General features: G+C 42.9%; 6 protein-coding genes across 6 annotated transcripts; 1 reads left to right on the top strand and 5 right to left on the bottom strand.

Moving 5' to 3' along the window:
- Positions 1 to 42,928: 42,928 nt before the first annotated feature.
- Positions 42,929 to 44,461, bottom strand: LOC308314647 (aarF domain-containing protein kinase 1-like; the record flags this gene model as incomplete). Its single annotated transcript, XM_080762279.1, has 1 exon — positions 42,929 to 44,461. One exon carries the CDS (start codon positions 44,459 to 44,461, stop codon positions 42,929 to 42,931), a length of 1,533 nt encoding a protein of 510 aa, XP_080618405.1.
- Positions 44,462 to 45,797: 1,336 nt separating this feature from the next.
- LOC308314646 (importin subunit beta-like) lies at positions 45,798 to 48,122 on the top strand (the record flags this gene model as incomplete). The annotated part of the gene is made up of 1 exon (XM_080762278.1): positions 45,798 to 48,122. One exon carries the CDS (start codon positions 45,798 to 45,800, stop codon positions 48,120 to 48,122), a length of 2,325 nt encoding a protein of 774 aa, XP_080618404.1.
- Positions 48,123 to 50,958: 2,836 nt separating this feature from the next.
- On the bottom strand, positions 50,959 to 51,699 carry LOC308314645 (dnaJ homolog subfamily B member 8-like; the record flags this gene model as incomplete). Its single annotated transcript, XM_080762277.1, has 1 exon — positions 50,959 to 51,699. One exon carries the CDS (start codon positions 51,697 to 51,699, stop codon positions 50,959 to 50,961), a length of 741 nt encoding a protein of 246 aa, XP_080618403.1.
- A 2,898-nt stretch (positions 51,700 to 54,597) lies between these two features.
- On the bottom strand, positions 54,598 to 74,058 carry LOC308314643 (putative polypeptide N-acetylgalactosaminyltransferase 8; the record flags this gene model as incomplete). The annotated part of the gene is made up of 13 exons (XM_080762275.1): positions 54,598 to 54,732; positions 56,998 to 57,171; positions 61,370 to 61,465; positions 63,805 to 63,909; positions 64,009 to 64,113; positions 64,213 to 64,350; positions 65,241 to 65,426; positions 65,971 to 66,085; positions 66,306 to 66,503; positions 68,379 to 68,562; positions 69,141 to 69,307; positions 70,706 to 71,054; positions 73,878 to 74,058. 13 exons carry the CDS (start codon positions 74,056 to 74,058, stop codon positions 54,598 to 54,600), a joined length of 2,133 nt encoding a protein of 710 aa, XP_080618401.1.
- A 969-nt stretch (positions 74,059 to 75,027) lies between these two features.
- LOC308313739 (NADH dehydrogenase [ubiquinone] 1 alpha subcomplex subunit 9, mitochondrial-like) lies at positions 75,028 to 93,972 on the bottom strand. The gene is made up of 11 exons (XM_080761030.1): positions 93,883 to 93,972; positions 91,769 to 91,942; positions 90,002 to 90,099; positions 88,554 to 88,645; positions 87,973 to 88,114; positions 86,007 to 86,109; positions 84,722 to 84,792; positions 81,389 to 81,465; positions 80,560 to 80,655; positions 79,631 to 79,697; positions 75,028 to 75,299 (listed from the first exon to the last, which is right to left on the bottom strand). The coding sequence occupies exons 1-11, from the start codon at positions 93,932 to 93,934 to the stop codon at positions 75,129 to 75,131; spliced, it is 1,143 nt and encodes a 380-aa protein (XP_080617156.1). The 5' UTR covers positions 93,935 to 93,972; the 3' UTR covers positions 75,028 to 75,128.
- Positions 93,973 to 96,980: 3,008 nt separating this feature from the next.
- Positions 96,981 to 137,791, bottom strand: dyrk4 (dual-specificity tyrosine-(Y)-phosphorylation regulated kinase 4). The gene is made up of 14 exons (XM_080761929.1): positions 137,600 to 137,791; positions 128,200 to 128,286; positions 124,666 to 124,836; positions 123,824 to 123,977; positions 121,343 to 121,506; positions 120,195 to 120,331; positions 113,917 to 114,057; positions 111,274 to 111,412; positions 103,947 to 104,031; positions 102,521 to 102,693; positions 101,720 to 101,780; positions 101,449 to 101,578; positions 100,895 to 101,046; positions 96,981 to 100,418 (listed from the first exon to the last, which is right to left on the bottom strand). The coding sequence occupies exons 1-14, from the start codon at positions 137,621 to 137,623 to the stop codon at positions 100,132 to 100,134; spliced, it is 1,905 nt and encodes a 634-aa protein (XP_080618055.1). The 5' UTR covers positions 137,624 to 137,791; the 3' UTR covers positions 96,981 to 100,131.
- Between the last annotated feature and the right edge of the window lie 6,388 nt (positions 137,792 to 144,179).

Raw genomic sequence — 144,179 nt, 5'->3', positions numbered from 1 at the left:
GTTTTTGAAATTTTGAAAAAAAAAGTTAGCCTCGTTTCTCATCATTTTGGACCATGGGCTATAGCCCATATCGTACGGCATACTATAGCGCGCCGTTTTTCATCATTTTTGAGGATTTGAAAAAAATGACGAAATGACAAAAACGATGGGTTATAGCCCATGTTTTTGAAATTTTGAAAAAAAAAGTTAGCCTCGTTTCTCATCATTTTGGACCATGGGCTATAGCCCATATCGTACGGCATACTATAGCGCGCCGTTTTTCATCATTTTTGAGGATTTGAAAAAAATGACGAAATGACAAAAACGATGGGTTATAGCCCATGTTTTTGAAATTTTGAAAAAAAAAGTTAGCCTCGTTTCTCATCATTTTGAACCATGGGCTATAGCCCATATCGTACGGCATACTATAGCGCGCCGTTTTTCATCATTTTTGAGGATTTGAAAAAAATGACGAAATGACAAAAACGATGGGTTATAGCCCATGTTTTTTGAAATTTTGAAAAAAAAAGTTAGCCTCGTTTCTCATCATTTTGGACCATGGGCTATAGCCCATATCGTATGGCATACTATAGCGCGCCGTTTTTCATCATTTTTGAGGATTTGAAAAAAATGACGAAATGACAAAAACGATGGGTTATAGCCCATGTTTTTGAAATTTTGAAAAAAAAAGTTAGCCTCGTTTCTCATCATTTTGAACCATGGGCTATAGCCCATATCGTACGGCATACTATAGCGCGCCGTTTTTCATCATTTTTGAGGATTTGAAAAAAATGACGAAATGACAAAAACGATGGGTTATAGCCCATGTTTTTGAAATTTTGGAAAAAAAAGTTATCCTTGTTTCTCATCATTTTGGACCATGGGCTATAGCCCATATCGTACGGCATACTATAGCTCGCCGTTTTTCACCATTTTTGCGGATTTAAAAAAAATGACGAAATGACAAAAACGATGGGTTATAGCCCATGTTTGTTGAAATTTTGAAAAAAAAAGTTAGCCTCGTTTCTCATCATTTTGGACCATGGGCTATAGCCCATATCGTACGGCATACTATAGCGCGCCGTTTTTCATCATTTTTGAGGATTTGAAAAAAATGACGAAATGACAAAAACGATGGGTTATAGCCCATGTTTTTGAAATTTTGAAAAAAAAAGTTAGCCTCGTTTCTCATCATTTTGGACCATGGGCTATAGCCCATATCGTACGGCATACTATAGCGCGCCGTTTTTCATCATTTTTGAGGATTTGAAAAAAATGACGAAATGACAAAAACGATGGGTTATAGCCCATGTTTTTGAAATTTTGAAAAAAAAAGTTAGCCTCGTTTCTCATCATTTTGGACCATGGGCTATAGCCCATATCGTACGGCATACTATAGCGCGCCGTTTTTCATCATTTTTGAGGATTTGAAAAAAATGACGAAATGACAAAAACGATGGGTTATAGCCCATGTTTTTGAAATTTTGGAAAAAAAAGTTATCCTTGTTTCTCATCATTTTGGACCATGGGCTATAGCCCATATCGTACGGCATACTATAGCTCGCCGTTTTTCACCATTTTTGCGGATTTAAAAAAAATGACGAAATGACAAAAACGATGGGTTATAGCCCATGTTTGTTGAAATTTTGAAAAAAAAAGTTAGCCTCGTTTCTCATCATTTTGGACCATGGGCTATAGCCCATATCGTACGGCATACTATAGCGCGCCGTTTTTCATCATTTTTGAGGATTTGAAAAAAATGACGAAATGACAAAAACGATGGGTTATAGCCCATGTTTTTGAAATTTTGAAAAAAAAAGTTAGCCTCGTTTCTCATCATTTTGGACCATGGGCTATAGCCCATATCGTACGGCATACTATAGCGCGCCGTTTTTCATCATTTTTGAGGATTTGAAAAAAATGACGAAATGACAAAAACGATGGGTTATAGCCCATGTTTTTGAAATTTTGAAAAAAAAAGTTAGCCTCGTTTCTCATCATTTTGGACCATGGGCTATAGCCCATATCGTACGGCATACTATAGCGCGCCGTTTTTCATCATTTTTGAGGATTTGAAAAAAATGACGAAATGACAAAAACGATGGGTTATAGCCCATGTTTTTGAAATTTTGAAAAAAAAAGTTAGCCTCGTTTCTCATCATTTTGGACCATGGGCTATAGCCCATATCGTACGGCATACTATAGCTCGCCGTTTTTCATCATTTTTGAGGATTTGAAAAAAATGACGAAATGACAAAAACGATGGGTTATAGCCCATGTTTTTGAAATTTTGAAAAAAAAAGTTAGCCTCGTTTCTCATCATTTTGGACCATGGGCTATAGCCCATATCGTACGGCATACTATAGCGCGCCGTTTTTCATCATTTTTGAGGATTTGAAAAAAATGACGAAATGACAAAAACGATGGGTTATAGCCCATGTTTTTGAAATTTTGAAAAAAAAAGTTAGCCTCGTTTCTCATCATTTTGGACCATGGGCTATAGCCCATATCGTACGGCATACTATAGCGCGCCGTTTTTCATCATTTTTGAGGATTTGAAAAAAATGACGAAATGACAAAAACGATGGGTTATAGCCCATGTTTTTGAAATTTTGAAAAAAAAGGTTATCCTCGTTTCTCATCATTTTGGACCATGGGCTATAGCCCATATCGTACGGCATACTATAGCTCGCCGTTTTTCATCATTTTTGAGGATTTGAAAAAAATGACGAAATGACAAAAACGATGGGTTATAGCCCATGTTTTTGAAATTTTGAAAAAAAAAGTTAGCCTCGTTTCTCATCATTTTGGACCATGGGCTATAGCCCATATCGTACGGCATACTATAGCGCGCCGTTTTTCATCATTTTTGAGGATTTGAAAAAAATGACGAAATGACAAAAACGATGGGTTATAGCCCATGTTTTTGAAATTTTGGAAAAAAAAGTTATCCTTGTTTCTCATCATTTTGGACCATGGGCTATAGCCCATATCGTACGGCATACTATAGCTCGCCGTTTTTCACCATTTTTGAGGATTTAAAAAAAATGACGAAATGACAAAAACGATGGGTTATAGCCCATGTTTTTTGAAATTTTGAAAAAAAAAGTTAGCCTCGTTTCTCATCATTTTGGACCATGGGCTATAGCCCATATCGTACGGCATACTATAGCGCGCCGTTTTTCATCATTTTTGAGGATTTGAAAAAAATGACGAAATGACAAAAACGATGGGTTATAGCCCATGTTTTTGAAATTTTGAAAAAAAAAGTTAGCCTCGTTTCTCATCATTTTGGACCATGGGCTATAGCCCATATCGTACGGCATACTATAGCGCGCCGTTTTTCATCATTTTTGAGGATTTGAAAAAAATGACGAAATGACAAAAACGATGGGTTATAGCCCATGTTTTTGAAATTTTGGAAAAAAAAGTTAGCCTCGTTTCTCATCATTTTGGACCATGGGCTATAGCCCATATCGTACGGCATACTATAGCGCGCCGTTTTTCATCATTTTTGAGGATTTGAAAAAAATGACGAAATGACAAAAACGATGGGTTATAGCCCATGTTTTTGAAATTTTGAAAAAAAAAGTTATCCTCGTTTCTCATCATTTTGGACCATGGGCTATAGCCCATATCGTACGGCATACTATAGCTCGCCGTTTTTCATCATTTTTGAGGATTTGAAAAAAATGACGAAATGACAAAAACGATGGGTTATAGCCCATGTTTTTGAAATTTTGAAAAAAAAAGTTAGCCTCGTTTCTCATCATTTTGAACCATGGGCTATAGCCCATATCGTACGGCATACTATAGCGCGCCGTTTTTCATCATTTTTGAGGATTTAAAAAAAATGACGAAATGACAAAAACGATGGGTTATAGCCCATGTTTTTTGAAATTTTGAAAAAAAAAGTTAGCCTTGTTTCTCATCATTTTGGACCATGGGCTATAGCGCATATCGTACGGCATACTATAGCGCGCCGTTTTTCATCATTTTTGAGGATTTGAAAAAAATGACGAAATGACAAAAACGATGGGTTATAGCCCATGTTTTTGAAATTTTGAAAAAAAAAGTTAGCCTCGTTTCTCATCATTTTGGACCATGGGCTATAGCCCATATCGTACGGCATACTATAGCGCGCCGTTTTTCATCATTTTTGAGGATTTGAAAAAAATGACAAAATGACAAAAACGATGGGTTATAGCCCATGTTTTTTGAAATGTTGAAAAAAAAAGTTAGCCTCGTTTCTCATCATTTTGGACCATGTGCTATAGCCCATATCGTACGGCATACTATAGCGCGCCGTTTTTCATAATTTTTGAGGATTTGAAAAAAATGACGAAATGACCAAAACGATGGGTTATAGCCCATGTTTTCTAAATTTTGGAAAAAAAAGTTAGCCTCGTTTCTCATCATTTTGGACCATGGGCTATAGCCCATATCGTACGGCATACTATAGCGCGCCGTTTTTCATCATTTTTGAGGATTTGAAAAAAATGACGAAATGACAAAAACGATGGGTTATAGCCCATGTTTTTGAAATTTTGAAAAAAAAAGTTAGCCTCGTTTCTCATCATTTTGGACCATGGGCTATAGCCCATATCGTACGGCATACTATAGCGCGCCGTTTTTCATCATTTTTGAGGATTTGAAAAAAATGACGAAATGACAAAAACGATGGGTTATAGCTCATGTTTTTGAAATTTTGAAAAAAAAAGTTATCCTCGTTTCTCATCATTTTGGACCATGGGCTATAGCCCATATCGTACGGCATACTATAGCTCGCCGTTTTTCATCATTTTTGACGATTTGAAAAAAATGACAAAATGACAAAAACGATGGGTTATAGCCCATGTTTTTGAAATTTTGGAAAAAAAAGTTAGCCTCGTTTCTCATCATTTTGGACCATGGGCTATAGCCCATATCGTACGGCATACTATAGCGCGCCGTTTTTCATCATTTTTGAGGATTTGAAAAAAATGACGAAATGACAAAAACGATGGGTTATATCCCATGTTTTTTGAAATTTTGGAAAAAAAAGTTAGCCTCGTTTCTCATCATTTTGGACCATGGGCTATAGCCCATATCGTACGGCATACTATAGCGCGCCGTTTTTCATCATTTTTGAGGATTTGAAAAAAATGACGAAATGACAAAAACGATGAATTATAGCCCATGTTTTTGAAATTTTGAAAAAAAAAGTTAGCCTCGTTTCTCATCATTTTGGACCATGGGCTATAGCCCATATCGTACGGCATACTATAGCTCGCCGTTTTTCATCATTTTTGAGGATTTAAAAAAAATGACGAAATGACAAAAACGATGGGTTATAGCCCATGTTTTTTGAAATTTTGAAAAAAAAAGTTAGCCTTGTTTCTCATCATTTTGGACCATGGGCTATAGCGCATATCGTACGGCATACTATAGCGCGCCGTTTTTCATCATTTTTGAGGATTTGAAAAAATGACGAAATGACAAAAACGATGGGTTATAGCCCATGTTTTTGAAATTTTGAAAAAAAAAGTTAGCCTCGTTTCTCATCATTTTGGACCATGGGCTATAGCCCATATCGTACGGCATACTATAGCGCGCCGTTTTTCATCATTTTTGAGGATTTGAAAAAAATGACAAAATGACAAAAACGATGGGTTATAGCCCATGTTTTTTGAAATTTTGAAAAAAAAAGTTAGCCTCGTTTCTCATCATTTTGGACCATGGGCTAATAGCCCATATCGTACGGCATACTATAGCGCGCCGTTTTTCATCATTTTTGAGGATTTGAAAAAAATGACGAAATGACAAAAACGATGGGTTATAGCCCATGTTTTTGAAATTTTGAAAAAAAAAGTTAGCCTCGTTTCTCATCATTTTGGACCATGGGCTATAGCCCATATCGTACGGCATACTATAGCGCGCCGTTTTTCATCATTTTTGAGGATTTGAAAAAAATGACGAAATGACAAAAACGATGGGTTATAGCCCATGTTTTTTGAAATTTTGAAAAAAAAAGTTAGCCTCGTTTCTCATCATTTTGGACCATGGGCTATAGCCCATATCGTACGGCATACTATAGCGCGCCGTTTTTCATCTTTTTTGAGGATTTGAAAAAAATGACGAAATGACAAAAACGATGGGTTATAGCCCATGTTTTTGAAATTTTGAAAAAAAAAGTTAGCCTCGTTTCTCATCATTTTGGACCATGGGCTATAGCCCATATCGTACGGCATACTATAGCGCGCCGTTTTTCATCATTTTTGAGGATTTGAAAAAAATGACGAAATGACAAAAACGATGGGTTATAGCCCATGTTTTTTTAAATTTTGAAAAAAAAAGTTTGCCTCGTTTCTCATCATTTTGGACCATGGGCTATAGCCCATATCGTACGGCATACTATAGCGCGCCGTTTTTCATCATTTTTGAGGATTTGAAAAAAATGACGAAATGACAAAAACGATGGGTTATAGCCCATGTTTTTGAAATTTTGAAAAAAAAAGTTAGCCTCGTTTCTCATCATTTTGGACCATGGGCTATAGCCCATATCGTACGGCATACTATAGCGCGCCGTTTTTCATCATTTTTGAGGATTTGAAAAAAATGACAAAATGACAAAAACGATGGGTTATAGCCCATGTTTTTTGAAATGTTGAAAAAAAAAGTTAGCCTCGTTTCTCATCATTTTGGACCATGTGCTATAGCCCATATCGTACGGCATACTATAGCGCGCCGTTTTTCATAATTTTTGAGGATTTGAAAAAAATGACGAAATGACCAAAACGATGGGTTATAGCCCATGTTTTCTAAATTTTGGAAAAAAAAGTTAGCCTCGTTTCTCATCATTTTGGACCATGGGCTATAGCCCATATCGTACGGCATACTATAGCGCGCCGTTTTTCATCATTTTTGAGGATTTGAAAAAAATGACGAAATGACAAAAACGATGGGTTATAGCCCATGTTTTTGAAATTTTGAAAAAAAAAGTTAGCCTCGTTTCTCATCATTTTGGACCATGGGCTATAGCCCATATCGTACGGCATACTATAGCGCGCCGTTTTTCATCATTTTTGAGGATTTGAAAAAAATGACGAAATGACAAAAACGATGGGTTATAGCTCATGTTTTTGAAATTTTGAAAAAAAAAGTTATCCTCGTTTCTCATCATTTTGGACCATGGGCTATAGCCCATATCGTACGGCATACTATAGCTCGCCGTTTTTCATCATTTTTGAGGATTTGAAAAAATTGACAAAATGACAAAAACGATGGGTTATAGCCCATGTTTTTGAAATTTTGGGAAAAAAAGTTAGCCTCGTTTCTCATCATTTTGGACCATGGGCTATAGCCCATATCGTACGGCATACTATAGCGCGCCGTTTTTCATCATTTTGAGGATTTGAAAAAAATGACGAAATGACAAAAACGATGGGTTATATCCCATGTTTTTTGAAATTTTGAAAAAAAAAGTTAGCCTCGTTTCTCATCATTTTGGACCATGGGCTATAGCCCATATCGTACGGCATACTATAGCGCGCCGTTTTTCAATCATTTTTGAGGATTTGAAAAAAATGACGAAATGACAAAAACGATGAATTATAGCCCATGTTTTTGAAATTTTGAAAAAAAAAGTTAGCCTCGTTTCTCATCATTTTGGACCATGGGCTATAGCCCATATCGTACGGCATACTATAGCTCGCCGTTTTTCATCATTTTTGAGGATTTAAAAAAAATGACGAAATGACAAAAACGATGGGTTATAGCCCATGTTTTTTGAAATTTTGAAAAAAAAAGTTAGCCTTGTTTCTCATCATTTTGGACCATGGGCTATAGCGCATATCGTACGGCATACTATAGCGCGCCGTTTTTCATCATTTTTGAGGATTTGAAAAAATGACGAAATGACAAAAACGATGGGTTATAGCCCATGTTTTTGAAATTTTGAAAAAAAAAGTTAGCCTCGTTTCTCATCATTTTGGACCATGGGCTATAGCCCATATCGTACGGCATACTATAGCGCGCCGTTTTTCATCATTTTTGAGGATTTGAAAAAAATGACAAAATGACAAAACGATGGGTTATAGCCCATGTTTTTTGAAATTTTGAAAAAAAAAGTTAGCCTCGTTTCTCATCATTTTGGACCATGGGCTAATAGCCCATATCGTACGGCATACTATAGCGCGCCGTTTTTCATCATTTTTGAGGATTTGAAAAAAATGACGAAATGACAAAAACGATGGGTTATAGCCCATGTTTTTGAAATTTTGAAAAAAAAAGTTAGCCTCGTTTCTCATCATTTTGGACCATGGGCTATAGCCCATATCGTACGGCATACTATAGCGCGCCGTTTTTCATCATTTTTGAGGATTTGAAAAAAATGACGAAATGACAAAAACGATGGGTTATAGCCCATGTTTTTTTGAAATTTTGAAAAAAAAAGTTAGCCTCGTTTCTCATCATTTTGGACCATGGGCTATAGCCCATATCGTACGGCATACTATAGCGCGCCGTTTTTCATCATTTTTGAGGATTTGAAAAAAATGACGAAATGACAAAAACGATGGGTTATAGCCCATGTTTTTGAAATTTTGAAAAAAAAAGTTAGCCTCGTTTCTCATCATTTTGGACCATGGGCTATAGCCCATATCGTACGGCATACTATAGCGCGCCGTTTTTCATCATTTTTGAGGATTTGAAAAAAATGACGAAATGACAAAAACGATGGGTTATAGCCCATGTTTTTTTAAATTTTGAAAAAAAAAGTTTGCCTCGTTTCTCATCATTTTGGACCATGGGCTATAGCCCATATCGTACGGCATACTATAGCGCGCCGTTTTTCATCATTTTTGAGGATTTGAAAAAAATGACGAAATGACAAAAACGATGGGTTATAGCCCATGTTTTTGAAATTTTGAAAAAAAAGGTTAGCCTCGTTTCTCATCATTTTGGACCATGGGCTATAGCCCATATCTTACGGCATACTATAGCGCGCCGTTTTTCATCATTTTTGAGGATTTGAAAAAAATGACGAAATGACAAAAACGATGGGTTATAGCCCATGTTTTTTGAAATTTTGAAAAAAAAAGTTAGCCTCGTTTCTCATCATTTTGGACCATGGGCTATAGCCCATATCGTACGGCATACTATAGCGCGCCGTTTTTCATCATTTTTGAGGATTTGAAAAAAATGACGAAATGACAAAAACGATGGGTTATAGCCCATGTTTTTGAAATTTTGAAAAAAAAAGTTAGCCTCGTTTCTCATCATTTTGGACCATGGGCTATAGCCCATATCGTACGGCATACTATAGCGCGCCGTTTTTCATCATTTTTGAGGATTTGAAAAAAATGACGAAATGACAAAAACGATGGGTTATAGCCCATGTTTTTTTAAATTTTGAAAAAAAAAGTTAGCCTCGTTTCTCATCATTTTGGACCATGGGCTATAGCCCATATCTTACGGCATACTATAGCGCGCCGTTTTTCATCATTTTTGAGGATTTGAAAAAAATGACAAAATGACAAAAACGATGGGTTATAGCCCATGTTTTTTGAAATTTTGAAAAAAAAAAGTTAGCCTCGTTTCTCATCATTTTGGACCATGGGCTATAGCCCATATCGTACGGCATACTATAGCGCGCCGTTTTTCATCATTTTTGAGGATTTGAAAAAAAATGACGAAATGACAAAAACGATGGGTTATAGCCCATGTTTTTTGAAATTTTGAAAAAAAAAGTTAGCCTCGTTTCTCATCATTTTGGACCATGGGCTATAGCCCATATCGTACGGCATACTATAGCGCGCCGTTTTTCATCATTTTTGAGGATTTGAAAAAAATGACGAAATGACAAAAACGATGGGTTATAGCCCATGTTTTTTGAAATTTTGAAAAAAAAAGTTAGCCTCGTTTCTCATCATTTTGGACCATGGGCTATAGCCCATATCGTACGGCATACTATAGCGCGCCGTTTTTCATCATTTTTGAGGATTTGAAAAAAATGACGAAATGACAAAAACGATGGGTTATAGCCCATGTTTTTGAAATTTTGAAAAAAAAAGTTAGCCTCGTTTCTCATCATTTTGGACCATGGGCTATAGCCCATATCTTACGGCATACTATAGCGCGCCGTTTTTCATCATTTTTGAGGATTTGAAAAAAATGACGAAATGACAAAAACGATGGGTTATAGCCCATGTTTTTTGAAATTTTGAAAAAAAAAGTTAGCCTCGTTTCTCATCATTTTGGACCATGGGCTATAGCCCATATCGTACGGCATACTATAGCGCGCCGTTTTTCATCATTTTTGAGGATTTGAAAAAAATGACAAAATGACAAAAATGATGGGTTATAGCCCATGTTTTTTGAAATTTTGAAAAAAAAAGTTAGCCTCGTTTTTCATCATTTTGGACCATGGGCTATAGCCCATATCGTACGGCATACTATAGCGCGCCGTTTTTCATCATTTTTGAGGATTTGAAAAAAATGACGAAATGACAAAAACGATGGGTTATAGCCCATGTTTTTGAAATTTTGGAAAAAAAAGTTAGCCTCGTTTCTCATCATTTTGGACCATGGGCTATAGCCCATATCGTACGGCATACTATAGCGCGCCGTTTTTCATCATTTTTGAGGATTTTAAAAAAATGACGAAATGACAAAAACGATGGGTTATAGCCCATGTTTTTGAAATTTTGAAAAAAAAAGTTAGCCTCGTTTCTCATCATTTTGGACCATGGGCTATAGCCCATATCCTACGGCATACTATAGCGTGCCGTTTTTCATCATTTTTGTGGATTTGAAAAAAATGACAAAATGACAAAAACTATGGGTTATAGCCCATGTTTTTTGAAATTTTGAAAAAAAAAGTTAGCCTCGTTTCTCATCATTTTGGACCATGGGCTATAGCCCATATCGTACGGCATACTATAGCGCGCCGTTTTTCATCATTTTTGAGGATTTGAAAAAAATGACGAAATGACAAAAACGATGGGTTATAGCCCATGTTTTTGAAATTTTGAAAAAAAAAGTTTGCCTCGTTTCTCATCATTTTGGACCATGGGCTATAGCCCATATCGTACGGCATACTATAGCGCGCCGTTTTTCATCATTTTTGAGGATTTGAAAAAAATGACGAAATGACAAAAACGATGGGTTATAGCCCATGTTTTTGAAATTTTGAAAAAAAAAGTTAGCCTCGTTTCTCATCATTTTGGACCATGGGCTATAGCCCATATCGTACGGCATACTATAGCGCGCCGTTTTTCATCATTTTTGAGGATTTGAAAAAAATGACGAAATGACAAAAACGATGGGTTATAGCCCATGTTTTTGAAATTTTGAAAAAAAAAGTTATCCTCGTTTCTCATCATTTTGGACCATGGGCTATAGCCCATATCGTACGGCATACTATAGCTCGCCGTTTTTCATCATTTTTGAGGATTTGAAAAAAATGACGAAATGACAAAAACGATGGGTTATAGCCCATGTTTTTGAAATTTTGAAAAAAAAAGTTAGCCTCGTTTCTCATCATTTTGAACCATGGGCTATAGCCCATATCGTACGGCATACTATAGCGCGCCGTTTTTCATCATTTTTGAGGATTTAAAAAAAATGACGAAATGACAAAAACGATGGGTTATAGCCCATGTTTTTTGAAATTTTGAAAAAAAAAGTTAGCCTTGTTTCTCATCATTTTGGACCATGGGCTATAGCGCATATCGTACGGCATACTATAGCGCGCCGTTTTTCATCATTTTTGAGGATTTGAAAAAAATGACGAAATGACAAAAACGATGGGTTATAGCCCATGTTTTTGAAATTTTGAAAAAAAAAGTTAGCCTCGTTTCTCATCATTTTGGACCATGGGCTATAGCCCATATCGTACGGCATACTATAGCGCGCCGTTTTTCATCATTTTTGAGGATTTAAAAAAAATGACGAAATGACAAAAACGATGGGTTATAGCCCATGTTTTTTGAAATTTTGAAAAAAAAAGTTAGCCTTGTTTCTCATCATTTTGGACCATGGGCTATAGCGCATATCGTACGGCATACTATAGCGCGCCGTTTTTCATCATTTTTGAGGATTTGAAAAAAATGACGAAATGACAAAAACGATGGGTTATAGCCCATGTTTTTGAAATTTTGAAAAAAAAAGTTAGCCTCGTTTCTCATCATTTTGGACCATGGGCTATAGCCCATATCGTACGGCATACTATAGCGCGCCGTTTTTCATCATTTTTGAGGATTTGAAAAAAATGACAAAATGACAAAAACGATGGGTTATAGCCCATGTTTTTTGAAATGTTGAAAAAAAAAGTTAGCCTCGTTTCTCATCATTTTGGACCATGTGCTATAGCCCATATCGTACGGCATACTATAGCGCGCCGTTTTTCATCATTTTTGAGGATTTGAAAAAAATGACGAAATGACCAAAACGATGGGTTATAGCCCATGTTTTCTAAATTTTGGAAAAAAAAGTTAGCCTCGTTTCTCATCATTTTGGACCATGGGCTATAGCCCATATCGTACGGCATACTATAGCGCGCCGTTTTTCATCATTTTTGAGGATTTGAAAAAAATGACGAAATGACAAAAACGATGGGTTATAGCTCATGTTTTTGAAATTTTGAAAAAAAAAGTTATCCTCGTTTCTCATCATTTTGGACCATGGGCCATAGCCCATATCGTACGGCATACTATAGCGCGCCGTTTTTCATCATTTTTGAGGATTTGAAAAAAATGACGAAATGACAAAAACGATGGGTTATAGCCCATGTTTTTGAAATTTTGAAAAAAAAAGTTATCCTCGTTTCTCATCATTTTGGACCATGGGCTATAGCCCATATCGTACGGCATACTATAGCTCGCCGTTTTTCATCATTTTTGAGGATTTGAAAAAAATGACGAAATGACAAAAACGATGGGTTATAGCCCATGTTTTTGAAATTTTGAAAAAAAAAGTTAGCCTCGTTTCTCATCATTTTGAACCATGGGCTATAGCCCATATCGTACGGCATACTATAGCGCGCCGTTTTTCATCATTTTTGAGGATTTAAAAAAAATGACGAAATGACAAAAACGATGGGTTATAGCCCATGTTTTTTGAAATTTTGAAAAAAAAAGTTAGCCTTGTTTCTCATCATTTTGGACCATGGGCTATAGCGCATATCGTACGGCATACTATAGCGCGCCGTTTTTCATCATTTTTGAGGATTTGAAAAAAATGACGAAATGACAAAAACGATGGGTTATAGCCCATGTTTTTGAAATTTTGAAAAAAAAAGTTAGCCTCGTTTCTCATCATTTTGGACCATGGGCTATAGCCCATATCGTACGGCATACTATAGCGCGCCGTTTTTCATCATTTTTGAGGATTTGAAAAAAATGACAAAATGACAAAAACGATGGGTTATAGCCCATGTTTTTTGAAATGTTGAAAAAAAAAGTTAGCCTCGTTTCTCATCATTTTGGACCATGTGCTATAGCCCATATCGTACGGCATACTATAGCGCGCCGTTTTTCATCATTTTTGAGGATTTGAAAAAAATGACGAAATGACCAAAACGATGGGTTATAGCCCATGTTTTCTAAATTTTGGAAAAAAAAGTTAGCCTCGTTTCTCATCATTTTGGACCATGGGCTATAGCCCATATCGTACGGCATACTATAGCGCGCCGTTTTTCATCATTTTTGAGGATTTGAAAAAAATGACGAAATGACAAAAACGATGGGTTATAGCTCATGTTTTTGAAATTTTGAAAAAAAAAGTTATCCTCGTTTCTCATCATTTTGGACCATGGGCCATAGCCCATATCGTACGGCATACTATAGCTCGCCGTTTTTCATCATTTTTGAGGATTTGAAAAAAATGACAAAATGACAAAAACGATGGGTTATAGCCCATGTTTTTGAAATTTTGAAAAAAAAAGTTAGCCTCGTTTCTCATCATTTTGGACCATGGGCTATAGCCCATATCGTACGGCATACTATAGCGCGCCGTTTTTCATCATTTTTGAGGATTTGAAAAAAATGACGAAATGACAAAAACGATGGGTTATATCCCATGTTTTTTGAAATTTTGAAAAAAAAAGTTACCCTCGTTTCTCATCATTTTGGACCATGGGCTATAGCCCATATCGTACGGCATACTATAGCGCGCCGTTTTTCATCATTTTTGAGGATTTGAAAAAAATGACGAAATGACAAAAACGATGAATTATAGCCCATGTTTTTGAAATTTTGAAAAAAAAAGTTAGCCTCGTTTCTCATCATTTTGGACCATGGGCTATAGCCCATATCGTACGGCATACTATAGCTCGCCGTTTTTCATCATTTTTGAGGATTTAAAAAAAATGACGAAATGACAAAAACGATGGGTTATAGCCCATGTTTTTGAAATTTTGAAAAAAAAAGTTAGCCTCGTTTCTCATCATTTTGGACCATGGGCTATAGCCCATATCGTACGGCATACTATAGCGCGCCGTTTTTCATCATTTTTGAGGATTTGAAAAAAATGACAAAATGACAAAAACGATGGGTTATAGCCCATGTTTTTGAAATTTTGAAAAAAAAAGTTAGCCTCGTTTCTCATCATTTTGGACCATGGGCTATAGCCCATATCGTACGGCATACTATAGCGCGCCGTTTTTCATCATTTTTGAGGATTTGAAAAAAATGACGAAATGACAAAAACGATGGGTTATAGCCCATGTTTTTGAAATTTTGAAAAAAAAAGTTAGCCTCGTTTCTCATCATTTTGGACCATGGGCTATAGCCCATATCGTACGGCATACTATAGCGCGCCGTTTTTCATCATTTTTGAGGATTTGAAAAAAATGACGAAATGACAAAAACGATGGGTTATAGCCCATGTTTTTGAAATTTTGAAAAAAAAAGTTATCCTCGTTTCTCATCATTTTGGACCATGGGCTATAGCCCATATCGTACGGCATACTATAGCTCGCCGTTTTTCATCATTTTTGAGGATTTGAAAAAAATGACGAAATGACAAAAACGATGGGTTATAGCCCATGTTTTTGATATTTTGAAAAAAAAAGTTAGCCTCGTTTCTCATCATTTTGAACCATGGGCTATAGCCCATATCGTACGGCATACTATAGCGCGCCGTTTTTCATCATTTTTGAGGATTTAAAAAAAATTACGAAATGACAAAAACGATGGGTTATAGCCCATGTTTTTTGAAATTTTGAAAAAAAAAGTTAGCCTTGTTTCTCATCATTTTGGACCATGGGCTATAGCGCATATCGTACGGCATACTATAGCGCGCCGTTTTTCATCATTTTTGAGGATTTGAAAAAAATGACGAAATGACAAAAACGATGGGTTATAGCCCATGTTTTTGAAATTTTGAAAAAAAAAGTTAGCCTCGTTTCTCATCATTTTGGACCATGGGCTATAGCCCATATCGTACGGCATACTATAGCGCGCCGTTTTTCATCATTTTTGAGGATTTGAAAAAAATGACAAAATGACAAAAACGATGGGTTATAGCCCATGTTTTTTGAAATGTTGAAAAAAAAAGTTAGCCTCGTTTCTCATCATTTTGGACCATGTGCTATAGCCCATATCGTACGGCATACTATAGCGCGCCGTTTTTCATCATTTTTGAGGATTTGAAAAAAATGACGAAATGACCAAAACGATGGGTTATAGCCCATGTTTTCTAAATTTTGGAAAAAAAAGTTAGCCTCGTTTCTCATCATTTTGGACCATGGGCTATAGCCCATATCGTACGGCATACTATAGCGCGCCGTTTTTCATCATTTTTGAGGATTTGAAAAAAATGACGAAATGACCAAAACGATGGGTTATAGCCCATGTTTTCTAAATTTTGGAAAAAAAAGTTAGCCTCGTTTCTCATCATTTTGGACCATGGGCTATAGCCCATATCGTACGGCATACTATAGCGCGCCGTTTTTCATCATTTTTGAGGATTTGAAAAAAATGACGAAATGACAAAAACGATGGGTTATAGCCCATGTTTTTGAAATTTTTAAAAAAAAAGTTAGCCTCGTTTCTCATCATTTTGGACCATGGGCTATAGCCCATATCGTACGGCATACTATAGCGCGCCGTTTTTCATCATTTTTGAGGATTTGAAAAAAATGACGAAATGACAAAAACGATGGGTTATAGCTCATGTTTTTGAAATTTTGAAAAAAAAAGTTATCCTCGTTTCTCATCATTTTGGACCATGGGCTATAGCCCATATCGTACGGCATACTATAGCTCGCCGTTTTTCATCATTTTTGAGGATTTGAAAAAAATGACAAAATGACAAAAACGATGGGTTATAGCCCATGTTTTTGAAATTTTGAAAAAAAAAGTTAGCCTCGTTTCTCATCATTTTGGACCATGGGCTATAGCCCATATCGTACGGCATACTATAGCTCGCCGTTTTTCATCATTTTTGAGGATTTGAAAAAAATGACGAAATGACAAAAACGATGGGTTATAGCCCATGTTTTTGAAATTTTGAAAAAAAAAGTTAGCCTTGTTTCTCATCATTTTGGACCATGGGCTATAGCGCATATCGTACGGCATACTATAGCGCGCCGTTTTTCATCATTTTTGAGGATTTGAAAAAAATGACGAAATGACAAAAACGATGGGTTATAGCCCATGTTTTTGAAATTTTGAAAAAAAAAGTTAGCCTCGTTTCTCATCATTTTGGACCATGGGCTATAGCCCATATCGTACGGCATACTATAGCGCGCCGTTTTTCATCATTTTTGAGGATTTGAAAAAAATGACAAAATGACAAAAACGATGGGTTATAGCCCATGTTTTTTGAAATGTTGAAAAAAAAAGTTAGCCTCGTTTCTCATCATTTTGGACCATGTGCTATAGCCCATATCGTACGGCATACTATAGCGCGCCGTTTTTCATCATTTTTGAGGATTTGAAAAAAATGACGAAATGACAAAAACGATGGGTTATAGCCCATGTTTTTGAAATTTTGAAAAAAAAAGTTAGCCTCGTTTCTCATCATTTTGGACCATGGGCTATAGCCCATATCGTACGGCATACTATAGCGCGCCGTTTTTCATCATTTTTGAGGATTTGAAAAAAATGACAAAATGACAAAAACGATGGGTTATAGCCCATGTTTTTTGAAATGTTGAAAAAAAAAGTTAGCCTCGTTTCTCATCATTTTGGACCATGTGCTATAGCCCATATCGTACGGCATACTATAGCGCGCCGTTTTTCATCATTTTTGAGGATTTGAAAAAAATGACGAAATGACCAAAACGATGGGTTATAGCCCATGTTTTCTAAATTTTGGAAAAAAAAGTTAGCCTCGTTTCTCATCATTTTGGACCATGGGCTATAGCCCATATCGTACGGCATACTATAGCGCGCCGTTTTTCATCATTTTTGAGGATTTGAAAAAAATGACGAAATGACAAAAACGATGGGTTATATCCCATGTTTTTTGAAATTTTGAAAAAAAAAGTTACCCTCGTTTCTCATCATTTTGGACCATGGGCTATAGCCCATATCGTACGGCATACTATAGCGCGCCGTTTTTCATCATTTTTGAGGATTTGAAAAAAATGACGAAATGACAAAAACGATGAATTATAGCCCATGTTTTTGAAATTTTGAAAAAAAAAGTTAGCCTCGTTTCTCATCATTTTGGACCATGGGCTATAGCCCATATCGTACGGCATACTATAGCTCGCCGTTTTTCATCATTTTTGAGGATTTAAAAAAAATGACGAAATGACAAAAACGATGGGTTATAGCCCATGTTTTTGAAATTTTGAAAAAAAAAGTTAGCCTCGTTTCTCATCATTTTGGACCATGGGCTATAGCCCATATCGTACGGCATACTATAGCGCGCCGTTTTTCATCATTTTTGAGGATTTGAAAAAAATGACAAAATGACAAAAACGATGGGTTATAGCCCATGTTTTTTGAAATTTTGAAAAAAAAAGTTAGCCTCGTTTCTCATCATTTTGGACCATGGGCTAATAGCCCATATCGTACGGCATACTATAGCGCGCCGTTTTTCATCATTTTTGAGGATTTGAAAAAAATGACGAAATGACAAAAACGATGGGTTATAGCCCATGTTTTTGAAATTTTGAAAGAAAAAGTTAGCCTCGTTTCTCATCATTTTGGACCATGGGCTATAGCCCATATCGTACGGCATACTATAGCGCGCCGTTTTTCATCATTTTTGAGGATTTGAAAAAAATGACGAAATGACAAAAACGATGGGTTATAGCCCATGTTTTTGAAATTTTGAAAAAAAAAGTTAGCCTCGTTTCTCATCATTTTGGACCATGGGCTATAGCCCATATCGTACGGCATACTATAGCTCGCCGTTTTTCATCATTTTTGAGGATTTGAAAAAAATGACGAAATGACAAAAACGATGGGTTATAGCCCATGTTTTTGATATTTTGAAAAAAAAAGTTAGCCTCGTTTCTCATCATTTTGAACCATGGGCTATAGCCCATATCGTACGGCATACTATAGCGCGCCGTTTTTCATCATTTTTGAGGATTTAAAAAAAATTACGAAATGACAAAAACGATGGGTTATAGCCCATGTTTTTTGAAATTTTGAAAAAAAAAGTTAGCCTTGTTTCTCATCATTTTGGACCATGGGCTATAGCGCATATCGTACGGCATACTATAGCGCGCCGTTTTTCATCATTTTTGAGGATTTGAAAAAAATGACGAAATGACAAAAACGATGGGTTATAGCCCATGTTTTTGAAATTTTGAAAAAAAAAGTTAGCCTCGTTTCTCATCATTTTGGACCATGGGCTATAGCCCATATCGTACGGCATACTATAGCGCGCCGTTTTTCATCATTTTTGAGGATTTGAAAAAAATGACAAAATGACAAAAACGATGGGTTATAGCCCATGTTTTTTGAAATGTTGAAAAAAAAAGTTAGCCTCGTTTCTCATCATTTTGGACCATGTGCTATAGCCCATATCGTACGGCATACTATAGCGCGCCGTTTTTCATCATTTTTGAGGATTTGAAAAAAATGACGAAATGACCAAAACGATGGGTTATAGCCCATGTTTTCTAAATTTTGGAAAAAAAAGTTAGCCTCGTTTCTCATCATTTTGGACCATGGGCTATAGCCCATATCGTACGGCATACTATAGCGCGCCGTTTTTCATCATTTTTGAGGATTTGAAAAAAATGACGAAATGACAAAAACGATGGGTTATAGCCCATGTTTTTGAAATTTTGAAAAAAAAAGTTAGCCTCGTTTCTCATCATTTTGGACCATGGGCTATAGCCCATATCGTACGGCATACTATAGCGCGCCGTTTTTCATCATTTTTGAGGATTTGAAAAAAATGACGAAATGACAAAAACGATGGGTTATAGCTCATGTTTTTGAAATTTTGAAAAAAAAAGTTATCCTCGTTTCTCATCATTTTGGACCATGGGCTATAGCCCATATCGTACGGCATACTATAGCTCGCCGTTTTTCATCATTTTTGAGGATTTGAAAAAAATGACAAAATGACAAAAACGATGGGTTATAGCCCATGTTTTTGAAATTTTGAAAAAAAAAGTTAGCCTCGTTTCTCATCATTTTGGACCATGGGCTATAGCCCATATCGTACGGCATACTATAGCTCGCCGTTTTTCATCATTTTTGAGGATTTGAAAAAAATGACGAAATGACAAAAACGATGGGTTATAGCCCATGTTTTTGAAATTTTGAAAAAAAAAGTTAGCTTTGTTTCTCATCATTTTGGACCATGGGCTATAGCGCATATCGTACGGCATACTATAGCGCGCCGTTTTTCATCATTTTTGAGGATTTGAAAAAAATGACGAAATGACAAAAACGATGGGTTATAGCCCATGTTTTTGAAATTTTGAAAAAAAAAGTTAGCCTCGTTTCTCATCATTTTGGACCATGGGCTATAGCCCATATCGTACGGCATACTATAGCGCGCCGTTTTTCATCATTTTTGAGGATTTGAAAAAAATGACAAAATGACAAAAACGATGGGTTATAGCCCATGTTTTTTGAAATGTTGAAAAAAAAAGTTAGCCTCGTTTCTCATCATTTTGGACCATGTGCTATAGCCCATATCGTACGGCATACTATAGCGCGCCGTTTTTCATCATTTTTGAGGATTTGAAAAAAATGACGAAATGACCAAAACGATGGGTTATAGCCCATGTTTTCTAAATTTTGGAAAAAAAAGTTAGCCTCGTTTCTCATCATTTTGGACCATGGGCTATAGCCCATATCGTACGGCATACTATAGCGCGCCGTTTTTCATCATTTTTGAGGATTTGAAAAAAATGACGAAATGACAAAAACGATGGGTTATAGCCCATGTTTTTGAAATTTTGAAAAAAAAAGTTAGCCTCGTTTCTCATCATTTTGGACCATGGGCTATAGCCCATATCGTACGGCATACTATAGCGCGCCGTTTTTCATCATTTTTGAGGATTTGAAAAAAATGACGAAATGACAAAAACGATGGGTTATAGCTCATGTTTTTGAAATTTTGAAAAAAAAAGTTATCCTCGTTTCTCATCATTTTGGACCATGGGCTATAGCCCATATCGTACGGCATACTATAGCTCGCCGTTTTTCATCATTTTTGAGGATTTGAAAAAAATGACAAAATGACAAAAACGATGGGTTATAGCCCATGTTTTTGAAATTTTGAAAAAAAAAGTTAGCCTCGTTTCTCATCATTTTGGACCATGGGCTATAGCCCATATCGTACGGCATACTATAGCTCGCCGTTTTTCATCATTTTTGAGGATTTGAAAAAAATGACGAAATGACAAAAACGATGGGTTATAGCCCATGTTTTTGAAATTTTGAAAAAAAAAGTTATCCTCGTTTCTCATCATTTTGGACCATGGGCTATAGCCCATATCGTACGGCATACTATAGCTCGCCGTTTTTCATCATTTTTGAGGATTTGAAAAAAATGACGAAATGACAAAAACGATGGGTTATAGCCCATGTTTTTGAAATTTTGAAAAAAAAAGTTAGCCTCGTTTCTCATCATTTTGAACCATGGGCTATAGCCCATATCGTACGGCATACTATAGCGCGCCGTTTTTCATCATTTTTGAGGATTTAAAAAAAATGACGAAATGACAAAAACGATGGGTTATAGCCCATGTTTTTTGAAATTTTGAAAAAAAAAGTTAGCCTTGTTTCTCATCATTTTGGACCATGGGCTATAGCGCATATCGTACGGCATACTATAGCGCGCCGTTTTTCATCATTTTTGAGGATTTGAAAAAAATGACGAAATGACAAAAACGATGGGTTATAGCCCATGTTTTTGAAATTTTGAAAAAAAAAGTTAGCCTCGTTTCTCATCATTTTGGACCATGGGCTATAGCCCATATCGTACGGCATACTATAGCGCGCCGTTTTTCATCATTTTTGAGGATTTGAAAAAAATGACGAAATGACCAAAACGATGGGTTATAGCCCATGTTTTCTAAATTTTGGAAAAAAAAGTTATCCTCGTTTCTCATCATTTTGGACCATGGGCTATAGCCCATATCGTACGGCATACTATAGCTCGCCGTTTTTCATCATTTTTGAGGATTTGAAAAAAATGACAAAATGACAAAAACGATGGGTTATAGCCCATGTTTTTGAAATTTTGAAAAAAAAAGTTAGCCTCGTTTCTCATCATTTTGGACCATGGGCTATAGCCCATATCGTACGGCATACTATAGCTCGCCGTTTTTCATCATTTTTGAGGATTTGAAAAAAATGACGAAATGACAAAAACGATGGGTTATAGCCCATGTTTTTGAAATTTTGAAAAAAAAAGTTAGCCTTGTTTCTCATCATTTTGGACCATGGGCTATAGCGCATATCGTACGGCATACTATAGCGCGCCGTTTTTCATCATTTTTGAGGATTTGAAAAAAATGACGAAATGACAAAAACGATGGGTTATAGCCCATGTTTTTGAAATTTTGAAAAAAAAAGTTAGCCTCGTTTCTCATCATTTTGGACCATGGGCTATAGCCCATATCGTACGGCATACTATAGCGCGCCGTTTTTCATCATTTTTGAGGATTTGAAAAAAATGACAAAATGACAAAAACGATGGGTTATAGCCCATGTTTTTTGAAATGTTGAAAAAAAAAGTTAGCCTCGTTTCTCATCATTTTGGACCATGTGCTATAGCCCATATCGTACGGCATACTATAGCGCGCCGTTTTTCATCATTTTTGAGGATTTGAAAAAAATGACGAAATGACCAAAACGATGGGTTATAGCCCATGTTTTCTAAATTTTGGAAAAAAAAGTTAGCCTCGTTTCTCATCATTTTGGACCATGGGCTATAGCCCATATCGTACGGCATACTATAGCGCGCCGTTTTTCATCATTTTTGAGGATTTGAAAAAAATGACGAAATGACAAAAACGATGGGTTATAGCCCATGTTTTTGAAATTTTGAAAAAAAAAGTTAGCCTCGTTTCTCATCATTTTGGACCATGGGCTATAGCCCATATCGTACGGCATACTATAGCGCGCCGTTTTTCATCATTTTTGAGGATTTGAAAAAAATGACGAAATGACAAAAACGATGGGTTATAGCTCATGTTTTTGAAATTTTGAAAAAAAAAGTTATCCTCGTTTCTCATCATTTTGGACCATGGGCTATAGCCCATATCGTACGGCATACTATAGCTCGCCGTTTTTCATCATTTTTGAGGATTTGAAAAAAATGACAAAATGACAAAAACGATGGGTTATAGCCCATGTTTTTGAAATTTTGAAAAAAAAAGTTAGCCTCGTTTCTCATCATTTTGGACCATGGGCTATAGCCCATATCGTACGGCATACTATAGCTCGCCGTTTTTCATCATTTTTGAGGATTTGAAAAAAATGACGAAATGACAAAAACGATGGGTTATAGCCCATGTTTTTGAAATTTTGAAAAAAAAAGTTATCCTCGTTTCTCATCATTTTGGACCATGGGCTATAGCCCATATCGTACGGCATACTATAGCTCGCCGTTTTTCATCATTTTTGAGGATTTGAAAAAAATGACGAAATGACAAAAACGATGGGTTATAGCCCATGTTTTTGAAATTTTGAAAAAAAAAGTTAGCCTCGTTTCTCATCATTTTGAACCATGGGCTATAGCCCATATCGTACGGCATACTATAGCGCGCCGTTTTTCATCATTTTTGAGGATTTAAAAAAAATGACGAAATGACAAAAACGATGGGTTATAGCCCATGTTTTTTGAAATTTTGAAAAAAAAAGTTAGCCTTGTTTCTCATCATTTTGGACCATGGGCTATAGCGCATATCGTACGGCATACTATAGCGCGCCGTTTTTCATCATTTTTGAGGATTTGAAAAAAATGACGAAATGACAAAAACGATGGGTTATAGCCCATGTTTTTGAAATTTTGAAAAAAAAAGTTAGCCTCGTTTCTCATCATTTTGGACCATGGGCTATAGCCCATATCGTACGGCATACTATAGCGCGCCGTTTTTCATCATTTTTGAGGATTTGAAAAAAATGACAAAATGACAAAAACGATGGGTTATAGCCCATGTTTTTTGAAATGTTGAAAAAAAAAGTTAGCCTCGTTTCTCATCATTTTGGACCATGTGCTATAGCCCATATCGTACGGCATACTATAGCGCGCCGTTTTTCATCATTTTTGAGGATTTGAAAAAAATGACGAAATGACCAAAACGATGGGTTATAGCCCATGTTTTCTAAATTTTGGAAAAAAAAGTTAGCCTCGTTTCTCATCATTTTGGACCATGGGCTATAGCCCATATCGTACGGCATACTATAGCGCGCCGTTTTTCATCATTTTTGAGGATTTGAAAAAAATGACGAAATGACAAAAACGATGGGTTATAGCCCATGTTTTTGAAATTTTGAAAAAAAAAGTTAGCCTCGTTTCTCATCATTTTGGACCATGGGCTATAGCCCATATCGTACGGCATACTATAGCGCGCCGTTTTTCATCATTTTTGAGGATTTGAAAAAAATGACGAAATGACAAAAACGATGGGTTATAGCTCATGTTTTTGAAATTTTGAAAAAAAAAGTTATCCTCGTTTCTCATCATTTTGGACCATGGGCTATAGCCCATATCGTACGGCATACTATAGCTCGCCGTTTTTCATCATTTTTGAGGATTTGAAAAAAATGACAAAATGACAAAAACGATGGGTTATAGCCCATGTTTTTGAAATTTTGGAAAAAAAAGTTAGCCTCGTTTCTCATCATTTTGGACCATGGGCTATAGCCCATATCGTACGGCATACTATAGCGCGCCGTTTTTCATCATTTTTGAGGATTTGAAAAAAATGACGAAATGACAAAAACGATGGGTTATATCCCATGTTTTTTGAAATTTTGAAAAAAAAAGTTAGCCTCGTTTCTCATCATTTTGGACCATGGGCTATAGCCCATATCGTACGGCATACTATATAGCGCGCCGTTTTTCATCATTTTTGAGGATTTGAAAAAAATGACGAAATGACAAAAACGATGAATTATAGCCCATGTTTTTGAAATTTTGAAAAAAAAAGTTAGCCTCGTTTCTCATCATTTTGGACCATGGGCTATAGCCCATATCGTACGGCATACTATAGCTCGCCGTTTTTCATCATTTTTGAGGATTTAAAAAAAATGACGAAATGACAAAAACGATGGGTTATAGCCCATGTTTTTTGAAATTTTGAAAAAAAAAGTTAGCCTTGTTTCTCATCATTTTGGACCATGGGCTATAGCGCATATCGTACGGCATACTATAGCGCGCCGTTTTTCATCATTTTTGAGGATTTGAAAAAATGACGAAATGACAAAAACGATGGGTTATAGCCCATGTTTTTGAAATTTTGAAAAAAAAAGTTAGCCTCGTTTCTCATCATTTTGGACCATGGGCTATAGCCCATATCGTACGGCATACTATAGCGCGCCGTTTTTCATCATTTTTGAGGATTTGAAAAAAATGACAAAATGACAAAAACGATGGGTTATAGCCCATGTTTTTTGAAATTTTGAAAAAAAAAGTTAGCCTCGTTTCTCATCATTTTGGACCATGGGCTAATAGCCCATATCGTACGGCATACTATAGCGCGCCGTTTTTCATCATTTTTGAGGATTTGAAAAAAATGACGAAATGACAAAAACGATGGGTTATAGCCCATGTTTTCTAAATTTTGGAAAAAAAAGTTAGCCTCGTTTCTCATCATTTTGGACCATGGGCTATAGCCCATATCGTACGGCATACTATAGCGCGCCGTTTTTCATCATTTTTGAGGATTTGAAAAAAATGACGAAATGACAAAAACGATGGGTTATAGCCCATGTTTTTGAAATTTTGAAAAAAAAAGTTAGCCTCGTTTCTCATCATTTTGGACCATGGGCTATAGCCCATATCGTACGGCATACTATAGCGCGCCGTTTTTCATCATTTTTGAGGATTTGAAAAAAATGACGAAATGACAAAAACGATGGGTTATAGCTCATGTTTTTGAAATTTTGAAAAAAAAAGTTATCCTCGTTTCTCATCATTTTGGACCATGGGCTATAGCCCATATCGTACGGCATACTATAGCTCGCCGTTTTTCATCATTTTTGAGGATTTGAAAAAAATGACAAAATGACAAAAACGATGGGTTATAGCCCATGTTTTTGAAATTTTGGAAAAAAAAGTTAGCCTCGTTTCTCATCATTTTGGACCATGGGCTATAGCCCATATCGTACGGCATACTATAGCGCGCCGTTTTTCATCATTTTTGAGGATTTGAAAAAAATGACGAAATGACAAAAACGATGGGTTATATCCCATGTTTTTTGAAATTTTGAAAAAAAAAGTTAGCCTCGTTTCTCATCATTTTGGACCATGGGCTATAGCCCATATCGTACGGCATACTATATAGCGCGCCGTTTTTCATCATTTTTGAGGATTTGAAAAAAATGACGAAATGACAAAAACGATGAATTATAGCCCATGTTTTTGAAATTTTGAAAAAAAAAGTTAGCCTCGTTTCTCATCATTTTGGACCATGGGCTATAGCCCATATCGTACGGCATACTATAGCTCGCCGTTTTTCATCATTTTTGAGGATTTAAAAAAAATGACGAAATGACAAAAACGATGGGTTATAGCCCATGTTTTTTGAAATTTTGAAAAAAAAAGTTAGCCTTGTTTCTCATCATTTTGGACCATGGGCTATAGCGCATATCGTACGGCATACTATAGCGCGCCGTTTTTCATCATTTTTGAGGATTTGAAAAAATGACGAAATGACAAAAACGATGGGTTATAGCCCATGTTTTTGAAATTTTGAAAAAAAAAGTTAGCCTCGTTTCTCATCATTTTGGACCATGGGCTATAGCCCATATCGTACGGCATACTATAGCGCGCCGTTTTTCATCATTTTTGAGGATTTGAAAAAAATGACAAAATGACAAAAACGATGGGTTATAGCCCATGTTTTTTGAAATTTTGAAAAAAAAAGTTAGCCTCGTTTCTCATCATTTTGGACCATGGGCTAATAGCCCATATCGTACGGCATACTATAGCGCGCCGTTTTTCATCATTTTTGAGGATTTGAAAAAAATGACGAAATGACAAAAACGATGGGTTATAGCCCATGTTTTCTAAATTTTGGAAAAAAAAGTTAGCCTCGTTTCTCATCATTTTGGACCATGGGCTATAGCCCATATCGTACGGCATACTATAGCGCGCCGTTTTTCATCATTTTTGAGGATTTGAAAAAAATGACGAAATGACAAAAACGATGGGTTATAGCCCATGTTTTTGAAATTTTGAAAAAAAAAGTTAGCCTCGTTTCTCATCATTTTGGACCATGGGCTATAGCCCATATCGTACGGCATACTATAGCGCGCCGTTTTTCATCATTTTTGAGGATTTGAAAAAAATGACGAAATGACAAAAACGATGGGTTATAGCTCATGTTTTTGAAATTTTGAAAAAAAAAGTTATCCTCGTTTCTCATCATTTTGGACCATGGGCTATAGCCCATATCGTACGGCATACTATAGCTCGCCGTTTTTCATCATTTTTGAGGATTTGAAAAAAATGACAAAATGACAAAAACGATGGGTTATAGCCCATGTTTTTGAAATTTTGGAAAAAAAAGTTAGCCTCGTTTCTCATCATTTTGGACCATGGGCTATAGCCCATATCGTACGGCATACTATAGCGCGCCGTTTTTCATCATTTTTGAGGATTTGAAAAAAATGACGAAATGACAAAAACGATGGGTTATATCCCATGTTTTTTGAAATTTTGAAAAAAAAAGTTAGCCTCGTTTCTCATCATTTTGGACCATGGGCTATAGCCCATATCGTACGGCATACTATATAGCGCGCCGTTTTTCATCATTTTTGAGGATTTGAAAAAAATGACGAAATGACAAAAACGATGAATTATAGCCCATGTTTTTGAAATTTTGAAAAAAAAAGTTAGCCTCGTTTCTCATCATTTTGGACCATGGGCTATAGCCCATATCGTACGGCATACTATAGCTCGCCGTTTTTCATCATTTTTGAGGATTTAAAAAAAATGACGAAATGACAAAAACGATGGGTTATAGCCCATGTTTTTTGAAATTTTGAAAAAAAAAGTTAGCCTTGTTTCTCATCATTTTGGACCATGGGCTATAGCGCATATCGTACGGCATACTATAGCGCGCCGTTTTTCATCATTTTTGAGGATTTGAAAAAATGACGAAATGACAAAAACGATGGGTTATAGCCCATGTTTTTGAAATTTTGAAAAAAAAAGTTAGCCTCGTTTCTCATCATTTTGGACCATGGGCTATAGCCCATATCGTACGGCATACTATAGCGCGCCGTTTTTCATCATTTTTGAGGATTTGAAAAAAATGACAAAATGACAAAAACGATGGGTTATAGCCCATGTTTTTTGAAATTTTGAAAAAAAAAGTTAGCCTCGTTTCTCATCATTTTGGACCATGGGCTAATAGCCCATATCGTACGGCATACTATAGCGCGCCGTTTTTCATCATTTTTGAGGATTTGAAAAAAATGACGAAATGACAAAAACGATGGGTTATAGCCCATGTTTTTGAAATTTTGAAAAAAAAAGTTAGCCTCGTTTCTCATCATTTTGGACCATGGGCTATAGCCCATATCGTACGGCATACTATAGCGCGCCGTTTTTCATCATTTTTGAGGATTTGAAAAAAATGACGAAATGACAAAAACGATGGGTTATAGCCCATGTTTTTTGAAATTTTGAAAAAAAAAGTTAGCCTCGTTTCTCATCATTTTGGACCATGGGCTATAGCCCATATCGTACGGCATACTATAGCGCGCCGTTTTTCATCATTTTTGAGGATTTGAAAAAAATGACAAAATGACAAAAACGATGGGTTATAGCCCATGTTTTTCTGAAAAAAAAAAAAAAAAGTTAGCCTCGTTTCTCATCATTTTGGACCATGGGCTATAGCCCATATCGTACGGCATACTATAGCGCGCCGTTTTTCATAATTTTTGAGGATTTGAAAAAAATGACGAAATGACAAAAACGATGGGTTATAGCCCATGTTTTTTGAAATTTTGAAAAAAAAAGTTAGCCTCGTTTCTCATCATTTTGGACCATGGGCTATAGCCCATATCGTACGGCATACTATAGCGCGCCGTTTTTCATCATTTTTGAGGATTTGAAAAAAATGACGAAATGACAAAAACGATGGGTTATAGCCCATGTTTTTTTAAATTTTGAAAAAAAAAGTTTGCCTCGTTTCTCATCATTTTGGACCATGGGCTATAGCCCATATCGTACGGCATACTATAGCGCGCCGTTTTTCATCATTTTTGAGGATTTGAAAAAAATGACGAAATGACAAAAACGATGGGTTATAGCCCATGTTTTTGAAATTTTGAAAAAAAAGGTTAGCCTCGTTTCTCATCATTTTGGACCATGGGCTATAGCCCATATCTTACGGCATACTATAGCGCGCCGTTTTTCATCATTTTTGAGGATTTGAAAAAAATGACGAAATGACAAAAACGATGGGTTATAGCCCATGTTTTTTGAAATTTTGAAAAAAAAAGTTAGCCTCGTTTCTCATCATTTTGGACCATGGGCTATAGCCCATATCGTACGGCATACTATAGCGCGCCGTTTTTCATCATTTTTGAGGATTTGAAAAAAATGACGAAATGACAAAAACGATGGGTTATAGCCCATGTTTTTTGAAATTTTGAAAAAAAAAGTTAGCCTCGTTTCTCATCATTTTGGACCATGGGCTATAGCCCATATCGTACGGCATACTATAGCGCGCCGTTTTTCATCATTTTTGAGGATTTGAAAAAAATGACGAAATGACAAAAACGATGGGTTATAGCCCATGTTTTTGAAATTTTGAAAAAAAAAGTTAGCCTCGTTTCTCATCATTTTGGACCATGGGCTATAGCCCATATCTTACGGCATACTATAGCGCGCCGTTTTTCATCATTTTTGAGGATTTGAAAAAAATGACAAAATTACAAAAACGATGGGTTATAGCCCATGTTTTTTGAAATTTTGAAAAAAAAAGTTAGCCTCGTTTCTCATCATTTTGGACCATGGGCTATAGCCCATATCGTACGGCATACTATAGCGCGCCGTTTTTCATCATTTTTGAGGATTTGAAAAAAAATGACGAAATGACAAAAACGATGGGTTATAGCCCATGTTTTTTGAAATTTTGAAAAAAAAAGTTAGCCTCGTTTCTCATCATTTTGGACCATGGGCTATAGCCCATATCGTACGGCATACTATAGCGCGCCGTTTTTCATCATTTTTGAGGATTTGAAAAAATTGACGAAATGACAAAAACGATGGGTTATAGCCCATGTTTTTGAAATTTTGAAAAAAAAAGTTAGCCTCGTTTCTCATCATTTTGGACCATGGGCTATAGCCCATATCGTACGGCATACTATAGCGCGCCGTTTTTCATCATTTTTGAGGATTTGAAAAAAATGACAAAATTACAAAAACGATGGGTTATAGCCCATGTTTTTTGAAATTTTGAAAAAAAAAGTTAGCCTCGTTTCTCATCATTTTGGACCATGGGCTATAGCCCATATCGTACGGCATACTATAGCGCGCCGTTTTTCATCATTTTTGAGGATTTGAAAAAAAATGACGAAATGACAAAAACGATGGGTTATAGCCCATGTTTTTTGAAATTTTGAAAAAAAAAGTTAGCCTCGTTTCTCATCATTTTGGACCATGGGCTATAGCCCATATCGTACGGCATACTATAGCGCGCCGTTTTTCATCATTTTTGAGGATTTGAAAAAATTGACGAAATGACAAAAACGATGGGTTATAGCCCATGTTTTTGAAATTTTGAAAAAAAAAGTTAGCCTCGTTTCTCATCATTTTGGACCATGGGCTATAGCCCATATCGTACGGCATACTATAGCGCGCCGTTTTTCATCATTTTTGAGGATTTGAAAAAAATGACGAAATGACAAAAACGATGGGTTATAGCCCATGTTTTTGAAATTTTGAAAAAAAAAGTTAGCCTTGTTTCTCATCATTTTGGACCATGGGCTATAGCGCATATCGTACGGCATACTATAGCGCGCCGTTTTTCATCATTTTTGAGGATTTGAAAAAAATGACGAAATGACAAAAACGATGGGTTATATCCCATGTTTTTTGAAATTTTGAAAAAAAAAGTTAGCCTCGTTTCTCATCATTTTGGACCATGGGCTATAGCCCATATCGTACGGCATACTATATAGCGCGCCGTTTTTCATCATTTTTGAGGATTTGAAAAAAATGACGAAATGACAAAAACGATGAATTATAGCCCATGTTTTTGAAATTTTGAAAAAAAAAGTTAGCCTCGTTTCTCATCATTTTGGACCATGGGCTATAGCCCATATCGTACGGCATACTATAGCTCGCCGTTTTTCATCATTTTTGAGGATTTAAAAAAAAAATTGACGAAATGACAAAAACGATGGGTTATAGCCCATGTTTTTTGAAATTTTGAAAAAAAAAGTTAGCCTTGTTTCTCATCATTTTGGACCATGGGCTATAGCGCATATCGTACGGCATACTATAGCGCGCCGTTTTTCATCATTTTTGAGGATTTGAAAAAATGACGAAATGACAAAAACGATGGGTTATAGCCCATGTTTTTGAAATTTTGAAAAAAAAAGTTAGCCTCGTTTCTCATCATTTTGGACCATGGGCTATAGCCCATATCGTACGGCATACTATAGCGCGCCGTTTTTCATCATTTTTGAGGATTTGAAAAAAATGACAAAATGACAAAAACGATGGGTTATAGCCCATGTTTTTTGAAATTTTGAAAAAAAAAGTTAGCCTCGTTTCTCATCATTTTGGACCATGGGCTAATAGCCCATATCGTACGGCATACTATAGCGCGCCGTTTTTCATCATTTTTGAGGATTTGAAAAAAATGACGAAATGACAAAAACGATGGGTTATAGCCCATGTTTTTGAAATTTTGAAAAAAAAAGTTAGCCTCGTTTCTCATCATTTTGGACCATGGGCTATAGCCCATATCGTACGGCATACTATAGCGCGCCGTTTTTCATCATTTTTGAGGATTTGAAAAAAATGACGAAATGACAAAAACGATGGGTTATAGCCCATGTTTTTTGAAATTTTGAAAAAAAAAGTTAGCCTCGTTTCTCATCATTTTGGACCATGGGCTATAGCCCATATCGTACGGCATACTATAGCGCGCCGTTTTTCATCATTTTTGAGGATTTGAAAAAAAATGACGAAATGACAAAAACGATGGGTTATAGCCCATGTTTTTGAAATTTTGAAAAAAAAAGTTAGCCTCGTTTCTCATCATTTTGGACCATGGGCTATAGCCCATATCGTACGGCATACTATAGCGCGCCGTTTTTCATCATTTTTGAGGATTTGAAAAAAATGACAAAATGACAAAAACGATGGGTTATAGCCCATGTTTTTCTGAAATTAAAAAAAAAAAAGTTAGCCTCGTTTCTCATCATTTTGGACCATGGGCTATAGCCCATATCGTACGGCATACTATAGCGCGCCGTTTTTCATAATTTTTGAGGATTTGAAAAAAATGACGAAATGACAAAAACGATGGGTTATAGCCCATGTTTTTTGAAATTTTGAAAAAAAAAGTTAGCCTCGTTTCTCATCATTTTGGACCATGGGCTATAGCCCATATCGTACGGCATACTATAGCGCGCCGTTTTTCATCATTTTTGAGGATTTGAAAAAAATGACGAAATGACAAAAACGATGGGTTATAGCCCATGTTTTTTTAAATTTTGAAAAAAAAAGTTTGCCTCGTTTCTCATCATTTTGGACCATGGGCTATAGCCCATATCGTACGGCATACTATAGCGCGCCGTTTTTCATCATTTTTGAGGATTTGAAAAAAATGACGAAATGACAAAAACGATGGGTTATAGCCCATGTTTTTGAAATTTTGAAAAAAAAGGTTAGCCTCGTTTCTCATCATTTTGGACCATGGGCTATAGCCCATATCTTACGGCATACTATAGCGCGCCGTTTTTCATCATTTTTGAGGATTTGAAAAAAATGACGAAATGACAAAAACGATGGGTTATAGGCTTATAGCCCATGTTTTTTGAAATTTTGAAAAAAAAAGTTAGCCTCGTTTCTCATCATTTTGGACCATGGGCTATAGCCCATATCGTACGGCATACTATAGCGCGCCGTTTTTCATCATTTTTGAGGATTTGAAAAAAATGACGAAATGACAAAAACGATGGGTTATAGCCCATGTTTTTTGAAATTTTGAAAAAAAAAGTTAGCCTCGTTTCTCATCATTTTGGACCATGGGCTATAGCCCATATCGTACGGCATACTATAGCGCGCCGTTTTTCATCATTTTTGAGGATTTGAAAAAAATGACGAAATTACAAAAACGATGGGTTATAGCCCATGTTTTTGAAATTTTGAAAAAAAAAGTTAGCCTCGTTTCTCATCATTTTGGACCATGGGCTATAGCCCATATCTTACGGCATACTATAGCGCGCCGTTTTTCATCATTTTTGAGGATTTGAAAAAAATGACAAAATGACAAAAACGATGGGTTATAGCCCATGTTTTTTGAAATTTTGAAAAAAAAAGTTAGCCTCGTTTCTCATCATTTTGGACCATGGGCTATAGCCCATATCGTACGGCATACTATAGCGCGCCGTTTTTCATCATTTTTGAGGATTTGAAAAAAAATGACGAAATGACAAAAACGATGGGTTATAGCCCATGTTTTTTGAAATTTTGAAAAAAAAAGTTAGCCTCGTTTCTCATCATTTTGGACCATGGGCTATAGCCCATATCGTACGGCATACTATAGCGCGCCGTTTTTCATCATTTTTGAGGATTTGAAAAAAATGACGAAATGACAAAAACGATGGGTTATAGCCCATGTTTTTGAAATTTTGAAAAAAAAAGTTAGCCTCGTTTCTCATCATTTTGGACCATGGGCTATAGCCCATATCTTACGGCATACTATAGCGCGCCGTTTTTCATCATTTTTGAGGATTTGAAAAAAATGACGAAATGACAAAAACGATGGGTTATAGCCCATGTTTTTTGAAATTTTGAAAAAAAAAGTTAGCCTCGTTTCTCATCTATTTGGACCATGGGCTATAGCCCATATCGTACGGCATACTATAGCGCGCCGTTTTTCATCATTTTTGAGGATTTGAAAAAAATGACAAAATGACAAAAATGATGGGTTATAGCCCATGTTTTTTGAAATTTTGAAAAAAAAAGTTAGCCTCGTTTTTCATCATTTTGGACCATGGGCTATAGCCCATATCGTACGGCATACTATAGCGCGCCGTTTTTCATCATTTTTGAGGATTTGAAAAAAATGACGAAATGACAAAAACGATGGGTTATAGCCCATGTTTTTTGAAATTTTGGAAAAAAAAAGTTAGCCTCGTTTCTCATCATTTTGGACCATGGGCTATAGCCCATATCGTATGGCATACTATAGCGCGCCGTTTTTCATCATTTTTGAGGATTTGAAAAAAATTACGAAATGACAAAAACGATGGGTTATAGCCCATGTTTTTGAAATTTTGGAAAAAAAAGTTAGCCTCGTTTCTCATCATTTTGGACCATGGGCTATAGCCCATATCGTACGGCATACTATAGCGCGCCGTTTTTCATCATTTTTGAGGATTTGAAAAAAATGACGAAATGACAAAAACGATGGGTTATAGCCCATGTTTTTGAAATTTTGAAAAAAAAAGTTAGCCTCGTTTCTCATCATTTTGGACCATGGGCTATAGCCCATATCCTACGGCATACTATAGCGCGCCGTTTTTCATCATTTTTGAGGATTTGAAAAAAATGACGAAATGACAAAAACGATGGGTTATAGCCCATGTTTTTGAAATTTTGAAAAAAAAAGTTAGCCTCGTTTCTCATCATTTTGGACCATGGGCTATAGCCCATATCGTACGGCATACTATAGCGCGCCGTTTTTCATAATTTTTGAGGATTTGAAAAAAATGACGAAATGACAAAAACGATGGGTTATAGCCCATGTTTTTTGAAATTTTGAAAAAAAAAGTTAGCCTCGTTTCTCATCATTTTGGACCATGGGCTATAGCCCATATCGTACGGCATACTATAGCGCGCCGTTTTTCATCATTTTTGAGGATTTGAAAAAAATGACGAAATGACAAAAACGATGGGTTATAGCCCATGTTTTTTTAAATTTTGAAAAAAAAAGTTTGCCTCGTTTCTCATCATTTTGGACCATGGGCTATAGCCCATATCGTACGGCATACTATAGCGCGCCGTTTTTCATCATTTTTGAGGATTTGAAAAAAATGACGAAATGACAAAAACGATGGGTTATAGCCCATGTTTTTGAAATTTTGAAAAAAAAGGTTAGCCTCGTTTCTCATCATTTTGGACCATGGGCTATAGCCCATATCTTACGGCATACTATAGCGCGCCGTTTTTCATCATTTTTGAGGATTTGAAAAAAATGACGAAATGACAAAAACGATGGGTTATAGCCCATGTTTTTGAAATTTTGAAAAAAAAGGTTAGCCTCGTTTCTCATCATTTTGGACCATGGGCTATAGCCCATATCTTACGGCATACTATAGCGCGCCGTTTTTCATCATTTTTGAGGATTTGAAAAAAATGACGAAATGACAAAAACGATGGGTTATAGCCCATGTTTTTTGAAATTTTGAAAAAAAAAGTTAGCCTCGTTTCTCATCATTTTGGACCATGGGCTATAGCCCATATCGTACGGCATACTATAGCGCGCCGTTTTTCATCATTTTTGAGGATTTGAAAAAAATGACGAAATGACAAAAACGATGGGTTATAGCCCATGTTTTTTGAAATTTTGAAAAAAAAAAGTTAGCCTCGTTTCTCATCATTTTGGACCATGGGCTATAGCCCATATCGTACGGCATACTATAGCGCGCCGTTTTTCATCATTTTTGAGGATTTGAAAAAAATGACGAAATGACAAAAACGATGGGTTATAGCCCATGTTTTTGAAATTTTGAAAAAAAAAGTTAGCCTCGTTTCTCATCATTTTGGACCATGGGCTATAGCCCATATCTTACGGCATACTATAGCGCGCCGTTTTTCATCATTTTTGAGGATTTGAAAAAAATGACAAAATGACAAAAACGATGGGTTATAGCCCATGTTTTTTGAAATTTTGAAAAAAAAAGTTAGCCTCGTTTCTCATCATTTTGGACCATGGGCTATAGCCCATATCGTACGGCATACTATAGCGCGCCGTTTTTCATCATTTTTGAGGATTTGAAAAAAAATGACGAAATGACAAAAACGATGGGTTATAGCCCATGTTTTTTGAAATTTTGAAAAAAAAAGTTAGCCTCGTTTCTCATCATTTTGGACCATGGGCTATAGCCCATATCGTACGGCATACTATAGCGCGCCGTTTTTCATCATTTTTGAGGATTTGAAAAAAATGACGAAATGACAAAAACGATGGGTTATAGCCCATGTTTTTTGAAATTTTGAAAAAAAAAGTTAGCCTCGTTTCTCATCATTTTGGACCATGGGCTATAGCCCATATCGTACGGCATACTATAGCGCGCCGTTTTTCATCATTTTTGAGGATTTGAAAAAAATGACGAAATGACAAAAACGATGGGTTATAGCCCATGTTTTTGAAATTTTGAAAAAAAAAGTTAGCCTCGTTTCTCATCATTTTGGACCATGGGCTATAGCCCATATCTTACGGCATACTATAGCGCGCCGTTTTTCATCATTTTTGAGGATTTGAAAAAAATGACGAAATGACAAAAACGATGGGTTATAGCCCATGTTTTTTGAAATTTTGAAAAAAAAAGTTAGCCTCGTTTCTCATCATTTTGGACCATGGGCTATAGCCCATATCGTACGGCATACTATAGCGCGCCGTTTTTCATCATTTTTGAGGATTTGAAAAAAATGACGAAATGACAAAAACGATGGGTTATAGCCCATGTTTTTGAAATTTTGAAAAAAAAAGTTAGCCTCGTTTCTCATCATTTTGGACCATGGGCTATAGCCCATATCCTACGGCATACTATAGCGCGCCGTTTTTCATCATTTTTGTGGATTTGAAAAAAATGACAAAATGACAAAAACTATGGGTTATAGCCCATGTTTTTTGAAATTTTGAAAAAAAAAGTTAGCCTCGTTTCTCATCATTTTGGACCATGGGCTATAGCCCATATCGTACGGCATACTATAGCGCGCCGTTTTTCATAATTTTTGAGGATTTGAAAAAAATGACGAAATGACAAAAACGATGGGTTATAGCCCATGTTTTTGAAATTTAAAAAAAAAAAGTTAGCCTCGTTTTTCATCATTTTGGACCATGGGCTATAGCCCATATCGTACGGCATACTATAGCGCGCCGTTTTTCATCATTTTTGAGGATTTGAAAAAAATGACGAAATGACAAAAACGATGGGTTATAGCCCATGTTTTTTGAAATTTTGGAAAAAAGAAGTTAGCCTCGTTTCTCATCATTTTGGACCATGGGCTATAGCCCATATCGTACGGCATACTATAGCGCGCCGTTTTTCATCATTTTTGAGGATTTGAAAAAAATGACGAAATGACAAAAACGATGGGTTATAGCCCATGTTTTTTGAAATTTTGAAAAAAAAAGTTAGCCTAGTTTCTCACATTTTGGACCATGGGCTATAGCCCATATCGTACGGCATAGTATTTGAGGTTTTGAAAAAACTGCAAATTGCGAATTTGCGGAAATTGCGGAAATGGTAATTGCGGACATTGTGGAAATGGAAATTGCGGAAATTGGAAATTGCGGAAATTGCGGAAATTGAAATTTGTGGAAATTGAAAATTGCGGCAATTGCGGAAATTGGAAATTGCGTTTCATCATTTTTGACCTCATTTGGACCTCAGGGAGCCACCCTTAATCAAAACGGTCACAGCAAACTCTGTTGCATCACAACTGGTGGCCAACAGTTGTAAACCAACACCGCCGCCGACCCACAGGAGAATACCATCGCACAGTGGTATCAGACCAACCACAATCAGCCAACCCTCAAACCCAAACCCTTCAAACCTAGAATAACTCGAAACTGCAATGGGAAAGTTGAAACCCGGAAAAGCAGCAGGGATTGATGACATACTGGCACAAATGATACAGCACCTGGGACCTAACGCAAAGACCTGGCTGGTGGGGATGCTGAACACATGCATGGCACAGAAAACCATCCCTTCTGTCTGGAAAAAGGCCAAAGTGGTTGCAATCCCCAAACCTGGCAAAGACCCATCATCCCCAAAGAGCTTTCCCTCCTCTGCATCACCTACAAGCTCTATGAGAGGCTGCTACTCCAACGCCTCGTTGTCACTCATAGATACCAAGCTGACTAAAGACCAAGCCATGGGGAGAGAGTATGTTTTGCACTGTGTGTGTGTGTGTGTGTGTGTGTGTCCGTCAGTTTGTTAACAGCTAATCTCCAGCACCATTAACCCGGCCGATGCCAAATTTTGCACACACACTCCCTGGATGCCAACGATGAACCTCTGCCCCAAATCTTCCAGGACGGCCTGTATAGCACCACACATTTTTGTATGCCCTCCGAGACTATTTACTATAGCCTTTCGCTTTTCCGCGATTTCACCTTTTTTCAAATCCTAAACAATGATGAAGAATCGCGCACTATAGCGTGCCACTAATAATGACCTTGACCAATATCAATGACCTTGAGCAGTATAAATGACCTTCAATAAGACTAGTAAATGACCTTGACCAGTATAAATGACCTTGACAAGTACAAAGGACCTTGACCAGTATAAATGACCGTGACCAGTATATGACTGTGACCAGTATAAATTACCTTCATGAGACTAGTAAATGACCTTGACCAGTATAAATGACCTTCGTAAGACTAGTAAATGATCTTCACCAGTATAAATGACCTTGACCAGTATGCGCTCCGTGACCATGGACTATAGCCTTTCGCTTTTCCTTGATTTTCACCTTTTTTTAAATCCTCAACAATGATGAAGAATCGCGCACTATAGCGCGCCGCTCAATGACCTGAGACCATGGACCAATGAACCATGTAAATACAACACATTGAGCAGGGCACTGCAGGGAGTTGAACCCCGTTCCGGTAAATCAGAAGTACGACACCAGTGCCTTAGTTTTTGTGTTGTTAATTTACAGGTCCAGGTGTGCATACGCATGTGCGCCTGTGCGTGTGTAGGTGCATATGTGCATATGTGCACGCTTCAATGACCACTGTTGGACCCCATGGGGATCAAGGGCCACCCATAATTCACAGCGGTCACAGCGAACTCTGTTGCATCACAACTGGTGGCCAACAGTCGTAACCAACACCGCCGCCGACCCACAGGAGAATACCATCGCACAGTGGTATCAGACCAACCACAATCAGCCAACCCTCAAACCAAACCCTTCGACCTAGAATAACTCGAAACTGCAATGGGAAAGTTGAAACCCGGAAAAGGAGCAGGGATTGATGACATACTGGCACAAATGATACAGCACCTGGGACCTAACGCAAAGACCTGGCTTGTGGGGATGCTGAACACATGCATGGCACAGAAAACCATCCCTTCTGTCTGGAAAAAGGCCAAAGTGGTTGCAATCCACAAACCTGGCAAAGACCCATCATCCCCAAAGAGCTACCGACCCATGTCCCTCCTTTGCATCACCTACAAGCTCTATGAGAGGCTGCTACTCCAACGCCTCGTTGTCACTCATAGATACAAAGCTGACTAAAGACCAAGCTGGCTTCCGTCCCAGCCGCTCCTGTGCTGGACAGAGCTCAACCTCACCCAACACATTGAGGATGGGTTTGAGGGAAAACAAATAACTGCAGCAGCATTCAGAGATCTCTCTGCTGCCTATGACACTGTCCAACACGGCACAATGGTCAGGAAAAGCCTCCTCAACAACAGGCGCTTCTATGTCCAGTTAATTGACCAGAGGAGTAAATGGAAAGCCCAAAAGAACGACCTCCGACAAGGTAGCGTGCTCGCCCCCCTCCTTTTCAATATCTACACAAATGACCAGCCACTACCAACAGAATGCCAGCGTTTCATCTACGCCGACGACCTCTGCATTACGACCCAACAAGCAGACTTGCAAAAGATTGAGTCTGTCCTTGAAAGTGCCCTCCAAGAAATGTCAAGCTACTACAATACAACCACCAGGTCAGTGGGATCGTTCCCACTGACCTAGGTTCCCTGCAGCCATATGTGAAACCTGTGGTTTCAAACCTTGGCGTCAAACTAGACAATGCCCTTAAACCTGACAAACAAGTCAATGCGGTAGTTAGCTCTAGTTTCTATCATCTGAGGCTGCTGGCCAAAATCAAGTCTGTGCTATCCTTTAGTGATTTTGAGCGGGTTATACATGCCTTTATATCTACGCGGTTGGATTACTGTAATGCCTTGTACGCTGGTTTAAACCAAGCCTCCCTTGCTCGACTCCAGCTAGTCCAAAACTCAGCCGCTCGTCTGCTCACAGGGACTCGCAGACGTGAGCATATCACACCTGTCTTGGCCTCCCTTCATTGGCTCCCTGTCTGTTTCAGAGTGGATTTTAAAATTATTGTATTTGTCTTTAAATCTATAAATGGTCTGGCTCCTCTTTATTTGTCTGAACTTATTGAGGTTTATACTCCTACTAGGTCACTGCGGTCTGAGGGCCAGCTAGACCTCAGGGTCACAAAGAAGACCCGCATGAAGTCCAGAGGCGACCGAGCCTTTTCCGTTGTAGCCCCTAAACTTTGGAACGCACTCCCCTCCCACGTCAAATCGGCCCCTTCCATCGAGACTTTTAAATCTCGCCTAAAGACCCACCTCTATACCTTGGCTTTTAACCCCGCTTGAGTTCCTTCGGTCCTTGTATATGTTTGTCTCACTGTGATGCTTTTCTGTTGTTTTTCTATATTGTGTCTCATTTGTTTTCACTGTTTGTACTTTGTTTTCTCGCTGTTGTTTTTCTGTGTGGTAGCTGTAGTGCATTTGTTTTTATTTTTCTCCTGTACAGCACTTTGTAAACTCTGAGTTTTTAAACGTGCTATATAAATAAAGTGGATTGGATTGGATTGGATTGAAACCCAACCTATCAAAAACCCAACTATGCAGCTTTCACCTGAGGAAACCGAGACGCGAAAAACGAACTGAGCGTCACTTGGGATGGTCACAAACTCTCCAACCATACCCACCCCATGTAACTTGGAGTTACACTGGACAGGACACTTCAAAAAACACCTGGAGAACACAAAGGCAAGCATGCAGTCAGCTGGTGCCTGCCTGCGTGCCTGCCTTCCTCATGTGGAAGCATAGTTGAGTTTTTGTGTGTCTTTCTTTTTCTGTCTCTTTCTTAGGACAGAGATCAAGGTAGACGCCGTTGGAAGGCTCAACACAAGCCGATGCCCCTAGAGATCCATCCCAAAGCTTCCCTCAGGGAGCCCAGCAAGCCAGCTAGCCAGCAAGCCCGCCCAATCAGCCAACGCAGCCAGCCAGCTCCGCCAGTCAGCCAGTGTAGAAAGTCAGGCTGCCAAGCCAGCGCACATCAACCCTTGCAGTCAGCCATTGCAGCCATACCAGCCTCGCTCAGTCAGCTCAGCCAGGCCTCCCTCGAGGCCTGGCTCTCTGTCTGCCTGGCCCGGTCTGACCCGCCCTGCCTTGCAGCAACAGAACAAGCCGGAGTGGCAAGCCAGCCAGCTGGCCAGTCTGGGCTTGCTGCTGAGCTAGCATTAGCAACGGGAATTATAGCTATGCCAACTAACTTTGGGGCCCGTCTAGAGTTTGAATGGACATGGTATCAGTCATGGTAGTCATGGTATCATGGTACAGTAGAAGAGGATGGGCATAGGAAAGGATCGACATGGAATGTCAGAACAGGTCAGCTCCATATATGGAGATCTAAGGGTTTGAGGTCAGATGTAAAGTTGCTGGCCGGCTCCATATATGCAGATCTAGGTGATGATCCAGTCTGATCTGCCCAATTTCGTTTTTTTAGTTAGTTTTAGTTAACTAAGTATAACCTTGATTAGGAGGAGACCCTCAAAAAGTGTAGACAGGATTTAAACAGAGTGAAGGGGCCAGTTTGATCGCCCATAAGGACAAGCTCAGTGCATGGGGACCAGCAGCAGCAGCTTGGTGCATGGGGGACCACCAGCAGCAGCATAGTGCATGGGGACCACCAGCAGCAGCATAGTGCATGGGGACCACCAGCAGCAGCTTAGTGCATGGGGACCAGCAGCAGCAGCAGCATAGTGTATGGGGACCACCAGCAGCAGCTTAGTGCATGGGGACCACCAGCAGCAGCATAGTGCATGGGGACCACCAGCAGCAGCTTAGTGCATGGGGACCAGCAGCAGCAGCATAGTGTATGGGGACCACCAGCAGCAGCATAGTGCATGGGGACCAGCAGCAGCAGCTTAGTGCATGGGGACCACCAGCAGCAGCAGCATAGTGCATGGGGACCACCAGCAGCAGGTTGGTGCATGGGGACCAGCAGCAGCAGCTTAGTGCATGGGGACCACCAGCAGCAGCATAGTGCATGGGGACCAGCAGCAGCAGCTTGGTGCATGGGGACCAGCAGCAGCAGCTTAGTGCATGGGGACCAGCAGCAGCTTAGTGCATGGGGACCAGCAGCAGCAGCTTAGTGCATGGGGACCAGCAGCAGCAGCTTAGTGCATGGGGACCACCAGCAGCAGCTTGGTGCATGGGGACCAGCAGCAGCAGCTTAGTGCATGGGGACCACCAGCAGCAGCATAGTGCATGGGGAGCACCAGCAGCAGCATAGTGCATGGGGAGCACCAGCAGCAGCTTGGTGCATGGGGACCAGCAGCAGCAGCTTGCCTGCTGATCTCAATGTCCTTGTCAGGTCAGAAAGGTCAGAAATATAAGATGGTGCTAGCCCATGGAAAGATTTATAAACAAAAAATACAGTTTTAAACGTAATACCCTAAAACATACAGGGAGCCAAGTCAACAGTTATTAGTCAATTATACTATGATGATGATCTGGTTCATTTTCTTGTATTTTGTAATACAGACATGAAAACAAAGTAATATGAGTGGTGTGCGTACACGTGTGTGCTTTGTATGTATACCGTTATTGTGAGCGCCAAATGAATAACATTTGAGAAATATACAGTGTGAGGAGGACAATAATTGTCCTGCAGGTTTCCTCGCCGTATTTTTTTTAATTTAGAATAGATTCGAGTTAGAAGTATAATTATGTATTTAGAGGTTAGGTTCGAGTTATGCTGAAAACACTAAGTTAGTTGTGGCAGCAGTATATATGACCAAAGCGAACGATGCTGAGGTCGTTGGGGTTCTGTAATGTAAATGTAAACGTAAACGCCAGAGTGAAATACAGTTACGGGCCAAAAGAGGTAAATTTCAGCGTCCAGGAAGCCATGAGAGGATAGTTACCCACCAAAGGTAGAGTTTGTAGGCACTGATCCGCCACAGGTTCAGCCTCTCCGCTGCCGTAACCTGGAGCCACTGCATCGCGGACCTCGCCGTGCTCTTCTCGTGCCTCGCCAGGGCGCGGACGCAGCAGCGCGACATGTTGATGAAGCTGGAGGAGCTGGCTCTGGTTCCCAGCGCCACCTCGATGCCGCGCAGCAGCTCGTTGGTCTTCAGCAGCAGCAGCATCGGCCGCGGCATGCGGTTGAGAAGCTCGCTGATCTGGGGCAGGTACAGCGCGGCGTTGGTCCGGATCTTCACGTCCTCCGAGCTCGTGAGAGGCGTGGAGCTGATGCCCGTGTTAACGGAGGACCAGGCTCTGGCGGTGAGGATGCAGGCGAACAGTGGGTGCAGATCTCCGGCGCCCATCCTACGACTATAACGCTCCACCTCGGACATGTCCGCTCGGATCAGAGCCTGCCACAGATGACAGTAGTCCAACCGTAAGTCTGGCTGCAGCACCTGGTAGAGTCCGTGATCGAGTAGGACAACCTCCGTCTTGTTGCTGAAGGGACACTTGTGTACCAGCACGTTGCCAGGGTGCGGGTCACAGTGTACGAAACCGTGCACGAATATCATCTCGCTGTACATCTCCCCCAAGTTCTGGGAGATGTCGTTGACGTTGATGCCGTGTCTCTTCATGTAGTCACGGTCGCTGACCTCTCCGCCGTCTGCAAAGTCCATGGTCAGAACTCTGTTGGTGGACAGGTCCCAGTGGACCCGAGGGATCTTGAGGAAGGTCAAATGCGACAGCATGAGCGACACCTTCTCGGCGTTGCGTGCCTCATTGAGGAAGTCCAGTTCGATAGGGATGTTCCTCTTGACCTCGTCCACGACCCACATGAAGGCAAAGTCCAGGAAGAGCCAGTGCACCGCCTTGAACAGCAGCTCCATGCCCTCGATGTCCTTGGAGCTCTGCTCGCGGACTTTGGGGTGCTGGACCTTGACGGCCACCGTCCTGCCGTCGCGGAGCACGGCTTTGTGGACCTGGGCTAAAGAAGCGGCTCCCCGGGGCTTCTCCTCAAAGGACACAAATAGCTCAGACAGGTCTTCGAGGCCCAGGTCCTCTCGGATGACCTGCTGGACCTCCTCCAGGGTGCTCTGTGGAGCACGGCTGTGCAGGACCTTCAGGGTGGAGGTGTACTCCTCAGGCAGCAGGTAGTTCATGGCTCCCAGGTGTTGGCCGACCTTGATGAAGATCCCACGGTTGGCACAGCACAGGTCCCTCAGGCGCTCTGCCGAACGCCGGTGTACCTTGGACCTCAGGCTGGCGTACGCCTCTGTTCCATGTTGCACGTGTCTGAAAGCAGTGAGGTAATCGTAGCTGATGACGGCCGTCGCGGCAGCGGCGTGTCCGAACCGAACGACGCTGAGATCGTTGGGGTCCTTGTTGTGGTAAAGGTAAAAGCCAGAGGAGGCAAACGCCGAGGCCAAAGAGGACACTTTCAGCAGCCGGACAGCCATGTGAAGGCAGACACCAACTAGGATATTTCATATCGATGCTTTCTTGGTACAGTTTGTACTTTTGTGCCCCCTCCATGGCGATGTAGTACCCAGTCTGTCCACGGTGACAGCCAATGACGTCATAACATAAATACCCATATATGGACAGAAACCCTCAAATTACATCAGACTCCAACATCTACTACTTTTGCTTAAAGGGCCACTACACCCCTTTTGAAACCAGATCTTATTTGGATGATGTTTGTTAGACAAGAAACACTTTCCTGGGGTTCTTATGTGTAGTGTCCATGGCATGGACACTTTAAAATACTGAAATATCTAAAAACATAATATTACCCACATAAAAATCATGACATCACGGACACTGGGCTCACTTATTTCCTGGACTACATGTTGTCTCAGTAAGACAGCCCTCCCCCCTATCCACAAGGAGGAGCAGTGGACCAAAGCATTATGGGAATTGTGGTCCAGGAAGGAAGTGAGTGCAGTGTCCATGACATCATGGAGCCCATGGACACTTTGAAATACTAAACTAAAACGCATATTAACCATAACAAAACCCCAGGAAAGTGTTTTGTCTTGTCTCTCCCAAGCATTATTAAAATAAGATCTGGTTGCAAAAAGGGTGAAGTGGCCATTTAATTGTATTTAACCCATTCTGACCGGGCACCCATTTTGGTGTTAGCATCATGTTATGCTTTACCTATTGAAAAATACCAGATCTACAAGCTCATATCGCGCCACCGAGTGACATTTTTAGAATCTGATCTCAGGTCAGAATGGGTTCATCAGACCAGTGTGTGTCCAGTGGAAACCTCGTATGAATCTGATCTCAGGTCAGAATGGGTTAATATTTAATATGGGCGTCTTTATTGTCTCTGTCTGTCTGTCTGTCTGCCTGTCTGTCTGTCTGTCTGTCTGCCTGTCTGTCTGTCTGCCTGTCTGTCTGCAGATAATCTCGCAAACTACTACTATGACACTGATCGGTGAGATCAGTGTCATATTATTTCCTGTGCATGTTGTCATTGGTTCCAAAGAACTCAATTCTTAAATACTTTTCCATTTTCCTTTGGGACGCTACACTACATTGTAACATTCTTCGCTTTAATTGAACGATACTCTTCGCAGTAACTCCTCTCGGCCATAGTGTCAGGGCGCCTGTGTGAATCGGCGTAGTTAGGCATGCATGGCAATGGTTTGCTCTGCAGGTCAACCTATATTAGGTGATCTCCATGTTTTTCCAGCTTCCAGCGCCACCATCTGAACCACTGAACATTTTTAAACCCAGTTTTAGTTGCTGTCAGAAAGCAGGAAGAGCTGGGGGGGGAACACGACGATGAAGCTTATAACAATCCTCGCAAATACGGTCTTTCCGGATCAACGCGAACTGGAGGCGGCACAGACGTTCCTGGAGCAGGCGGCCGTCGAGAGCCTGCCGTCCTTCCTGGTGGAGCTGTCCAAAGTCCTGGCCAATCGACGGAGCACCAAGGAGGCTCGCATGGCCGCCGGCCTGCAGGTGAAGAACTATCTGACCGCCAAAGACCCGGACACCAAGAGGCGGTACCAGGAGAGATGGATGGCCATCGATTCCAACGTGCGATGCAGGATCAAGGCCTTCGTTCTCCAGACGCTGGGCACGGAGCCGTACCATCCGAGCTCCGCGCCCCAGTGCGTGGCGGGCATCGCCTGTGCCGAGCTCTCGGCCAACCGGGGGGGCGAGCTCCTTCCCGACCTGTTGAATAAGGTAAGCGACGCCACCAACACTGAGCGCCTGAAGGTGTCGACGTTTGAGGCCATCGGATACATTTGCCAAGACATAGACCCGGAACATCTACAGGGCAAGTCCAGCCAGATCCTGACAGCCATCGTCGACGGAATGAGGAAGGAGGAATCCAGCAACAATATCAGACTGGCGGCGACCAATGCCCTGATCAACTCACTGGAGTTCGCCAAAGCCATCCTCGTTAAGGCGGCGGAGAGAGAGCTCATCGTCCAGGTGGTGTGTGAAGCCACACAGTGTCCCGACGTCAGAGTGCAAGTGGCGGCCTTACAGACCTTGGTGAAGATCATGTCTCTGTATTACGAGTACATGGAGACCTACATGGGCGAGGATCTCTTCCCGATCACCACGGAATCCATGAGCAGTGACATAGACGAAGTGGCCTTGCAGGGCATCGAGTTCTGGTCTACGGTCTGCGACAAGGAGATAGCGCTAGCCGTTGAGGTCTACGAGGCTACGGAGAAGGGCGTGTTCCCGGAGCATACCAGTAGACATTTTTCCAGACGGGGCTTGGAGGACCTGGTCCCCATCCTCATACAGACCCTCACCAAACAGAACCAGAGTGACGACGATGACGACTGGAACCCGCGCCACGCAGCCAGGGTGTGTCTGATGCTGCTGGCCACCTGCTGTGAGGACGACGTCATTCCTCACGTCCAGCTCTTTCTCAAAAAGCATATCAAACACCCCGACTGGCGTTACCGCGATGCCTGCGTCATGGCCTTTGGCATCATCCTGGAAGGACCCGATCCCGTCCTACTGAAACCCCAAGTCATACAAGTCATGCCCGCCCTGATGGAGCTAATGAAAGACCCCAGTGTGGTGGTGAGGGACACCACAGCGTGGATAGCGGGCAGGATCTGTGCACTGCTGCCCGAGGCGGCCATCGCCGAGAGGCACCGCCGCGCCTTGCTGCAGTGTCTGATAGAAGGCCTCGGGGACGAGCCCCGCGTGGCCTCCAAAGTCTGCTGGGCATTCTTCTGTCTGGCGGTAGCCGATAAGGCGGCTCTGGACTCAGCGGGAGACCACCAGGAGAAACCCAGCACGTACTGTCTGTCTTACTCCTTCGAGAGCATCCTACAGAAACTGCTGGAGACCACGGACCGGCCCGACGGGCACCAGAACAACCTGAGCTCGGAGGCCTACGACGCTCTGATGATGGTCGTCATGAACAGCCCCGAGGGCTGTCACCCCGCCGTCCGGAAGGTCTCCGATAAGGTGATGGAGGCCCTGCTGAGAATGTTCCTCCAGGGCAGCTCCGGAGGGGTCCAGGAAGACACTCTGATGGCCATATCCACCCTGTCCAAACTCTGCTGGACTCTGAAGATCAGCATCCTGCCTTACTGTGACGACATCGTGCAGCTGCTGCTGGAGATCTTGGGGAACGAGAAAGCCCCCTGGTCAGTGAAGCCCCAGGTTCTGTCGGCGTTTGGTCACATTGCTCTGAACGTCGGAGCAGAGTTCAAGAGATACCTGAAGGTTGTCCTGGAGACCGTGCAGCGGGTCTCCCACGCCCAGGGGAACAGGACGGAGTGTGACGAATGGAGGGAGGGTTGTCTGATGGCCTACACGGGCATCATCCAAGGCCTGCATCCCCACGAGATGCTGGTGCAGCCATGGGTGGGGTCCATGCTGGCCTTCACCAACCAGATTGCGGAGGACGAGCACCACTCCGACGCCATCCTGGCCAGCGCCGTCGGCCTCGTCGGTGACCTGAGCAGGGCGTTCGGTCAGGGCGTGCTTCTCGTAGGGAAGTGTCCTCTCCTCGGCAACTTGCTCATGGAGGGCCGGCGCTCCAAGATCTACAGCACTAAGAAACTGGCCATGTGGGCGTCGGAGGAGTTCAAGAAGCAGAAGAGCAAGCACAAGAACAAGGCCTGATTGTGACTCTACAGACTCTCTAAAAACAAAGCTGTAATTCCCAGACATTTCTTTCCAGTCGGTTACTCCAGACCGGATGATTGAAGCATAACCCAGTTGCGGTCCAAACGTTGTCGTTAAGAAACTTTTTTCCACACAAAATGCTGACTTTTTCTTCTCTCCAGCTCTACTGAGAGCACCTTTCTAGTGGTATTATGTTGTCAACAAAACCAAATGCAGTAGCATAGTATAGAATAGTATGAGTACAATAATTGAGCGGTTAAGACGAATAACCATCCAAGTCCATCATTTATTCTGACCCCTCCCCATGTATCCATGATTTATACATTATTATGGATAATTAGTATGGACTTTACGGTCGTGTCTATAAACAATGCATTATTTTGTATATTCATTAAATACGTATATTTTGGGTGTATAATTATAGTTGTAAGCAACTGATAAATAATATCCATCACTGATGATTGCCGTTATAAAAGAAATAACAGTAATCATAACACTTTATAGAGCATTTTATAAATTAATTATGAAGACAACTATCATAATTGCTCGATAGTCGTGGGACTTTATCTTTTTTTGAAAGATAATATAAGTGTCATAGTCGTAACAGATGTGGGTTCTCTGGATGTCAATCCAGAACCTTCGCCAGTTGAACGACCTGGATTTTCAAACGACAACACACCGAGTGCACTGAATAAACGAACGACAAGAGAGCACACCACCAGTGCGTTCAGGGCGCACGGAACGAGAAAAATGAGAAAGCTAGAAAGCGTGAAATGAGAAATGGGAAAGCGAGAAATGAGAAAGTGAGAAATGGAAAAGCGAGAAATGAGAAATGGAAAAGCGAGAAATGAGAAAGCGAGAAATAGAAAAGCGAGAAATGAGAAAGCGAGAAATGGAAAAGCGAGAAAGCGTGAAATGAGAAATGGAAAAGCGAGAGTGTAGGGGGGGGAGGTTGCACACACAGAACCATGACATCACGGGGGGTGAGGTTGCACACACAGAACCATGACATCACGGGGGGGGGGGGGGAGGTTGCATCAACAGAAGCAGGCGTTTGAGTGGCTATAGCGTCGCTCAAAAGGTTGAGAATCACCGACTTAAGGCCTTTCGTTCGTGAACACGCCACGGGCGACTATTGACCGGGATTGTGACGATCTTTCTTTTCACGCTGTATGTATATATGCCCGTCTGAAACGGCCTTTAGAGTTAGACCGTCTTCTGAAGCCTCGAGTTCAGCCACATAGACCCACAAAAAAATTCACAAACTGATTATAATTTTTGGATTCAATTAATTTACCTAGAGCTGGCAGCCTACACAAAAAGGTGGGCGCTGATCAGTCCAGCGGTACGAGAGATTAGCCGTGGACACAAAGACACGCCAGACGGTAGAAAGCATTCATTGTAAGAATGAATAAATTGGCAATAAAATGGTTTAAAAAAAACATAAAAAGGAAAAAAAAACAGCTGGCCTGAGTTGGAATGAGTTCTCAGCACAGTGTGAATCGGATGCAAAAAGGGGCTACACACCCACTCCAGCCCGACAAGGGAGGGATTAGCAAAAAAAGAAATAAAAATGCATTTAATGCAGATGAATTTGAACTATTACTTTCTAGGAGATTCAAAATACTAAGTGCCACACTGTCTTCTTTCCAGTAGTCATCTCACACACATAACTTCACATCCTATATTCTGACATTCATGTTTATTTTCAAATAAAGCAGTCTTATCTTTCAGCAGGTAGAGAAGCCCGGGAGAACAGGAGGGACTAATGGATCACGGATCAGAGTGTGACCTTTACTCTCAGGAGCCTGTGTGACCCTCAGGGCCTACAGATGGTTTCTGGACTGGTCAGGTTTGTGGGACCTGTCAGACCTCCGTGAGGGCCTCTGGGAGGTTGTAGGACCTGACAGACCTCAGTGAGGGGCCTCTGGGAGGTTGTAGGACCTCAGTGAGGGGCCTCTGGGAGGTTGTAGGACCTCAGTGAGGGGCCTCTGGGAGGTTGTAGGACCTCAGTGAGGGCCTCTGGGAGGTTGTAGGACCTGTCAGACCTCAGTGAGGGGCCTCTGGGAGGTTGTAGGACCTCAGTGAGGGGCCTCTGGGAGGTTGTAGGACCTCAGTGAGGGGCCTCTGGGAGGTTGTAGGACCTCGGTGAGGGCCTCTGGGAGGTTGTAGGACCTCAGTGAGGGGCCTCTGGGAGGTTGTAGGACCTCAGTGAGGGGCCTCTGGGAGGTTGTAGGACCTTAGTGAGGGCCTCTGGGAGGTTGTATGACCTGTCAGACCTCAGTGAGGGGCCTCTGGGAGGTTGTAGGACCTCAGTGAGGGGCCTCTGGGAGGTTGTAGGACCTCAGTGAGGGGCCTCTGGGAGGTTGTAGGACCTCAGTGAGGGGCCTCTGGGAGGTTATAGGACCTCAGTGAGGGCCTCTGGGAGGTTGTAGGACCTCAGTGAGGTTGTAGGACCTCAGTGAGGTTGTAGGACCTCAGTGAGGGCCCTCTGGGAGGTTGTAGGACCTCAGTGAGGGCCCTCTGGGAGGTTGTAGGACCTCAGTGAGGGCCTCTGGGAGGTTGTAGGACCTCAGTGAGGGGCCTCTGGGAGGTTGTAGGACCTCAGTGAGGGCCTCTGGGAGGTTGTAGGACCTCAGTGAGGGGCCTCTGGGAGGTTGTAGGACCTCAGTGAGGGGCCTCTGGGAGGTTGTAGGACCTCAGTGAGGGCCTCTGGGAGGTTGTAGGACCTCAGTGAGGGCCCTCTGGGAGGTTGTAGGACCTGTCAGACCTCAGTGAGGGCCTCTGGGAGGTCGTAGGACCTCAGTGAGGGCCTCTGGGAGGTCGTAGGACCTCAGTGAGGGCCTCTGGAGGGTTTGTGGAGGGGGAGGCGGGGGAGGCGTTGTTGCTCCCGTCTGCTCAGCTCCAGCGCCAGGGCCATCTCGTCCTCCACACCGTTGATGAGGACCTTCTTCAGCTCCCCGTCCTCCTCCACCTCCGTCCTCTGCTGCCCGTTCTCGTTGATGTTCGTGGTGGTGGTGCGCCTGCCGTTGTTGAGCTGGTGAGACACTTTGATGGACTTAAAGTAGCCCGTCGTGCCCATGCCCATCCCCATCCCCCCTTGTTTTCTCACCGCGGGGAAAACGGAGTGGACTCGACTGTAGCCGAACTGAGAGAAGCCCGGCTGGTCGGAGTCGAAGTCGGGGAAATGGTTCAGCTTCGAACGCGTGAAGTCGTTGAACGGATCCTGCCCGCAGAAAAAGTCCCTGAACACGTCGAGTGGATTGCGGAACGGGTGGTGGTAGTTGAAATCGGGGAACTGCGAGAAGGAGGAGGAGGAGGAGGAGACGTCGGCGCTAGACAGGCCTCTGGGTCTCGCTCCGCCGCTGCCGTGGTCGTACGCCTCCCGCTTGCCCTTATCGGACAGCACTTCGTAGGCCTCGGCCACTTCTTTGAACCTCTTCTCCGCGTCGTCCTGGTGGTCGGGGTTCTTGTCCGGGTGCCATTTCAGTGCCAGCTTCCGGTAGGCTTTCTTGATGTCTTCGTGAGAGGCCATTCTGGAAACGCCCAGGATGTCATAGTGATTCACCACCATTTCGGCCCGCTCTCTCCTCACAACAGTGTTTGTATAAATATATACACCTTTTGGGATGGATGGGTATAAGTATAGGTCGGAGTTTAAACCTATGGGTTCAAGTTCTTTTCGTAGCAGTGCCCCGCGTTTGTCCCGTCTTTCGTGACAGTCTCTGACACTGCACACAGTTCACGACTTCGTTCAATTCGATAATCTTGAAGATAAATGACACCCAGTGCACAGTTTAAGTACCGTCGAGCCGGGGAGGCATGTCGTCATACCCCCTCAACCAATCGAATACTGGACAACTCGCCCCGGTGCTTGCCAGTTTGTCCTCCCAGAATTTTCCCCAGTGAGGGGGATAACTTTGTAATATGCTATTGGCTGTTTGTATTCTTTTTGGAAAAATATAAAAAGATACTGCTGTGGAAAGGCTATATTATTTGACTTATATTGAACCTATAAACAATTTAATGTATTATTATATATTATTTAGTATATGTAAGGTTTTGCCCCCTCAAATGGTACCTCGTCAGATAATCCCCACATTATCCTACAACAACTTCTGTGAACAGACTTCACTGTAGTAGCTTTTCATACATTATATTTGTACTTACTTAGGCTGTTCTGCTGTCATGAAAGTTTATAGTTAGAGAAATTCAAAGTCCAGCCGTCTGCTGTCCAGCCTCTCCCACCCTGGGAGGAAAACAGAAACGGGGCGAGTAGGCTTGTTACCAACCAATCACGTGAGGTCGGAAACCTAATCCTATGTTAAAATTGTCCCCAATGACACCCGCAATGTGTTAACGTAGCTGAGGATGCTAGCTATATATCCCACCACCCTGTGTAGGCCTCACTAGCTGAGGATGCTAGCTATATCCCACCACCCTGTGTAGGCCTCACTAGCTGAGGATGCTAGCTATATATCCCACCACCCTGTGTAGGCCTCACTAGCTGAGGATGCTAGCTATATCCCACCACCCTGTGTAGGCCTCACTAGCTGAGGATGCTAGCTATATCCCACCAGCCTGTGTAGGCCTCACTATAGCTGAGGATGCTAGCTATATCCCACCAGCCTGTGTAGGCCTCACTAGCTGAGGATGCTAGCTATATCCCACCAGCCTGTGTAGGCCTCACTATAGCTGAGGATGCTAGCTATATCCCACCACCCTGTGTAGGCCTCACTATAGCTGAGGATGCTAGCTATATCCCACCACCCTGTGTAGGCCTCACTATAGCTGAGGATGCTAGCTATATCCCACCAGCCTGTGTAGGCCTCACTAGCTGAGGATGCTAGCTATATCCCACCACCCTGTGTAGGCCTCACTATAGCTGAGGATGCTAGCTATATCCCACCACCCTGTGTAGGCCTCACTAGCTGAGGATGCTAGCTATATCCCACCAGCCTGTGTAGGCCTCACTAGCTGAGGATGCTAGCTATATCCCACCACCCTGTGTAGGCCTCACTAGCTGAGGATTCTAGCTATATCCCACCACCCTGTGTAGGCCTCACTATCTGACGATGCCAGCTACTCACCACCAGCTAAACATCTCCCAACAAACTCCACAGAGAAGGCGTACGTTGTCTTTATGAAGTTTTACTGGTCAAATTTGTGAAACTGTAACAACAAAAATACAAACATTTCCAAATTACTGTTACAGTACAGAAAGCATGTGTCAAACAAACAGAGCTAATCTACAGAGTACAAATCACTTAAGTTGATTGTAAAATATGTCTGTACAAATGCAAACAACACAAAACAACCTGCTAACACAAAAACCAAATGAAATCACTCACAGACATTGCTTTTAGCCCAAGAGAACACACAGACAGCAGATACACTGGAGCTGAAGACATCTGACCATGACTGCAGGCAGCACAGATGATGTATCTAATTGCAAGCACAAGGCAAACATGAAGATAATAAAACCTGGGAGGTACCACAGGGTGGTGCTGTTTCACAGAATATGTCAACATGACCACCAATGGCGTGCACAGATAGACACTAGGGACAGCCCTCTGGACAGCAATGTGCCCTTTTGAAAAAAATGAAAATAAAAAAACATTGATCAATTCAATCAAGCTTCTAATATATTATTTATGCCCCAAAATCATGGGCAAAGATAATAAACTTCAAAATCTAAAGAAATACAGTCAGAATGACCTCTCAGACATGCTATAGGTTTGCATGATTTTACAAAGACATGATCATTCTCAAATACATGATGGTTAAAATAAAGACATGATCTTCAATACTATTTACACAATAGAAAAGTACCTGGCTCAAACCGATATACAATCAAAAAACGGCAACGCTAACCTAACTTTAAGTAAACACCAACTTACCCAACATGAAATAAAAGTTACAACTGAATTCTAATCCAACTACTCTAAGCCCTATAAACTACTCTAAGCCAATCTCTCTGTTCAAACGTTGGCAGTTACAAAAAGCAGGCGCCTGCACAATATTACCAGTAAGACGCGCCAACGCGGGAAGCGAACGCAGCTGAGACCCTGCAGATCATATCTGTCTGTCTGTCTGTCTGTCTGTGTGTCTGTCCCGCTGTTACTGTATATGTGGACCTGGCCCCTTTTGTGCCCATATATGGAGCTGAGTGGACCTGGCCCCTTTTGTGCCCATATATGGAGCTGAGTGGACCTGGCCCCTTTTGTGCCCATATATGGAGCTGAGTGATTGCTGATGCAACACACTCCATATTTGGATAGCGGGACAGACAGACAGACAGACAGACAGACAGACAGACAGACAGACAGACAGACACACACACACACACACACAGACACACACACAGACAGACAGACATGATCTGCTAGGTCTCATAGTAAGTGCTCAGTGCATTCGCAACTACTGTTTGATGTTGAGTTGTGTCAAACCTCCATGGCTCCAATGCTGCGTGCTAAAAGTCTGTGATGACATTGTCAATGCTCCAGTGCTGTCCGCTGCAGGGTAGAATGACCAGCTCGTACCAGGAGTTCTGTCCCTGGGCGATCTCCAGACACCGCCCGGTGGCCCGGTTCCTGATCTGGTGACCCTGCAACATCATGGACCAGAAACAGGTTTTATTGTCAACGGTTATTGAATCAGAATGTGGGTGTGTAATACGCAAAGTTATACTGCAATCGCAAAAATAAACTAAATATATACATTTTGAGAATTTCAAATAGACACACTTGAGTGACTTGACATATATTTATATATGTTTTTGTTTGTTATCTTGTTGAGCTCTATGTTATTTCGTCTTGTTCTCTTTTTTTAGGGTGAGGGTTAGGGTTGTTGTTTTATTTATTTTATTTTGATAGGGGCAGGTATAAATAAGATTTATCTTCTTCCTGCTCCTTTTCTTTTCAGATTTGGAATATGTAAAAAAGAAAAATATGTAAAATGAATATAATCATGTAAAACCATAACTGAAATGAAATAAATAAATATGAAATGAAATGAAATATATTTAGAAAAGGTCAAAAGCTCAAAGTTAAATAAGGCTCAGAATTCGCTCCACACACGTCCCAAACTCTTCTCCCTTCTGGCTCTAAAACTATATGGAATGCACTTCCCGTTGCAGTCAGAACTGCAGACTCACTCCCAATCGTCCGCCGCAGTCTGAAAACCCACCTTTTCAGACTCCGTCATGGCCCGTAGCACTTACCCTAGGCCACTTTAGATAGCACTTTTTGTAGACTTGGATAGCATTTGATACAGACTTATAGCATGTTATGTAGACAGCACTAGAACTGCATTTTATATAGAGTCATAGCACTTCATATAGTACATATGTATAGTATATATGTATAGTTTATATGTATAGTTTAATTATATAGATATTCCACTGTTACGTTCTTAGCTTACGCATGTTTCATGATAACTACTTTTTATCTAAGTGATGTATTGCCATGCTTTTTGTTCTTGCTTAATATTAAGTCGCTCTGGATTAAGAGCATCTGATAAATGCCTAAATTGTAAAGTTTATAAATTATATATATAATTTTTATCCCACAATTTTGCAACCCATTTATTTCACCCAGTGTCAATTATCTAATGTAATGCTGGGCGCTACACTTCCTCTGCCAACCTGGGGGGGCAGCGGACTGACCTCATGCTTCCTTCTATGCATGAGGAGTCCAAGCTGCTTCTTTTCACCTGACAGGGGGGGAGTTTACCCGGCCGGACGCAGCACATGGAAGGAACACGTTATTCCAACCAGTTCCTATCCCCTCCATCAGGCGCCCCGGCTGGCCAGGGGGGGGGCCAGTTTAGAGACCAGGATAACTGCATGTTTTTTTGTGAGGGTACCTATACCTCTCTCTCTGATCTTTGGAGAGTTACCTGGCTGCCTGTCTCATACAGAATCAATTTCAAAATACTTTTATTCACCTTCTGAACGGGAACCCATTTTGGTGTTAGCATCATGTTATGCTTTAGCTATTGAAAAATAGCAGATCTACAAGCTCATAGCGCGCCACCGAGTGGCGCGCTACGAGCTTGTAGGTCTGCTATTTTTGAAAAATCGAAGAATGACTGACATTTTTAGAATCTGATCTCAGGTCAGAATGGGTTAATCAGACCAGTGTGTGTCCAGTGGAAACCTCGTATGAATCTGATTTCAGGTCAGAATGGGTTAAAAGCTAGATCCGAACTCGCTCCTTCCTACATATCTGACCTACTCGTCCCCTACGAGCCAGGCCGTGACCTACGTTCATCCGCCACGGCCCTTCTTTTAAAAACAATCAGGCTGCAAAAAAACTGTAGGCGACCGGGCATTCGCTATCCGTGCACCGACTCTCTGGAATGCCCCGCCCCCTAGAGATCAGGCTAGCCGAGTCTGTGCCGCGTTTTAAATCACTCCTTATAAAACTCACTTTTACAAAGCTGCGTTCAACCCCCTACCCATGTGATTTGTGATTTTTTTTATTGAGTTCTTCTGTTATTGTTGTGATTTTGTGTATTATTGACAATGTATTTCATTCTATTGTGTGCCTCCTTGCTATGTCGCTCTGTTAACCCATTCTGACCGGGAACCCATGTTGGTGTCAGCATCATGTTATGCTTTAGCTATTGAAAATAGCAGATCTACAAGCTCATAGCGAGCTTGTAGGTCTGCTATTTTTGAAAAATCGAAGAACGACTGACATTTTTAGAATCTGATCTCAGGTCAGAATGGGTTATAATCAGACCAGTGTGTGTCCAGTGGAAACCTCGTATGAATCTGATCTCAGGTCAGAATGGGTTAAAAGGTGCTATACAAATAAAGCTTTATTATTATTATTATAACTCCTAAAAGCCCCCCTGAGGGCCTCACCTGTTTAAAGTCCCAGTACACGTGTAGTTCCTTCTGCCTGGCCAGGTCACAGGGCTGCAGGGTGGGAGCGGTCCCGCTGCCCGGATCCACCAGACAGCGGTTGGCGTTACTGTTGTACTTGTGCGATCGAAGTCCTCCCACGATGATGTCACCCTCCGTCTTGTAGAGACAGTGCTGAGTGACAAGGATGAGAAATTAGGCTATACACACACGCTCAACGTAATAATACTTGGAGGTAATAATCTGTAACTCTCATGATGTCCTAACCGGGATTCGAACCCGTATCTCCCCAAATGAGACCAAATTTATACTGTCTACCAGGGGTGCCCAAAAGGTAGATCGCGATCTACCAGTAGATCACATGACCCTAAAGAATATTTAAATTAAAAAAAGAAAAAAACTATTTTTGGGCATCTGCCACTTGGTGACTTTGATTGACATCAAAAAGTACCTGTCAGTTCAAATTGACTATACGCAATATTTTGTTTTCAAGTGTTGTGCACAAAAATGTCGGTAAAGCATTACAGATTAAATACAAAAAACCCTACACTATAGTCCATTTTTTCCCACTCCATTTCATGATTCCACGTGCGTTTGTCTTCTATGTAACTCCAGCTCCGCTATATTCCAAAGCCCCCTCAGGTAAATATTTAAACTATATTTTCAGCAATGGTATAATAATATAATTATTTTGGTGGGTAGATTTTGTTGAGCTGGTCTCATTTTGAAAGTATAGCTCTAACGTCAAAAAGGTGTGGGCACCCCCCTGCTGTAGAGTAGACTATACCTACGTCTATCTGAATGTCTATGGCTCAATGTTTCAATGGAAGAATAGGGGGTATGCATAAAGTGAATGGCAAAGTGAATTTAACGTTGTTTAAAGTAATTCACTGCAATCAAATAAGGCTTTTCCGTTTGGCGTGTGCGCACACACACACACACACACACACACACACACACACACACACAATTTACAATTTAGGCAATTAGCAGACGCTCTTAATCCAGAGCGACTTACATTAAGCAAGAACAAAAAAAGCATGGGAATACATCACATAAAAGCATTTATCATGAAACATGCGTAAGCTAAGAAAGTAACAGTGGAATATATCTATAATGAAACTAAGCTATGCATCTATCTAATTTAACAAGGCTTAAGTTGGTCACGTGCCAAAAGCGGTGGACAGAAACTGTGGACATTATGCTGTTGCCCCAACACGGGCAGAAACAAGGCCTTTTAACCAGGCTACTTACACACACTACAACTCGCTTACAATTCGCAAACCTGGCAACACTGCTCTGTGTTCGCATAGGCCCACCAGCCCCGCCCCCACACTCCTTTTCAGTCTCACAATCAGCCATCTTGCTTTTTAGGGCCCTCGCAGGATAACAGAAAGAAGGAAGGGGAGAAATTAGTGCTTATCCCTTCTAAATCCCTGTATTTACAAAATAAAACACTCAGCGAATCCCTTAGTTAAATCAACATTGTTCATTGTCACTACTTGGATTGGCCCGCAATATTTACATTACACGTATAGCTTTTGCTAATTCCGCCTGCCAGCCCACCGCCGACTACACACGCCTGCGCACGCACACACACACACACACACACACACACACACACACACACACACACACACACACACACACACACACACACACACACACACACACACACACACACACACACACACACACACACACACACACACACACACACACACACACACACACACACACACACACACACACACACACACACACACACACACACACACACACACACACACACACACACACACACACACACACACACACGCCAACTACGTTCACTTAATGGGGCCAGTCCTTCACAGTGACACACGCGTTAGATGAACCACGCGACCGGGATGGTTTCTACCCCTCAATGTCGTGCATTTGCTGCGCCCTTCTAATGCTGCGCCACGCCTACTCTATACTGCTCCATGCGACTCGAACAGCGTCAGCAGCAGCAGCTCCGAGCCTCCGTCAGAAAGGCTGCCCACAGCACTGCACAGCCCCACACCCAAATGAATCGAATGAATGAATAAGGCGCTTATATCGCTTTTGCTCAGTGGATGGGACATTTACATTAAAAGCAATCGGATGGACGCGTGGATAACGGCATGGCTGTGTGCAATCGGAGGGAAAGCTTCCATAATCCATATAGCTTCCATGCTAGCTGCTTCAGACACAGGGGAGGGGAGGGAGAAATAGTGCGAAATAGCGCTTATGCAACAATTACCCTAAAACACAAACACCTCAACTCGATGTCATTGTGAATAAGAATTTCGAGCGAAATAAGAATTTTTGGAAGGACACTTTCACCCAGTATCAAGCTAAATGTGGAAGCCGTGTGTGTCACACCAAAACGGGTGACCTATAGATTCCTGTAACCAGCCTCTCGCACTGCCTGCGAGTTGGCTCCGTCTAAGGCTCCGTCTCATGAGCAAATTTAGAACTTCCGGTCTGAGAGCTAGCAGATTTAAGACATCCGGTTGCTTTCAGAATAAAATAAGGTTATTTAATTCGTTAATTAAATAATTTTTACATTACATTATTAGTATTATTATTACATTACAGTTATTGTAAAGACACACATTATGTTTCTGTGTAAAAATAAGTAATTAAATAACATAAAAAAGTTATCTAAATGGATAAATGCTATTCACTGGAGTGCATGGACTTTATAAAGTGGACACTGGACAAAAGACGGCTCCGCCAGGCAACTATCTGGACATACCCACGCGTTTGGGAAGATGTCCTCTACCACCCCACAGTCTCCGCTAAGCGGGAGAGGTGTAAAATTCACAGCAGCAGAGCTTCTACTGGGGTCAATGCAAAAAAATGTACCGTTTCCGGACCCAGAATGGACACTGGACAAAGAGGCCTCCGCGAGGCAACTATCTGGACATACCCACGCGTCCGGGGAGATGTCCTCTACCACCCCACAGTCTCCACTAAGCGGGAGAGGTGTAAAATTCAGAGCAGCAGACCTTCTATTGGGGTCAACACTCAAAAAAGTGCCGTTTCCAGACCCAGAATGGACACTGGACAAAGAGGCCTCCGCGAGGCAACTATCTGGACATACCCACGCGTCCGGGGAGATGTCCTCTACCACCCCACAGTCTCCGCTAAGCGAGAGAGGTGTAAAATTCAGAGCAGCAGAGCTTCTACTGGGGTCAATGCAAAAGAAATTACCGTTTCCGGACCCAGACTGGACACTGGACAAAAGACGGCTCCGCGAGGCAACTATCTGGACATACCCACGCGTCCGGGGAGATGTCCTCTACCACCCCACAGTCTCCGCTAAGCGGGAGAGGTGTAAAATTCAGAGCAGCAGACCTTCTATTGGGGTCAACACTCAAAAAAGTGCCGTTTCCAGACCCAGAATGGACACTGGACAAAGAGGCCTCCGCGAGGCAACTATCTGGACATACCCACGCGTCCGGGGAGATGTCCTCTACCACCCCACAGTCTCCGCTAAGCGAGTAAATGGGTGCTTATATTTCTATGTGAAATGTGGTGATGCTGGCATCACAATAGATGCCAGCATCACGCTGCCTCCGTCTAATAAGCACATTTACAACTTCCTGTTTGGAAACCGAAACAGATGCTTCTGACATTTGCCTGTGCGTGCTTAATCGTTGTACTTCTGAACACATTTCCCAAATCTCAGTGATTTATCCACACATCGCTGTGTGTGTGTGTGTGTGTGTGTGTGTGTGTGTGTGTGTGTGTGTGTGTCGCGTCGCCCTCCAGCTGCAATTGAGAGTGTGCGCTGTGTGCAGGGCACACTACTGAGTTTAAAACCACAGCTGAAACATGAATTGGAGTCAATTCCCGCAATTTCCTTCTTCCCATATTGCGCTGCAACGACACTAGGATTGAGCCCCCCGAAGGGGGGCGAAATTCTAGTACTACACATATGTACTATGACGTGCTATGACTACATACAATGCACTTATGTTGTCTACATAACATGCTATAAGTCTGTATCAAATGCTATCCAAGTCTACAGAATTGCTATCTAAGGGGGTGGGGTAAGTGCTATAACACACACACACACACTAGCCATTGGGCCCTTGGCTCTCAGTGGCCCTTCGGGGGAAATTGTACCGTGAGGTACTGGGTTTGAGGCCCTGAAAAGGGCATCTGGGGCCCTTCAATGGCTATTGATTTTGTAAAATGTAGGTAAAAAAAATATGATAAAAACACGAAAATGTCGCGCGCATGGGGGCCCTGCAAAAATTACCGGCCCAGGGGCCCTGTTGGGAGATAATGTGTCCACACACACACACACACACACACACACACACACACACACACACACACACACACACACGTACGTTACCTGGTACATGAATGCATGGCAGCCATAGAGGATGGGGATGTTTCCCGGAACGGCTCCCTGGTCGATGCAGTGGGTCGTGAGGAGGCTGTTGTGCAGCTGTAACAGGTCAAAGGTCAGTACCACGTCAAGGTTAATTAACATAGACTTATAACGTTAACCCATTACAGACCGGAGAGGGCGATTCTACAAATGCCTTCTTCTAATTAACCCATTCTGAATGGGAACCCATGTTGGTGTCAGCATTATGTTATGCTTTAGCTATTGAAAAATAGCAGATCTACAAGCTCATAGCGCGCCACCGAGTGGCGCGCTACGAGCTTGTAGGTCTGCTATTTTGTGAAAAATCGAAGAACGACTGACATTTTTATAATCTGATCTCAGGTCAGAATGGGTTATAATCAGACCAGTGTGTGTCCAGTGGAAACCTCGTATGAATCTGATCTCAGGTCAGAATGGGTTAAGCACCGACACTATGGCAGGTGAATGAAGTGTTGTGGAGTTTGCTTTGGAGTTGCTCAAACTGCATGTGCACATAATGAGTGATTTTTGTCCTAACGCAAACATTAAACGCCATCGACAATGAATGGAGAATTTACGGTCATATGTGTTGTACGGTCATAAGGGCACCCCTCACTTCATTCTTTAAAGGACCACTTCACCACTTTTCAACCTATCTTCATATAATTATAATAGGTCCTCACTAATAATCATGATAAAAAAATGGCACAATTTTTCTGTGCCTCTTAGGAGGAGTGACATCATCGATGGGGAATCCAAGCTAATAGAAACTGCAGGCATTCTAGTCCTGAGAAGTTGCAATGCGAAAATGGAAGCCATCGTTCTCACAACAATGAAAATCTAAACATTTTTGTAAAGAAATCTTGTTTAAAGAAAAATCTGCCTAACGATGATGTCACTGGAGGACGTTTTCTAAACTGCCCACAGCCCTCCTATGAGACACAGACTGAGTAGACTTTTATTTTTGCCATTTTATCATGATTATTAGTGAGGACCTATTATATGAAGATAGGTTGAAAAGTGGTGAAGTGGTCCTTTAACCCATTCTGAACGGGAACCCATTTTGGTGTCAGCAACATGTTATTGCTATTTTTGAAAAATCGAAGAGCGACTGACATTTTTAGAATCTGATCTCAGGTCAGAATGGGTTCATCAGACCAGTGTGTGTCCAGTGGAAACATCGTATGAATCTGATCTCAGGTCCGAATGGGTTAAGTGCAAAGAGCAGATCTGCAAACTCACAACGCGCTGCGCACTTGAGACACCACGCGCTGTGAACTTGTGCATGTGGCTATTTGTTTTGTTGTCCAAGATATCTAAACCGGTAGGGGGACTAGTACAGAGACCAGGTGCAATCCACCCGGTCACCTAAGTATAATGATTAGGAAATGCGTGTGGTTATTATTGGTTAACCAATGTTGAGGCGGGAACCCCTTTTGGTGTTTTAAAGGGACACTTCACCCTTTTTGCAAAAAAATATATGTTAATGACGTTTAGAAGCTTTAGATCACTTTCCTGGGGGTCTTTATGTGTGTAATATGTGGTTTTAGATATTTTAGATTGTAGCAGTGAGCCTGTTGTCTCTGATGTCATGGACACTGGTCTCACTACCTTCCTGGACTACAATTCCCATAATTATTTGGTGCACTGCTCCTCCTTGTGGATAGGGGGGAGAGCTGTCTTACTGAGACAACATGTAGTCCAGGAAGGTAGTGAGACCAGTGTCCATGACATCAGAGACAACAGGCTCACTGCTACAATCTAAAATATCTAAAACCACATATTGCACACACAAAGACCCCCAGGAAAGTGATCTAAAGTTTCTAAACGTCATTAACATATATTTTTTTGCAAAAAGGGTGAAGTGTCCCTTTAAGCATAATTATGTTATACTTTAGCTATTGGAAAATAGCAGATCTACAAGCTCATATACGAGCTTGTAGGAATGCTATTTTTTACTCAAATCTTTGCTTTTGGGGAGGTCCCTGGAACAACATATTCTCAGATGGGGGTCGGCGGCCAAATACATATAATTCTAGGGGTCCTTGGCATGAAATAGTTTGAGAACCACCGATACAGAAACACAGGGTTTTTCAGAAAACTGTCATGATTTAGAAGACATTTTTGTAGAATCGGTCTCGGTGGAAATGGGTTAACCCATTCTGAACGGGAACCCGTTTTGGTGTTAGCATCATGTTATGCTTTAGCTATTCAAAAATAGCAGAACTACAAGCTCATAGCGCGCCACTCGGTGGCGCGCTATGAGCTTGTAGATCTGCTATTTTTGAAAAATCGACTGACATTTTTAGAATCTGATCTCAGGTCAGAATGGGTTAATCAGACCAGTGTGTGTCTAGTGGAAACCTCGTATGAATCTGATCTCAGGTCAGAATGGGTTAACGACAAATGAACCTTACCGTCCCATAGGCCAGGATACCATCCATTGGATCCAGACTGGAGTAGACGTTCTCCAGGTACCACTTACCGTCCCATATGCCAGGATACCATCCATTGGATCCAGACTGGAGTAGACGTTCTCCAGGTACCACTTACCGTCCCATATGCCAGGATACCATCCATTGGATCCAGACTAGAGTAGACGTTCTCCAGGTACCACTTACCGTCCCATAGGCCAGGATACCATCCATTGGATCCAGACTGGAGTAGACGTTCTCCAGGTACCACTTACCGTCCCATAGGCCAGGATACCATCCATTGGATCCAGACTGGAGTAGACGTTCTCCAGGTACCACTTACCGTCCCATATGCCAGGATACCATCCATTGGATCCAGACTAGAGTAGACGTTCTCCAGGTACCACTTACCGTCCCATAGGCCAGGATACCATCCATTGGATCCAGACTGGAGTAGACGTTCTCCAGGTACCACTTGAACGGTTTACATTTCAGCTTCTCTCTCAGCTTCTTCCTCTCCGACACGTCTCCAATGTCTATCTTATCGTCCTGTTGTTTAGAAGACAATGCAGGACTTCTTTTAATGAATAATTAACTAGAAATGCACTCTGTCGAGTGCATCGAGCGCAAGCAGAGCGCGCAAGTACGTTCGACTGCTGTAAACTGTGGAATCTCAGTATCTCTGTGAAGGAACGTTTGAAATGTCTCACACAGATTATTGGTTGACAGTCAAAGTTGTTTGAAGCAGACTGCAGTGCAGTGCAGTGCAGAACGTCATACCCCTCACTCGGGTGACCCAGCCGGGGTAAGTAAGTAAAACTTTTTTATAGAGAACCTTTCGAAACAATGTTACAAAGTGCTGTACAACAAGGTAAAACAATCATGTTAAAACAAGGGCATGAAACAAACAATAGAAGGTAAAACATTGAGATGCAAATAAATCAAGTAAAAATATATCATAAAATAAAGTTCTGACGAAATAAATACGTTTTTAACAATCTCTTAAAACCGTCGACAGACTCTGCATTCTTCAGCTCAAGGGGGCAGGGCATTCCACAAAGTGGGGGGCGACCACTTCAAATGCGCGGTCGGTCACCCTTGGTTTTGAGTCTAGTTGTCGGAATAGACAGAAGGCCTTTATCGGAGGACCTGAGTGAACGTGTGTTAGGTTTAGCATGCAGTAATTCAGAGATGTAGAGTGGAGCCAGTCCGTGTAATGCTTTGTATGTTATTATGAGTAAGTCCCGATCAAGTCTCGACTTACGTCCCAGTAGCTACCCTCGATCAGACCCACTAAGGAAAGACCAGGGCCACACAATCCGTTGGAACCACTCCGGGACTATACTCTGCCGGGACTGAGAGGCACAATTCTGGCGAATGTGGAATATTGGATGAATGTATTGTCTACACAGACAACAATCAAGCAGAAATAGACTCACCTTCAGAGGAAGGTTCCAGGCAATCTTCACGTTGTTTTTGTACTCGTCCATCCAGATCTCTGCCACTCTCAGGGCGTTCCTCTTCATGGAGGGGCTCAGGTCCAGTGCGTAGGGCTTGTGGCCCCTCTCGATGTGGGCCACCTTGGAGCACGGAACCACCTCTACGCTGCCTCCACACGTCCACACCTGGCCGGGAACACACAGATCACTGAGGACACTGGTTCCCAAACCTTTTCCATGTCAGAGATATGCCAGGGAGCCCAATAAGAGAAGATTTTTATGGCTCTAGCAGTGATTTTCAACCCGTTTAATTTCAAAGACCCCCAGTTTGACATGCATTAGGCTACAGACCCCCATTATTATTATTATTTTATTTTTTATCCCACGATTTTGTAACCCATTTTTCACCCCTGTGTCAATCATCTAATGTGATCCTGGGCTCTACACACCCTCCACCAACCTAGTCCCCATATATGGGGGACAAGGGGAGAGCAACGGACTTGAACTCATGCTTCCTTCATGCCTGAGTGTCCAATTACGGACCCCCATTTAATGGCATTTCTCATCTCTGGGACCCCCAATTTATATTGTAAAATCAATGCTAATTTAACTCCGAGAGTGTACAAATGAATTGCATCACTGTATGTATTATTACTGAACGGCTGAGCTCATTATACTCAGAGTGTGTGTGTGTGTGTGTGTGTGTGTGTGCTGAGCTCATTATACTCACACGGATCCCCAGTTCCACGTTCTCTCCCCCGTACACCATCATTCCACCGTCCAGACCCCCGATCTCTCCCAGAAAGACCCGGTCGGCTGCAAAGATGCCCATGACCGAGGGGCTCCTGGACACAAGGATGAACACGTAGAGACCTGAGAATCATACTGTGCCTTGGGAACATCTAAATCAGGTACATAGGATGGTGTATGGGTATGGGGCAGTGTTGTTTTTGGCCAGCAAATTTACATTTAGTTTTAGTCACATTTTAGTCACCTGGAGTGAGCCAATGACAATGGCTCATTCATTACTCGGGTGAGGATTTAAACGTTATAAATGCCACATACTTCCCGGGCTGTGATTGGTCGTTGAGCTTGGACCACTCTGGCCGGAAGTGCTCGTAGATGCACCACAAGGCCCAATCAAAACCGTGAGCGTTCGGACCGTAAGCTTCCACGTGGAGGTCCGTGAAGTGGACCTTATCGAACACGGGAGAGACCACCACCGTTCTGTCGGCTTGGATCCGGGCCAGCAGAGGTTCTGCCCTGAAACCACCACAACAGAAATACAATGAAGGCCTGTTCATAGTCTGGGTTTACGGTGGTGAGGTGACCACCGCTCCGGTGGGAATACTGGACTACTCACCCCGGTGCTTGCCCGTTTTTCCACCAGTGAGGGGGATAACTTTGTAATATGCTATTGGCTGTTTGTATTCTTTTTGGAAAAATATAAAAAGATACTCCTGTGGAAAGGCTATATTATTTTACTTATATTGACCCTATAAACAATTTAGTATTATTTAGTATATGTAAGGTTTTGCCCACTCAAATGGTACCTCGTCAGATAATCCCCACATTATCCTACAACAACTTCCGCGAACAGACTTAAAATTATAAATAACAGACTTAAATTATATGTGTACTTAGGCTGTCTGCTCTCATGAAAGTTTATAGTTAGAGAAATTCAAAGTCCAGCCGTCTGCTGTCCAGCCCCTCACTGGGGAAAATTCTGGGAGGAAAACAGAAACGGGGCGAGTAGTCTTGTTACCTCCGGTGGTGAGCTGACCACCGGAGCTGAAATAACGTTGAGCGGTGGTGAGTAAAAACAGAGGGCTGGAGCGGTGGCGGTGGTTTGCTCTTCACCGCGGCTCAGTGACGTCATGTTGTAGTTCGGTGGTCACCTCAGTGACGTCATGTTGTAGTTCGGTGGTCACCTCAGTGACGTCATGTTGTAGTTTGGTGGTCACCTCACCACCGAAAATCCAGACTATGTATGAGCCTTAAGTCCACTCAACTGTTTGGAACATTCACAAGTACAGAACTTATGAATCGAAAAAGGGAATCAAAAGAATGAATAGTCATTACGAAAATAATCGATGGTTTCAGCCTTGCTTTCGGACACCTTTTGGTGTTATTAAACATTATGTTATAATTTAGCTATTAAACAAATAGCAGATCTACAAGCTCATAGCTTGTAGGTCTGCTATTTTTGAAAATTCGTGAAAATGGTGGCAGAAATCTTTGAATATATATTCTTTCAGAGCGAACGTTTTTAATTCAAATCTTTGCTTCTAGGGAAGTCCCTGGAACAACGTATTTTCAGATGGAAAATACTTTCATATTTTCAGATGGTGGCCAATTACATATAATTCTTTGGGTCCTTGACAATGAAATATTGAACACCACTGATACAGAAACATGAGGTATTTCAAGAAAACTGTCAGGATTTAGAAGACTTTTTTTTTTAAATTTCAGGCCTAAATGGGTTTAGATAGATAGATAGATTTCTTTATTTTTGTGTCATGCACCAAAGGCGCCCAGCCCACATGGGCTTACAGGACACACCATATCATTACATTCAATATTGCATTGTGTACAATAAACAGATATGTTTTGTTGATATTCCCTTTTCTTTTTTTTCTTTTTTTTTACACAAACAAAACATTCTGCCTTACTTCCCACGCCCTGCATAAAAAGTCTGCCAAAGCAAAAGTACCTTTCCTAAAACAAAATTCCAGTTTTTCATAGTCCTCCAACCAGAAAAAGTCAGCACAGATGGTTGTCATTTTACAAAATAATGTCTTAATTCTTCATATAATGGGCAGTAAAACAAAAGATGAATTTCATTTTCAATTTCTTTTAAATCACACACTAGACAGACTCTGTCCTCCTCAGGAGTACCAATGAATCTACCCGTTTCTAAAGCTAATGGTAAGGTCCCAGAATGCAGCTGTGCACAAAAAGATCTCTGACTTTTGGATATATTTTGTGTAACATAAGGATCGGGGCCATAATTATTTTTAATAAGACGATATGTTCTTAGTTTTGGTTTGTACCATAATTCAACGGCCCAACTCTCCTTATACCCAAGGAACATACAGTTCTGTATTTCATGAATTATTATTAAAAGTGACTACTCACCATCCCTCCGTGGCTTCGATGTGGGCGTCCAGGATGACCACCACGTCAGCCACGGCCCGCTCCCAGCCCGAGATGCGGGCCTGGGCCAGGCCCCGTTGCTGCTCGTGTCTCACTCTCTGGACCAGGCCCGGCCGCTCCGTGTTCACCAGCGTGATGTAGTTTTCTAACGGTTCTCCGAGGTCATCTGGAAACGTAATAATAAGTGAAATCTACAGTAGGCCTACACTGTACACTCACTGGAACTAACGGTTTATTTATGGAGCTAGATGGTTTCTATACAGTATATATAGAGTATATATATATATTCTATATAGTCAGGGGTGCAGATAAACTGTGAGCATTTCTAAACTAACGGGAAGGATAATATGGACAGTAATTGGAAAATGGACTGCATTTTATACAGTAAGTGTAAAGCGCTTTACATTGTAGTCTACTTCACATTCACCCATTCATAACGACACACTGAGTGTTCAATTTAATCCATTTAGACCGGAGGTCGATTCTACAAATGTCTTCTAAATCATGACAGTTTCCTGAAAAACCCCATGTTTCTATAGGTCAGTGGTTCTCAAACATTTTCATGTCAATGACCCCCAAAAATATATACGGTAATTGGCCACCGACCCACATCTGAAAATATGTTGTTCCAGGAATAACCAGAAGCAATTAGATTTGAGTTCAAAATCTGACAGAATATATATTATATATATACACACACACACACACACACACACACACACACACAGGCTGGTCCGTTCTTACCGTTGGTGCTGTGGTCGTCCACCAGTATGATCTCCTTCAGCAGGTGTTTGGGGGTGCGGTTGATGACAGAGCGGATGGCTCTCTTGATGATGGACAGAGCCTCGTTCAGGTAGATCAACACCACTGCCACGCTCGGCAGCTCTGTGGGGTAGACCTTCTGCAGACATCTGGATGAGGAGAGAGACATGGACATAGTGGTGAGACACACCCACAGCTCTGTGGGGTAGACCTTCTGCAGACATCTGGATGAGGAGAGACAGATGGACATAGCGGTGAGACACACCCACAGCTCTGTGGGGTAGACCTTCTGCAGACATCTGGATGAGGAGAGACAGATGGACATAGTGGTGAGACACACCCACAGCTCTGTGGGGTAGACCTTCTGCAGACATCTGGATGAGGAGAGACATGGACATAGTGGTGAGACACACCCACAGCTCTGTGGGGTAGACCTTCTGCAGACATCTGGATGATGAGAGATATGGACATAGTGTTGAGACACACCCACATGTCAGCTCATCAGCAGTACGCTAAAAGTAGTGGTGGACAATGACGTACTCAACCCCAGTACTGGAGTCAGAGTATAGATAGATGGTAAATGGTGCATTTATATAGCGCCTTTATCCAAGGAGCTTTACATAAATTGTGCATTACAATCACCCATACATTCATACACGGATTGCGGCGGAAGCCATGCAAGGCACCAACCAGCACATCGGGAGCAATTTGGGGTTCAGTGTCTTCTTGCTCAAGGACACTTCGACATGTAGACAGGAGGAGCCGGGATTCGAACCGTGGATCATTGGACGACCTGCTCTACCTCCTGAGTCACAGTCGCCATAGATAGATGCTCCTGGTCAAATATCACCTACTGGAGAATTAGCTTTTAAAATACTTGAAATGTATTATACCAGAGGAGGTGCGTGCATGGAGTTACTTACTGATTGCTAAGAAAATGATAACAGTAAATTGGAAGGAAATAAAGCCACCTACTATAACCCAATGGAAGCAGAGACTGAAGCAGGTTTATATAATGGAAGAAATGACCGCAAGGTTACAATTAAAAATGGACGATTTCATACTTGGATGGACTTCTGTGATATTTGTATTTGGGTGTTTCAATATATGTGTAGAGGTTGTTGGGGCAGTAAAAGTGTCGTGTAGTGGTTGTTGTGTCTGAAAGAAATGCTTTTATATAACTGAAGTGTATTGTGAGTCATGTCTCCAGCTCTTCTCCTGCCTAACTCAACTTGGAAAATGCTGTACTATAGTAGTTATGTCAAGCTGTTTTTCTCTTAATTTTTTTTCTTCTTTTTTATGTACTGTATGTTTTTTGTTTCTTCTGTTTTTTGTTTTCATTGATTCGTATGTTTTACTGTTGTTTGATTGTTCAAAATTATTATTTGGTGTAAAAAAAAGAAAGAAAAACTTTTGAATAAAAACAAAATACTTGAAATGTTCTATGAAATAAGCAGGGCCTGGCTGTAAACAAGTATCTGATGCTTAGTCCAGTTACCCTGGGTATAAACATAGTACCTTTCCTTTCCTTAGGTTGATTTGTTTACCTCTTGGGTCTGGTGTCGGGCAGCAGGCGGTCCAGAGGAAGCCGGTCACTGAGGAACACGTTGTATCCATATTTAATGTACAGATCCTGAGCCTCTCTCTGGTCGGCCTCCGATAGGCCGTCGCCCCACGATGTGAACAGATAGGAGTCGGGGAACAGTTTGGTTACCACTGGTTTTGGCTTCTCCTCCTTGTTCACCACCGGTTCTGGTTTCTCCTCCTTGTTCACCACCGGTTCTGGTTTCTCCTCCTTGTTTTGCGCAGCCGGCTGCTTTTCCATAACAACTGGAGGCTTACTGTGGACATCTGAGGAGGATGCCTTCTGATTGGATGACTCCTGCATGAACCTTACTTTGAAGACAGAAAGAAAATATTTAAACTGCAAGTGTGCGCACCTTAGAGTATATACTCTGTGATGAGTAAAACTTAAGACTAAATATACTGACAATTTCGTCAACAAATAAAAACTAGACTAAAATGTTAGGAAGGGACTAGTGGCCAAGAGATCCAGTATGCATGACGCAAACACGGTGTAAAATCAGTCATTACGACAGCATCAAGGCCCACCAAAACACATTTTAGTCGACTAATCTTATGACATTTAGTCGACTAAAACTAAACTAACACTAAACACATTCCAGGTGACTAAAATGTGACTAAGACTAAGTGAAAACTAGAGACTATGACTAAAATGTGCTGCCAACAACACACACACAGTCTCTCTCCCTTTAGCCAGCACTGCCCCCTGTTGGTACTTATTGTTAAAACAGCTTCAATGTGTAGAAACCATTCATTCATTCATAAAAGTGACATGAATGATAATTCTCATGTTTGTATATTCTAATAAGTAAGATTAAGTAAGTTTCATAATGTTTCATAATGTTTTCATCAAGCCAAGGACGGTGAGGTCCAAGTATAGCATTTGATTAATTGATTGAAATATGTATTAACAGTTTGTAGAATTACAGTACATTTCAAGCACAAACTCAATACAAAGACTGTCAACTGTGAGTGGACGACCCAATAAAGCATTACACTTGTTTACATGAGGGTCCACCTTGTTCAATTCATCAAAACACTTAAGAGACGTAGGCTACAAATAGACACTTCTATATAGTTAAAGAACAGAACAGGAATTCATCATCAAAAGGGAAAATAAACTTATACAGTGAGGGGGAAAGGGATGGGCGGTGAGGGGGGGGGGGTTGCACCAACTTTATTTTCTTCCCACTTCAATAGTTCTACTAAACAACCGCCACATAGTTCATAGTTCTTAGTGGGGAAGGGACTTCTGACCTTCATCAGTTATTTATTGCACTTTACTGTGATTGTGATACTATATAAACTGTGAATACTCTAGCACTTTTTTATATTATATACCTTCTCTTATTGCAATTTGCACTTCTCTTGTGATACTCTTGTGACTTGTACTTTGCTGCTACTACTGTGTATTGTCTTTTGTGTATTTGTCCGTCTGTTTTAAAAAGCGTTGATGTACTAATGGACTTTTGCCCAAGACACATTTCCCCTCGTGGGACAATAAAGTATATCTCATCTCATCATCTCATCATCACAAAGTCCATTTATTGGACTTTGTGTCTTTCTACAACTCCCTGCTGTCTCTCTTCCATTATGCATGTTCAAACAAAGTTTATTGTTTAATGCTGCAACGTTTATTACACAAACCGGAACATATATTCCTGTTATGTGTAATAAAACAAACTGCCCCGCCGACAGGATGGTTCTGTACACAGTGGGGACCTCATGTTCTGCTTTTGTTTTGGTATCGTCTTGGTGTTACAGTATGTGCTCCGTGTTGTTTTTGATGTGGGCGTTGAACAGATAGTGAAGACAAATATCCTTATTAAAGATTATTATTATTATTATTAATATTATACACTTTGGAGTGTATCATTTGAATGGATTTGGCCGTTGTTGCCACCATCTTCACTTTAGATGGGACGGTCTTGTATAAAAGACCTTTAAGAGGTGACCCAAAGCTACAAGAATCAGTTGACAAAAAAACTTTATCTGATGAAACCACGTTCAGCCAAAAATCACCCATTGGTTCCCAGACTATTAGTTTTAGTCACATTTTAGTCACCTGGAATGTGATTTTAGTCGACTTAAAATATATTATTATATAAGCATGTGTTGTATAGAGAATATAGGTTAATAAGGTCAGACTAAAGAGGTCCTTTGTCCACCAGTCGACCTTGAGGCTTAATCAGGAGATGTAGTAGCCACAGGATAATCTAAGCGGTGGATATTGCTCATGTCTTTATGTATGTAAATTGTCTTGTTCTTTGTGTTTTGTATATGTTCTGCATACTTGGCTGCTGTGTCGCAAGACAAATTTCAGTGTGAACTGACAATAAAGTACTATATCATATCATATTTTGGCAGGCCTTGAAGCTGGCCGCTGTGAGCTTGTAGATCTGCTATTTTCAGCATGCAACCAAGTGTAAAATGAGTGACTTATACGGGATCTCTTGTCCACTATAGTCCCTTCCTAACATTTTAGTCTAGTTTTTATTTGTCGACAAAATTGTCAGTATATTTAGTCTTAGTTTTAGTCATCATAGCTCAGTTTTCGTCAGTGGAAAAAGGTAGTCGAACATTTTTCGTCTTGGTTTTAGTCGACAAAAACACTGGTACGGTACAGTACAGTACAGTACAGTACAGTACTCAACCCCAGCATTTAGTAAAAGTTTACATACTCCTGAACATGTTATGTAGACAGCACTAGAATTGCATTGTATATAGTCATAGCACGCCATAGTACATATGTATAGCATAGTAGTATATATGTAAAGTTTATACGTATAAATTTCATTATATAGATATTCCACTGTTACTTTCTTAGCTTACGCATGTTTCATGATGAATGTTTTTATGTGATGTATTCCCATGCTTTTGTTCTTGCTTAATGTAAGTCGCTCTGGATTAAGAGCATCTGCTAAATGCCTAAATTGTAAATTGTAAATTGAACCAAGTGTATCCTTTATACAGTAAATCAGTTGAACTCAGATCATACAGTATGTGAAGTCCTATTTCCTTTATAACATTTTAATGCAATTCGGAACGTTATTGAAAATGTTATTTTGGAAGAAAAACACCACTGTGCATTGTGCAAGGTCCGTGTCATCAAACGCTGCAGAGATATTCACTCACCCACTTCATTTAGCTTCTGTTCAATCTGCTCCAGTTTTCTCCCCAGAAGCTCTTGGTCCACGGGCCCTCCTCCTCCAAGAGCCTGGCGGTCCGGTCTCATGCCGCCTTGCATGTAAACGATGATCAACAGCAAAACAGATCCAGAGATAATTCCAATTTTTCGCAGGGAGCACGTCTTCATGGTTGCTGCTCAGGAAATATTAACTCTGTCCTTCACTATGCACGTCGGGGAAGATGAGGCGACTTTTCAACTTTTCAACAAACTAAGCCTTATCTAATCAAGGATATCACAGCCCATAGTAAAGTAGGTACTAAAAGTCAAAACAAGGAAAAACAAGCACAAATTAGCTCCAAAAAGAACTACATGGGCAACAGGTTATTATATAACTATTATTATATAATTATATAGGCTATTATATTAAATTGTTATTGCCATACAAGAAAGTAGGACAGTCAGTAACAGGATAGGCACCAGCTAAGCAGTGAGGGCGTTTGTGTTTCAATGCCTGTGCCTAGATACCTGGGAGATGGATTGAACCACACCCACCATCAGCTCCCAGTTTGCAACACACCACACCCACCATCAGCTCCCAGTATCCAACTTACCGCATGTCTTTAGTTATCCAAAGCCAGGACCAAACCACCCAGTTTGTGATCTACTCATTGCCACGACCAAGGGCTACTTTGAGGGCGAATGTCGTGTCTCGCTGAACGCTTCTGGACTCAAGATATAGAGATTGTTAAAGGTTCAAAGTACACCAAACCTGTAAAAATGACTGATTTATGACTGGTCTCTATGAGGGTTTTCTCTGGGCAATATCGGTAGAAGGCGCAGTCAGTGGAGTAACAAAGTATTTATTTTCCTGTAGAAACAAAATCTCCATTTGGCCAAAAAGTACCGTTTATACGTGTGGTGGAGGGCTCAGAGTGCTCCCACTAAGGATAGTAGGCTTTCTAATGACACAACCCGCCTTTGTTTTGGTGAGTAGCAAAAACGTTCTTTTTATTTACGCTAAAGACGAGAGGCTGGTCTGCATTCGTGCGAGCGGCGGGCGGAAGTCGACAGTACCATATAGCTCTAAATGCATCGCATTAGAGCTATGGACCAGAGCTATAGGCGTAACCCCACAATAAAAAATAAAATAAAGAATTCCGGAGGCTCATAATATATTTATTTATGTACAACATAAAGAAAAACAGAATAAGGGGATCAACCTAATAAGGCTATACCAAGTTGACACCGGAGCCGGTTTAATAGGCGACGGTCTTGGCCGGCTTGGTCTCGTCCAGCTCCGCCTCCAGGTAACGGAAGCGGCGGTGGCGACGCAGGATCTCGATGGCCTTCTGCTCCACGGTGGAGGGAACGATGCCCAGGTCCTCCAGGCCGGGCAGCCCCGGGTACTTCATGTCCGTCAGGTGGAACTGGAGGCAGGACAAACATTGATGATGATGATCATGGACTGGAGCTGGACATGGGCTTGTTGTTCATTCACCACTCCATAACATTATGAATGGCCGAGTGGTCATTGTTGCGAACGCAATGAGCACTTACTATGAGACCTAGCAGATCATGTCTGTCTGTCTGTCTGTCTGTGTGTCACGCTTTTGTGCCCATATATATGGAGCTGCTTTGGGGACTCCTTATATGGTTATGGCTGAGTCATGGTGACATGAGTGTGATGGCGTGGTCCAACTTGTGCCCATATATGGAGCTGCTTTGAGGACTCCTTATATTAAAATATTATTTATTAAATATGTACGAGCTGCGTTCGCTTCCCGCGTTTGCGCGTCTTACTGGTTTATTAGATGTATATATATAAACAATGGCCACTCAGCCTACTTAAAGGACCACTTCACCACTTTTCAACCTATCTTCATATAATAGGTCCTCACTAATAATCATGAAAAAAATGGCACGATTTTTTTCTACTCAGTCTGTGTCTCATAGGAGGGCTGTGGGCAGTTTAGAAACCGTCTTCCAGTGACATCATCATTAGGCAGATTTTTTTTTTTTTAAACAAGATTTTTTTTACAAAAATATTTAGATTTTCATTATCGTGAGAACGTCAACGATGGCTTCCATTTTCGCATTGAAAACTTTTCAGGACTAGAAAACCTGCAGTTTTTATTAGCTTGTATTCCCCATCGATGATGTCACTGGAAGACGGTTTCTGAACTGCCCACACAGCCCTACTATGAGACACAGACCGAGAAGGAAAAAAATTGCACAATTTTGTCATGATCATTAGTGAGGACCTATTATATGAAGATATAGGTTGAAAAGTGGTGAAGTGGTCCTTTAATAAATTGAGCCAAAACACAACAAAACGAGATATTTCCTTGCTTGCATATTTCACTGCTGCAGCAGTGTCAGAGAACAAGGTCAATGAGTTGATCATGATTTTATTAAATCGATTTAAATTGTGACCAGTTTATATCGATACATGTCTAGTAGTTATGTAGTGATGCAATCTTGTCCCAAGCACCCATTGGTGCAAGATAAATATTGAATCACACTACTAGGGGTCTGCTTGACCAATTTTGGGCAGGAAACCCTGTGTGTTTTAAGCATTATGTTATACTTTAGCTATTGGAAAATAGCCGATCTACAAGCTCATAGGTCGGAGCTTGTTTAAATTAAAATTTCGACGTCAGGCCTAACATTAACATTAAAAAGAATCACTGAATAATATACGTCTTTTCTACAAAGCCACCGACCAAAACCAGCTGTTTGCCATGACTGACTAATGCAATATTTGATCTGGCAAAAGCATTTTGGCACAAGATTTTCTGTTTGCATTTGTATGTAGAACACGAGTTGAATCACGCCCTCAAAGTTTCAAGTCATGCCAAGAGTCCTTTGGTCCTTATTTATCAATGTTGTAGAGTAGCCACATATATATATATATATATATATATATATATATATATATATATATATATATATATCCACATTTCTGATCATGAATAATGATCAATCAAGTCACCAACCATGCATGTTCACAGTTAACTCTTACAGACATGATCTTCACTTGGAAAAGAAAAAAAGCTAATTCATAATACATTCTAAGTCGGACACATTTAAAAAAGAAACAAACTGCATAGAATGTTTACTTCCATACATTCAACTAGAAAAATTGTGGTCTGCAGAGTGCATATTTACACCAAGGCTGGGTTTCCTAGACCAGGGATTTTCAACTGATTTTGAACCAGGGACCACCACCCTGACTGAGAATCAACCTAGGGGACCACTGTTGTGTTCCCCTTAACAGCCATTATGTATTATTATATTGGTTATATTGGCACATTTCCTAATAATGGTGACTCAACCAGTCAATCCGTACAGTGTGTGGGGCGTACACTTTCCCGTACAAGTCAACTGAGGAAGTTCTTGACTTCCCAGTAAATGACAACATTGACGTGTCAGTTACAGTCATCTATTTGTGCAAATAAAGGCACTTGTCACAGCATCGGAGCCCACAGTGTGCGAGCGTCTCAGAGCGTATACTAGGCTTACTCGCCGCCTGCCCATAAGTTTGGGTTGGATGTGCATGTTTTTGTACTTTTTTCGTGAAACATTGACATTGACATCATACGTCACCAGGTCATTTAGTGCACTCTGTTTCGCAACTTTGCATGGTCAGGGACCACATACAATACCTTCACGGACCACCAGTGGTCCACGGACCACCTGTTGAAAACCTCTGGCCTAGACAGTCTTTCTGTGATTTCCGAACATTTTAAACTGAACAGATCCAATTAACTTGCTAATCCTGCTTTGTGGAACAGGGAACCCAGGTGAAAGGGAAACACCACTCATCAAAGGGAGAAGAGACTGCTCCACCAAAGGGGCAAAATGTCAATGAAATGGATGACCTCCAGGCGAGACAGAATTAGTCGTTGGTTTATTCTTGCTCTTTAAAGCCACTTCTGCGTTGCTTTCGCATTAATGACCTTAAAGGAGAATTCCATGCTAGAAGGCTTTCTTATCTTTCTTTGTAGTTGTTACGTCCCCACCAAAGAGGTCCAGGTGTTATTTTTGCGCAAAAACTCCTTATTGGCCGTTTCCCCTACCATAAGCCCTCAATGAATTGCATTGCATTGAATGGGGCTATGGGGTGTTGTGCTAGTTTGCTTATTTCCATCGAAAGAAGTAGTAAAGTGTTCCGCTTGGGATATTATTTACATTATGAAGAGAGGATATATACAAAGAAATTATCATTTTGAGCGATGGAAATAAGCAAATTAGCACAACAACCCATAGCCCCATTCAATTCCCATTAAATTCAATGCAATTAATTTAGGGCGTATGGTAGGGGAAACAGCCAATAAGGAGCTTTTGCACAAAATAACACCTGGACCTCTTTGGTGGGGACGTAACAACTACAAAGAAAGGTAAGAAAGCCTTTTAGTATGGAATTCTCCTTTAAACCACCACCTCTCGTGTAATATTGCTTAAATTAACTATAAGCTAGTCTCGAGTAAAAAAATGTCAGTGGAAAACTCAGTCATTAATTTCAGTGCATTCCACTGTCAAAGTATTCAACTTGCAGTTATTTCACTTTAACCTCTTTTTAGCTGGGAGCTCTCAGCTGTGGGAAGCTCTCTCAATAAAGACCATCGTCATTATTGCCGCTTTTCAAGTTAAATACCAAGAAAAGGATTGGAAGAGTGCAGGTTCAGACAAACCTTATTTATGTCCTGCAGAGAGAAGGATGGCTTTTCTACCATAAAATTGATATTTCAAGGTGTTTCTTCGTGTAAATGAGAGCACGGTGGTGGTCACTGGTTAGAATGTTTGAGCATCACCAATGCAGATTATTTGCATGGGTGTGTGCATTTGATAAATGCAAATGATCTCACACGTTAACGAACCTTCCTAGTGTTGCACGCGTCACTGAACTGAGCCAACTAATTGGGCGCCCGCTGGCCTAGTGGTCCAGGCACATGACAGCACGTTGCGCGTTCGAGTCCCGTTAATGACGACCTTTGCTGCGTGTCTCTCCCCTTCTCTCTTTCCTGTCCCATCTTCACTTACTATCAATAAAGACAGTTTTTTTGTTGCTATCCGTTTTGGACCGAGTGTTTGACTGTACTCTGTTGCCGTTTTGACATTCTGTCCAATAAACGAATCAATCAATTAATTCATAACATTTCTACGCACTGTTGCAGTGTTGTTTTCGTCGACTATAAAACCAAGACGAAAAATGTTCGTCGACCACCTTTTCTCACTGACGAAAACTATAATGGAAACTAAGCTATGATGACTCAAACTAAGACTAAATATGTTGACCATTTCGTCAACAGAAAAGAAATAGAGTAAAATGTTAGCAAGGGACTAGTGGACAAGAGATCCAGTATAAGTAATAGACAAGTCATTTTACACTTGCATGCTGAAAATAGCAGATCTACAAGCTTGTTGATTGTATAAGTATAAAATCAGCCATTACGACGAAATCAAGGCCCGCCAAAACACATTTTAGTCACTAAATCACCTTTTTAGTCGATTTAGTCGACTAAAACTAAACTAACATTCCAGGTGACTAAAATGTGACTAAAACTAAGTGAAAACTATTCAAGAGACTTAACTATGACTAAAACTAAAATAGAAATTTGCTGCCAAAAGAAACACTGCACTGTTGAAGAGTGAGGCGCCTGCCAAACAGCTTGGTTACTCTATAGTAATATTTATAAGTACGGTACTATAATAAGTAATGAGTATTAAGTAATACTTCTTAAGTTATATTACTTACCCGGTCTACTTTGTCTGGGGTGGTCCACGGCTCGAATGGATTCATCGCAAAGAAACTTGCAAGCATGCTGAAAGGATAAGACGAGAGGCCGTTACGTCCAGACATGAGCAGGGTCACAAATTATTATGTGATCATAACGGTCACATAAACAGGCTGGGCCAAACTAACGTTTTACCAAAGACCTTGATATGGATGTTGTGGGGGACGGGTTGACTATTGATGCTTTCTTAACACAATATATCACCAAGACGTCCAAAAAAGTCCACAGGCGCCACATTCACGACACAAAAATAGCAGACCTACAAGCTCGTAGTGCCGCGCTATGAGCTTGTAGGTCTGCTATTTATTTTTCAACAGCTAAAGCATAACATAATGCTTAAAACACCAAAAGGGGTTCCTGCCAAAAATGGCTTAAGTGGGCGTCTCCATGCGATCGGGCATGAGCATAGAGTATATATAATGAATTGCATTTTTATACCCAGAGGAAACCCTGAGACGAAATGGACATAGTGGCCGAATGAAGGTATTGCAGCGTGGCCCCAAACACATGAACGCGCTGGTCCGTTGACTATCATTGTGCACGTTCACGACAGACGGCACGCTCGTTCGCGTTCGTGCACGTTCGACGGCAGCGCGTTCATGTGTTTGGGGGCAAATCCATCCCAGAATGCTCTCTGTTCCTATACCCGGAAGGAGGAGTGAAATCGCCTCATGCGTTTTTGAGCAACTTAATGCAAGTGGATGGAAGGAGAACTCGGGTGCCCTCTCTATTCATATATACTCTAAGGGGCGTGAGTCCTTAGATGGCCAGTGTGTTGGAAAGGTAAACAAACCAGAAGAATAACAAGAATAACAAGATTGCATGCTGTATGGTAAATATTAAATAAATGATATGAATTAATTAATCAAAGTCCTTTATTGACACTTACTGATAGAAGGGGCGCGGCAGCGGGTAGGCCACAAAAGGCCTGTGTGCGATGGCGTACACGTACTCCACCAGGTCGTGCAGAAGATACCTGTTGGGACTTCAACCACAGAAAGATAAACATGTCAAAAGGACGCACCAAACACACGTCCACACCCCTGTAGATCTACAGATCTCTTTCCTCTGTAGGAGTGATTCACTGCTCATATTTACCCACAGTGGATTTGATCTACGTACACTTTGATAAACATTTATACATAATTAATAATACATACAGGCAGCCACTTAATGACTTAGTACCCCGGGGCTACATTTTGGATCACGGTCAATTCAGGGGTTGAAAGTTGGGTACCATTTTTATATTATATTATATATATTATTATTTTTTATCCCACAATTTTGTAACCCATTTTTCACCCCTGTGTCAATCATCTAATGTGATCCTGGGCTCTACACACCCTCCACCAACCTAGTCCCCATATATGGGGGACAAGGGGAGAGCAACGGACTTGAACTCATGCTTCCTTCATGCCTGAGTGTCCAAGTTGCTCCTTTACACCTGACAGGGGGGAGTTTCCCTGGTTGGACGTAGCGCGTGGAAGGAACACGTTATTCCAACCAGTTCCTTTCCCCTCCATCAGGCGCCCCGGCTGGCCTGGCCAGGGGGAGGCAGTTTAAGTTGGGTACTATTAACACTCAAGTATTGTACAGTTTAACCATTCACAAGTTCCACAACCTAGCAGAGAACCTCTCGTCATGGCAACGAATCAAATGAGACTGTAAATGTAAATGACATGAGGTTTCAAACCAGTGGTAAACTGCTGCCTGCTTACCCAACGAGGGCATACGTCTTCCCGATGGCATCTGGGTCTTTGATGGCATTGATGATGGCCTTGGCCACGTCCACCACCTAGAGGTTGAAGACACACATTACACCAGATTAGTGAGACATATGATCATATAGAGCAGGGGTAACCAACCGGTAGCTCGCGGGAACCTTTCACGTCGATCGCGAAGTGACGGGCAGCCAGCCATCACTGCCAATACACAGCAGAATGTCGTACGCAAAAAAGAGCAGATCTACAAGCTAACAACGTGTAGAGGCTCGATGCATTTTAGCTTGAAGATCTGTTCCCCTTGCTTCCACCGCACCGCCCTCGGCCCGCCCCCTTTTAGCACTATGTGCTCATGTGCTGTGCTGTGTCCTGTGTGTCTGTTGTTCCCTCGCAGGCAGCACAGACTACAGAGCGTCAGAGTGAACGCAGTATGATAGCGTCCCCGACACGTTGAATACTAAACTTATTTGTAAAGTTCGAACGCCAACTTTTAACCAAAGTGGGAGAAACACTGTGCACGGCTGCACGCACAAATAAAGAGTGCACTCGTGCACGCACATGACGGATTATTATCGATCAAAACAATCCTTAGCGTCGCTTACAAAAACATGTGTTGCACAGCATGAATGATACGTAATCAGTTTAATCACCGACCTGGCTGGATAAATATCACTATATGACAAAGTGTCAAAATGTTTAGTGCCGCTGTCAAAACATGACACAAAAAGCCACAGTTTTGAAGGAAGTGGGTCCTAGACAGGGCTTTGACGCTTAGCTCATGGATGCATGGATGATAGACAGACTATCCGTTTTTATCCTGCTGTTCTATCATGGGATATTCGATGCAGGGCAAGATGCTCGATTGTGAATTAAATTGTAACATTCTCCTTGGCTTTGACTACTTCAGACAGAACATCTGACACACAGCTACAGTAGACTATTAATTTACTAAGCTGGTAACTTACTCGGCTGCCTACCGTTGCTCGTTAAGCAGGTCACACAATGGATATGGACCACTGATATTTATCCAGCCAGGTCGGTGATTAAACTGATTACGTATCATTCATGCTGTGCAACACATGCTTTTGTAAGCGACGCTAAGGATTGTTTTGATCGATAATAATCCGTCATGTGCGTGCTCGAGTGCACTCTTTATTTGTGCGTGCAGCCGTGCACAGTGTTTTCTCCCACGTTTGGTTAAAAGTTGGCGTTCGAACTTTACAAATAAGTTTAGTATTCAACGTGTCGGGGACGCTATCATGAAGAACTCGTATGACTGACTCACATCTTAATGATACCCTCAGACTGGCAATCACTAAATATGAACCAGATTTCAAAACGCTTGCAGATAAAGTGCAGTCACAGCAGTCTCATTAAAGGTGGGCTGACCCTGAGAGTATGTCACCATATCTGTGCAAATATATATGGTCATGTTATGCCTATGTCATTTGAACATCTGCCAATGTGAATATTCATTGAAATGAGAAACAAAATATTGTGCTGTAAAAGCAATTCATGTCCTTTGCATTTTGTTTTATTTAAAAAAAACTCAACAAAGAAGTTTATTTGTATTTTTGTCCTAATATTTTTTATTTCTAATACATTTGTCTTAATATTATTTGACATTGATAATATTAACTTACTATAAGTATTTATTCTAATTTAAGCTTTAGTCTTTGTGTGGATGTGTGTATGTACATGCATTGAGCCTGTCAGAAATAGCAAAAAAAACAAGTGTTTTTTCTAACACGTTTTACTGGTAGATCTTGGCTTACAATTGGGAATAAAATGGGCTCTTGGGCTTGAAAAGGTTGGTTACCACTGATATAGAGCGTCGCAGTCCCGCCCCCTCGAGAGACACGGAAAATAATTCCCCGTTCAATTTTCCTCATAGACTTTTCAAAAAGTATTTATTTAAAGACGTTTATACGCCGCGGACAAAGCCGACTCTTGTCGTGACAAATCATGACAATAAACACAATGTTTTGGGCCGAACAAATAATTAGAAAGAAGAATTATTAAAGAATTATTTGTTTGGTCCAAAAAAATTGTGTTTGTTGTCATGATTTGTCACGACTCGAGTTGGCTTTTTGTACGACGCTTAAAAGGTCTTTAAATAAATACTTTTGAAATGTCTATGAGGAAAATGCATTGGGAATAATTTCCTGGCGTCGTCATGAAAGGGGGCGGGACTGCGACGCTCTATAGCAGGATGGACTGCAAAACAAAAACAACAAAAAACTCAAATGTGCACAGCAAAAGAGATGTAGATTCAACCGTTTAACCCATTCTGACCTGAGATCAGATTCATATGAGGTTTCCACTGGACACACACTGGTCTGATGAACCCATTCTGACCTGAGATCAGATTTTAAAAAATGTCAGTCGTTCTTCGATTTTTCAAAAATAGCAGACCTACAAGCTCGTAGCGCGCCACTCGGTGGCGCGCTATGAGCTTGTAGATCTGCTATTTTTCAATAGCTAAAGCATAACATGATGCCAACACCAAAAGGGGTTCCCGGTCAGAATGGGTTAACGAGGATGTACGATTGTACGTGAGTGCAAGTGATTTTATTTCATTATGTTCTTGTTGTTAAAATACTAATCATTGTAATTAAGAGTTGCGTAACAGGGGTCTAACCTGTCCATCTTCTAGCTCTTCAGTTAACAGAAAACACATTTTCAGGTTGGGATATCAATTTGAGAGAATCCATGCAGGATACACAGTAAAAAAAAGTGAAATAGTGAAATTGGTGGCGATGGAAAGGAAAAAAAAGGAAAGGAAAAGAGCAGACAAAACTCAAACAGCATAGAATGTAAGCTGTTAAATGATCTCTGTGGGTTTCCCTCTCCTCACTGGATAACATTGGTACGCAGACATGAATATGCATTTTCTGTTTACAGAAAAAGCTCAATCTGAACCGTTTCTATCCAATTGTTCTCCTGCTCTACCCCTACTTCAACCCTCTCTTCTCACACAATGGAGCACATTATCTTTTCAACAAAATACTCCAGGGTTGATGGTTGGGCTTAGAAGTGGACCTCAGTTAGAAGATAGTTAGAAGTGGATAGTTAAAAGTGGATAGTTAAGGCTCATACATAGTCTAGATTTTCGGTGGTGAGGTGACCACCGAACTACAACATGACGTCACGAGCCGCGGTGAAGAGCAAACCACCGCCACCGCTCCAGCCCTTCTCTCTGTTTTTACTCACCACCGCTCAACGTTATTTCAGCTCCGGTGGTCAGCTCACCACCGGAGCGGTGGTCACCTCACCACCGAAAATCCAGACTATGAATAGGCCGTTAGAAGTGGATCGTTAGAAACTCACATGAACAGGCTGCTTGACCGTCTTCCTCCCCATGGAGATGAGAGGCACAGCTCTGCCAAACCAGCGCATGTCTGAAACACAGAGAGAGGGACAAACTCACGCTCAGGACCGGTCGCCATGTTTACACCATGCTGCTTAGCCCCCACACAAAACCCAACGCAGAGGGACAAACTCACGCTCAGGACCGGTCGCCATGTTTACACCATGCTAAACGCAGAGAGGGACAAACTAACGCTCAGGACTGGTCGCCATGTTTACACCATGCTAAACGCAGAGAGGGACAAACTAACGCTCAGGACCGGTCGCCATATTTACACCATGCTAAACGCAGAGGGACAAACTAACGCTCAGGACCGGTCGCCATATTTACACCATGCTGCTTAGCCCCCACACCCAACCCAACCCAACGCAGAGGGACAAACTCACGCTCCGGACCGGTCGCCATATTTACACCATGCTAACTCCAGCTGCTGAACAGCTAACTCCCCCCTCTCGTGCAATATATAAAGTCACAATACCAACATTAATGAGGCATTATTCAAATACATGGTTTACTTCATTTCCTGGATTTGTGTGTGTGTGTGTGTGTGTGTGTATATATATATATATATATATATAATCTCCTGAAACATGTATTTTGGAATATTTATCCAATTACAAGTATCAACACAAGCTTGTAATTCAAAAAAATAAAAAAAATAACTAAATGGGATCGCAGGTTAATTATGTTTCCCATTTCCTGAAGCATTTTTTTATTTGAACATACAAGGTTGAGTCAGGACATTCTGTTAAGCTGGGAAAGATGCAACCACAGCTCCCCCTGCAGTCCTGGCCAAGAACTGTTAGCTAGGCATGAATAATTATGTTGACACTCTGTTGCATTGAATGCATAATACCTGCAATGCACCGAATATTCGGCGGCAGAAAATATTCGGCAGAAAATGGCTAAAAATGCATTTTCGGCCAATTCGGTTTCGGTCCAAATAGGCAGAAAATATATCACCGAATAGTGTATATGCAATTAATGCATTCAAAAGAGCGGAATAAATGTTTTATGGACCCATAATAGTGATTATTATTTAAGTTAAGTTAATGTTTTGCCATAACCATTTATTTTGCCATAAATCAGGTAGCTTTAAGTTATACGGCCATGACAGCAATGGTAGGAAAAAAGATATATAATATTAATCATAAAATATTCGGATATTCGGTTTTCGGCCAAGAATTTCGGTGCATCCCTAAAAGACAAGCCACCGTCTCTCTCTTACTCTTACGGCTGACTTACTAGCGAAATGATTGAAGAATCTGTCCTCCCTCCCAAACATCTCAGACGGCTTCATGATGATGGCATCAGGAAACTCATCTCGAACAGCAGTCTCCCCCACAGCCTACAGGGTGCGCACGCACACACGCACACACACACACACGCACACACACACACACACACAACAGCTATAAGCTTCGATATATATTTAGTATATCAGACACATGCCAACTGACACATTTTGAATTTGATAACTTCTATTAACCCATTTAGCCCTGATGTCGAAATTTAAAAAATGTCTTCAAAATTTTGTGAAAGTTTTCTGAAAAACAGTTTTCTAAACGTCATGTTTCTGCATCAGTGGTGCTCAATATTTCATCTTAAGGACCCGAAAAATTATAATGTAATATGCCTCCGCCCCCCCATCTGAAAACATGTTGTTCCAGGGACCTCCCCAGAAGCAAATATTTGAGTTAAAATGTTCACTCTGTAATAATATATATTCAAAGATTTGAGGCATTTTCACGATTTTTCACAACAGAGAGAGAGGAGCGCGTGTGTGTGTGTGTACGTGTGTGCGTCAATTTAACAAAAGTGCAGACGATCAGAAATCAGCAGAGTCAATTATGATAGCACACCAAGGTCAGCCCTCAAGCGTAAAGAGGGTTTGGGAGGTTGATTTAAATCAATCCTTTACTGACAGTGATTCTACGGAACTCAAAGAAGATGTCCCGTGAACTTAGAACCAGATTAGTTCAATTTAAAATAATGAATAGAGTCTACTGGACTCCGACAAGATTGTTCAAGGCTAAGCTCAGAGATAGTCCGGTTTGCTGGAGGTGTGAAGAGGACCCCGGTACACTTATTCATGTATTGTGGGAGTGCCCTAGGGTACAGACGCTATGGTGTGCTATTCATGAGAACATAATGCAAATCACAAACCAGGATATTCCTTATACACCGGCTCTCTTTATTCTGGGTGATCCTCCATCGCCATTAAAACACCTCCCTGCACTTCTAGCTGACTGGATTCAAACAGCATTAACTCATTCATCGCTTCTAAGGGGTGCCAAAAAGTCCCTAAGCGACAGTTTCTTTATTTTATTTTTTTTTTTTGCCCAATGTTATACACGTTTGAAAAAGGCGTAAAAGGCGTCGTTGGCGCTGTGGGAGTTGCTAAAAAATCAGTCAATTCAGTCCTTGGCAGACATTGAGTTTGAGTCTGAGGTTTTACCTCCAGCACATGTATGGTTCACTCAGCTCGGTATTGTGGCTGCTTTGGAGAGGTTATCCTTTAAGATGAATAATCAGTTGGATAAATATGATCTGAAGTGGGACGTGTTCCTCAGTCATGTTGCAGGTCCCTTGGTGTGATCCATGGTCAGGCAATGCCCTCTTGATTGTTTATTGTATTACTACACATTATGATACGGTTGATGATGCTGTGTGTTTGGTCGTATAAATACAAATTTTAACTTTTAATTTGATTTATTTTTATTTGTTTATCTTTTCTTTCCGTGGTTTATATTATGTTTCTGTGTTCATACACATGTCCATGAATAGGTATTCTGTTTTATTTTGTATTTTATGTTTACTGTGTTTGTAAAAGATCTAAAATAAAGTACCGTACTGATCATAAAATAAAACAAAAAAATCAGCAGAGAGTGATCGACGTTTGCGCTACTCTATGCTGAGTGGAAGTGGACTCGGCCCCAGACTTTTTTTTCTCTCCCTGGAAATAAAAACGTCTGGGTTTCCGAGGCTATGCGTTACCTTGTTCCTGAGGTATTTAGAAGGACTTCTCCTCCAGTGTGTGTGTGTGTTACCTTGTTCCTGAGGTATTTAGAAGGACTTCTCCTCCAGTGTGTGTGTGTTACCTTGTTCCTGAGGTATTTAGAAGGACTTCTCCTCCAGTGTGTGTGTGTGTGTGTGTTACCTTGTTCCTGAGGTATTTAGAAGGACTTCTCCTCCAGTGTGTGTGTGTTACCTTGTTCCTGAGGTATTTAGAAGGGCTGCGTATGTCTGCGTTCAGGTGGGACATGTGGATGAGCTTGGTGATGCCAGCCTCCCTGGTGGCCTTGGCGATCTGCTGAGGGATGCTCACATACACGTCCTCAAACCGGTAGTTTCTGGAAGCAACGAAGAGGGGGAGAATCAGTGTTGTTTTTTGTCGACTAAAACTATGACGGAAAATTGTTCGTCGAAAACTAAGCTATGATGACTAAAACTGAGACTAAATATACCGGCAATTTTGTCTGTATGATCAGTAGTAGGGCGTTAATAACCACAAAAAGAGTTAAAATATGGAGATAAAGAGGTTTCTGCCCGACAGACAAGTGAATGGTTTGTTCTGCAGAGTCTGTATGTCTGCTAAATGTTAGCTTTTGTGTAGCAAGACTCTCACATCTCACGATGATGTGCTCCGCCAAGTGCCAACATCAAGAGAAACATTTAACCCCAAGACCCGTATTTTGTCCTATGACAACACCATGTTGTAGATTCAAGTGAACAACACATCTTTACGTCGAGTGTGTGAGTGGTATTGTTATTTAGTGAATGCTCCAGTACCGTGTCTCCCACTCTCTGCCCACCAAGTTGATGACAACGTTTGAATGCTCCAGAGCCCGCTTGATGGAGTCTTTGTCCCTGGCGTCCCACTCCTAAAAGAGGGAGAGACAGAGAGACAGAGAGGGGGGGAGAGACAGACAGAGAGACAGACAGAGAGGAGGGAGAGAGACATAATTAGGGCTGGGACTTTTAACCCATTTAGACCAGAGTACGATTCTACTACAAATGTCAGAAATATTATGTAATTGGCCGCCGACCCCCATCTGAAAATATGTTGTTCCAGGAACCCCCCCCCCCCCCCCCCCAGAAGCGAAGATTCGAGTTAAAAACATTTGCTCTGAAAGAATATATTTCGGTGCCGCGCTACGTAGATCTGCTATTTTTCAATAGCTAAAGTATAACATAATGCTTAAACGACCAAAAGGGGTTCCCGCCCAGAATGGGTCAAATAAAAATGTAGTCCAGTCAACCCCTGTCCGCATGCGCAGTACTGCTGCTTCCGTAAGATTGCATTGGGACAACATGCTACTGGCTGACACAAACAACCGCTTTGTAAGCAGTTGTTTCACCCCCGACTTTTAAACCCATACATTCACAACAATCTGTCGATTGCACCCAGCCAGGACTAGCAGGTCCTTTAGGGTCAAAGACTCCACACTGGAAGCCGAGCCGTGTCTGTTACAACATTCGGTCAAAACGTTCTCTCAGTACAGGGCTGTGTAGCATGGAATGGCGTTCCTCTGCGTATAAGGGATTGTGCTACATTTCCATCTTTTAAATTAAATCTGAAAAAGATGGTTGCTTGAAAACCAAAGCTGCAACCATTTTGTGATCTTGTTTTAGGTGTATGTTTTATGCTGTGTATCCCTATGTAATGTTATGTAAATGTATTCCACTGTTTGTCTGTTTTCTGTTTCTGTGTTTCTTTGCGAGGACTGCGGATGAAAACTAGCATCTTTGCTAAATCCGGTGTATTTACGTCCATGTGACGTCCATTAATTCAATTCGCGTCAGCATTAATTAATCCCTCGATAGCGTATTGCCAAGGTTTTATCGCGCGTAACACTTACTTTGAAGAGCCAAATATCCGTAACCGAATGTTACAATGACAAACTGCTGTGTGTGGTCTCATGCCCGGATGTTGTTGTGTCGGAAAAAGCCGACCGCGAGTGTCAGCCCGCCTGCTACAGCCTGTTGAAAACCCTTGTATTCACCAGAAACAGCCCCCTCAATGTCCTTTCTGAGATACAACAGAGCTGTGAATGGTGGGCTTAGACTGAAAGTGGATGCGCTAGGGTACTAATTGAAACCTTCGTGTTTCTGGCGGACTTCATGTTAATATGCATTGTCCTGTCCAAATAAACCAATAAAAACAGGTCTTAAAAAGGAAGATGACCTGTCCCAGGTCCCCCATGGGCCTCATATAAAGCAATAAAAACAGGTCTTACCATGAAGATGATCTGTCCCAGGTCCCCCATGGGCCTCATGTACATGAGGTCATACTGGTCGCACCGGTGAGGGACTATAATCTGAGAGCCCTGGCGTCCTGCGGAACACAAAGCACATGATATCCGTTTAGAAAACACTCCTTTTTCTAATTACAATAAAAATAGGAATACCTCTTTCTGCTGTAGAAACAAATAATATTTTAGCAGAATCCTTTTTCATTTATTTATACAGCATGGTTCTACAAGGGGCTGCTGTTTATGAGAGGGTCTGACTGTGTACGTGTGACTAATGCAACAGCCCCTTACTGTATATGCACTTGAAATGCAATATGGAATAAAAATAGTCCTAAATATTGTTGCCAACAGATTATTGTACAATATGCTTGCGAAACTTCTTTCATGAGATAAAGGCAGTGTTCTGAAAGTGGAGTCTGTGAGGGGGTTCCCAACAAAATGTATGATAGTCAGGAATGAAGGCTCGATAGCCGAAACGTTTGTCCGTATATAAACTATTTGAACTGAATTCTTGGTGTGTGCGACCCACTACCGTTATTTTGATAGTCAGGAATTAAATGGACCGTTAAAAGGAGTCTGTGAGGGAAACTCCCCCCCCTGTTAGGTGTAAAGGAGCAACATGGACACGCAGGCATGAAGGAAGCATGAGTTCAAGTCCGTTGCTCTCCCCTTGTCCCCCATATATGGGGACTAGGTTGGTGGAGGGTGTGTAGAGCCCAGGGTCACATTAGATGATTGACACAGGGGTGAAAAATGAGTTACAAAATTGTGGGATAAAAAAAAAAAAAGGACTCAGAGAATAAATGTGGGTCGTCCTTGGCATGAAAACGTTTTGAGAACTACTCACTCGACCCAGGAACCCATTCGTTATGTGGGACTACATTACCCAGAACTCACCCAGTCTGTTGACCACATATCGACCCAGGAACCCGTTCGTTATGTGGGAGTCCCAACGGCGTCAACTTCGGGAGTGCTTGAGTGCTAAAGCACCCACTGACAAAATAATAAGCCAAAAAGCACCGACTGACTGAAGGCTGAAGCTCCCCTGGTCATTTTGTCACGTAGTATAGGCACACACCTTTACGGTGTTCACAGAACAGGTAGAGCCATGGGTTTGGGGCGGGGGGCACCCACTGCCGTTATAGGAACCTTCCGCCACTGTGTGGAACTACAGTCCAGAACTCACCCAGTCTGTTATGTGTCTGTTATGTGGGACTACATTACCCAGAACTAGGGATGCACCGAAATTGAAATTCTTGGCCGAAACCGAATACCGAATATAGGAAACAGTTGGCCGAAAACCGAATACCGAATATGATTAATATTATACATCTTTTTTCCTACCATTGCTGTCATGGCCATACCTTAAAGCTACCTGATTTATGGCAAAATAAATGGTTATGGCAACACTTAACTTAAATTATAATCACTATTATGGGTCCATAAAACATTTATTCAGCTCTTTTGAATGCATTAATTGCATACACTATTCGGTGATATATTTTCTGCCTATTTGGGCCGAAACCGAATAGGCCGAAAATGCATTTTTAGCCATTTTCTGCCGAATATTTTCTGCGGCCGAATATTCGGTGCATCACTACCCAGAACTCACCCAGTCTGTTGAGCCCATATCGACCCAGGAACCCGTTCCGTTATGTGGGACTACATTACCCAGAACTCACCCAGTCTGTTGAGCCCATATCGACCCAGGAACCCGTTCCGTTATGTGGGACTACATTACCCAGAACTCACCCAGTCTGTTGAGCACATATCGACCCAGGAACCCGGTGGCTCCGAACACCGTGGCCGCCACTCCGCTGGAGGACGAGCGTCCTCCTTTCCCTCGGGGAACGACCCCATGGTGGAGCTTCCTCTGCTGCTGGAGCGCTGCTGGGACGGCCGACAGAGACACCGGGGAGAGGGAGCCTGCAGCGGGGAGGGAACACAACCAATGGCAAGCCAATTATTACAGTCAGCTCATCAAGAGATTAAAATAGGGTGCTCAGTCTTTGGCCCAATCCCAATTGCCTCCCTCAAGCCCTGAGCCCTCCTGGACCCTCATTGACTTTAGTGACGTCAGCTGTAAGTGCTTGAGGGTGAGAGGCTGCAAGGGCTCCACATTGTTGTGAAAGAAATGGGACGGCACTTTGAATATGAGTCCGCCATTCATGACACTTTGCATCACTTTATACAAACGGTCCTTATTCACAGCTAGTGCCTACATGCCTATGTCTATCATCATGTCTATTTTAGTATTTAAGCTGATGGTTTTATTATTAGTTTCACCTGTGTGATAGGGGTTGTAATATTCATATATAATAATATTCATTATACATTTCATTTCCATATTATTTTACTTTGCTCATTAGTCATTTCTCATCATGTTTCCCTTATTATTATTATTATTGTTATTAAATATATAGCCTATCCTTCCATTCTGTCTCCCTTTGAGAACAGATGAACGTGCAGCTAAGTCAGTGAGGGCTCATTGAGTCAGCAAGGGAGCGGATTGGCCTTAGTCTCATAGGAGGGCTGTGGGCAGTTCAGAAACCGTCCTCCAGTGACATCATCGATGGGGAATACAAGCTAATAGAAACTGCAGGCTTTCTTGTCCTGAAAAGTTGCAATGCGAAAATAGAAGCCATCGTTCTCACGATAATGAAATTCTAAAAAATAAATTGTAAAAAAAATCTTGTTTAAACAAAAAATCTGCCTAATGATGATGTCACTGGAGGACGGTTTCTGAACTGCCCACAGCCCTCCTATGAGACACAGACTGAGTAGGAAAAAAATCGTGCCACAATTATTTTTAATATTTGTCTTTGAGTGTACACAAATTAAATATGGCCTATTTTGGCCATAGTACATTATTTGTTTTGATTATTGGTACACATTTCTTTGTATACAATATTTAAAATAATTTGGCATGTTGTCTACCCTTTGAAATGTGTGTTTAGAAGCCTAAAGGGCGAACATAAATAAATGTGTTATGCCTCCCATGTTGAACCAAGTTAAAAACCACAGAAGTGAAGCCCTGAGTGTCAGTGTATTGTGTCGTCTCAGCGTTGAGTCTACATGCATGTACACTGAGGTTGTTACAAATACTTGAATCTGTAGTATAGTCGTATTAATGTATACTGTACAGCTTGTATTTGACAAGCAGATAGCGTCCAAGTTGCTTTCGGCTAATCAACACAAATGTACTGTTGCCCTCGTAGAATCTGAATGCCCACACCCACCCCTTCCCCCCTCACTGTATATGTTTCTTTTCCCTTTTTACCTCCTTTATGATGAATTCCTGTTCTGTTCTTTGGCTTTATAGAAGTGTCTATTTGTACGTCTCTAAATGTTTTGATGAATTGAACAAAGAAGGTGGACCCTCTTGTAAACAAATGCTTTATTGGGTCGTCCACTCACAGTTAACAGTCTTTGTATTGAGTTTGTGCTTGAAATGTACTGTAATTGTGCAAACTGTTAATACATATTTCAATCAATCAAAACAACACACTGAGATGGCAATGCTAGCAAGCTAACGTCTTTTGCTTCACAAATACATTCACACTCACAACACACAGTTCTACCACTGTTCAACATGTGGCATCATCAGCTCAGTCGCTAGTAAAACTAGATATGAAATATCACATTCAACAGATAGGTTTGTTTACCAAATGTTGTCTAGGATGCTAATGGAGCTAACGTTACTAGCAGCTGCAGCTAGCTCAGACTGTTAGCAAAGGTCACATAAGGCAACAATGTCGCCGACAGCTCACCGCGTCGTTATGTGACTGCGTACAAAAGTAAACCATTTTTGTTGCTTAAACGTGTCGATAAAACCTAAACACTTGTGTTGGTTAGTTGAGACTCACTTGTAATCTTAGGAAGGACACTCACAGGACGGCCAAGCACAGCGGCCGCCATCTTTACAGCTACTACTGGTGCGACGGCAAGCGGGCTGGTTCATATTGTACGACTGCGCGTCTGACTGTGTCGCTGAACGTGTACGGCGTACAGTCTGGTGATCGGACTTGGGGTGACACCTATGGGTGACACACGGTGACACACGAGTTACTGATTAATTGAACAAGGTCTGGTCTGGACTCTCTTGTAAACAAGTGTAATGCTTTATTGGGTCGTCCATTCACAGCTAACAGTATTGAGTTTGTGCTTGAAATGTACTGTAATTCTGTAAAACTGTTAATAAATAATCAATCAATCAAAACGTGCACAGCCTGGTGACACGGACTATAGGCCTACTCACTGGGCCTTGTAGTAGTTATAACAAGTAAGACGCCCGAACTGGGACAAGCTGGAGTTGGAATTACATTTTTTCAACGAGGGCGGCGCAAACAAGAGCAATTTTAGGCATATGTGCAACATGACAACTGTTTTAAAGTATTGTACAGTAACAACTAAAGTCTCTTTAATGTTTTATGTTGTACTATTACTACAAAACAATCTAAAATAAAGGGATTTAAGATCATTGAAGCTGGGCTGTTGCCCTGCATGAGTCCGATGCATTTCTGCCTATACCTCCGGTCCAGGGATTGCACGTACGTGTGTGAGGACAGTGAGGCCTTTGCATGATTCAGGTCTGAGTTCATGCAGAGTGTGTGGAGGTCCAATCAGTCGTGGTCCTGATGCTGGGGGGGGGGGGTACGAAGATGGTCCTGAGGCTGGGGGGGAGGTAGGCCTACGAAGATGCAGAAAGAGACTCCATTCAGCATCTGCATTCTGCGCCATAGCCTGGGAGACCACAGGCGTTTTGTTACCTGCAGGCAGTGTCGAGGGAAGTTGGCAACAATAATTAATTGTCATGGGCTGTGACAGTTTAATTGTCATGGGCTGTGACAGTTTATTAATTGTCATGGGCTGTGACAGTTTATTAATTGTCATGGGCTGTGACAGTTTATTAATTGTCATGGGCTGTGACAGTTTATTAATTGTTATGGGCTGTGACAGTTTATGACCCACATAAATATTGATCCAACAGCTTCCACCACACCCACTTAAATGATTTTGGAACCGGAGAGCTTTGGTTTAAAAGAAGAATATGACCTATATTATATTATATTATATTCTGTCTCACGATTTCACTCATTTTTATTTTAGAAAGGACTGAAGAAAACATGGGAAAAAAAAGTATCTCATGAACAAAACTCCTGCACACATTCAACAGTGTCAGTTTTTATTCAAATTGACAGACGTTTTGATCCCTCTGATCCAATTAAAGTCTCCTGCAGGAGGCGCGTCTGAACCTGCACTGGATTCTCCAGATGTCAGAGGGACCTAAACATCTGTCAATTTGAATTAAAACTGAATGAAATACTTTTTCATGATTGCTTCGGATGTCACTGTCCAACACACCTGCTTCTGAACGAAGTGGATTTCAAGATTTGCACGTGCAACTTACTGTAAGCTCCGCACGTGCATCCCTTCTAAATCATGACAAAAAATCATGAATTTTTTTTTCTATCTCTGTGGTCAGTGGTTCTCAAACATTTTCATCACTGAATGCTCCTTTAAAAAGCCAAGAAGTCAAGAGTCGTGAGACATTCCTTTTGAAACAATGTTTTTTATTTTATTTCATTTCATCATAAAATACATAAAAATTACTTTCTTGACTTTTCGTGTTTACAAACTACAGTATACCCCACCACGCATCTCAAATTGCGTGCTCCATTGAAGTTGTGCTGCTTGGATGTATCTCTGTGGTTTAGTGAGTTATAATTTAAATGCAGACAAGAGGATGAAGTGAAGAGATAAAATATATAAATGGACATTACTGTGAGACAGTTGGTTGTTGGTTGTGAGGTGACCACCGAACTACAACATGACGTCACGAGCCGCGGTGAAGAGAAAACCACCGCCACCGCCCCAGCCCTTCTCTCTGTTTTTACTCACCACCGCTCAACGTTATTTCAGCTCCGGTGGTTAGCTCACCACCGGAGCGGTGGTCAGCTCACCACCGGAGCGGTGGTCACCTCACCACCGGAGCGGTGGTCACCTCACCACCGGAGAGGTGGTCACCTCACAACCGGAGCGGTGGTCACCTCACCACCGGAAGCGGTGGTCACCTCACCACCGGAAGCGGTGGTCACCTCACCACCGGAAGCGGTGGTCACCTCACCACCGGAGCGGTGGTCACCTCACCACCGGAGCGGTGGTCACCTCATCACCGGAAGCGGTGGTCACCTCACCACCGGAGCGGTGGTCACCTCACCACCGGAGCGGTGGTCACCTCACCACCGGAGCGGTGGTCACCTCACCACCGGAAGCGGTGGTCACCTCACCACCGGAAGCGGTGGTCACCTCACCACCGGAGCGGTGGTCACCTCACCACCGGAAGCGGTGGTCACCTCACCATCGGAGCGGTGGTCACATCACCACCGGAGCGGTGGTCACCTCACCACCGGAAGCGGTGGTCACCTCACCACCGGAAGCGGTGGTCACCTCACCACCGGAGCGGTGCAGTCACCTCACCACCGGAAGCGGTGGTCACCTCACCACCGGAAGCGGTGGTCACCTCACCACCGGAGCGGTGGTCACCTCACCACCGGAAGCGGTGGTCACCTCACCACCGGAAGCGGTGGTCACCTCACCACCGGAGCGGTGGTCACCTCACCACCGGAAGCGGTGGTGAGGTGACCACCGGAGCGGTGGAGGTCACCTCACCACCGGAGAGGTGGTCACCTCACCACCGGAGCGGTGGAGGTCACCTCACCACCGGAGAGGTGGTCACCTCACCACCGGAGCGGTGGAGGTCACCTCACCACCGGAGCGGTGGTCACCTCACCACCGAAGCGGTGGTCACCTCACCACCGGAGCGGTGGAGGTCACCTCACCACCGGAGAGGTGGTCACCTCACCACCGGAGCGGTGGAGGTCACCTCACCACCGGAGCGGTGGTCACCTCACCACCGGAGCGGTGGAGGTCACCTCACCACCGGAAGCGGTGGTCACCTCACCACCGGAGCGGTGGAGGTCACCTCACCACCGGAGAGGTGGTCACCTCACCACCGGAGCGGTGGAGGTCACCTCACCACCGGAGCGGTGGTCACCTCACCACCGGAGCGGTGGAGGTCACCTCACCACCGGAAGCGGTGGTCACCTCACCACCGAAAATCCAGACTATGAATGAACCTTAAAGTATGACTTGGAACCTTCAATGAAATGTAATTTATCATGACAGCAGACACTATAGCAGTGTTTTGAAACCTTGGATGAAATGTATTTTATTCATAAATGGGAACCAGAGTAGAGTACAGAGTGATCCTAAACACATCGCACAGCTCTGGTGTTCCAGGTTCACACACAAACGTAAAGTGCAAGAATTCTAATACTGCAAGGCACAAAACTATCAATAAAGGGATTGTCTCTGTGTCTAAAGGTAAAAAATAACAGGAATAGCACAGACATATTTAAAATATATCCCATACAGTTAACAACACAACAAGTAGAACCTTGTCTATGATATTTAACAATAACTTGCATGCTCTGCATTAAAGTAAATATAATTTAGAAAATTATACCAGACAATTATGTACAGTAAATAAATGCCAATACAAATATGCCATGATTTGATTGTTACAATGGTTGAAATATACACAAACCGTCAAATATTAAACAATATTATTATGTTATTATGGCATATTATGCCATAAAAAGTGATGAATGCAATCATCAACCTCATTCTTGTTAGAACAAGTAGATGCTTTTGACAGGGCACATTTTTGATATAGGCCTAGTTAAAAAAAATAAAACAGCTATTTTTGGCTCGGCCTGTATTGCACACAAATCTTCAAAATTGTAATAAGTCATTCCATTGACAGTAAAAATATGATTAAAGGAAAAGAGAAAGAAAACCCATACATGATGTTTCGTTTAAACTCCCATAAGTCATGCAGTAAACACAGCTGCTAGTCGGGTAGAGGCCACTAGGGGGCAGTATATACAACGTCTACTGTACTGTAAATCCAAGATTCATGTACAAAACATAAAAGATGAAAATAAAAACTCAATGTACAGCAAAGATAGGGTTCAAGACACGAGGCATGGAACCCATAATGAAGCAAGTGTCAATTATCTAATGTAATCCTGGTCCAACCTGGGGGGGCAGCGGACTGACCGACCTCATGCTTCCTTCTATGCATGAGGAGTCCAAGCTGCTTCTTTTCACCTGACAGGGGGGGGAGTTGCCGGACGTAGCACGTGGAAGGAACACGTTATTGCGACCAGTTCCGGCCTGTGACCTAATGCATATCAAACTGAGAGTAGGCCTACTTGAAATGAAGAGTTGAGAGTCCTGCTCTAAATAAACATGTGTTTTGCCAGTTACATTATGGCTGTTTGTAGTCAAACATGCACATTGTCAGACATTGTTTCACAGAATATTGCTGACACAACCGGCATCAGCAATCAGACACATTCATCACGGTGACCACTTTGGTGCACAATACTTCCATCAACGCCCGAATGAAGCTAGGTGGAAATACAGTGCTGGCTTTAGCCAGCGTCAAACCAGAGGTCTCCATGTGTGTCTCTGATTAATTCAGGCAACTAGACAGGGAGGGGGGGGGGGGGGCAGATAATTATAGAGTGCCAAAGTTTGTAGTCTTATTATAACCTGTAAATGTGTGAGTTGGCATTTTTGCCATTCCTGGTTCCATCAGCTGGAAGAATGTTTTTTTTGTCAGATGCCTGAAATTAGGTTTGCGGTTTAAACACAAGTGAAGAGTGAGTTTCATGCTTTGTCTTACCTCATAAAATGAAGGTTTTACATCTCTTCAAAATGAACTCAGACCTTTAGTGGTGGTGATCATGCTGTGTATCGCCTTTTACTTCTGCCAATTGCATGAACTCTTTAAAAAAAAACTCTTTAGTTGTGAATAGTATCTTGCTGTACAAAACGTGTAACTATTTGCCACAGAGCTTAGTTTCAGCAACAATACGAAAAAGAAAAGATGCTAAACGTCCTCCTCCCTCCTGCAAATGGCTCTTTTCCACTACCAAGGGAACCCAAGCCAGAACCTTCCAGAACCTGAAACTTTCCAGAACCCGTGAAATTCTGTGATGCTTCTTTGTTGTCCATTATAACCAGAATATAAAGCCAGTATACATAAAATCTCACAACGCAATAACGCATTGTTCAGCTTGTTAGATGGGGCTATTTTTCCACAAATGTTTAAAAATGTTGTCAGAAAGTATACAACAGTATTTAAGTTCTGCTTTCCCAGAACTCAGGGTTTTGGTACCACCTCCTCAAGCAGGGCCCAAATCAGTCTCTGAGAACCGTATCTGAAAGCGAGCCATAGTGTTTTATGGAAACAAATCCCTGCAGCACCTCTGGAATACTTTACACACACGGCGTGACCGTACGGTTCACTTCAGTATCGTTGTTGTTGTAGTGGAAAATAGCCAAGACATTAATACGTCCTTCCTTCCTGATGATCCAGGGGTGCCCAAAAGGCAGATCGTGATCTACCAGTAGATCACAAAGGCTGTGCAGGTAGACCAATAAACAATATTTAATTAAAATATTGATTGACAATTTGACATCAAAAAAGGTTCCTGTCAGCTCAAACCCAATTTTCTGTTTTCAAGAGTATTGCTGTGCACAAACGTCTGTGTAGCATTTGGAAATTACATACAAACAAAAACCCTACCTAGTCCATTTCTCCCCCTCTTATTTCCCATTCCAAGTGCATTTGTCTTATTATGGAACGCCAGGCCGCTATTTCAAAGCCCCCTCGATCAGGTACATATTGACACTATTTTCAGCAGTATACTAATTCTTCCGGTGGGTAGATCTCGTTGAGCCGGTCATTTTGAAAAGTAGATCTCGAGTCTCAAAAAGGTGTGGGCACCCCATCCTGTATACCATATACCAAAGGAAAGGAAAGGTACCATGTTTACCCAGGGTAACTGGACTGAGCTCAATAACTTGTTTACAGCCAGGCCCTGCTCATATAGAACATTTCATGGTAGGGGTTCAATGCCTTGCTCAAGGGCACTTCAGCGGTGGTAATTTTTAACGTGCCGGTCCGGGGATACGAACTATAGCGACCTTCCGATATCAAGACCGCTCCGCAAACCGTTCGGCCACCGCTGCCACCGCTCTCATGGAGACAGCTGATTGCTGTGTTCTCGGTCCGAGCCCACCTCCTGTTGAGACTTGATGGTGATGTGAACGGACCGCTCCCCGCCGCCCGTCGTGTCCTGCGGTTTGGCGTCCGCCGTGGAGACCCTCCCCCGGCCCCCCTCGCACACCTCCTCCTCCTCCGCCGAGGCCCCGAGGGGCCGCAGGCGCTCGGAGGGGCTCGTCTTGTTGGTTTGCGAGGTCGTGGTAGAAGAAGAGTTGTCTTTCTTCAGCTTGTTGTCACTGCTGTTGCTTTCTGAGTTCACCCCTGTGTGGTGGTGGAAACACGCTGATAGGTTATTACGGTATTCAGAGAGAGAGAGAGAGAGAGAGAGAATGGGTGTGTGTGTGTGTGTGTGTGTGTGTGTGTGTGTGTGTGTATTTTTACGTTACAGTGTGTATACACCTGTATATATATATAAATGTTACTGTATGATTGGACATGATTGTGTGTGTGTGTGTGTGTGTGTGTGTGTGTGTGTGTGTGTGTGTGTGTGTGTGTGTGTGTGTGTGTGTGTGTGTGTGTGTGTGTACGACTGTACGACTGTATATATTTACGTTTCAACACCATATATATATTTATGTTGTTACAGTATGTAGAGAGAGAGAGAGAGAGAGAGAGAGGGAGAGAAAGAGAGAGAGAGAGAGAGAGAGAGAGAGAGAGGGAGAGAGAGAGAGAGAGTTGTACAATATCTGCAGATAATGGATTATTAATTATGACTAGGAGAGTCGTGGTCTTCTTACCTGGCCTGCTCTCTGAGGCCTTCCTCACCGTCGGCACGGTTCTGATGGGTTCCGTTGGTTTTGTTCTGGGTCGGACGCGGTTGAAGTTCCCGTCCATGATCCACTGGTGCTGCAGGCCTTCCTCTGGGGTCAGGCGTTTGGTCGGATCCCACCTGGAAATTAAGCACAGACAAAGTTTCACAACCGAATTACTCTAAAAACACTTTAACGCTTTGTGTGCCCTTTCAACATTTTCTAAATCGTTTTTAGAAAATGTTATTTTTGACAATTTTTTTTTTAATAGTTTGTTTTTGTTTGTTTTTTTAAGACGTCCACAGACGCCCTGGGCACCACATAGCGGTAATTCCCAGGACGTCTGTGGACGTCTTGGGCTCACAAATTGTTAATTTGTAACTATCAAAAATAGACCCCTATAGGGAAGTTACCCAACTTTGAGAATCTGTGGTCTACACAGCTCGTACGATAATAGTTTTTTCTCCAGTTTCCGTGATTAATGTGAGTCTAATTTAAAACAAAATATCCTTGTTAACAAAACCACCATGTCGGTAACATACGTGAGGCAGCGCTGGATGAAGTCCAGGAAGGAAGCGTCACTGGTCTTCACTATGGTGGGCAGCTCTCTGGAGCCGGGCTTGCGTTTCTTCCCCTTGCTGTTGGTGATGTTTCTGGGGTTTCCCTTGGAGTCTGCAGGGAGGTTATAAACACAGGGTTCACTTATAGCACTACTGGTACAACATTATTGAATAAATTGAGTAGTCTGATTAACCTCTGATTAACCAATGTACAGTTGTATATGCTCATGTAAAGCACCACAAAGGTTCTCACCAAAGAACAACTTTCTTCTAGATGCCGTCTCAACAAAATCGTCTGGAGGTAATCCAAGAACCTGTGAATTGAAGAAACACAGTTCCCCTTAATACTGTGAGTCAGCCAGATACTGTCTGGGACAACGTTTCAATGGGCTCCATGTAGCCCTGGTCCAGCGCTTACAGCGAGTCTCTCACTGACACCCTGTGGAAGTGCCTTCCACAGCCCTCTAGCAATGTTCTCACTCCCGTGCGAGGGTTTACAATTCCCAGCAAATAAACAAAACTACGTAACTACTCACCCACACAAAGCCTGCTAGACCTTAAGGTAAAGGTCTATTCTCGAAGCTGGGAAGCGTCTCAGGTCCCCCAGCTTCTCTCTAAAATGCACTATTTTAGTCATTAAATAAAATGAATCCAACCAGATCGGCGAAGGCAAAACCCGGAAATGCCATAGTAGATAAAATTACTCTTGGCGTTGGCGGTCCGGTACATTGCTGTATTAAAATGGTTCAAAGTTCAAAGTTAAAACACCAAAAGGACTGGACCAGGGCTAGGCTCCTTGCACACTGAATAACTCTTCCTACTTCCGGGCTGCTTCCTTCCACACAGCTGTTAAAGATTATATTTAATTAAGGCTCTGTTGTGGTTTTCAAACATTTTTCAACCGCTAATTGCTCCCGATGTGCTGGTTGGTGCCTTGCATGGTTTCCGCAGCCATCGGTGTGTCAATGTGTGTGTGAATGGGTGAATGTAATGCACAATCTATGCAAAGCGCCTTGGATAAAGGCGCTATTATATAAATGCAGCATTTATTTACCTCCATGATGCAGGCGATCTGCTCCACCTCACTCTCCCCAGGGAACAGGGGGTATCCTGTGAACAGCTCGGCCAGGATACAGCCCAGGCTCCACATGTCGATGGCCATGCTGTAGGGCTGACCCAGGATCACCTCCGGGGAGCGGTAGAACCGGCTCTGGATGTACGTGTACACTGAGAGGAGAGAGAAAGGAAGGAAAGCTGGTTATTTTTTATTTGCTTTTTTACACTATTGTCACGATAAAATACATATCTGCATAGAGCGTCACAGTCCCGCCCCCTTTCATGACGACTGCCAGGCCCAGGAAATAATTCCCAATGCATTTTCCTCATAGACATTTCAAAAAGTATTTATTTAAAGACCTTTTATGAAGCCAACTCGAGTCGTGACAAATCATGACAACAAACACAATATTTTCGACCAAACAAAATAAGAAAAACAACAAAAAAAGTGTTTTTTCCTAACATTTTAGTCTAGTTTTTATTTGATTACGAAATTGTCAGTATATTTAGTCTTAGTTTTAGTCATCATACAGCTTAGTTTTCATTTAGTTTCCATTTATTTTCGTCGGTGAAAAAAGTAGTTTTAGTCGACAAAATCAACACTGCTGCTCTCTGTCAATGGTCATCAATCCCACACATTCGTTCCCTTGTTTTTGTTTTGTGTTTTGTGTGTGTGTGTCTCTTGTATAGTATGTAGTGTTAAGTTTACTTTTCTGTCATTTTGATGTCTTGTACTGTTGTGTTGTATTGTATTTGACTGTATTTCACTTGTATTTGTAAAATCCAAATAAAATAAGAAAAAGAAAAAGAAAAAAAGTAGCACATCTACAAGATTGAAACACGGTCATAATTTTCTAATTTGAATCCTGAAAAGCAACATTTCTGGACAGTTGTGTTGATTTCTTTGTGTGGGATTTACTTTAAGCACCCCTTTGCTGTTCATAACAGCTGGAACAGTTTATTTTCTATTTGCTTTTTTACACTATTGTCACGATAAAATACATCTATCTGCATAGGAATAAAAACATTATTATTAATGCCCTACTTGATCGTACTATTCAGCGTCACACAAAAGCATTAAACAGTAGCAGATCTACAATATTTTGTTGCTCTGATGAGACAAAAGGGCCCTTCCATCCCACCAAAGGGAACTTCACCCTTTTTGCTAAAAAATATATATGTTAATGACGTTTAGAAGATTTAGAACACTTTCCTGGGGGTCTTTATGTGTGTAATATGTGGGTTTTAGATGTTTTAGATATTAGCAATGAGCACAATTTCTCTGATGTCATGGGTGACACTGGGCTCACAAAAAAGTAGCACATCTACAAGATCGAAACACGGTCATAATATTCAAATTTGAATCCTGAAAAAGCCACATTTTTTGGACATCTGTGTTATGGATTTATTTAAAAAACACTCACCCCTTTGCTGTTCATAACAGCTGGAACCAAAGTCCACCACTTTGATGTTGCCCCCTGGTCCTCTCTGGGACAAGAGGATGTTCTCCTGTTCACAAACAGAGGGCGGACATTATTCACCACAGGATTTATTTATTTATTTTTTAACCTTCTTCTTCACAGTTTGGTTTATTCAATATTTCAGGGTATACAGTACTGCACACAGGATTTATCTATATACTCCAGCAGGGGGTGCTGTTGCACCGTACAGTCACAGCGTAGTAGAGGCTGTACAGCTGACAGTAGCCTACAGTGACTCCCCTAAGTTAGCAGTAGCATCATCACATTTGTTCTATTGTACATTACATAATGTTATACCTGGCATACCTATATTTTGAGTATGTAATTATAGGTCAAATTTGTATAGGTCAAAAATTTGCAAAATATTTCAAAAACAGTGAAAATAACAGATCCGCGAGCTACTGCATCTGCAACGCGTTGTTTGTGAGGTTGTCCCTAAACCTCTTTGCCTTTTTTTTTTTTTACTATTTAGATTTTTTTTTACATTGACACGTTGTGAGCTTGTAGTCTGGCCATTTTAACTATTCAAAAATATTTTGCAAAATAGTAAAAAAGGCAAAGAAGTTTAGGGATAAGGGGTTTAGCGGTGAGGAAAATGGAGCCCCTTGTCTCCTAATGCAGCTCGCATTAATTGCAGGTTCGAGTCCCAATCCTGACAAACTGTCTGTATGTCATTTCCCGTTCCTCTCTCCTCGTTTCCTGTCTGTCTCAGACTCAAAAAGCCCAAAAGATATCTTAACCCATTCTGGGCGGGAACCCCTTTTGGTGTTCTATTTCGTCCCTGCTGACCGCCAGAGGCGGTGCTTTAAGCACTGAATGACCAATTTTGACCCCGTGATGACCCCCGGAGTAGTCTATAACTTCCGGCAGTCACCTGGGGCTCAGTCCCTAATTTCTTCTCGCTGCGCAAGTTGTACACAGTACAGAGTTCTACAGCAGAATTGAACTGCATTGTTACAGAACTATTGAGTTGCTGGTAGTCCCGTGACCATTATTGGTCGGAGTAGCGACGCGCGTTCGCCCTCCAGGAACTGCGACTCTTATCATCTTATCATCTTATATCTTCTTTTCCCCGTGGGAACGAACTAAAGGTAAGCAAACAACCCCTGTGCGCATAGGCTGCGTGCGCGCTGCTTCCCTGCCACACACACGGTTGCGTGCTACGATCGGTGACCTGATAGCGTCCCGTTCAGCACTGGTTAAAGCTGAACGGATAAGTTCGGGTCTCTTTGCCAGCTTACACTGTTTGATTCCCATGCATGCATTTAATTGAATTGTATGCTATGCGGTAGTGCTAGTGACGGCAAGCGTAGCGCTGCCCGCTCCCAGCACGTTAGCCGACATTGCTAATTGCTATTGTTTATTGTTTAGTTTTCTGTTTAGCCCGTGTCTGCGACGCGGCACGCCGCAGCACGGTGCAACTCGAGTAACACTCATTCTGTGTACTGTAGTGTACTTATTTAATGATACTATTAAGCTTATAGTTTAAGTTTGGCGTTACTTCAGTAACCCCGGATATGTGAATTAGCTTGACTGATTTGGTCGTCACTGTTTTCAAGAGTGTACTTTAATTTCGGCATAGAGTCACTGCCTCTTTATAGGTTGTTGTTTGTCAAATTAGATATATGTAACTATACGTTGTATTGTTATTATTATTATATACTAATTAATAATATAATATTAATAGTATATATTAATATAATAATAATTATATATTATATATATTATATTATTATTATATACTGTATGTAATTATATATTATATATATTGTATTATTATTATATACTATATATAATTATATATTATATATACTGTTCTATCGCTGTTAAAGCACCCCTTAGCCGGCATAGGTGGCGTGCGCGCCCCCTTCCTCCAGCTAAGCGGCCTTTAGCACAGCCAACAGTAGCCTCTGCTGGCACAGGCAGCGTCTGCGCTCCCTCCCTCCAGCATACGGCTCCACCTCTAGCAACCACTAGCGTCCGCGCTCTGGGCTACATCTGTGGGTTACCGATGGACGAACCCTGCCACCACCTGTGCACCTCCTGTCAGGCTCCTCTGCGGCCAGAGGATGGGCATGACCTCTGCCCTGGGTGTCTTGGCCCCCAACATCTGAGGGAGGCACTCGGCGACAACCCATGCATGAACTGCACCATCATGCCCCGGGAGGTGAGGATAGCCAGGTTGGCACAGGTGGAGAAGGTGGACGGTGAGCTTCCCCCATTGGGCATGCTAACCCAACGACAGACCAGGGCTTCCAAGCGTCGATCCACCACACCTGCTACCTCGACCCCTGCTTCCAAGAGAAGGGCGGGGCCTGACCATAGGCTATCATCTAAGGTCGACCAGATGTCTGCCGACCTGGCCCTAATGAGGGCCATGTTCATGGCCCGTCAGCCCGAGATCCAGCCGGAGGACGTAGAACCACCTACTCCGCCGATGCCGCACCTGATCCCTGAGGGTCAGGACCCGGACACACTGTCCCTGGCGGCCTCAGCCACCCACTTCCACGACTATGACGAAAGTGAGGCGGATGGGGCAGAGGCGGCTTCCGAGGCCTCTGAGCAGGGCTCGTACTCATCAGCCCAGACCGGTCTGACTGAGACGGCTGGCGGCTCCATGAGGGCCGCCCTGTACATGGCTCTTGATCATCAGGGCCTGGCTGGACCGCAGCAGGCGGAGTCAGCCCCGTCAAGCCGTTTCTTCAAGAACAAGCCAGCCCCCTCTAGCTTTACCGTTCCTCACTCAGAGGACTTCCTGAAGGAGCTACACACTTGCTGGAGAGACTCGAAGGCTTGCTCTCGTCTCTCTGCCGATGGGCGTATGCTCGCGGCCATGGACAACCCGGAAGGAGTCGGCCTGCAGCGCATGCCGGCTGTGGAGCCCTGCATCGCTTCCTTAGTTGTCGACCCCGACGAGGCGCTACGGCAGGACACCAGGTGCCCCCGACCCCAGTGCAGGACCACCGATGACCTCCTCATAAGGGCTTATGATGCAGGAGCCCGTGCCGGGAGGATCTCCAACTCCCTGTCACACCTCATGCTCGCCCTCTCTGCATCTCTGCAGGCGAACAACGCGAGCGCAGAGCCCGCAGACGCCAACACCCTCTGCGACGCATCACTGGAGGCATTCGGCCTCATGTCAAGAGAGCTGGGACGGATGATGTCCACTCTCGTTCAGGCGCGGCGCCAAGTCTGGCTCTCTCAGGCCAACCTGACTGAGAAGACCAGGGCAACCCTGCGCGGTCTTCCAGTGGTGCCGGGAGCGATATTCGGCCCAGCTGCGAGGGAAGCGCTGGACCGCACAATCCGGGCCAGGGCGGACAAGGAGCAGCTGTCAAGCCTGAGGCGACAGCGCATGCCTCCCCCAGAGGGACCTCCCAACAGGAGCAGAGGCCCCTCGGCCGCCACCCGAGCTCGCCTGCCACAGGCCCCCACTTGGGGCCAGCGCACTTCCCAGCGGACTGAACAGAGGCAGGGCCATAACCCTGGCCGGCCCTCTACTAGGCAGTTTCGTGCCCCGGGCCCTGGGGGACCCCCCCCCAGGGCCCCTAGGGGCCGGGGGGGCAGACGCTGAGACCACGCGGCCGGCCGTCGGATACTTTACACCTCAGCAGCTCAGGTACTGGGCTGCTCAAGCTTCGGACACGTGGGTGATTGCCACCTTAACCCACGGGTACAAGCTTCAGTTCCGACGCCGGCCCCCCACAGCCGGCCGGGTCAGAATGACCACTATAGCCGACCCGGCAAAGGCCCTTGCCCTAGACCAGGAGCTGTCCATCCTCCTGGCCAAGGGCGCCATCGAAGCAGTAGACCCCCGGGAGCACCCCAGGGGGTTCTACTCCACATACTTCCTAGTGCCAAAGAAGACAGGCGGTTTTCGCCCCGTCTTAGACCTGAGGGTGCTAAACAAATACATGAAGGTCATTCCGTTCCACATGTTGACCTCAAGGGACGTCCTGCAATCCATCGCCCACAGGGAATGGTTCACATCAGTGGACCTAAAGGACGCATATTTTCATGTCCCCATTGCTCGGCAACACCGCCAGTTCCTGCGGTTTGCCTATCGAGGCCGCCACTGGCAGTTCAGAGTTCTGCCGTTCGGACTCTCCCTCTCTCCGAGAGTATTCACGAGGTGTGTGGCAGCGGCGCTGGCGCCTCTCCAATCGCAGGGCGTCAAGATCCTGCCATACCTCGACGACTGGCTGATCTGTGCGCCATCCCAGGCGCTGGTAGCCGAGGACACAGCACGTCTCCTGTCCCATGCAGCCCGGCTGGGGTTAAAGGTAAATGTGGAAAAAAGTTGCCTGATCCCATCCCAAACCACAACATTTATTGGTCTGGCGTTACACACCAGAACGATGAAAGCCTGTCCGTCCTCACGCCGGGTGGACGACATTATGAAGTTTCTTCCGATGTTCCGGAGAGGCAGTCGGCTGTCGCTCATCACATTCCTCCGCCTCTTGGGCAAACTGACGTCCGTGGCGGCCGTTGTCCCCCTGGGTTTGCTGCGACTGCGCCCCATGCAGAGGTGGCTGAACAGTTTTCAGTTGGACGCCGAGCGACACAGACACAAAAAGATAACCGTGTCACAACAGTGTCTACTCGCCCTAGCCCCATGGAGAGACAGGGCTTACCTGTCGAGGGGGGTCCCTATGGGGTCCATTCCCTCTCGCAGGGAGATCGTCACCACCGACGCTTGCCCCCTGGGCTGGGGTGCGGTGTGGCAGAGCAGGACAGCTCGCAACCAGTGGTCGGCGGAAGATCGCCGAGACCACATAAACGTGCTGGAGCTACGTGCGGTGCACATGGCTCTACAACGCTTCCTGCCATACTTGAGAGGCAGGCACATACTCGTACGGTCAGACAACACCTCAACCGTATTCCACATCAACCACCAGGGCGGAACCAAGTCTGCACGACTACTAGAGGTGTCCACAGACCTGCTGACGTGGGCGGCCCCCCGTCTCACCAGCCTACGGGCGGTGCACATACCAGGGGAGCGGAACCACCTCGCAGACTTCCTCTCCCGCCAGAAGCCCCCGTCAGGGGAATGGCGCCTCCATCCAGAGGTGGTGCACACCATCTGGGCCCGCTTCGGGAGAGCACAGGTGGACCTATTCGCTTCAGGGGAGTCAACCCACTGCCCTCGCTGGTTTTCCCTAGCGGAAACCATCAGTCCTCTAGGCCTGGACGCACTGGCGCACCCCTGGCCACAGGAGCTGCTCTATGCATTTCCACCACTTCCTCTGGTACGTTCAGTTCTCCAGAGGGTCGTTCAGGAGGGTCACACCATCCTGCTGGTGGCCCCTTTCTGGCCAGGGAGGACATGGTTCCCCCTGCTCCACAGCCTCTGTCACGGAACGCCTTGGCGCCTCCCCGACAGGAGGGACCTACTGTCACAGCTGGGAGGCCGGATCTGGCACCCATGCCCACAACGCCTCCAGCTGTGCGTCTGGCCGCTCAGGGGCCGGAGCCACTGCTGAGCAGCCCGGTGAGATACACCATACTGAACGCCAGAGCGCCGTCCACCAGGCTACAGTATGACAACAGGTGGAAGCTGTTTTCCAGCTGGTGTAGGGATCTGGGCGAAGACCCAGTACACTGCCCTGTACCCAAAATCCTGGAGTTCCTACAATCTCTACTAGGTAAGGGCCGGTCCCCCTCTACCTTGAAGGTTTACGTGGCAGCAATTTCCTGCCGCCATGTGGCAATTAACGACCGCACAGTAGGGAGCCACAACCTGGTGTCCCTCTTCCTGAGAGGGGCTCGGAGGTTGCATCCCCCGAGAGCTCCGAGGGCTCCGTTATGGGACCTTAACCGGGTACTGGACGCCCTGTGCGGGCCTCCCTTCGAACCCTTGGCACAGGCCGAGCTGAAGTGGGCGTCATACAAGACATCCCTTCTCCTGGCCATTACATCGGCAAAGCGCGTCAGTGAACTGCACGCTCTGTCAGTCAGTGAAACATGTCTGAGGTGGAACGCAGACGGCTCGGGGGTCACGCTGTGGCCAAACATAGCATTCCTCCCGAAGGTGCTGTCGCAGGCTCACCTCAACCAGCCTATCAGGCTGGCTCGATTTAACCCCCCACCTGGAGAGGGGACAGACAAACTGGAGCTGTTGTGCCCAGTCCGGGCTCTGAGAGCCTACATTGAAGCTACTGCACGCATCAGGCGGGCAGAGCAGCTATTCCTTTGCCATAGTGGTGTGAACAAAGGCGGCGCTCTCTCCAAGCAGCGCCTGTCCCACTGGATTGTAGACACAATCAGCCACGCCTATGAGGTAAGTAACCTCCCCGTACCATCAGGTGTACGGTGCCACTCTACAAGGAGCATTTCCACATCGTGGGCTGCCATGAGAGGGGTGCCCTTGGAGGACATTTGTGCCGCCGCCTCATGGGCTTCGGCAGGCACTTTCTCAAGATTTTACAGGGTGAACGTGGCCACTCCCCACCCATTGGACGTGGTCCTCTTCCCCGAATCCTCCGGTTCTACCCTTTGAGGTTTGTAATCAGGATTCCTCGTGACTTGTCTGGTATAAGTCATTCAGTGCTTAAAGCACCGCCTCTGGCGGTCAGCAGGGACGAAATAGAACGATAGTTACGTATGTAACTACGGTTCTATGAGTCCTGAATGACCGCCAGAGGCACTCTTGTCACTCAGAATCCTCGTGTTCTCGCGAGAAGATTCTGTAGGGACTGAGCCCCAGGTGACTGCCGGAAGTTATAGACTACTCCGGGGGTCATCACGGGGTCAAAATTGGTCATTCAGTGCTTAAAGCACCGCCTCTGGCGGTCATTCAGGACTCATAGAACCGTAGTTACATACGTAACTATCGTTTTAAGCATCATGTTTATTATGCAGTATGCTTTAGCTGTTAATATAGCAGATCTATAATAAAATAGCAGATCTACAAGCTCATAGGACGGCACCGAGTGCAGCACTACAAGCTTGTAGGTCTGCTATTTTTGAAAAATCGTGAAAATGTGGCGCAAATCTTTATATATATTATTTCAGAGTGAACGTTTTTAACTCAAATCTTTGCTTCTGGTCCCTGGAACAACATATTTTCCGATGGGGGTCGGCGGCCAATTACATATATTTCTGAGGGGTCCTTGACATGAAAATGTTTGAGAACCACTGACATATAATTATAGAAACATGGGGTTTTTCAGAAAACTGTCAGAATTTAGAAGGCATTTGTAGAATCGGTTTCAGGTCTAAATGAAAAATAGTTGAAGAAAAGAAGAAGATGAATTAATTAAGAGCCTACCGGCTTGAGGTCACAGTGGATGATCTTCTCGCGGTGAAGCATCTGAAGACACTTCAGCAGAGCGTGGGCGAAGCGTCGGATCAGAGGCAGACTGAAGCCCTGGAAGTTGTTCTTCTTGATCAGCTCGTACAGGTTCACCCTGTCAACAACAACACACAACGTAAACAACAACACAACGTCAACAACAACACAACACAGAGCCTTTAATCAACTACAGGTTCACCCTGTCAACAACACAACGCAGGGCGTTCAGCCACATGGAGCACTTTTTGTCACGCGGAAAAAGAAAAAAAAATACACAAAATACACAAAATAATTCCCCGTTCATTTTCCTCAGACTTTTCAAAAAGTATTTATTTAAAGACGGCTATGCCGCTGACAAAGCCAACTCTTGTCGTGACAAATCATGACAACAAACACAATATTTTGGACCAAACAAATAATTAGCCTACAAAGAAGAAAAACGGCAGGTTGTAACCTGCAGTTTTTTTTCTTCTTTCTAATTCTTTGTTTGGCCCAAAACATTGCGTTTATTGTCATGATTTGTCACGACGAGAGTTGGCTTTGTCCGCGGCGTAACCGCGGCATAACCATCTTTGAAAAGTCTAAGAGGAAAATGAACGGGGAATTATTTTCCGGGTCTCTCGAGGGGACGCTCTATGTATTTATTCCTCCTCCTGGAACAAACTAGACTGAATAAAAATACATGCTAAGCCTAAATGTGAATGTTAGTCTACGGTTGCGGCTGACACATACTAAATTAAAATAGTTTGGCGCGGGAACCGTAAACTCAGGAACTGTTAAACTCATACGGTGGCAAAAACAATCCGCGTGCCTACGTGATTTCTCCGGGGACAGATAGAGGGGACTGCTATTTCCTGCTACTTGGTAAGTTGGTAATAAGCATAATCTTCTTTGGGCTCTCCGGTGTAAGGGGAGCCTTTCACAGTCACTATGATGAAGCAAGCAGGGTAAAGAGATAGGGCTATAATCAAGGCATTAACTAAGGGATTCAGTGACGGTAACACAAGACAAGGTGCTGCTTGGTCCCAAATTGCCCTCTAAAAAGGTCACTGGAAGCCGTCTGTCTGCCACACAAGACTATCTTCTGTTCCCCGCTAGATATTATGGAGGCATGGTAGCAATCCAAGGATAAGCTGCATTTCTACCACTATGTGGTATACCGGTCTCATCCCATACTCCAGGGGTTCAATCCAAGCTTATGCATTTCTACCACTTATGTGGTAGCCTGGGCACCATTTCATGTCGGTATATGATCCGGGCTGGAGCCGGATGATATGCTTACGTCATGTTGTAGGCAATTGTAGGAAGCCGTTTGTTGCTTCCTGTTTGAATAAAAGCAATAAAAGCTCTCGTATAAGCGAGAGCTTTTATTGAGAGGGGAAAAGGAAGTTGTCGCCGCCTGTTCATCCTGTCTGGCGACTACAAAACAATACTACAACATGACGTAACCACATCATCCGGCCCCAGCCCGGATCATACAGACTTTTGAAACAGAGACCAGGCTTGGAAAGCCTGGTGAGGCGAGGTTACTTATGTGGTACCGGTTCTCATCCCATACTCCAGGGGTTCAATCCAAGCTTATCCTCCATTTCTACCACAATGTGGTACCGGTTCTCATCCCATTCTCCAGGGGTTCTCAACCTGGCGTCGCCATTTGGTCACCTCAGGGGGGGTCGCCAAATTGTTTTGGGGGTTATTTTTTATTTATTTATTTTTTGCAACTGAATGGCTGGAAAATGGAAATTAAGAGTATGCTTCCTTCTATGCATGAGGAGTCCAAGCTGCTTCTTTTCACCTGACAGGGGGGAGTTTCCCTGGTTGGACGTAGCGCGTGGAATGAACACGTTATTCCAACCAGTTCCTTTCCCCTCCATCAGGCGCCCCGGCTGGCCAGGGGGAGGCAGTTTAGAGACCAGGATTACTGCATGTTTTTGTGAGGGTACCACTACCTACCCTATAGGGGACACGGGGAGAACATGTGAGGGTACCTACCCTAGGGGACACAGGGAGAACATGTGAGGGTACCTACCCTAGGGGACACGGGGAGAACATGTGAGGGTACCTACCCTAGGGGACACGGGGAGAACATGTGAGGGTACCTACCCTAGGGGACACGGGGAGAACATGTGAGGGTACCTACCCTAGGGGACACAGGGAGAACATGTGAGGGTACCTACCCTATAGGGGGACACGGGGAGAACATGTGAGGGTACCTACCCTATAGGGAACACGGGGAGAACATGTGAGGGTACCTACCCTAGGGGACACGGGGAGAACATGCAAACTCCACACAGAAAGGCCCTTTCGCCAACCCCGCCTCTGGTATGGGCACCAATGACGCAGAGGAGAGAACACACCCCCAGCGCCCACAGCGTCCCGAGCGGGAATCGAACCCAGGACCTTCTAGCTGTGAGGCGAGCGACAGCACTAGCGACTGTGCCACCCTTGTCCTGGGTCCTGTGTCCCAACCTGTGTACAACTCTTCATTTTTCAAAACTTTCCTTTACACCTATACTCCACTACATATTTTACTCCACTACAATTACATGACAACTTTAATTATGTAACTTTGTGTTTTAGATATCTTTTTAACGACAGCGTGTGTGTGTGCTCTCATACCCGAGGAGCTCGAAGGTGATGCAGAGGTGGTTTCGGAAGTAGAAGTAATCCTTCATGTGGATCACGTTGTGAAGGTTGTCCTTGTCTTTCCTCTTCACCGCGTCCAGGATCTTCAGCTCCACCAGAGCCTGGTGGTGGAACCTGCAGCCAGCGGGAGATCATTTAAAAAACCCATGCATTTAGACCATATGAGGACGATTCTACAAAAATGTCAGTTTCTGAAAAACAGTGGTTCTCAAACATGTTCATGTCAAGGGGAACCTCCAGAAATATGTTTGGCCGTCGACCCCCCATCTGAAAATATGTTGTTCCGGGGAGGGACATCCTCCCAGAAGCAAAGATTTGAGTTAACCCATTCTGACCTGAGATCAGATTCATACGAGGTTTCCACTGGACACACACTGGTCTGATTAACCCATTCTGACCTGAGATCAGATTCCAAAAAGATTTCAGTCGTTCTTCGTTTTTTCAAAAATAGCAGACCTACAAGCTCGTAGCGCGCCACTCGGTGGCGCGCTATGAGCTTGTAGATCTGCTATTTTTCAATAGCTAAAGCATGACATGATGCTAACCCCAAAATGGGTTCCCGTTCAGAATGGGTTAAAAACGTTCGCTCTGAAATAATATATATATATATTCAAAGATTTGGCCACATTTTCACGATTTTTCAAAAATAGCATGACCTACGTCCTATACAAGCTCGTAGCACGGCACTCAATTCCGCGCTAGGAATAGGTCTGCTATTTTTGAAAAATCGTCTCTAGTTTGTCAACCTGTGGATATTTAAGCAAAGGAAGAATGTGGTATATTTTCTTCGGGGACCACCATGTTACGCTGTCGTCATGTAAACATGTCCCAATCTAAATTGTTATTTAATGGTGATGCTTCTCTGACAGGAAAGATTACACTGACACGTTCATGCTAAAAATACGCTGTATATGCCAGCTGGGAGTGATGAGACATATCAGCTCCCCAGCCTGTGTGAATATCTCAAGACTCGATTGATATGATATGTGATATATATCTCATATCAATCGAGTCTTGAGATATTCACACAGGCCGAGCGGTTGGTCGTCTCTGCTCCGTCACTGGATTCCTAGAGAATTCGAGGCGGAAGGAGGAGGAGGTTGGGGTGGAGGAGGAGGATGGCGATTTTGAAGAATAGTGAAAATAGCCGATCTACAAGTGCAGTACTGAGTACTCAGTCACAACCCATGTTTGGTCTGTCGTGGAGCAGAACAAACAACTTGGTTAACCCATTCTGACCTGAGATCAGATTCTAAAAATGTCTTCTACATCAGTTTTCTGACAAAGCTATATAGGCGAGTAAATCTATGAAAAAAAAGCACATTACCCCCAAAAAATTGCAACAAAAGGTTTCTCAACTGATTTATGTAGCATTAGGTGTCCTTAATAAGATACTAAAAGTCTACCAAAGTCTGACCACCCGAAAGGTGTTATTTTCAAGATGGCGTCCAAGATGGCCTAAAAACCATTAAAATAGCCTAACTCCTTCATTATTCATCCTAGACAAGTACTTTTTGTGTCTAACCCTATGTTTTTGGGGTCTAGGAGTCCATTGAACTTGTCCAAATTACAGAGATACAATTAGATAATTGTATAATTGTATAATAATATGTTTCTATGTCAGTCGTTCTTTGATTTTTCAAAAATAGCAGACCTACGTATACAAGCTCGTAGCACGCCACTCGGTGGCGCGCTATGAGCTTGTAGATCTGCTATTTTTCAATATAGCTAAAGCACAACATATATGCTAACACCAAAGAGATCGCAGGTGTATTTATACTGTGGTGGTGATTGCACCGGGGATTGGCCGGGTGATATAATGAAAGGCAGGTGAGTTTGATGAGGAGGGAGGAGTTGTTGTTGATAATGAGGGAGGAGTTGTTATAAGGTCAAGCGGAAGGAGGTCTCTTCTCCCGAAACTGCGTTGTATAAATACAAAATGTGCCCATTCTGTCTAAAAAATGTCAATTCCACTCATTGGGCTAAAAAACGGCCTTAGCCACTTGCCCAAAATGTGCTGACCTCATCACATTTGTAGTAGTAAATCTTTACGCAAAACTATATGCTTGGAATGGATTCAGCATCATGAAAACCCTCTAGTTTGACAGGGAGGCGGCCTTTTTTCCCGACAGTATTCTAGCCGACGGGGCAACGGTCCGATCCGCAGCGGGGGGACATTCGCTGCGATGCGAAAAAGCGATGGTCCGACATGCGCTGCTCCCGTGCTTGCGGTTACGGTTAGGTTAGGATTGAGGTTTCGGATCAATATGCTGTCGGAAAAAAGACCTGCACCCAGTTTGACATGTCACATATGCTACTTAAAGCAAAAGGAAAACTATAGAGAATATTTGCCTTATATTGCATGTCAATGGTGGCCATATATGTACTGTACAGGCCATTTTCAACACTTTCCCCTCAGACAATTCCAGGCCACTTTTTTTCTGTTATTCTAGGATTTTTTTGCAATTGGTTTGAGGTTGATCCTGTATTTTTGTCCTGTAGATTTGTGTTATTGCATAAAACGGAATCAGTTTCTTTATTGACCACATGGTCTTACGTCCTGCTCTAAACAAACATTAAAGAAGTTCACAGACTTGGCTAGCTGCCACATGACGTATAATCTTCAAAAGCCTTAATAATAATCGATACCGTCGTAAAACGTCCAGAGGGAAGAGGACAGTTAAGCCATTTTGGGCGGGAACCCCCTTTTGGTGTTTTAAACATTATGTTATAATTTAGCTATTGAAAAATATAGCAGATCTGCAAGCTCATAGCGCGCTACCGAGTATATGTTGTTTCGGGGGCCCCGAAACTACATATTTTCAGATGGGGGTTGGTTGGCGACTACAATACATTTTTGGGGTCCTTGACATGAGAAAGGTTGAGAACCGCACTGACAACATGAGTTATTCTGAAAACTGTCATGATTTAGAGCAGGGATCTGCAACCTTTTTTAAATGAAGTGCCATGTTTTTATTTTCTAGATTGTCAATGTGCCATATCAACATTTAATTAATTTACACGTGAAAAATTCCAAGATATTTTGATTGTCCACAAATATAGTCTACGTTTTTTCCTTTTTAAATATTTTCTTTCACGTTGTTATAATGATCATTAAACTCAGGGCAATAACAGAGTTCAGTTTTAATGAATGTATAGAATGCAGGATGTAATTTACACACAAATGTGAGGGACTTAATTTATTTGACTGCATTTTTAAAAAGAGTTTATTTTATATTTAAAACTAAAAATACTCTCTCGCACACTTGCCAGTGTGCCAGTGATCACCCTCCTTTGTGCCAATCAATGTTGGCACTGGTGCCTAAGGTTGCCTAGCCCTGATTTAGAAGACATTTTGTAGAATCGAACTTAGGTCTAAATGCGTTAAGCCACGACACCCTGAGGTGCCGACTGTCTGTGCTATCCATCTAAATCAGGACCTCGACCGATCTGGCAGGAACGAGGAAAAACGATCACACGCGACTGATGCGAGGCATGTGTGAAAAGCCCGGGGTGAGCTCACAGTAGCTCCACAAACCACTAGTGGCGGTCTTAACCCATTCTGACCTGAGATCAGATTCATACGAGGTTTCCACTGGACACATGACACTGGTCTGATTATAACCCATTCTGACCTGAGATCAGATTCTAAAAAATGTCAGTCGTTCTTCGATTCTTCAAAAATAGCAGACCTACAAGCTCGTAGCGCGCCACTCGGTGGCGCGATATGAGCTTGTAGATCTGCTATTTTTTCAATAGCTAAAGCATAACATGATGCTGACACCAAAACGGGTTCCCGTTCAGAATGGGTTAAGTCACCCTGGACGGGACACCCCTTCTGGTGTTTCAAGCATCATGCTATACTTTAGCTGTTATACTTTAGCTGTTATATACTTTAGCAGATCTACAAGCTCGTAGTGCGGCACCGAGTGCCGCACTACGAGCTTGTAGATCGATCTGCTATTTTTGAAAGAATCGTGAAAATGTGGCGCAAATCTGCGAATATATATTCTTTCAGAGCGAACGTTTTTTAACTCAAATCTTTGCTTCTATGGGGGTCCCTGGAACAACATGGGTGCCGTACTTAGTTTAGACAGTTTTTGGATTAGACTAGTCGTTGGTTGGACCAGTCATTAGTCCTACAACTACAACCTATCTCAAACCCTCACCCTAACCCTAACCTCCCACGGGGCAGCACATCTAAACCTATAACCTTAACCCATGTCTAACCAATGACTAGTCTAAAGTATGCACCCCGAACAACATATTTTCAGATGGGGGTCCGCGGCCAAATGCAGATAATTCTGGGGCTCCTTGACGTGAAAAAGGTTGAGCACCATGCACTGACACAGAAACATGAGTTTTTTTTCCAGAAAACCTCAGTCCAAAATGGGTTAAGTGACCGTCAACACGTAACAGTCACTCTCTAGAGTGGTGGCCTTTTTAATTTCTTGGACTCTGCATTAGGCTTAGGTGACAGACAGACAGACAGACAAGACCCCTCATTTGATATTTTACCCCAACCCACACTGTAGTTAAAATAACTCTGAGAGTTTATAAATAAATGGAACCAAAAGGAAGGGTTCCATTTGTACTCCCTGTGAGTTACTATGTCCAATAAAGGGTTCCATTTGCTTTGGTAAATATAAATTATTTAGCTGATGTCGCCCCATGGAACACCTTCAAGCATCGGCACCCCAGATAGGACCCATATTGTGAGCTTGTAGATCTGCATTTTTTTGTGAAAGTGAATGTGGTTCATAAAAATGTAACCAATGAAAAGTATTAACCACAGCATTCTGCTCTACTTTAGCGGTTGAAAAATAGCAGCTCTACAAGCTCGTAGAGCGGCACCAAGTGCCACGCTACGAGATGTAGATCTCTTCTTTTTGAAAAATCGTTTTTACTCAAATCGTTGCTTCCGAGGGCATCCCTGGAACTACAGTACATCTTTTCAGATGGGGGGGTCCACGGCCAAATACAGATAATTCTAGGGGTCCTTGAAATGAAATATTGAGCACCACTGATATAGAAACATAGGTATTTCAGAAAACTGCCATGATTTAGAAGACATTTTTTTTAATTTCTATGTCAGGTCTAAATGGGTTAACACGAGATTGTGACTCGTCTCAAATAATAACTATATTGGATTCTATTTTGGACACATACAAGGTTTCCACCCGACAGACAGTGACGCAATACACAAATCCCCCTTCAGGCTTATATAAACACATACTGTACCAACCGCTCCAATAAACCCTTTTCATAGCAGAGCCATTTTGACGGATAAACACAGCTGAAGGCAATAACATTGATTCCGGGTGCGACATTTGGTGCCACTGTGACAGCTACTGTACAGGCCGGGCAGCTAGGCTATGCAGCTGAGCTGGTAACAAGACAACCGATCACCCCGTTTCTGTTTTCCTCCCAGAATCTTCCCCAGTGAGGGGTGGGAGAGGCTGGACAGCAGACGGCTGGACTTTGAATTATAACTATAATTAAAACTATAAACTTTCATGACAGCAGTCAGCCTAAGTAAGAATATAATTTATGAAAAGCTACTACAGTGAAGTCTGTTCACAGAAGTTGTTGTAGGATATGTGGGGGTTTATCTGACGAGGTACCATTTGAGTGTGCAAAACCTTACATATAATAAATAATACTAAATTGTTTATAGGGTCAATATAAGTAAAATAATATAGCCTTTTCCACAGGAGTATCTTTTTATATTTTTCCAAAAAGAATACAAACAGCCAATAGCATATTACAAAGTTATCCCCCTCACTGGTGAAAATTCCGGGAGGAAATACAGGCTAGCACCGGGGTGAGTTGTTCAGTATTCGCTGAGCTGAGACTTCATCCGGGCAAACAGACACATGAAGAAAACATTCACAAAACACACCCACAGTAAACATACAAATCACCGTCAGCTGCGTCTGTCAAAATGCCTGCATCCGTCAAAATGTCCGTTGGTGTTCGTTGGCAGAGACCCAGCGAAGCCGCGGAACGGAAGGCACCCTCTGCCAGGAATCAAACCCGGGGCGGCGCTCTACGGCGTTGGGTGACAGTTTTTCCGGGAGCGTACCTATATGTTCTATGTTCCCTAGGTTCTATGTTCCCCAGGTTCTATGTTCCCCAGGTTCTATGTTAGGTCTGCGTAGTCTATCCGGCAATTGGTCGGATGGTTTCCGAGATACACGGTATAGGACACACTCACTCACTCACTCTGTAGGGACTTTACAGACACATACCTCTTTTTATTACGTATCATCTTGATGGCAACCATCTCGTTGGTCTTGTGGTCGCGACACTTCAGCACCTGACCGAAGGAACCTTTCCCGATGACCTCCAGAACCTCATACCTGTAGGCCACGTGGTCATGCAGCACCTGCACACATGAGAGAAAGTCCCTTCATTTACATCATTATAACTGCCATGTATTGCTTTCTGTATTACTAGATTAACCCATTCTGAACGGGAACCCGTTTTGGGTGTTAGCATCATGTTATGCTTTAGCTATTGAAAAATAGCAGATCTACAAGCTCATAGCGCGCCACCGAGTGGCGCGCTACGAGCTTGTAGGTCTGCTATTTTTGAAAAATCGAAGAACGACTGACATTTTTATTATCTGATCTCGGGTCAGAATGGGTTCATCAGACCAGTGTGTGTCCAGTGGAAACCTCGTATGAATCTGATCTCAGGTCAGAATGGGTTAAGGCCACTATATTTACCCATAGTTTTCATGTTCTATGTATGTTGTTGTTTGTTACATTTTTGCACCCGCTGCCATTACATTTATGGGGCTGTATTTTGCGTGTCTTTAAGTACCAGGTCTTATTCCATAACTTGAGTAAACTAAAGACCTGGAGGCGTGATCAATGCCCTTTGGCCACTCACCACCCACCCACATGTCAATGTCAGTATGTATGAGATACTGACGTGAAATGAAACTGAAGTGCGTGTCTTGTGTGCAGTGTTATTTTTGGCAGCAAATTGTCACAAGCTCACTGTGACACGTTGTGAGCTTGTAGATCTGCTATGTTCAGCATGCAACCAAGTGTAAAATGACTTATACTGGATCTCTTGTCCACTATAGTCCCTTCCTAACATTCTAGTCTAGTTTTTATCTGTTGACGGAATTGTCAATACGTTTATAGTCTTATAGTTTATCGTCGTAGCTTAGTTTTCATTTAGTTTCCATGTAGTTTTCGTCAGTGAAAAAAGGGAGTCGACGAACATTTTTCGTCGTCTCAGTTTTAAGTCGACAAAAACACCACTGTTGTCTTGTTGTGCGTGAATGTAATCTTCCCTCCAGCAACACGGATCCTTACCCTGACGTATAGCTGCCCTGCTCTATAGCACCCCCTAGTGTCCATCTGTGCACGCCACTGAGCCTCACCCTGACGTAGCTGCCCTGCTCGTCGTCGTAGCCAGAGTTCTGCGGCGCGCTGAGAGAGCCCTGGATCTTCTGGGCCCCGAGGCCCATGAACCACACCTCGGAGAAGTCCATGATCTCCTCATGCTCGAACTCCGACAGCTGGTCCTGGAAGTTATTCAGGGCCTCTGGAGATAAGAGATCGATACATAAAGTTATTCAGGGCTTCTGGAAATAAGAGATCAATACATAAAGTTATTCAGGGCTTCTGCAATAAGAGATCAATACATAAAGTTATTCAGGGCTTCTGCAATAAGAGATCGATACATAAAGTTAGATAAGAGATCAATACATAAAGTTATTCAGGGCTTCTGGAGATAAGAGATCAATACATAAAGTTAGATAAGAGATCAATACATAAAGTTATTCAGGGCTTCTGCAATAAGAGATCGATACATAAAGTTATTCAGGGCTTCTGCAATAAGAGATCGATACATAAAGTTATTCAGGGCCTCTGCGATAAGATAAGAGATCGATACATAAAGTTATTCAGGGCTTCTGGAAATAAGAGATCAATACATAAAGTTATTCAGGGCTTCTGCAATAAGAGATCAATACATAAAGTTATTCAGGGCTTCTGCAATAAGAGATCGATACATAAAGTTATTCAGGGCTTCTGGAAATAAGAGATCAATAAATAAAGTTATTCAGGGCTTCTGCAATAAGAGATCGATACATAAAGTTATTCAGGGCTTCTGCGATAAGAGATCGATACATAAAGTTATTCAGGGCTTCTGCAAATAAGAGATCAATACATAAAGTTATTCAGGGCTTCTGCAATAAGAGATCAATACATAAAGTTATTCAGGGCTTCTGGAATAAGAGATCAATACATAAAGTTATTCAGGGCCTCTGCAATAAGAGATCAATACATAAAGTTATTCAGGGCCTCTGGAATAAGAGATCAATACATAAAGTTATTCAGGGCTTCTGCGATAAGAGATCGATACATAAAGTTATTCAGGGCTTCTGCAATAAGAGATCGATACATAAAGTTATTCAGGGCTTCTGCGATAAGATAAGAGATCAATACATAAAGTTATTCAGGGCCTCTGCGATAAGAGATCAATACATAAAGTTATTCAGGGCTTCTGCGATAAGACATCGATAAATAAATCACCGGCAGAATTATTGTTGTTGTTGTTCTGTGTCGGCGCAGAAACCTTGTATCTCCATATTTCCTTTTTTCCGAGGCCCGACGTCAAATTTTTAAAAATGTCTTCTAAATGATGTCAGTTTTCTGAAATACCTATGTACGTATCTGGGAATATGTAGTTCCAGGGACCCCCCCAGAAGCAAAGTTATGCGCCACATTTTCACGATTTTTCAGAGATTTCAAGATTGAGAAGGAACGTTTCGGTTCCTCTGGACCGAAACGTTGCTTCGTTAAATAAGAAAATACTCTTGCAGCAAATACAGTATGCAGCTGTATTCTATTGCTTTCTATATTTTTATTTTACAACAATTATTTATAGGTAAATGTCATTGAAACGTTTTGAAAATGTTACTGCCCTAGAATGACATTCCCAAAATAGGGACACCGCGTTTTAAAAGAGGTCAATGAACATATGGTTGTAAACAGGAGAACATGCGTGTGTACGTCACACGTGTGTGTGTGTGTGTGTGTGTGTGTGTGTGTGTGTGTGTGTCACATACTGTACATACAGTGCTTCTGAAGGTCCCTGGAAAAATATTTTTGAGATGGGCGTCAGCGGCCAAATACATATCATTTTGGGGGTCCTTGACATGAAAACCGCCGTGCTAATCAAGGGGTGGCAATAATTGTCAATCCCAAATGAGACCCCTGTGGGGTCCTGTTCTGTACCTGTGGGGGACATGGGCCCCCTGTGGGGTCTTTCTTTGTCCTGCTCTGTACCTGTCGGGGACATAAATGCAGCAGCCAGAGTTTTAACTAGAACTAAGATGAGAGAACATATTACTCCAGTTTTGACTTCACTGCACTGGCTTCCGGTTGTTTTTAGGATTGATTTTAAAATTATTTTACTTGTCTATAAAGCTCTCAATGGTCTCGCACCTTCCTACCTACATGACTGCCTGCCTAAATATGTCCCAAACCTTCCTACCTACATGACTGCCTGCCTAAATATGTCCCAAACCGCCCTCTAAGGTCTTCCACTGCTGGCCTGGCAAAATGGCAACTAAAAAACACTTCTACAACATTGCTTTTAATTGATCTTTTATTTTTTGTTATTCATGTCCTCACTGTATTGCATTACTGCTTGTTTTTTAATGTTTATGCCTTGCTTTTCTTTCTCTTTTTCTCCATTGCTCTGTAAAGCACTTTGAGCTGCATTTCATGTCATGAAAGGTGCTATACAAATAAAGTTTTATTATTATTATTATTATTATTATTATTATTATTATATGGGCCCCCTGTGGGGGACATGGGCCCCCTGTGGGGTCTCTCTTTGTCCTGCTCCGTACCTGTGGGGGACATGGGCCCCCTTTCTTCCTCTATGGTCTTGTCTTTGTCCAGCTTGCTGGTCAGAGTCTTGGCTTTGCTCAGAGAGTTGGAGACGTTCTCCATCGCGGTACCGAACCTCATGCTGAAGGGCTGGGCGGGCTTGGGCTTCTCGTCCTGTCCAGGTCCAGAACACACAGATCATTTAATTACAACGGTCCAATTATACTCACAATGTCCCATTTAGTCAATTAACTGTTGATTGTTGAGGCAAGGAGGCAACCAGGTGCTCAACGGAGAGGTGCAGGTAGATATAAAATATAAAAATAGTAAAAAAGGTGCTCCTGGGATAAAAACATCTATAGAATAAAGGCCCCGATGAAGACCGGTATAGGTCGAAACATGTTCGTTTAATAAACTTTTCCTCCTTTTTAACTATTTTGTGTGCCCGGATCTCTGCAGAGTGTTGTTGTTGTTATACTAATAATAATAATAATAATAATACATTTTATTTATATGGCGCCTTTCAGGTCACTCAAGGTCGCCTAACAAAACAGAAAAGAAATACAATACAATAAAGCAAGTTTAGAATACACACAAAGGCCTGCAGCAGACTTCTACTCAAGGTGGGAGTAGGCTTGTCTGAATAGGTGAGTTTTGAGGTGGGATTTGAAGGTGGGGAGTGAGTCCATGTTTCGAATGTCGGGGGGAAGGCTGTTCCAGAGGCGAGGGGCAGAGCGGCTGAAAGCTCTACCCCCCATGGTGGACAAACGAGCTGGGGGAACAGTGAGGTTGGTGGAGGAGGCAGACCTAAGTGACCGGGTGGGAGTGTTGATATACCGGGTGGGAGTGTTGATATCCTTACCCCGTAGGACTGGTAGTGGTTGTTGTGAAGGCCTCCCTTGTTGGCGATGTGGGGCAGGATGATGTCGGCGGGCTGGTGTGGAGTTGTTTTGGCGTTGCCGACCACCAGCTGGACCACCGGGGGCTCGATGTGAGGAAGGGTCCCGCCGCCCTGCAGGCCAGACGCAAACTTCTGCGAACACACAGAGATAGGAAGGCATGATATATGAGTCCTGTTATTCTGGGATTGAACATACAGACACATCTACAAACTCAAGGATGGGGTTCTTAGTTCGATCCCTGTGGGCTCCCCCAGAGTTAGTGTCCAAGTGTCCTTGAGCAAGACGCTGAACCCCTAATTGAGCCCTGGGACTCTATACTGGGATATTGGGAGGTGACGTTACAGACTATAGCATTCAGAGATAGTGGAATAGTAGTATGGCTACTGGAGACTAGGCTCCAGTCAACTAATACTCTCTCTCATTAGCAGGCAACAGGGCAGCACTATCCCTCTCTCTGTTTCTGGCACAACAGCGCCCCTACTGGTACTCATAGTCATATACTGGTGCTCATTAATGTCACACGGACACACATAGGTGAACACGGACATTGCTGTTCCTTGGAGTGGTTGCACCACTCAAAAACAGAGAGAGAGTGAGACAGACAGACAGACAGACAGACATGTAACACAACATGGCAACTCCCACTGGGCAACGTTCCAAAATCCAGCGGTTTGTCTCCCTGTTTCTGTTTCTGATCAGGATCAGGTGGCAGTAAATAGCTGTGAATACGATACAACAGCACACAGCTCAGCTTAACCAGTTAGTGAATCTAATGTCTATACATCAGTGGTGGATAGTCACATTTAATTAAGTCCTGTACTCAAGTACATTATGTATGTGGTACAATACACTTCTATTCCACCACATCTCATATATATTGTACCTTTTACTTTGTAGGTTTAGATTATAATTACAAAATTAAACAGGGGGGAGTTTCCCTGGTTGGACGTAGCGCGTGGAAGGAACACGTTATTCCAACCAGTTCCTTTCCCCTCCATCAGGCGCCCCGACTGGCCAGGGGGAGGCAGTTTAGTGACCAGGATTACTGCATGTTTTTCGGGTATGGGCACTGATGACGTGGAGGAGGAAACACACCCACAGCGTCCCCAGCGGGAATCGAACCCAGGACCTTCTAGCTGTGAGGCGACAGCACTACCGACTGTGCCACCATGCCCCTGCAACGTGTATTGCTACTTTTACTGGAAAAAAAACAGATTGCACGCACACACATTTGCCAGTATCTCCTCCCATTGGCCGGCCTCTCATCGTTACCAAATGTCTATAGCACACTCACCGTTTCTCGACGTCGGGTCTGAATCCAAATGGACCCTTAGTGTACATGTGCTATTTATGAATAGTAAGTAGCCTTACCGAGCCATGAGGCCCATAGGGGCAGGAGCCTATCTCCTGTTTCTGTAGCGTGAGGCAGCTTGATGTACAAGTACAACCCCTGGACATGACGCTAGTATGTCACAGGGACTCATACCCCTCAATCCAACCCTTGATGCTGAGTGTCAAGCAGGGAGGCATGTATTGGGTCCCATTTTTACAGTCTTTGGTAAGACCCGGATCGGGGATTGAACCCCGACCTCCCAGTCTCAGGGCGGACACTCTAACCACAACAAGGCCACTGAGTTGAATATAGCGAACGTATAATGATTAAAATGAACGTAATACTGTATTAACAAAATGTTTCCCCCGGACCCCACTTTGAGAACCACTGCACTTACATCGCTGCATGTCTGTCCAACAGGAGGCTCAGGTGACCCTAGGACCCCCCACCACGCCACGGTCAGGTGACTGGAATTACTGACCTGGTGAGTGGTGACGGTGAGATGAGAACAAAAGACCCCCCAATGACCACCTGACAGAGTCTGTCACTGAGGCTTCTGTGTGTGGGGGGGGGAGATGAATATAGACAGCCTTTCTCCGCCTGCCATCCTGCTTGTTTCTGGGAGCACGATTACACGTGTACCTCCGTCCGTCCGGCGAGCCACAGCGCCGCTCTATAACGACGGGCGAAATTAGACCTCCATCTGTTCCCCGAGCCAAGTTCACTATAGTAGTCGACTGGAAGTCCTGAAGGCCAATTACTCTATACTGTATGTGTGTCAAGATGAATTACTGTTATACCGTTAGTCTGTTTCTGTTGCCCCGGCTAGAGTGTCGCAGTCCCGCCCCCTTTCAGAGCGACGAGTGGCCCAGGAAATGAATCTCCATTAATTTTGCCCATAGGCTTTTCTTAAAGTATTTATTTAAAGACGGTTAGGCCGCGGACAAAGCCAACTCGGATCGTGACAAATCATGACAATGAACACAATGTTTTGGGCCGATCAAATCATTAGAAGAAAATAAAGTCAGGAGACAACACTATTTGTTTTGTTCATAGCTCATAGCGCGCCATCGAGTGGCGCGCTACGAGCTTGTAGGTCTGATATTTTTGAAAAATCGTGAAAATGTGACACAAAACTTTGAATCTATATTTTTTCAGAAGACTTTTTGACGTCAGGTCTAAATGGGTTAAGTAATTTCTATTGCATTCCAATACCTGAACTAAATTAATTCTGAATAATTCATAGGATCTTCTCCTTAAAGATAATCTATGCTATATGCTAATCAGGCATACTGAACCCTGTGCTGTATATTATGTATACGGTCATACTGTATGTATACTGTCTGTATGCCTGATATGGAATGCCAGTATTAGCCTTCCGGGCTTCTCTTTCTTCCTTTTGTTCTGCATTCATGAATAAAAAAACCCACACATTCACCCGAGTGAGTCTACAGAGATAGCGCTGGTATTTCATGTCACGTGTAAAGTCCACATGCATCATTTTCCACCCGGATGCATAGAGATGGGGCTAAATATAGTCTGTCCGTAGCACCTGGCACTGCCACGACAGGCACGCATGCATGTTGTGGTGCGCAGTACAGTACAGTACAGTACAGTACAGTGCAGTACAGCACAGCACAGGCACACAGAGACAGTGGCCTTGTGGTTAGGCCGGGTCATATACCAAAGATTGTAAAAATGCCTCCCTGCTTGGCACTCAGCATCAGCGGGTTGGATTGGGGGTCAAATCAACTAATCAAATGTTTCCATAGCGCGGCGCACGCTGCAGCTCAGCGCTCCTTGGCTAGGGCTCACCGCTCCAAAAGATGGGTCAAATGCAGAGAACAAATTTCACTACGGTAACGTGTGTGACAAATCGTATGACTTTGACATCGCCTCGAATCATTTTTTTTTTGCTTGGCCTTTCCTTCTTCAGCGATCCTATAGACCGGTTTTGCGCATGATGCGCACTGCCGGTCACTTCTGCTGCTGAACAACTCTGAATCTACGGAGCTCTCCATGGTTTCTACAAAACGCACAGTGTTGGGACTGACCTGAGAGTAGGGCCGGTTGGACCCGATACGGCTGTATAGGGTTAGAACTGACCTGAGAGTAGGTTGTTCGGTTGGACCCGATACAGCTGTATAGGGTTAGAACTGACCTGAGAGTAGGTTGTTCGGTTGGACACGATACGGCCGCCGTCTATGGGCAGTCTGTGGGGGTGGGGGAAGGCCTCTGGTCGCGTTGCCTGTGGGAACCAATCACAGAGATGTACTGTATGAATAAAATGGTATACAGGAGGTCTGTTTTTTTTCTTTATGGCTTGAGCTTTTGGTCTTTCCACAAACTTTGTCCTACACAGACATTAAATTCCCATTGACAATGAATGGAGAATTTTACATCATAGTGTCTGAGCAAATAGACGTATAGTCTATTTCTACGTCATGATGATAAGAACGCCCCTAACATTATAGGTACGGATGACATATTGGTCAGCTTATTGGTGATATTGGTATTGGGGTCGATACCAAAATGATAGATGATGATGATGATGACGACACATATCGTAATGGAACATATTGGATTTGAATATCATTTGAAAACATGCAACTGTGCAAGTTTAAAATGCCATTGCTCAGAATTCTGTATTTTTGGCAGGAAGGTGCAGATTAACACAGTCACCTGTGAAGTTCAAAATGTATACAAATAGCAGATCTACAAGCTCACAATGAGCTTGTAGATCTGCTATTTTCAAATAGGGGAGTTGAAGTGGTTAGTGTTGTTTTGTGGTAAATTAAGCAGAATCTACAAAGTAACAACAAGTAACTGATGTTTTCATATAATTGTAGTGGGAGTAAAAGTACAATATTTTCCTTAGAGATTTAGTGGAGTATATAAGTGAATGTATTGGAAATTGGAAATACTTAAAGTAAAGTACAAATATAGCACCGTGGTGGGTGTTCACAGATAGATACAGTACTGTCTGTGTGGACACGGGGCAGCCCCCCCGCAGCCAAACAGCCCCCCCGCAGCCAAACAGAACTGATCCTTAAATAGAGCCATGTGGAAAAGTCCCCAAGGGTCAAATCATCACCGCTACGGCAGCTCGGTGTGTGTGTGTGTGTGTGTGTGTGTGTGTGTGTGTGTGTGTGTGTGTGTGGGGGGGGTGTTCACACATGTGCATTCAGGCCAGGGCTGCACATGTGTGAACAACACAGACAGATCCAATTGCAAGTGAAAGTTGCTCTGTCAAATTAGTACTTCACTAACTAGATAAAGTGAGAAAGTGATAAAGGGCACAGGTCTCCACCAGGCCACCAGGTCAGGTTGTGGCCTCCTGGTGGTGCTATAATAGGCCAATGTGAAAAGGGTGCCCACCTGTTGGTGGCGCTATAACAGGTCAATGTGAAAAGGGTGGGATATAATATATTCCTCGGCCTAGTAGGAAAGTCCGTGAAAGATTTCACGTAAATTTGAACGCTGCGTTCATGATTTGAGGCTTTTTGTTCAAAACGGGCCAATCCTGCAAACTTTGAAAGCCAATGTTAGCCAACTAGGATGGAATATGAAATATCGGACAGATCCGTCTTGAACACATGACTATAGAGATACTGTGTAACGATTTGCGGGATTTTTGGACAAAATCTGGACAAAATCTGGAGGGGTAATATAACAAAATGTGAATTACAAAAGTCAGCCTCCTGGTGGCGCTATAACAAGCAGTTCTGGAAAGTTTGGGGCAGAGGTTCATCGTTGGCATCCAGGGAGTGTGTGTGAAAAATGTGGCATTGACCGGGTTAACGGTGCCGGAGATTAGCTGTACACGGACGGACGGACGGAGTGCAAAACCTACTCTCTCCCCATGCCTGCCTTCGGCCTGGTGGAGACAGTTAAGTTCATGCTTAAGAATTCAAAAGGTACAAATTACAACGTACATTTTCTTTTTAAGATCAATACATTCCTGCATAAAATCTTGACTCTCGAAATCAGATTGTCCATAATGTTCAGAAAATATGAATAATAAGTGAAAATAGCTGATCTACAAGCATGTAGGATGGAGTATAAATGAGCCGACGCTCTGATCTACACAGATGCTGACATTGCTGAATATACGATACGAGTGGGTCAGCAAACGCTCAAAAACTTTGCAGAGTGATGCATTAGTAAAGAAGGTATATTATTTTTTCAACAGATCACTGTGTAAAGTTCTCCTGACGAACTCTATACGTGTTCATTTTCTGCAATTTGGCAACTTTGGCAGCCTAGGACATGTGCATAAGTTGGTTGTGAGGGGCTTACAAATGGCCGGGCTTTCCAAAAGGAGATCCAAGCAGTTAGCGAGGTATTGCTCAGTTTCAGCCATTATAGGAAGCCGCTCAATTTGGAGGAGGCGTTGTTTCCTTTTTCCATGATTTATGTCTGCTGTCCTGTGTCTGACATGTCAGCTGTACTGTATGTAACGATGCTGTCCTGTGTCCGACATGTCAGCTGTACTGTATATAACGATGCTGTCCTGTGTCCGACATGTCAGCTGTACTGTATGTAACGATGCTGTCCTGTGTCCCACATGTCAGCTGTACTGTATGTAACGATGCTGCCCTGTGTCTGACATGTCAGCTGTACTGTATGTAACGATGCTGTCCTGTGTCCGACATGTCAGCTGTACTGTATGTAACGATGCTGCCCTGTGTCTGACATGTCAGCTGTACTGTATGTAACGATGCTGCCCTGTGTCTGACATGTCAGCTGTACTGTATGTAACGATGCTGTCCTGTGTCCGACATGTCAGCTGTACTGTATGTAACGATGCTGTCCTGTGTCCCACATGTCAGCTGTACTGTATGTAACGATGCTGTCCTGTGTCTGACATGTCAGCTGTACTGTATGTAACGATGCTGTCCTGTGTCTGACATGTCAGCTGTACTGTATGTAATGATGCTGTCCTGTGTCCCACATGTCAGCTGTACTGTATGTAACGATGCTGCCCTGTGTCCCACATGTCAGCTGTACTGTATGTAACGATGCTGTCCTGTGTCCCACATGTCAGCTGTACTGTATGTAACGATGCTGTCCTGTGTCTGACATGTCAGCTGTACTGTATGTAACGATGCTGTCCTGTGTCTGACATGTCAGCTGTACTGTATGTAATGATGCTTTGCCGTCCATGCAGGTTGTAACTATGGCTGCTCTGCTATTGTCAAACTGCACTGGCAGTGTTTATGCGTGCGTGTCTGTGCATGCGTGTCTGTGCATGTCTGTGCATGCGTGTCTGTGCGTGCGTGTCTGTGCATGTCTGTGCATGCGTGTCTGTGCGTGTCTGTGCATGCGTGTCTGTGCGTGCGTGTCTGTGCATGTCTGCGCATGCGTGTCTGTGCGTGTCTGTGCGTGTCTGTGCGTGTCTGTGCGTGTCTGTGCGTGTCTGTGCATGCGTGTCTGTGCGTGTCTGTGCGTGTCTGTGCATGCGTGTCTGTGCGTGTCTGTGCGTGTCTATGCGTGTCTGTGCGTGTCTGTGCGTGTCTGTGCGTGCTAGGAAATAACTTCAATGCTAATGTACATCATGCTCCAATGGCTTCTGAATTTCACTGAAGTCAAACGGCCTCATCATCAGCTCAAAATATGCATAATTCAACCAACCATGACTCGACTGTACAGAGAGAGAGAGATTCCTATTGGTGGCTGACCGGAGGCTCTCTATACTAGGCCCTCTCCTATTGGTGGTTGACCGGAGGCTCTATACTAGGCCCTCTCCTATTGGTGGTTGACTGGAGGCTCTCTCCTGTTTTAGCTGCACACTAAAATATCTCCACTGAAAATAGCAGGTCTTTCCAGCTCACGAGATCCATTATTTCTGCTGAATGTTCAACCCCAGATAGAACAGGGATGCAATGAAACGGTTCCACTGGTTGTTCACAAATAGAAATTAACTCACATAGGCTACAGTATTATCATCATATCACACTGATTGACTGAGCACTTTTAACCCATTTAGGCCTGACGTCTAAATAAATAAATAAAAGTCTTCTAAATCCTGACAGTTTTCTGAAATACCTACAGTGTATGTTTCTGTATCAGTGGTGCTCAATATTTCATGTCAAGGACCCCGAGAAATGATATGTATTTGGCCACCGACCACCATCTGAAAATATGTTGTTCCATGAACCCCCCAGAAGCAAAGATTTGAGTTAAAAACGATCACTCTGAAAGAATATATATTCAAAGATTATAGTGCCGCATTTTGACAATTTTTCAAAAATAGCAGACCTACAAGCTCGCTATGAGCCAACTCCAGTCGTGACAAATAAACACAATATTTTGGACCAAACAAATAATTACAAAGAAGAAAAACAACAACAAAAAAAGTGTTGTAACCTTCCGTTTTCTTCTTCTTTATAATTATTTGTTTGTTGTCATGATTTGTCACAACTCCAGCTGGCTTTGTACGAGGCTTAAAAGGTCTTTAAATAAATACTTTTTTAAATGTCTAATGAGGAAAATGAACGGGGAATCATTTCCTGGTCCCTGGTGGTAGGGGGCGGGACTGCGACGCTCTATCTATACACTCTATTCGTACACTTTCAAAGACTCTGAGGGTCCTTGAAATTAACATCAGTTTGAGAAGCAATGCATAATAAAACGTGATCCCATGAAGTGATTCTCAGGAGAACGCCGTCCACTTAATGTGGGTCACCTGTGAAGGTGATGTCATTGTCACCGCATGTGCCAATGGAACAACCAGTGACTGCAGCATGTGTGTGTGTGGTCGTGTGCATGCGTCCGCGTCCGTGTGTGCGCGTGTGTGCGTGCGTGCGTGTGTGTGTGCATGCGTGCGTGCGAGCGAGCCCACATTATATAAATGCCAAAGATAGACGCTCAGGTTGCTGGACTGAATGGAGACGAGGAGGAAGCCGTCATCACTCTGTAAGCTCAAAATAAGCCATCTTATTGTGTCTTGTGTGTCATGATTCTGTCTGAGTATCAGTTGATCCACCCTCTCTACACTTACACAGGAGTCAGTAGGTTCTGTCTGAGTAATAGAGTGTCAGTTGATCCCTACCTCTCTACACCTCTCTACACTTTTAGACAGTAGTGTCAGTAGGTTTGCAGCACCAGACACGTAAAGGACACATACCGGTAATCTAGCTCTGGTCCATAGCTCTAATGCGTTTCATTTAGAGCTATGTTACTCTCAACTTCCGCCGCTCGCATGAATGCAGACCAGCCTCTACTCTTTGGCGTAAATAAAAAGAACGTTTTTGCTACTCACCAAAACAAAGGCTGGTTGTGTCATTAGAAAGCCTACTTTCCTTAGTGGACGCACTCTGAGCCCCCCACCACACGTATAAACTGTACTTTTTGGCCAAAAGGGGATTTTTTTTCCACCGGAAAAGCTATTTTTTCAATAGCTAAAGTGTAACATAATGCTTAAACACCAAAAGGGTTTCCCGCCCTGAATGGGTGAACCACTTGAACCTTATCGCAATCCATATTCTTCCATTCCATCCAATTCCAAATAACATAAGTGGCTTCACTTTCAACCAGACTGTCATTATTGTTGAAAAGGTTCAAACTTCAAACCATTTCAATTCTCCAACATACTGTATATAATACAAAGCTTGTGAGCTTGTAGATCAGCTAATTTTGAAACAGGACTGAAGCGGTTAAAATGTGTTTAGAGGCAAAAGGTCGCAGAAGAGTAAAGGCAATGCGATGCGACTGTTTTTGCCAGTGGCGGGAAGTACATTTACTTAAGTAGCCTACAGTACAATTTTGAGATATTTGTACTTTACTTTAAGTATTTCCAATTTACAACACTTTCACTTCTACTCCACTACATCTCAGGAAGAAAATATCGTACTTTTTTACTCCACTACAATTATATGAAAACATCAGTTACTATAGTTACTTTGTAGATTCTGCTTAATTTATCACAAAACAACACACTAACCACTTCAACTCCCCTATTTGAAAATAGCAGATCAACAAGCTCATTGTGAGCTTGTAGATCGGCTATTTGTATACATTTTGAACTTCACAGACATGCCGATACTTTAATAAGTACTGTACATGTTGATGCCAGTACTTTTACTCAAGTACTGTATATAATGCCTACATTTTGAATTCTGGACTTTTATTTGTAACAGAGTATTTCTACATATAGGGCTGTATTTTGCGTGTCTTAAGTACCAGGTCTTATTCCCTAACTTGAGTAAACTAAAGACCTGGAGGAGGCGTGATCAATGCTCTTTGGCTATTCTGACTGAGTGGCCAAAGAGCATTGACCACGCCTCCAGGTCTTTAGTTTACTCAAGTTAGGGAATAAGACCTGGTACTTAAGACACGCAAAATACAGCCCATAGTATCGATAGCCTACTTTTACTTCAGTAAAGAATGTGAGTACTTGTTCCAGCTCTGTTATTTCTGTATAACTAACTACCCCCCACTGAGGCTGTGCACTAGTGCACGTGTGACGTTTACCACGTGTACACGTGTGTGTGTGTGTGTGTGATGACGCATATTTAGAGTGGGAATAAGGGCTTTTCCCTGAGAGAGGGCAGGAGGGGGAGGGATCATCTCTGCACGTGTGTGTGTGTGTGTGTGTGTGTGTGTGTGTGTGTGTGTGTGTGTGTGTGTGTGTGTGTGTGTGGAGCTTTATGGCTTCCATCAGGTTCTGTATAAGCCTTACAGTTTAATCCACTCTGTACGGGAAAACCTTTTGGGTGTTTTAAGCATTATGTTATGCTTTTAAGCTATTGAAAAATAGCAGATCTACAAGCTCATAGCGCGGCACTCAGCTTTTTGGTCTGCTATTTTTTTTTTATCGTGAAAATGTGGTGCAAATCGTTGAATATATATTCTTTCAGAGCGAATGTTTTTAACTCAAATATTTGCTTCTGGGGGTGGTCCCTGGAACAACATGTTTCAGATGGGGGTCGGCGGCCAATTACATATATATTTTTTTGGGGGGGGGTCCTTGACATGAAAATGTTTGGGAACGACTGACATAGAAACATGAGGTTTATCAGAAAACTTAGAAGACATTTTGTAGAATTATCGTCCTCAGGTCTAGATGGTTTAAGGGGCCAGTTGGTCACAAGGTCATAAGACAAAACAAACAACAAACTGCTAAACAACACGTGTGTAAACTCAACTCACACGCCATAACACCACAAAGATAAAACAATGCCCTATATATGCCTTATTATAGGCCTATACTATACTACAGCATCACACAAAAATAATAAAAAGTAGCAGATCTAATATTACAATCTTGTAGATTCCACCCGTTTCACATTGGCCTGTTGTTATATAGCGCCACCAACAGGTGGATTTTTGCAAAACACACATTTTTGGAACAAAATTCCTCAAATCATCCAATTGGCCCATCCAAGGCGTATAAGAACAAATGGCACCCCTTTTCACATTGAGCCTGTTATAGCGCCACCAGGAGGCCACAACCTGACCTGCAAGCCTGTGCCTCGAGGGCGAGGGGCACTTTTTCTACTTTTCTATTGATAATTAGAATCCTGAAAAGTAACAGTTTTGGACATTATGAGGTTTCAACCTTATATAGACAATATTGAATATTAATGGACACACTGACACTTCCCAGACATTAATATAAATATAAATATGAATATCAATGGACACTTCCCAGACATTAATAATAATATAAATATAAATATGAATATCAATGGACACTTCCCAGACATTAATAATAATATAAATATAAATATGAATATCAATGGACACTTCCCAGACATTAATAATAATATAAATATAAATATGAATATCAATGGACACTTCCCAGACATTAATAATAATATAAATATGAATATGAATATCAATGGACACACTTCCCAGACATAATATTAATATAAATATGAATATTAATATTAATGGAAACACTTCCCAGACGTTGCTCCTGCTTTGACGTTTAGCAAATGTTGCTGTTCTTTCTTGCTTTTTTGTTTATTAGCAAATTCAGTTGCTTATATAGTTTTATGTATTAGCCTTATTGGTTAATGCATTATTATTAGACGTTTCTGTTCTTCCTCTGAGCTTCTTCGTCAGTGTGTACTGTACGTGTTTATGAATGTTACTGTACATGTCTGTCCTGTTATGGTCTCGTAGTTATTGTTATACTGGCAGAGCTGTGTTACTGATGTCGCCTCTGGGCCAGTTCACACTGTGTAAAAGAGACTTTATAAGTCTCAATGTGGTTTATACTTTTTACTGGTTAAATCAGTGGTTCCCAAAGTGGGGTCCGACGGGGACCCCCAGGGGTACTTCAGGGAGTTCCAAGGGGGGTCCCCAGCTAGATGGTAGTTGGGAACCAAATGGACCCTTAATGGGTCTGTAACTCTGAGAGTGGTTCCATTTGTACACTCTCAGAGTTAAATTAACTTTGATTTTACAATATAAATTGGGTTCAATGTAGTCAAACTGGGGGGGTCCTGACCTTGAAATTAAACGGGTTGAGAATCACATGGTCTCTGGATATTTTCTAATGGGGGTCCGCGGGCTAATAAATGTCGATTTGGGGGTCCTTGACATGAAAAAGTTTGGGAACCACGTACTGCTTGGGTTAAATAAAGGTCAAATTAAAATAAATATAATATATATATGATCCTTTTTATAAAACGATTAATGGTCATTGATAATATAAGACCATGTAGCTCATGATGAAAATCTCACGCTTTTTAACTCTCTCCACGAACACATGACAAAATGTATGAATTATTAAAGCATTATTAGTATGAAATCTGACAGTATGACACTGTACTGTACAGCATCGTGTCCTCTTTGTGAACATTCCAATAATAGCAGGACAGCAAGATCCAAAAAAAGCGATGGGAGTTAAATTTGTTGGGTTGCCATTTAAGGTGTGAAAAATCCACCAGACCAGAACAGTATAGACTTACACAGCCTGTCAGCAACACAACAAATAAACATAGCTAAAGAAGAAGACAGCCATGTAAATGGGTAATATTTGGATCATATTATTATAATGATCACAAGATCATTTTGTAGGCTATATAGACTTATAGGGAGTTCCCCATGTTTTCATCTTATGTAGCTTCTATAGTATAGCCTATATACAGCCTAGTTTACATACAGAGCATAACTACACATAAGTAAATAGTGTAGGTACACTGGTAGGCTACAGTATAGCCTACACTAACTCCAAAAAGAGCCTATACCTGCATGCATATATGCTTAGTAAACAATTATGCTTAATCAATATGGTGTCTTCCACATGAAGTAAGAGTTTTTGTTGTGCGTTTGGTCCATTCTATATACTGTGAAAAATGTTAAATCAATTCCAAATACTAAATAGGCTATACAGTTGTCCTGCTATGTCAAATTATTATTATTTTAATAAAATACAGTATAGCTATAAATTATAGAGAGGATTACACGCTATAATAAAATACCAATTTTCAAATGTCGCATTAAATATTATTCATGAAGATTTTGGGGGGACGAAACGAAAGCATGCATAAATTATTCATAGGCCTGTATAGTGTATGCATTCCAGCGAGCAAAAACAAAGTCCTCACCTTGATATTAATTTCTGGCAGCATACTGTTTTGACAATGTCAGTGTTTAGAAGTTATAAAGGTTATATTTCCAAATACAGTAAATATAGTCCAGTAGAAGAGTCTCAAAAACGGGAAAGGATCAAATCCAGGAAAAAAAGCAAATTATATCCACCGCGGTATGTCAATCCGACGGGAGAGGTTCCATATGCACCCGAACTAACTTCTTACTGACTGACTGACTGTCCCACTTTACACCGTCCGGGAGCGCAGCTCCTTAACGCAAACCTGTCACCAATAATGCTCCTAATTTAACGCATATAAAGGGTCAAATTAAGTGATGTCGTCAGCGGGAGATTAACGAGCTAGGGAAGGGAGGCAAGCTGTTAAGCGCCTTGACGCAGCATCGGACGCTCTGAAGGAGAAGAGGGGAGACACCTGTTCGCTCACTTCGGGAGTCTGCGGTCGCTCTGCCGCTGACAGCTCGCACCACCTCCCCGTTATATATTTGTTTTGGTCGGTTTCGTGTCGTCACCCACACACACACTCACACACACCCACACACACCCACACACACATGCGCGCGCGTCGAGTGGAGTGACTGATGCGTGGCTGAACACCGACGCTGCTATAGCGTGCAAGGGTGGCTGTGTGTGGAGGAGAGGAGAGGAGAGGAGAGGGGAGGGGAGGGGAGGGGAGAGGAGAGGAGAGGAGAGGAGAGGAGAGGAGAGGAGAGGAGAGGAAAGGAAAGGAAAGGAAAGGAAAGGAAAGGAAAGGAAAGGAAAGGAAAGGAAAGGAAAGGAAAGGACCTTTCCTTTCTGAAAGGAAAGGGAGAGGAGAGGAGAGGAGAGGAGAGGAGAGGAGAGGAGAGGAATGGGAGTGGGAAGGAGGAGAGGAGAGGTCCAAAAATAATTAAAAACAGCCCCAGAAGAAGAGTAGACCAAGCCCCCAGTAAGGCTATCCATTCCAACGTTGATGCCACTATAGCTGCCACTATACCTACTGGCGAAATGTGGAATTGCAGCACTTTCATGGCGGTGGACGGACGTACATGACGTCATGTGCGTCAGCCCGCTAGGCTAGGCTAAACTTGCGGGTGCTTCAAAACACCACTGAGCAACTTCTATTGAAATGAATAGCGGGGGGCGGGGCTAACGCTCCGGTTCGGTCTATGAGACAGACCCATAAGGGTCCATTTGGGACCCTTAGTGGGCCCCGGACCAGACATTGAGAAGCAGTGGTCTACTGACTCTACTCCAATCAGCACTTCGAGCTCCTTGATTGAAGGAGCTGGCACTGGGAAGGAGATGAATCTGATTGGAGGACATCATGGGGGGTGCTATTATGGGAAGGAGATGAATCTGATTGGAGGACATCATGGGGGGTGCTGTTATGGGAAGGAGATGAATCTGATTGGAGGACATCATGGGGGGTGCTGTTATGGGAAGGAGATGAATCTGATTGGAGGACATGGGGGGGTGCTATTATGGGAAGGAGATTAATCTGATTGGAGGACATGGGGGGGTGCTATTATGGGAAGGAGATGAATCTGATTGGAGGACATCATGGGGGGTGCTGTTATGGGAAGGAGATGAATCTGATTGGAGGACATCATGGGGGGTGCTATTAGGGGAAGGAGATTAATCTGATTGGAGGACATGGGGGGGGGGGGGTGTTATTATGGGAAGTTGATGAATCTGATTGGAGGACGGAAGTGTTATTATCAATCAGTGCTGCTGTGGTACTTCAGCCTCATCTAATCCAATCGCAATCAGCCCCAGTTCTCACCTGGTGGGCATTCATTTATTTACACAGAGAGAGAGAGAGAGAGAGAGAGAGAGAGAGAGAGCGACAGAGAGACAGAGAGAGAGAGAGAGAGAGAGAGAGAGCGACAGAGAGACAGAGAGAGAGAGAGAAACATAATCATACCAGGAAGTATAATTGAATGCATGCGCATACCCTCTATAGAGCGCCACAGTCCCTCCCCCTTTCAGAACAACGAGTGGCCCAGGAAATGAAACCCCAATGCATTCTCCCATCGGCACTTCTAATATAATTTATTTAAAGACGGTTACGCCGCGGACAAAGCCAACTCGGATCGTGACAAATCATGACAATGAACACAATGTTTTGGGCCGATCAAATCATTAGAAAGAAGAAAAGAAAGTCAGGAGACAACACTATTTGTTTTGTTTTTCGTCTTATAAATTATTCCCAGCACCTCAAGCTTCTATTTTGGCGCTGACTGTGGACATTAATACATCTAATGTTTCACATTAGATCTAATCAGAAGAGTGCTAAAGAGAAGAACACCACATTGGCAGGTGCAATGAATTAAACCATAAACCCCCCCCCCCTCTCTACTGGAGTGCACATGGAGGTCTCATTATGGCCGCATGGCTTCCATCACCCAGGTGACGGACAAACAGCACACAGTAGCCTAACCCTAGTGGTAATTTGTGACAGTTAACAGGTCCATTTTTACACGTCCGTTCCCTTAAATGAGCAGCCTGTGAGGATAGCTGACGGATAACAACAACCCACTGATACTCTATATGGAGCCAGGACAGGACAGTCAGAACCAACATGGCCCAAAGACGACTGAACCGTTCTCCACATGGAGCCAGGACAGTCAGAACCAACGATAATAACCCACTGATACTCTATATGGAGCCAGGACCGCCAGATCCAACATGGCCCAAAGACGACTGGACCATTCTCTACGTGGAGCCAGGACAGGACAGCCAGAAGCAACGTGGCCCAAAGCAACTGAACCGTTCTCCACATGGAGCCACAGGGCAGTCAGAACCAACGATAATAACCCACTGATACTCTATATGGAACCATGAGGACAGCCAGAACCAACGTGGCCCAAAGCAACTGAACCGTTCTCCACATGGAGCCAGGACAATCAGAACCAACATGGCCCAAAGACGACTGAACCATTCTCCACATGGAGCCAGGACAGTCAGAACCAACGATAATAACCCACTGATACTCTACATGGAGCCATGAGGACAGCCAGAACCAACGATAATAACCCACTGATACTCTACATGAAGCCAGGACAGGACAGTCAGAACCAACGATAATAACCCACTGATACTCTACATGAAGCCAGGACAGGACAGTCAGAACCAACGATAATAACCCACTGATACTCTACATGAAGCCAGGACAGGACAGTCAGAACCAACGATAATAACCCACTGATACTCTACATGAAGCCAGGACAGGACAGTCAGAACCAACGATAATAACCCACCGATACTCCACATGGAGCCATGAGGACCGCCAGAACCAACGTGGCCCAAAGACGACTGGACCATTCTGCGTTCTCCAGTTGGAGACTGGCTTAACCATTTTAACCTTGTACAGTACTTGGTCGTACGACACTGTCCCGTGTGGCAAAAAAAAGACCAGTGGTTCCTAAACTCTTTAGTGTCAAGGACCCCCAAATTGACATTTATTAGGCCACGGACCCCCCATTTGAAAACATATATGCCAGTGACCCCGATAAGGGAGGATTTTTATGGCTCTAGCAGTGATTCCGAAACATTAATTTCATGGACCCCTAGTTTCACACGCAACAGTGGTGGTTCACACAACGTTTTAGCTCGAGACAAATCTTTCAAAGTTTCAGTGAAATAGCCTATACTACTTTTATAAGTTTTATTTTTTAAATATTTTATTTATTTATAGAATCTATTACATTGATTTTCATTCTTGAAATTCTTTGAACATTTTTATGAAATTTCTTTTTCTTTTCTGACTTAAAAAAAAAATCTTTTGAAATAATTCCCCATAATAATAAATGGGTCTCGGGTTTCCCCCCAAAAAACAAGCTTACAATGGCCTGGGCAGTCCAGGCACCTCGGCTGGTAATCCAGTGTGCCGCGGGTTCGTCTCCCGATCCCGACGGACCTTACTGCATGTCATCCCCCCCATTTCCTGTCAGCCTACTGTCTATCCCTCCATAAAAATATAAAATAAAGACGAAAGCAAAAAAAACAACATAAAAAAACAAGCTCACAATGTGGGGAAAAAAAGAGCAGAAAGATGCTAATGCTGATGATGTGGAGGTGGCTCGTGGGGGGTCTCTCTCTCTCTCACCTCAGGCTGGACCCTCCTATGGCGACTCCAACAGCATCCCTGGAGGAGGTTAAAGCCACAGAAGGCGGATGAGGTGGTCCCGTCTCCTCCCATGGTCCTGCTCGTCCATGCTGTCACTGCAACTAGTCCCGTCTCCTCCCATCCTCGTCCATGCTGTCACAACAACTAGTCCCGTCTCCTCCTATGGTCCAACTCGTCCATGCTGTCACAAAGCACCAGCTCAGCCTCTAGTCGTCCTCACACACAGTATACCTCCTCCTGGGCGATCGCAGCCTGTTGTCTCCACAGACAGTACCTCCTCCCTCGGGCGATCAGAGATAACCAACCAACACAACAACAACAGCGGACACTTTTGGAACACTGGAAGCTGGAATGGATGCTGAGGCTATAATAATATATAGCCTCCCTCTGTGGTTTGTTTAGCGTATAGAGAAAGACCGACGTCCTGCTTCCTTACGTCTGTTGACGTCGTCTTAATGTTCATTTATCCCTGTATAAAAAACAACGACGACAGCAATTGGCGCAACTTACAGACCATTCCATTTCCGGCCACGTTTCCCCGCAGTCAGAATTCCAGACACAGTTTCCACCCGTTCCGGAGCTCTTTGTATAAGTGGCTCTGGATATACGAGCCTCTGATATAAATGCCGCAAACTATACCTAAAAGTTGACGCAGTTGACGCTTCACTGTGTGGCGCTCCTCCACATCTAAAGTCTCAGAGAACTTTGTTGGACTTGAGCAGGGAGATTCATCGCATCATTTAATTCATCTATAAAGGCCTCCTCTTCCAGCCTATCACAGAACTCCTGGATGTATTCATTTCATTCGTCTTCGTCTCCGTCTTCTATTCTTGTTGCTCGTGGCTATACTTCTCTGTGCTCCTCCAGGATACAGACACCGGAGCGTTATGGCGAGGGGAAGCAGCCTGCCGGCAGACAGAAGGAGGATGCTGAGCGTTTGTGCATGCTGGTGGTACCAGAGGGGAGGAGGGAGAGGCTGCCTCTCTGACGTGTGGGCGCTACGCGACCAGGGACCCCTCCCTCTCTGACGTGTGGGCGCTACGCGACCAGGGACCCATCCCTCTCCAGCCCACAGACACAGCGGCGGCGGCGGTTATCCCCCCCCACCCCCACCCCTCCCACCTTTCGGCGATTGACTTCCTGTGAGAAAGGCCCCCCGGGGGGGCTGCAGGAGGAGGAGGAGAGATAGAGGAGGAGGAGGATGCAGACGACAGAGCCTCTCTCTTCCTCCCAGGTGGACTCCTCTTCTTCAATCTTCACGCAGAGCTGAGGAAGTGAGGCGGGGCGGGGAGACGTGTCTCGCAAAAGGGGGCGGGTCCCAGGTGGGCGCAGCGGACACCCCCGCATGCAGTTCCACTTCCTCTGGCGCGGCCGTGACACCGTTTCCTAGAGACAAAGCCGCAGGATCAGTCCTATTCTCTCTTATCATCCTCTTCACCTCCTCCTCCTCCTCCTCCTCCTCCTTCCTTCCATCCTCCACCTGCTGTACCGTTACCGTGCCGCGACACACACCCCCCCCCCCCCCCCCCATGGGACTCCGCCCGCCTCCCTGCTGACAAACGGTGCAGAGATGAAATCTTATATCCTCTCCTCCTCCAGCCGCGCCCTGATGGCCGAACCCACCCGGCCCATGCACTGCAGCAGGCAGGCTGCCCAGGCATAGCAGCGCTCACAGCAGCACAGCGTGAGGGCTTGGTTTAGAAAAGCCTTAGATATATTTTGTGCTAAAGTAATATTATGGAATAACATATGGGGTTTAAGGCTAGACTCTGGCATATGGCATTGTGGGGCTGCAGGACGCTGGAGATAAGTCAACACAAAGTGAAAGTGCAGCTTCAGATCAGTTTTTTGTTCTTATACCTGGAGTTATCTGTGCCGTGCACAGGGGAACGGAACAATGCACACACACACACACACACACACACACACACACACACACACACACACACAGGGGAACGGAACAATGCGCTTAATTATATCCATGGTATTGTTCTGTCGGGCGGGCGGGCGGGCGGGCACACACACACACACACGTACACAGAATTACCATGCAGGGCTTTAAGGTAGTTATGAGGAGGAGGGGGAGGAGGGGGCGGGGGGGGGGGGGGGGGGGGGGTAGTATAATTAATTAGCTATTAAGACCCTTTTAATTGCTCCAGTGGAAGTGACTAAACCTCATTCTATTAGTACTGAAACGTACTGAATATTGTCTTTTCTTTTTTTTGTATACGAGCCAAATTTAGGTACATTGGAGTCTCGACATTTCAGATTTCACGTAACTTGAACCCTACTGGGGGGGGACTTTTTAACTGATATAAAGCTTGCAATGCATCGTATAAAACAGTAGATACAGTACAGTATACTCCAGGAGTTCAGAAAGAGGAGGATATAATATAGAGTTTAACCCATTTAGACCTGAAATGTAAACATTGTCTTCTAAATCCTGACAGTTTTCTGAAATACCTCA

The sequence above is a fragment of the Protomyctophum bolini genome (genome assembly GCF_963924005.1).
Source record: "Protomyctophum bolini genome assembly, chromosome: 4".
Taxonomy (NCBI): domain Eukaryota; kingdom Metazoa; phylum Chordata; class Actinopteri; order Myctophiformes; family Myctophidae; genus Protomyctophum; species Protomyctophum bolini.
Note: the sequence above shows the minus strand (reverse complement) of the source record. Positions and strands in the feature narration are given on the sequence as shown.

Bases quoted from the DNA above. Each gene is read 5' to 3' on its own strand.
- LOC308313739 (XM_080761030.1), bottom strand. From the start codon at position 93,934: ATGGCGGCCGCTGTGCTTGGCCGTCCTGTGAGTGTCCTTCCTAAGATT. The intron at 88,646-90,001 runs GTAAGACCTGTT...TCCCTCTTTTAG, and splicing joins TGGGACAGATCATCTTCATG to GAGTGGGACGCCAGGGACAA. The intron at 88,115-88,553 runs GTACTGGAGCAT...CGTTGCTTCCAG, and splicing joins GGCAGAGAGTGGGAGACACG to AAACTACCGGTTTGAGGACG.
- dyrk4 (XM_080761929.1), bottom strand. From the start codon at position 137,623: ATGCTGCCAGAAATTAATATCAAG. The intron at 114,058-120,194 runs GTATGTGTCTGT...CGCTGGCTGCAG, and splicing joins ATGATACGTAATAAAAAGAG to GTTCCACCACCAGGCTCTGG. The intron at 101,579-101,719 runs GTGAGAACCTTT...ACCTCCCTGCAG, and splicing joins TAGAAGAAAGTTGTTCTTTG to ACTCCAAGGGAAACCCCAGA.